This window comes from Microtus pennsylvanicus, chromosome 7, assembly GCF_037038515.1.
Source record: "Microtus pennsylvanicus isolate mMicPen1 chromosome 7, mMicPen1.hap1, whole genome shotgun sequence".
Classification (NCBI taxonomy): domain Eukaryota; kingdom Metazoa; phylum Chordata; class Mammalia; order Rodentia; family Cricetidae; genus Microtus; species Microtus pennsylvanicus.
The window spans coordinates 121928775-122068835 of NC_134585.1; the positions used below are offsets into that span (position 1 = coordinate 121928775).

At 46.2% G+C, this 140061-nt stretch overlaps 7 protein-coding genes across 16 annotated transcripts in view; 1 reads left to right on the plus strand and 6 right to left on the minus strand.

The window, feature by feature from the left end:
- Positions 1-2435: 2435 nt before the first annotated feature.
- Positions 2436-64000, minus strand: Gatad2b (GATA zinc finger domain containing 2B). 4 transcript variants are annotated; one of them, XM_075978300.1, is made up of 11 exons: positions 63752-64000; positions 19199-19534; positions 14287-14416; positions 13464-13595; positions 12079-12210; positions 11242-11412; positions 10229-10544; positions 6881-7083; positions 5087-5197; positions 4841-4958; positions 2436-3227 (listed from the first exon to the last, which is right to left on the minus strand). In XM_075978300.1, exons 2-11 carry the CDS (start codon positions 19531-19533, stop codon positions 3094-3096), a joined length of 1782 nt encoding a protein of 593 aa, XP_075834415.1. In that variant the 5' UTR covers position 19534; positions 63752-64000; the 3' UTR covers positions 2436-3093. The 4 variants fall into 4 exon arrangements, with proteins under 4 accessions (XP_075834415.1, XP_075834417.1, XP_075834416.1 ...); XM_075978302.1 differs by having other exon boundaries at positions 2633-3227; positions 11290-11412; positions 63752-63969; XM_075978301.1 differs by having other exon boundaries at positions 2956-3227; positions 10229-10541; positions 63752-63945.
- A 10509-nt stretch (positions 64001-74509) lies between these two features.
- On the minus strand, positions 74510-90410 carry Dennd4b (DENN domain containing 4B). Of its 3 annotated transcripts, none has more exons than XM_075978306.1 (28): positions 90320-90410; positions 87634-87973; positions 86771-87023; positions 86449-86518; positions 86100-86269; positions 85782-86026; positions 84930-84996; positions 84782-84840; positions 84485-84629; positions 84093-84268; positions 83865-83965; positions 83204-83419; positions 82670-82815; positions 82212-82351; positions 82001-82127; positions 80946-81152; positions 80501-80629; positions 79290-79515; positions 78680-78847; positions 77830-78218; positions 77571-77693; positions 77207-77376; positions 76983-77124; positions 76561-76794; positions 75887-76013; positions 75630-75795; positions 75487-75551; positions 74510-75396 (listed from the first exon to the last, which is right to left on the minus strand). In XM_075978306.1, exons 2-28 carry the CDS (start codon positions 87948-87950, stop codon positions 75251-75253), a joined length of 4524 nt encoding a protein of 1507 aa, XP_075834421.1. In that variant the 5' UTR covers positions 87951-87973; positions 90320-90410; the 3' UTR covers positions 74510-75250. The 3 variants fall into 3 exon arrangements, with proteins under 3 accessions (XP_075834421.1, XP_075834420.1, XP_075834419.1); XM_075978305.1 differs by lacking the exon at positions 90320-90410 and adding an exon at positions 89821-89975; XM_075978304.1 differs by lacking the exon at positions 90320-90410 and adding an exon at positions 88730-88829.
- A 1055-nt stretch (positions 90411-91465) lies between these two features.
- On the minus strand, positions 91466-101247 carry Crtc2 (CREB regulated transcription coactivator 2). The gene is made up of 14 exons (XM_075978307.1): positions 100956-101247; positions 98235-98336; positions 98039-98157; positions 96999-97058; positions 96316-96384; positions 96068-96171; positions 95948-95977; positions 95727-95791; positions 95573-95622; positions 95215-95459; positions 94477-94883; positions 92833-93096; positions 92224-92410; positions 91466-92113 (listed from the first exon to the last, which is right to left on the minus strand). Exons 1-14 carry the CDS (start codon positions 101106-101108, stop codon positions 91893-91895), a joined length of 2076 nt encoding a protein of 691 aa, XP_075834422.1. The 5' UTR covers positions 101109-101247; the 3' UTR covers positions 91466-91892.
- Positions 101248-101695: 448 nt separating this feature from the next.
- Positions 101696-106759, minus strand: Slc39a1 (solute carrier family 39 member 1). Its single transcript, XM_075978309.1, has 4 exons — positions 106701-106759; positions 105786-106001; positions 105517-105647; positions 101696-103529 (listed from the first exon to the last, which is right to left on the minus strand). Exons 2-4 carry the CDS (start codon positions 105970-105972, stop codon positions 102873-102875), a joined length of 975 nt encoding a protein of 324 aa, XP_075834424.1. The 5' UTR covers positions 105973-106001; positions 106701-106759; the 3' UTR covers positions 101696-102872.
- Positions 106760-113235: 6476 nt separating this feature from the next.
- Positions 113236-118990, plus strand: Creb3l4 (cAMP responsive element binding protein 3 like 4). Of its 2 annotated transcripts, none has more exons than XM_075978311.1 (10): positions 113236-113274; positions 113493-113592; positions 113893-114127; positions 114240-114361; positions 117788-117880; positions 118009-118115; positions 118202-118270; positions 118354-118438; positions 118600-118696; positions 118797-118990. In XM_075978311.1, the coding sequence occupies exons 2-10, from the start codon at positions 113497-113499 to the stop codon at positions 118988-118990; spliced, it is 1098 nt and encodes a 365-aa protein (XP_075834426.1). In that variant the 5' UTR covers positions 113236-113274; positions 113493-113496. The 2 variants fall into 2 exon arrangements, with proteins under 2 accessions (XP_075834426.1, XP_075834425.1); XM_075978310.1 differs by having other exon boundaries at positions 113265-113342.
- Positions 118991-121037: 2047 nt separating this feature from the next.
- Positions 121038-124585, minus strand: Jtb (jumping translocation breakpoint). 2 transcript variants are annotated; one of them, XM_075978313.1, is made up of 6 exons: positions 124187-124585; positions 124000-124037; positions 123822-123918; positions 123665-123791; positions 123083-123162; positions 121038-121887 (listed from the first exon to the last, which is right to left on the minus strand). In XM_075978313.1, the coding sequence occupies exons 3-6, from the start codon at positions 123824-123826 to the stop codon at positions 121731-121733; spliced, it is 369 nt and encodes a 122-aa protein (XP_075834428.1). In that variant the 5' UTR covers positions 123827-123918; positions 124000-124037; positions 124187-124585; the 3' UTR covers positions 121038-121730. The 2 variants fall into 2 exon arrangements, with proteins under 2 accessions (XP_075834428.1, XP_075834427.1); XM_075978312.1 differs by lacking the exon at positions 123822-123918 and having other exon boundaries at positions 123665-123747; positions 124187-124583.
- A 5794-nt stretch (positions 124586-130379) lies between these two features.
- Rab13 (RAB13, member RAS oncogene family) overlaps positions 130380-140061 on the minus strand; it is a 16693-nt gene continuing 7011 nt past the window's right edge. For 2 of the 3 annotated variants that reach the window (XM_075978314.1, XM_075978315.1), the window contains exons 3-10: positions 136231-136663; positions 135021-135081; positions 132680-132842; positions 132404-132481; positions 131821-131910; positions 131634-131699; positions 131499-131552; positions 130380-130942 (exon numbers count right to left, since the gene is read on the minus strand). In XM_075978314.1, the coding sequence (XP_075834429.1) occupies positions 130865-130942; positions 131499-131552; positions 131634-131699; positions 131821-131910; positions 132404-132481; positions 132680-132842; positions 135021-135081; positions 136231-136663 (1023 nt within the window). In that variant the 3' untranslated portion in view covers positions 130380-130864. The remainder of the gene's footprint in view (positions 130943-131498; positions 131553-131633; positions 131700-131820; positions 131911-132403; positions 132482-132679; positions 132843-135020; positions 135082-136230; positions 136664-140061) is intronic. The other variant, XM_075978316.1, reaches the window with a different exon arrangement.

A 140061-nucleotide genomic window follows, 5' to 3' on the forward strand; every position in this document is an offset into this window, starting at 1 on the left:
GCAGGAAAAATACTTATTCAGCAATGGAGGGAGTTCAGATGCTACGGTCAGTGACAAAATAAAATGACAAATAAGGACCTCTGTCTCCTAATTTTACCCCAGCCTTGCCACTAATCCACCCTTTCCAGGTTTCTACAGAGTAAGACACCGTGCTGAGCGACTGCTTTTAGTGCCTCAGGGTCTAGAGGAAGCCAGAGTGTACTGGTTGAATCCTCACTCTACTGACACCTGGGAGCCAAAGTCCAATGGTAAAGGACAGCTGAACTCAGGGCCTTTCCTCCTATCCTTTGGGCATGAGGGTTAGTATCTAAAGGCCCGCAGCCTGAGGGTGAGAGTTAAAAAAAAAGGATTGGAAGGACACAAGGCAATCAACGCTGTAAAATGTAGAGGCTTAAGAAAGGGGACAGGGGCAGGATTAAGGGAGGAGATGGGGGCTAACACTTTACCATGATTAAGAAAGATCTCACCCCTCTCACTAGTTCCTGGGAAGGACATGAAGATGGGGAAAAAGAGGAGAAATCAAACCTCAGCAACTGAGCAAAGGGCCGCAGAGCTATACTAGTCAATAAGCAGCTTCTATGTAACTGACCCTGAAGGGATAAAAACAGGGAAGACTCTCCCCTCTCCCCTATGGCCTCAGCACCTAAACAGGCACTGTATTATATGGGCTTTCCTTCCCCACCATTCCCCATTTCTATAATCTTACTTCCAAACCCTACTCAAAGTGGCCTGGCTCCCAGGGAGAGCCTAGCTCGGGCAGGGACGGCCCAGCCGGACAGTATTGCACACTCTCTGTTCCTTTTCATCTCAACTGACAAACTTGGGCACCTTGTACCTATGAGCACCTCTGAGCTGGGGATCAGGGAGACTTAACAGAAATGGCACTTCATCACGGGGTAGGGAGAGGTTAGAATACATGCCACAAGGCAAGATGACTGCTAAGAAAAACATTTAAAAAGTGGAGGAAAAAGAAACTTCCCATTTTGTGGAAGAGAAAAACAAGGTCAATTTATCCAGTGCTTTCAAAGCACAGAGGGCAAAGAAAAGATGTAAGAATATATCTTTATTATATATATATATGTATATAATTTTAAAATAATCCCAGACCCAGCTCCATTAGCCCCCCTCCCTCCCCACCACTTACAGTCAGGGGCACCACATTCCCCAGAAAAATACTTGAAATGACCTGCTCAAACTACTTGTTACTAGCATCTAGCTTCCAGGTCACTTCCCCACTGCGGAGCCCAGACACAGCTGTGTCTCCGCTCCTTTAAGTGCTCAATGAATCTGAAGGAAAGGAAAAGCCAGGAAGGCCCGTAGGGCCAGTATAATCAATCACCCACAGTGGCACTGGAGTATTGTGAAAAGACCAGAGTAGGGGAACTGAGCTTGATTTCAGCTTCCTTTTCCACCCTACCCCCAAATTTTATGGGAAAGGTGTGCAGTTTGTGTGTGAATAACTTTAAAAGTGCCTTCTTACTTTAAAAAAATTATTTAGTTTTTAAAAATAAAAATGAGGGAATTTCCTCAGGTGGCTATCAAGGGCAAAATATCACACAACTCCTCATACACCTGCTCAGAGCGTCCCCAGTACACTCTGGCGGCATCTAGCGCTGTAGAGGCAGGTGCACACACACTCTGAGGAGAACAGAAACCCTTCATTTTCAGGCTTCCCTTACCTCACAACAGCTTGGTCCCCACCTCCTTGCCACAGTGTGGGCAAACAGGATGCTAACCTCCCTAACCCCACAACAGCAACATTGCACAATTCAATTCATTCTCTACATTAGTAGCGCCTAAGAAAAAAATAAAAATAAAAAAAAACAAAAACAGCAAAATTATTAAAATTTTGGGGAAAGGAGCTTGGGGAAGACAATACTTGTATAGCTGAGGTCCAAAGCTGGTTTGACAAAAGTTGCTTGGCTCTGAGGAGTTGGATCTATAGTCAGCATAGCAAAGGCGGAACAGGACACCAACCTGATTAGGGGCTACAGCCATATCTCTCAGCATTCAAGAGGGCAAAGGGATAGAAAAATGCAAGGATCTTGACTGCTGGGAGAAACCTGTCCTTCTGTCACGTGATTCACTTACACCTATTCCAACTTCTAGGACAGCCAGCCACCTGCAGCTGGAAGCAGCCACTCCTCTGGGACTATAGTTAGAAGGAAGATTAACATTTGTTAAGAGGGTAGGAAGATGTGATGGGAGACAATTTTTACAAAGAAAATAACAATCTTGGGATGGTTGGCCTGGAACAGACTTCTGTATCCTCACTGGGGTCAGAAGATCATCTTATTCCCCCAGCAACGAAAGGCCAGGGCCTGGTCGCAGTCCTCTTTGGGACACTATTAATTTATGTCACATCTCTTCCCCCAATCTCCCTACAGGTAGTTTTTGTTTTAAGCTTCTCCCTCCAAGCTCTTTTCCTTATTCTTAAAGAGCCTCTCACACTGTCCAGATCCTGACCACCCACAGCCGGGATGCTAGTCCTACTTGCACGATGACGGTCCCTATTCCACAACTCAGGCTGAGTGTCCCTAACACTCTCAGTTATGTCCCACAGGGCAGCCGAGGATCCATTGCACTCTGCATGTGGTCACTGAACTGTATATCATTTGTATTTTTTTTTTTTAAAGAGGGAGCAATAGCAGAATGGAGATAGGGAAGGAAAGAAAACAGAAGATGGGGGTGTTAACCGTCCACAGAACAAAGGGAAGACACACAATATAATTAAAAATGATAATAATAATTATAGCATAAACAAACTTTAGAAACACACATCAAAGGACTTAGATTCTCCCCAGGACCTCATTCAGACCTCTATCAGAGGCAAAGATCCACCTCACCGGTAAAGGAAATCGAAGAGAGAAGACAGAGCAGCAGGAGGATAGATCGCAGCAGTGTGAAATAAAGGGGAGGTGGCAGGGCGGGACGTGTGTTTTCTTGTTGATGTCTATTTTTGTCTTCTGTTTTTTCGGTTTTGCTTTCCGTGTATGGTAGGCACCAGTACAGGCACTGCATGCGACGGAAGTTGGGGGGCAATAGGAGAAATGGGCAAAGGGTTCAAGGATGGGCAGCATAAGTGGACAGGCGTTATTTCTGTCCACTGATGGACTGAGATATAGACCGGGGAGGGATCATGTCTAAAAGGTATTCACGCTGCCGGTCTGCCAAACTGGGGGCTTTATGTCCTCCGATGCCAGTGTTCAAATATGCAATGTTGACACCTAGATTCGGGAGACAAAAGAAGAGGACAGGTATTAAGAAAAGAAATGGCACTACACAGGAGGAGATTGCGAGGAAACATGCAATTGCCTGCACTTGTCTAGCCTGAGCTAGCTTCGTTTCAGCAGCAGCTACACTCTTACTCCCAAGCTTCAGAGAAAGAGCTCCTTCAGACATGTCAGCCCTAACTGGGCAGTGGTGGCACACACCTTAGTCCCAGCACTTAGGATGAAGACTGGTGGATCTCTGTGAGTTCGAGGTCAGCCTGGGCTACAAAGCGAGTTGCAGGCCAGCCAGAACTGTTATACAGAGAAATCCTGTCTCGAAAAACCAAAAAAGGTCAGCCCTACCAGGAATAATAAACAGTCTTTACAATACAGTATAGAAGAACGAGGTTAAACAGCGGTAAGAGAAAAATGATTGAAAGGAAGAGAAGGGGCTGGAGAGATGGCTCAGTGATTAAGAGCATTGCTTGCTATTTCAAAGGTCCTGAGTTCAATTCCCAGCAACCACATGGTGGCTCACAACCATCTGTAATGGGGTCTGGTGCCCTCTTCTGGCCTGCAGGCATATATTGTATACATAATAAATAAATAAATACTAAAAAAAAAGAAAGGAAGAGGAAAACAAACAAACAAACAATCTGCTCTGATTTGGGAACCACTGAGTGTGAAAAAGAATCCTAGATCATTCATACTAGACAGTAGACCCTGCTGTTTTAGCCAACAGAAATAAAAACTCACATGCCCAACAAAAGCACATCAGAATTCAATTTATAATGGTGGGGACCCTTCTGTTTTCACCAGAGTACTAGTGCACATGTAAGACTTAGTAAAAATTCATGTGCAGAATAATAAGCATAGTTATAATATCCTGAAGAGAAAATAGAAAGCAAAGGAACAATGGGCCTAAAGGGGCTGCTAAAAATTTGTGCATAGGGGCTAGAGAAGGCTCAGCAATTTAAGAGCACTGGTTGCTTTTTCAGAAGACCAATGTTTGACTCCCAGTACCCACATGATGGGTCACAACTGTATGTTAACTATACGTCTGGGTGATCAAGACACCCTACTATGGTCTCTATGGGTACCAGGTATGCAAGTGGTATACAGACATACACGCAGGTAAAACACTCATATACACTAACGAAAGAAAAGAATTGTGCACTAGACAGAAAGGTCAGGCAGCAAAGCGCTTGCCATGCACATATGAGGACCTGAACTTGATTCCCCAGCAGCCACAGAAAAAAGCTGGGTTTTGGTGGTGCATGCTCATAATCCTAGCAATGGGAGCCAGATCTCTGAAGTTTCTGGCTAGCCAACCTACTTCACCAGCTGGAGGCCAGTAAAGGACCATATCTCAAAAAACAAGGAGACAGTGCCTGAGGAATGACACTCAGGACTGACTTCTAACCTCTATACATACACCTATGTACACAGAAAGAACTGTGCACTAAAGCTAGTGGTACACACCTGTATTTCAGCACTTGTGATGGAGGAGTTCACACAAGTAGCAACCTTGGTTACACAGCAAGCTCAGAGTCAACCTGAGCTATACATGACCCTTAAAGCAGAGACTAGTCAACTCTGAGGTAAGTTCTGAAATTAATCCATCTTACCTGGCATACCAAGGAGGCCACCTGGCACAGACAACTGGGGTGCCTGTGCAAAATTTGAAAGCATGGATCGGGCAGATGTGGGAATACCACGCTGGAGGCTGCTCTGGGGCTGTGGAGCCTGCAACAAGGGGACAATTGATGAAACCTTACCATTACAGAAGTTCAAGTAGAAGACAAAAGCACAGGAGTAAAAGAGAACAGAATACAGCCCCCAAGAGAAAGCAGGGTTGGGGAGAAGTTCCTCACCTGCCGAAGTGTATGATGTCTCATGATGGTCTCCTGTTTACTGACACTGGATACAGCTGGAGCTGTAGTAGGGGAGAGTGCTGCCTGCTGCTGTAATCGCTGTTCAATTTCCTGTTGGGAGTTATTAGATGAGATTGAACAAGACAGCACCTAATTTTCTAACTAGAAAACCAAGGGTCTTATTTCTGTAATGACGCCAGTTAGTTACAATAATTCGGAAAAGGCAAAAAGTATGGTGAGACGGTTACACTGAGATCTCCAGGTACAAGCAGCCAACATGTCTTATTGATTAAAAGCATTCCCTTCTCTCCAGAATACTGGCTTTCATGAGGATAACTGGAGGACAATGGATGGTAATGTAATTAAAGCTAATGAATCATTGAGGTCCTATTTATCTCTGTAATTTTTTAAAGAGATTCATTCATACATTCATATCTGCATGTAACTACCATGCAGTGCTAGAGATTGAAACCAGAGCCTTAGATGTGGAAGCAAGTGCTCTTCCATTAAAGTAGAAATCTTAGTTTTGATTCCTATTTTCCACAAGGCTCATGACATTACCTAAGGGACTCTGATGGTTAACAGAGTGGGAAATGGGACAGATACAGGATCTGAGCATAACTCACCCTGCCCTTTGGAGAAACTAATCCTCTAACTGTTATCTATGAATGTTCACACGCTTCTGTCACCACTGGCTGGTCTTCACCGGACCACCTGATCATCTACCTATCCTTTCCTTTGCCATTTAACCACAGATGGCGGACGTGAAAGTATGCAGCAAACTCCATTTCTTTGACAAGAAAATCAAGTGGAGAATAGAGAGCCTGGATGTTGTGATGGGTGCTAGTAATCCCAGCTCTCAAGAGGCAGATGGGAGGAACACAAGTTCTAGGCTATTCAGAGATAACGGTGAGACTTTCTTCAGAACTATGGAAAAGTCAAATTTCAAGCTTTCAGAGTGCTGGGACTAAAGGCATGTGTCACCATACTTGAGAAGAAAAGGTGTTGGTTTTTTTAGTTGTTGTTGTTACTGCTGTTTCTTGAATCCTCCCCCTGACCTCAGACACACACACACATAGGGTTTCTTTGTATAGCTTGGCTGTCCCAGAACTTGCACTATAGATTAGTCTGGCCTTGAACTCACAGAGATCCACTTGTTTCTGCCTCCCGAATGCTGGGATTAAAGACATTTGAGACCACACTTTGCTTTATTTTTTAAATAAACCTAGGTTTCCAGACCCAGAGGTCTATGGCAACTACATGGTTAATCCCCCCAAACTACAAGCAACAACCTCTGGGAAAACCAAACCCGTTGAGATGACTGTGGAGTAGTGTAGTGATATGAGCGGCGGGGCTGCGTCCCCAGCACCCCGGCCGCCTGGCTAACTTATGCCCCGAAATAACAACACACAAACTGTATTCATTTAAACACTGCTTGGCCCATTTCTATCTAGCCTCTTCTAGGCTAATTCTCGCACCTGGACTGGCCCATTTCTTATAATCTATGTAGCCCATGAGGTGGCTTACCAGGGAGATTCTAGCCTACGTCCATCCTGGGTCGGAGCTTCATCGCGTGCATCTGCCCAGGAGAGCGGAGCATGGCGTCTCTGCTCCAGAGAGCAGAGCTATTGAGTCTGAGCTCACTTCCTCTTCCTCCCAGCATTCTGTTCTGTTTACTCCACCCACCTATGTTTTAACCTATGAGGGCCAAGCAGTTTCTTTATTGCTTAACCAATGAAATCAACAGATTGATATATGACACTCCCACATCAGAGTAGGAGCGGGAATTCTCACCTGTTCTTGCTGTAGAGCTTTAACAAAAGCATTTTTCAGCCGGTTGGTGTGTTCAGCTTTTAGAGCCTTTTTCTGGTTTGAAGTCATACACTGCTCACAGAGGATCTTCCCATTCTTTTCTTGCTTCCAGTGAGGGGTGAAATCTGTACGGCACTGGGCACATACAAAGGGTTCGACCCTCAGAAGTGAGGCACAGTTTTTGCCTAGATACCAATAAAAAGAATAATTAATGGAGTCACATCTCCCACTCTTCTGTTTCTCTTCATTTAAGTATCTTCCCTACAAGTCAGTTCTGTTATCTCAGAGACTATACAGCAGGGTCAGTGGGAGGGCTCAGAGCATGAAAGTGTTTCATGGGCAATCCTAAAGGAACTACGTTCCATCTTTGAAACCCATGTAAAGGTGAAAGGAAAGAAACGATCTCGCAAAGCTGTCTGTGGCCTCCCAATGCGTTCGTTGGCACCCGCCACCCTGTTCTCCCACCCTATACCAACACCAACAAAACAACAAGAAACTATACAAAAACAAACCAAACCCATTCAGGGAACTGGAGTTCAACAGTTAAAAGCACTTTGTTGCCCTTGCAGAGGACTGGAGTTCCACTCCCTGCACCCATACAGTGGCTCAAAACCACCTGTAACTCCAGTTCAGAGACTGATGCACTCTTCTGAAGTGAGGACACCAGGCAAACATGTGGTAAACATACATATTTGCAGGAAAAACACTCATCAAAATTAAATAAAGAACCTTAAACTTATTTACTGTCTTGTTTTGAGACAGCAGCTCACTATGTGGGTCAGGCTGTCCTGAAACTCAGAATGTAGACCAGGTTAGCCTCAACTCATAAGACTTGCCTTCCTCTGCCTCCCTGGTGCTGGGATTAAAAGCATGCACTACTACACCAAGCCTTACTTTTTTCTAAATGCTATTTATTTATTTTTTTAAATATTTATTTATTATGTATACCATATTCTGTCTGTGTGTATGCCTGCAGGCCAGAAGAGGGCACCAGATATCATTACAGATGGTTGTGAGCCACCATGTGGTTGCTGGGAATTGAACTCAGGACCTTTGGAAGAGCAGGCAGTGCTCTTAACCTCTGAGCCATTCTCCAGCCCTCTAAATGCTATTTAATAAATATTTTGACTTGGTAATCAGAACAGTTGGGAGGCTAGTGAAGGAGGCTCTTAAGCTTGAGGTAAGGCTGGGCTACAGAATAAGGCTGAACCCTACCTGGCTATATTGTATAATCCTGTTACAAAAACCTCATAATAAATTCAGAATCAAAGGGCTCCACTTAACCAATGCTTTGTTTTTATTTTATTTTTTTTCCCGAGACAGGGTTTGTCTTTGTATTCCTGGCCATTCTAGAATTTACGCTGTAGATGCTAGCTTTGAACTCAAGAGATCTGCCTGCCTCTGCCTCCCATTACAGGTGTGCACCACCACTGCTTGGTTGCTTTCTGTTTTTCTTTTTTCTTTTGCTTTGTTTCTTCACTTTATACTGAACTTTCCCTTTACATATATACATATTTACAACACCCATTTATCAGGGTCTAAATAGTTACTTTGTGCAGACTTTTTGAGACAAACCTTTACATTGTAGCTCAGACTGGCCTAGAACTCATGACAACACTCTTTGCATCAGTATTCCAAATATAATTATAGGCATAAGCCACCTTACCTGGCTGAATTAAAGCACTCTGATCTGTTCACAGCTAATGTTAGTCAGTCCCCTAGGGACTTTCAGAAACTATTTGGAAATTTAAGCTTATTAATGCCTGATAGCATCACACTGCATGGTATCAATGTCTGGTTCAATACCGGGTTGCAATTTTCATGTGATGACGCTTGGTTATTTATTTATATTAGTATATACAGTTTTTCCAGCAGAAGCATTAAAAGGACAGGGACTGAATATAATAATTCAGCACGAGGTCACAAAACATAGAAACTCTATTCATCTAAAGAGCAGGCACAGTGGTATATGCCTCCAGAGGTCAAGGTAGGGTAGATCCCATGTGAGTTCAAAGCCAGTTTGATCTACATATAGTTCCAGACTAACCAGGATTATATATAGTGAGACACTGTTTCAACAAAACAAAACAAAAGGGAACTAAACAAGATGTATTCATCATTCTGTTTCCTGACTGTGGATGTGATGTGACCAATTGCTTCAAGCTCCTGATGCCTTTGATTTACCTACTATGATGGATTGATTATACTCCCAAAATGTGAGCCAGAGCAAACAAACTCTCTTTAAAAAGAAACACTATACTCAAGAAAACAAATAACGAAACATACATTACCCTTCCCCCATTTTGGACGGGGGATAGGATTCTATGTATTACAGGGAGATCTAAAAATTGATTATGTATCTGAGGATGTTCCTGGACTTCTTATCTCTACCTTCCAGGATAAACAAGTATTTTACCAAGTGAATTACATCTCTAGACTCTACTTTGGCTTTTAAGACTTATTTCATGTGTATGGGATTTTGCCTGCATGTATGTCTGTTAACCAAGTGTGCTTGGTGCCATGCCAAAAGATCTGAGTTAGGAATGGTGGTGAGCCACCATATATATGCTGGGAACTGAACCCAGGTCCCCAGAAGGAGCAGCCGGTGCTCTGAGTCACTGAGTCATTTCCTTAGCCTCCTTTTTTAAGATACTGCACCCCAACAGCTCGTGTAAGTGATGGGAGAGACTCTGGCAGTAATAATGGATCAGATTTGATTTACTTAGAGACAAGGTCTCATTATGTAACTCTGTGTGGCATCAAACTTGAACTCCTCCACTCTCCGTCTCCTGAATACTACAGTTATCTATATGCACCTCCAGCGTTCGTTGTTTGCTATGTTGCTCAGGCTAGCCTCAAACTCTCAGTATTCTCCCACTTCAGTCTCACTGTGGGGCTTAAAGCCTGTGCCACTAGACCCAGCTTAGGAATACTAAGTAAACTTAACAACTTCAAGGCAGGGTCTCAGTTTGTAACCCAAACTGGCTGTCACTTTATTGTTTGTGTAGATCAGGTTGGCCTTGGATTTGGACTGATTCTCCTGCCTCTCCCTACAAAGTGGTGGGATTATATCAGGCCAGGATTAAGAGCAGTTTTGTTGTTGTTGTTGTTGTTTTGTGGGACAAGGTGTCTCTGTGTTGCCCTGGCTGTGCTACAACTCACTCTGTAAATCAGGTTAGCCTCTGTCTCTCAATGTTGGAATTAAAGATGTAGGTCCACCACCAGGTTGTAAGGGGAGTTATTATATGATATAGTTACCTATGATACTAAATTCTCTGCCAGAGGCTTAGCAACCCTTTGCTTAGAGACTTAACTAGAAGGAAGTGTTACCTTGGCTGTCAATGACACTCTGGACGACTTCTTCCAAGCCTACCATGTAGATGAACTCGCTATTGGCTGCACTAGGCAGAAAGTGAAGCAAGGGAGCAGGAGGTTTTGGAGGTGGTATCTCCAGCAATGTCTTTTCCAGCTGTTTTCGAAGAGCCAGTTTGGCTGCAGCCTGTGAGTTGGCAGCATCGCTCATGGCACTGGGGCTAGGAAGTGGTGAGGACACTCGGTTCACAGTCCCTGGTTGGATATGGGAGGCGAGGTTCATATAGATGGCAGAAGATGTTGTGCGCTGACAGGGAACAGAAGAACTTGACTGCTGAAACAGAACAGGGGACATGGGGCTGGTAAGTATGAGAAGACTAATTCTCGATTGTCTATATAATCCTGATCTGGACGATTTAGTTTCTTCAAAATAGCAAACACTCAACTCATCACTGAAAGATAACCCTGGCACATAAGAAAACAGAATGATGGCACTTGAAGCTAAAGTTGTTTGAAAAAGAGATCGGGTGTGCTTTCTGTCAGGTACCTATGCTTTTATCACATATATACCTTCATCTCCTTTTTCATGCATATATTTATTTTTGAGCATCTCACACACGAGTACTGTATTATGTCATTTCCATCCCACTCTCACCTCTAGGTTAAGATCTCTTTTTCTTTCTGAGACAGGGTTTCTCTGTAGCTTTGGAGCCTGTCCTGGAACTCACTCTGTAGACCAGGCTGGCCTCGAACTCACAGAGATCTGCCCACCTCTGCTTTCAGAGTGCTGGGGTTAAAGTGTGTGCCAACACTGCCCGGTCTAAGCTCTCTTTTTCTAAAGGCACATTTTAGCTAATTTACCTGTGCTCTACAACATATTACTTTTTCTAACACCATTTCTATATAATCCCTTAAAGTATCCATTTTGGGGAATGCTCTCTATTCAGACAAAACTTAAAACCTGTGGCTCTTTGAATAAGAAAAGCAAATAAAGGATTTTCTTCTATTTCTATACCAGTGCTCGCTCTTACTGGTTGATAACTGATGGCGGGATTCATGTTAGGTGTTGTGGTGCGTACAATGCCAGGCTTCGGTGGCCCCCGTTGACTCTGAAGCTGGGCTGGATTTGGTGCAATAACACGTTGAGACATCAACATGTGTGGAAGGGTAGTGTTGGTTGCTGAACGGATGACACTATGACCCTACAGGGAAGAACAGGAAAAGAACTCACAGATAGCATAATACCCATAAAATGCAAAATGAAAACACTGCTTATAATGAATAGCTAGTAGAATCATGGGAACACACATCTGATAATTTTGTACAGCAAACAATAGGATAAATCTACTATTACTCTAGTTTAATATATATGTGTGTGTATGTATGCATATATGTATATATAAAATTTTACTATTTTCATTTTATGTGGATGAATTTTTTAAAGATTTATTTATTTATAATGTGTACAATATTCTAAGTATTCTGTCTGCATGTACCCCTGCAGGGCAGAAAAGGGCGCCAGATCTCATTACCGATGGTTGTGAGCCACCATGTGGGTGCTGGGAATTGAACTCAGGACCTCTGGAAGACCAATCAGTGCTCTTAACCTCTGAGCCATCTCTCCAGCCCGAAGATTATTTTTTTTAAAGATTTATTTATTTGCCGGGTGGTGGTGACGCACACCTTTAATCCCAGCACTTAAGAGGCAGAGGCAGAGGCCTCTTCTGGCCTGCAGGCACACATGCAGACAGAACACTGTAAACAAAATAAACAAATAAATCTTTTAAAAAAATCTTCAGAAAAGCCCCCAAATAAAGACAGGAGAGACAGACTGGTCCAATAGTAATATCCCACTATGGGTCACATACCTGTAATGTTCTCAAATTCTGAGGTTCAATCCCTTGAGCCCCAGGCCGGGAAGGAAGCTTAGATAAGCCTTGCTGTCCCACATGTGCAGGAGATGGCTGAACAATAGATGCTGCATTCTGTACAACTGGAGTCTGAGAAGGAAAACAGAAAATGAGACCATAAAACAAACAAACAAATAAAACAAACCAACCCAGAAACCAATTTAAAATTCAGTAAAGTTCTAGGCTCTAAAATTTCCTTGTGCGTATAAGGAACTAATGTGAAGAACTTATTGATAAGGAAGAACAATGAGAAAAATGAAGTTAAGGCTTTTTAATTTTTGTTGTTGTTTTGAGATTCAGTCTTGTATATATGCAGCCTAGGTTGACCTAGACCTCAATGTGTATGCCAGGCTAGCCTCAAATTCACAGAGATCTACTCACCACTAGCTCCCAATTGCTAGGATTAAAGGCATGTCACTATGCCAGGTGTTCTCTTTGCCCCTCCCCACCCCCACCTTCAGACAGGGTCTCATATGGCCATCTCAACTACTCTATATAAAAATTTTTTATTTTTTTGTGTATGACTGTTTTGTCTTCATTTATGTCTGTGTACCATGTGTGTACCTGGTGGCACTAGAGGGCCAAAAGGTCAGAGGAGGGCATCAAATTCCTTGAAACTGCAATAACAGCTGGTTCTAAGCTGCCATGTTGGTGCTGGGAACCAGCAGAGTTCAGGTCATATATGTACAGTAAGTACTCTTAATTGCTGAGCCATCTCTCCAGCACCCTCAACCTTTTTTTCCCCTTCTTCTTCTTCTTCTTCTTCTTCTTCTTCTTCTTCAAGACAGTGTTTCTCTGTATAGCTCAGACTTCCTGGGATTCACTCTATAGATTAGACTGGCCTTGAACCCAGAGTTCACCTGCCTCTGCCTCCTGAGTACCCCATCATGCCTAGCATGAATTTAACTTTTGATTTTAACTCTACTTTTCAAGTGCTGGCATAACAGACGTGTACTACCATGCCCACTTAAGGTCTTTCTTGATTAATGTCTAAGGTTAAAACAAAAGCACCAAACAAAAGTACTTGTAGTGACTACAAACCAGAACCCTCCAGAACCATAAAGAATGGCCCACAAAGTTGAATCTACCTCAAATTAGACTTTCACCCCTTTCTAGAAACTCTTCTTTAAAACTTTTTCTTAAAAACATGACTTACTTATTTTTACTGCATGTACATTAGTGTTCTGCCTGCATGCATGTCTATGTGAGGGTGTCAGATCCCCTAGAACTGACTATAGAAAGTTGTGAGCTGCCATGTGGGTGCTGGAAATTGAACCCGAGTACTTTGGAAAAGTAGTCAGTGCTCTTAACCTCTGAGCTATCTCTTTACCCCAAAATACTACCTTTTGGACCACATTCTCTTTCTGTAGCTGACTCTGTCTCAGTTTCTTTAACAGCACCAGACGAGCCTCTTCCAATCGTAGTTCATCCCTCAGCTGCTTGATAAGCTGCTGCCGTTCCTCAATGCCTTTCCCCTAAGGAAACATGGAGACTGTAAGTCAGCAAAAGTACCCAGAAACCCTTTCTGTAAGAAATGATCTAGATCTCTCTTCTGAAACCTTCAACTTCTATAAGAAGCAGAAGTGAAGATATGATTTTATCTTTGTAGCCCTTCAGAATAGCATTCAGGAGTACTCAAAAAGTACTTATAAATAAATTATTGTCAATCAGTGTATTCTTGGCAAAACAGATGACTGACAAAAAAAGGAACAATATTTTCTTTTAAAATGGCCTCTAAATCTTTAAAAATCATATTTGATATAGATGTAATAAACAAATAAGAATTCCTCTATATTTTGAGACTCTGGATAGTATAAAGGATATCATCATACCTAATGGTTTATTTTATAACTTAAACAACGAAGTTCTCTTTCATTTTTTATAGATGAATAATATTGGATATGACATGCTTTAGCAAACTATTTTTTCTGCTTGGTTAATAGCTACCTCTCAAAAGGACACACTGTGGAGAATCAGTATGAAGAACTTATCAAGTAGGTGGTTATTTAGATCCAGAAAGCAAATTAAAATAATAACAATACAAACCAAACCAGGGAATTGAAGAGAATGTAAAGAACATGGAAAAAAAAAGAAAGAAAGAAATTAAAAAAAGAAGAGGAGGAGGAGGAGGAAGAAAAAAAACCCCAACATCCTTTCTTTTTTTACCTTAAACATCTCTAAGTTGGCTGCTTTGAGTCTTTCTTCCATCCGGGAGTTGGACCGGGGACTGGAAGCCTCATTATCAGACAAAACAATTATGTCTGGGGAAGGAGTTAGCCTTCCTCGGTCTGGCTCACTAGATGAGAAAAGGAAAAGATTACAGTATTTCCAACAGCAACAGTTCTTTAAAAAGGTAAAAATATTTCTTTACTACAACAAAGAAATCCAAAGGAACTTAAGTCTTTCCTGATTCAGCAAGAGCAAGACAGACAATTCCTAGAATAAAGACACCAAGATGTAAGAGAGGGCAAAAGCTTAGCAAAGTTCTTTTCTAATCTCAATCTGTCAGTCCTGCAATGCAGGCACACAAATATATGAAGTAATGAGAACTTTAAAAATTAGGGAATGGAAGGGGGAGAGCTGACTAGGAAGTTAGCTCCTCCAGAAGACCCAGGTTCAATTCCCAGCACCCACAAGGTGGCTCACAACTGTCTGTAACTCCAGTCCGAGTGGATCTTCCAGCCACCATGTACTATATACACGTAGTACACAGACATCCATGCAAGCAAAACACCCACACACATAAAAATAATTCAAAAAAAAAAATTGAGATGCTCGGTGTGGTGGCTCACACTTTAATCCCAGCACTTAAGGTCAGTCTAGTATACATAATGAACTCAAGGCCAGTCGGGCTATATAATAAATGTTGTCTTAAAAACAAAACTAAAAATTGAAGTGCTCTAATTCAATATTTTAATTGTAACTGGTTTTCCTATTATCACATCATTGAGCTGTCACTATTATTTTATTAGTTATCTAGAGGACTGGAGAAAGAGCAAAGCCATTAGAATCTAGTCATCTACTGATGAACAAAAAGGAAATAGCTCACTCTAATAACATGGTTCTGATAAGTGATAATGTATCCTGTCAAGAGTTGAGTCATAAAGAAAACACAAAAGAAGGTGTGGATAATGGCTTGAGAAAATGAATAGTATCAACTATAAAGTACACAGTCTCTTGGAAAAGGACTAACCAAAGGCACATTAGCCAGAGTATCTAGCTAGCATCTTCCCTGAAAAAGAAACTATCCAGGAAGTACTTTGACATCTAAAATCCTTCACATAGACTTCTCTTTACTTCCAAATCTATTCATTAGATAACCTTTGTTTTTATATTTCTGCAGCTCAAATATAAAGGATCTTGAACAATCTAATCAACACATGTATCTTCTACCTCCATTAATTTTTATTTTTTTTATTTTTATTTTTTTTTCCATTAATTTTTAAATGTGAGACATCTCACATAACTGACTGGCTTCAAGATCTCCCTGCCTTGACAGGTGGTGGTGGCGCACGCCTTTAATCCTAGCACTAGGTAGGCAGAGGCAGGCAGATCTCTGTAAGTTTGAGGCCAGCCTGGTCTATAGAACGAGTTCCAGAACAGGCTCTAAAGCTTTACGGAGAAACACTGCCTTAAAATAAAACAAACAAAACAAACCAATTCCGGCCTATATTTTCCAAGTGCTATGATCTCAACAATGTACCATCGTGCCTGGCTGAAGTTATTCCCCCCCCTTTTATTTGTGGTTAGATCTGGGGATAGAACTCAATGCCGGACAGACACCTAAACACACCTATCACCGAGAACAGCTATAGCTTTCTGAGACAAAATAGCTGGGAGTATATAGGGCTAGGTTAGGTTGGTGTGGTTATAGGTCTTATTTAATGTGGACCTTAAAACCTAAAAGCTCATATATCATTAGTTTTCAGACCCTAAAGGTTTCTTTGTTGGTTTTTATATCCTTGGGGACATATAAGCATTTGTATGTTACTGGAAATCCAACCTAGGACCGACCATGCGAGTGCTAGAGAAATAGTCTGCCATCAAGTAATACTTCTAGCCCCAAGAAGCCTTTTTTGTTTTTAATTTTAATTAATTTAGTGTCTGTATATGCGTGTATTTATGTGCCAGGGTACTGATGTGGTCAAAGGACAACTTTGTGGAGTCAGTTTTCTCCTTCCATTGTGGGAGTTCTAGAAATCAAATTACAGTCATCAGCCTTGGTTATAGGTGCTTTTACCCAGTGAACCATCTTGCTGGCCTTTATGGCTCAAGCTAACTCTGAACTTACAGTGAGCACCCTATGCTTCTGCTTCCTAAGTTATAGTCCAAGCATAGTGCACCACCATTCCAGACTTCACCTAAAGGAACAAGGTATCCTGATGACTGAGGTAACTCACAGGGTAAATGTGAGTTACTAATAAGTTTGGCCGAAAAAAAGAACAGGAGGAGAGAAGTAAGGAAAATGACAACTTTGTGGACTAGTAAATGTGTATGAGCTGCACTGGAGCACACAGTCAGACAGCAAGCTGAGAATATGGAATTACAGGAAAAAATGCCACTAGAGGGAGAAAGAGCTTTTAGTTCTCTAGACCAAACAGAATTAACTAAACAAAGTGCCTGAATTTAATTTTGTGTTCATGTTTTACTTGTCACTTCTACATTCCTTCACCCTTTCACACTAAAGATTGCCATAAGTGAGCAATGATGAGGTCTGGAAATTCCCTCCTTGATTCAGTAGTATTTAATGTCACCAAGCAGCAGCTTTATGAAATTCCAGTCCTGGGAAGGTAAGTATATTCTCTAAGACTATTTCTAAGGTAAAACATCATTCCTACACAAATGATTGCCATCTATTGCTTAGAGACTGCTTAATACCAAGCTGGGCAGAAATATTCCTAAACGAACATGCTGGAACTGTGTGACATCAGTAACTTACACTAGAAACAATACTTTATGTTTAGATACAATCCAGATACACATTAGACAGATGGCATAGATAAGACAAAGCCTAAGTCAAGTCTTCATTCCAGTTTGTTTGTTTTATTTTTTCCAGAGTCTGTGTCCTGAGTTCAATTCCCAGCAACCACATGGTGGCTCACAACCATCTGTAATGAGATCTGGTGCCCTCTTCTGGCGTGCGGGCATACATGGAGGCAGAATGTTGTATACATAATAAATAAATCTTTTTAAAAAAAAAACAGTTGTTTCTCTACAATTTTAAAACAGTAGTTATACTAGTTTTCACCTTTTTTTTTTTTTTTTTTTTTTGGTTTTTCGAGACAGGGTTTCTCTGTGGTTTTGGAGCCTGTCCTGGAACTAGCTCTTGTAGACCAGGCTGGTCTCGAACTCACAGAGATCCGCCTGCCTGGGCCTCCCAAGTGCTGGGATTAAAGGCGTGCGCCACCACCACCCGGCTAGTTTTCACTTTACACATATTTATTTCACAAATACTAGAATGCACCCCATTAGTGGTATTTAGGTAACAAAGACAAAAGGTATCATGTTATAAATTTCATCTTCCATTTTTTTTTTATTCTTTTGTTCTCTTTTAAAGACTTGTTTAGCCGGGTGGTGGTGGCACACGCCTTTAATCCCAGCACTTGGGAGGCAGAGGCAGGTGGATCTCTGAGTTCGAGTCCAGCCTGGTCTACAAGAGCTAGTTCCAGGACAGGCTCCAAAGCCACAGAGAAACCCTGTCTCGAAAAACCAAAAAAAAAAAAAAAAAAAAAAAACTTGTTTATTTAATGTGTTGCCGATATACATTTATGTTTACCACATGCATGCCTGGAAAGTCAGAAGAGGGAGTTGAATCTATTGGAACTGAAATTTCAGAAGATTGTTACCCAGGTCCTCCGCAAGGGCAATAAGTACTTTTAACCACTGAGTTGCTTTAATTCATATCAAAGAGATCATGTCTCTCCTTAGTTCATTCTTACAGAACAACTTGTGAAGATGTGGAAGCTACAGGTAGATTTGGAGAAATGTTGTGTAAGTAGATAGATCACCCTTATATTCTTCAGGACGGCTAGTGTCATGTAATGGCATTTCAATTGTATTTTAATAAATAAAGACTGCCGGAAGATCTGAGACTAAAACAGTCCCACTGGTCAGCCTTAAACACCAGATTATGGTAACACGCACCTTTACTCCCAGTAGCCACAATGACATGCACCTTTAATCTCACTAGCCATAATGACACACACCTTTAATCCTAGTAGCCACATTAGTTGCCATAGAAACTGGGTGGTGCACGATTTTAATGACGGCGGTGCACGCATTTAATCCCAGCCCTAGAGAGGATTATAAATTGGGAGGAAACAGCTCTCAACACACAGTCTCATTCTGAGACTCTGAGAGGCAGGATCGCCATTTTAGACTGAGGTGGAGATAAGAGCCAGTGGCTGGCTGTTCTGCTTTTCAGAGCTTTAGGTTGAACCCCAATTTCTGTCTCTGAGTTTTTATTAATTGTGTTTCATTTGGCACCCAACATGGGGCTCGAACCCATGACCCCAAGATTAAGAGTCTCATGCTCTACTGACTGAGCTAGAAAAATGCCACCACCACCCAGCGATCTGCATGCCTCTGCCAACTGAGTGTTGGGACTATAGGCATGCACCACCATGTCTGGCGAAAGATTCCCCCCATCCTCCTAAGATTTATGCTCCAGTTCTCATGACTGTGTAGCAAGCATCATTCATTACTTTGTCACATAAATAATCAGTTTATCTTAGGTAAGAACTGTGACTTTCCATGTGAGCTACCTAGCTTCATCTGGAAATGAGAGGAATTCATGGTCAACTTAAGCCAGAGGACACAGATCTTCTTTCAAGAAGACATCATCATGTGGTAGTTCACATAAGTAATCCCAACACTGAGATACTGAGGCAAGAGGACCGCCAAAAGTTCAAGACCAGCATGGCTATAGTGTGAGACCCTGCTGCAAAACAACAAAACAGAAAAAAACAAGAAAGGCAGCTTTAGGATGAAAATCACCTCCCTTTCACTGAATTCATACCATTTTCACAAGATTGTTTAAAAAAGACCCTACTTCTGGAGGCAGCTAACTGCACCATACCTCCGTCTAGCACTCATATCCACAGGCTCATCATTGATATTTTCTTTGCCTGGCCTTCCAGCAGTCCTGTTGTCTCCATGAGGCCTGAGATTCCCATTGAGTTTCTCTTCATAACCCTTGACACCACTGCCATCTTGTTTGGTAGGTAACTCATGTGGCACCTCAAGGTTTGCCAAATCTTTCCTTTTGAGAAGGGCCAACATTTTCAGACGTTCCATGGCCTCATGACCCTCCATTTTGAGGCGTTTTGCCAGGACATCATCTCGCTCATCTGCCGGGTCCAAACTCCTCTTCAAAAGATTCAGGCGAAGAGCATCTTCTGTCATTCTATCCATTCTATGGAAAAAACACAAAGAATGATCAGAATAAAGTTCCTTATGCAAACCAAAAAGCAGGTGTGAAATATTAGTAAGAAAAAAATGTAGTGGCATTTCATTTGTGAAACAGCCCCACTGGTTAGCCTTACAGGCCAGGCAGTGGTAACATACACCTTTAATACTAAAAGCCACACTAGCTGCCGTCGAAACCAGACGCATGCCTTTATTCTCTGTGGTGCACACCTTTAATCCCAGCCCTAGAAAGGATTATAAAATGGAGGAGACAGCTCTCAGTCTCATTCTGAGATTCCTAAAGACCATTTCAGACTAAGGTAGAGGTAAGAGCCAGTGGCTAGCTGCTTTGCTTTTCTAACCTTTAGGTTGAACCCCATTTTTGTCTATTGAGCTTTTGTTAGTCATGCTCCAAAAAAAAATTCATAACATATGTTTAAAGTTACAGATAACAGAGCTAACTTCCAATGCTACTATTGTCCTACAACATCTATATTATTTCTCCAGTAACTTTAGCAATGAAAATAACTTCAAATACACTGCAGTCACCAAGGCCTTTAATTATAAAAGGGACACGAAATCCACACTATACTCATGTAGACCAGGCTGGTCTCAAACTTATGAAGATTCACCTGCCTCTGCCTCCCAAGTGCTGGGATTAAAGACGTGTGCCACCACCACCCGGTGTCAGAGAAATAGTCTTAACCTGAAAAGAGCACACCAACTGATTATCCAATACCAATGGTCAGTCCCAAAAATGTATATTCAAATAACATTATATAGATGAGCCCTTTTATCAACCTTCAATTCTATATAGATTTAGGTAAAAAAAAATCTTTAAACTTTAAAGAAATTATTTAACTATAACTTTTATTTGCATATGTATGAAGATGTCAGATGCCCTGGAACCAGAGTCACAGACAGTTCTGAGATGCCATGTGGGTGCTGAGGATTGAACCTGGGTCCTCTGGGAAGAACAGCCAGTGCCCTTAACCTCTGAACCATCTCTTTTTTTTTTTCCTATATAACCTCACTAGTATCACCAAAATCTCTTCTCCACCTTTCTCCATAGTATATAAGCAGTACAGGCTACAGAGAGCTGATCCAGACCAATCAAACTGCCTGGAAGCAGAGACCAAAAGAACTGCACTGCCTAATGCGGTGACCCCAGTCATAAAACTATTTCACTGCTTCTTCATAACTGTAATTTTGCTACTATTATCATAATGTAAATATCTTGTGTTTTTTGATAGTCTTAAGTGACCCCTGCAAAAGGACTGTTAGCCCCCCCCAAAGGGGTCACATCCCACAGGTTGAGAACCACTGCCCTGGCCTTGGAAAAAACAAAAAAATCAGATGAGCGCCTGGAAGAGGCTCAGACCAATTGAGCCACCAGAAAGGACACTTCCAACCTAACCTGTTGAGCTGCTGCAGGCTGTGCACTGTGCTCCAGGTTTCCAGCTTTGCAAGCCATCACCACTACAACTAACACCTCACCATATTCCTTCCTCTAAGTGACCCCACTAAGGTGAACTTTGGTGTGTCAACAGGCTCCCTATCCAGGATGAGCAGATGTGTGTGTGTGTGTGTGTGTGTTGTATCTCCTCAAGAAAAGGTGTCACATAACACTTTCCAATCCTGCAATAAAAAAATTATACAGGCTAGGCAGTGGTGGTGCATGCCATTAACCCCAGCATTCAGACACGGGAGCAGGCAGCTCTTTATGAGTTCCATGTCAGCCTGGTCTATAGAATGAGATCCAGGACAGGCAAAGATACACAGTGAAACCAAGAGAGAGAGAGAGACGAGAGAGAGAATTATATAGTACATCTTCCCAATAAAATCAAATAGTACATCTCCCTAGTACTATGTATTTTCATATGCTGATATCTCTTGCCCATCTAATCAACCCATAAATGTTAACTATATAACACATCATGTTCAGGGTTTAGGGAGTAGAAAAAAAAAACATTTTTTAGTATATTAGCACACGCCTGTAATCCCAGCACTTGAGAGACCAAGGAATGTAGATTACCATATATTGATGTCATCCTGAGTGTGGTTCAGGCCAGCCTGTGTTACAGAATGACCTCATCTTAAAACAAATCAGAGCGAGTTCTAAGACAGCCAGGGCTACACAGAGAAAGTCTGTTGAAGACTATTAATAAAAACTCAGAGAAATTGGAGTTCAATTGGAGATCTGAAAAGCAAAGCATCCAGCAGCTACCTTACCTTGACCTCAGTGCAAAGGTATCCTCAGTCCTCAAAAGTCCTCAGTTCAAGGGACGATCCTGTCCCTTCAGGAATCTCAGAATGATACTGAGAGCTGTCTCCTCCTAATTTTTTATTTTTATTTTTTTTAGATTTATTTATTTTTTGAGGCCAGCCTGGTCTACAGAAGCTAGTTCCAGGACAGGCTCCAAAGCCACAGAGAAACCCTGTCTCGAAAAAACCAAAAAAAAAAAAAGAAAGATAGATTTATTTATTTATTATGTATTCGGTGGTCTGCCTGCATGTATCCCTGCAGACCAGAAGAGGGCACCAAATCTCGTTAGAAATGGTTGTGAGCCACCATATGGTTGCTGGGAATTGAACTCAGGACCTTTGGAAGAACAGGAAAAGCTCTTAACCTCTGAGCCATCTCTCCAGCACCCTCTTCCCGTTTTATAATCCTCTCTAGGGCTGGGATTAAAGGTGTGCACCACTGGAAATAAAGGCATGCGCTGCCCAGTTTCTATGGCAACTAGTGTTGCTATTAGGATTGAAGGTGTCTGTTATCAATGCCTGGTCTGTAAGGCTGACCAGTGGGGCTGTTTCACTCTCTGATCTTCAGACAAACTTTATTTATTAAAATACAAATTAAATGCCATCTGTTTTGAAAAGCAAACAAACAAGAAAGAATCAACTGGCTGGTTTTTGTTGGTGTTTAATACCAGGGGAGTCAGAAGCAGCGAGTTCGAGCTAGCCTGGTCTACAAAGCAAGTTCCAGAACAATCAGAGCTGTTACAGAGAATTCCTGTCTCGAAAAAAAAAAAAAAAAAAAAAAAAAAAACAAAACAAAAAAAAAACCCCAAAAAACAAACAAACAAAAAAACCAAACAAAAATCAAAATCACAGGGCAGAATTGCATTTAACCTACCTAATGACCTTACTTTATATTGTACTATGTTGCTAACTATCAGCTGTCTTCCCTGATCTTACTGTCTGTCTGGGAGCTGGGGCTTGCTGCCATTCTTCAGTAACTACCAGGATTATCATGTTGCTAGTCATCAATAAAGACCAAAATTCAAAAATTTAAGCTTGATTTTTACTGACCACACATTGTTTTACATAATGTATAAAAACTGTTTTTTAAACCATAAAAAGTTAAGAGACGATGCATCTGTATACCACTTCTTATCCTAACTCAGATTGAGAACTTCAACTATTCAATGGCAAAAACACAAAACTACTTCTTTGACTTCTCTGACTCTTTTTCTTGGGAGGTTTCGAGACAGAGTTTCCCTATGTAACAGCATTGGCTATCCTGGAACTAGCTATTATAGACCAGGCAGGCCTCTGCTGATATCAAAGGCGTGCGACACCACCGCCCCGTCCATCTGTGTTTTGCACTTGCGGTTCTTTCCGTTTCTCCAGCACACGTCCAGTGCTCTCCATTCTCTGTCAGGTGTTGGCTTCAAAGTCAACGAGCATGTCCTCAGTTAGCATTTCTAGCCCCTGGTCACACTGCAGTTGCCTGTCCAGGCCTCCCTGTTTTGTTTTTGTTTGTTTGTTTGTTTTGAGGTAGGGTCCCACGAAGCTGGCCTGAAATTTGCGACAGATCCTCTAACAGAATCTCTAAAAATCAGAGATCCGCCTGCCTCTGCAGGAGTGCGCCACCATCACAGAGCAAAATTCACTTGATTTCTAAAAATGATTTCTTACCAGATGTGGTGGCACACACCTTTAATTCCAGCACTTGAGAGGCAGAGATAGGTCAACCTGTTCTACAAAGTAAGTTCCAGGACAACTAGGGCTACACAGAGAAACACTGTCTCAAAAACAAAAACAAACAAACAAACAAAAAAGATTTATTTTATATATGTGTGTGTGAGTGCCTGTATATATTTACGTGCACGGAGTATGCACCTGGTGCTCATGGAGGCCACTCTGAAACTGGAGGTACAGATGTCATGTGGGTGCTGGCAAATGAACGTAAGTCCTCTGCAAGGTCCCCTTAACAATTTTGATCCAAATGACATAAGCAAACAAAACAAATGTTTATCAATCAAAGCTACATATTGAGACCCTATCTCAATAAAAACATACAGATAGACAGACAATTCTAGACAGGGTTTGGTGGTCCCTGTCTATAATCTCAGTTTCCTAGAGGTAAAGACAAGAGAATAAGGAATTTAATAACAGCTTTGACTACACAGGGAATTCAAAGTCAGCCTGACCTACAGAAACCCATAACTTAAATCAATCAATAAAATAAAACATTGTAACACAAAATAAACTAGTCTGAAGAGGCAGGTGGATCTCAGAGTTTTAGGCCACCCTGGTCTACATACTGAGTTCCAAGACAGCCAGAGCTAAATAGTGAGACCCTGTCTCAAAACAAAACAAAGTAAAGATACACTAGTATGAAGCTTGTTTGTTGAGGAATGATGGTAAGAAAATACTATAAAAGTCTTCGTTTTCAGCTCGGCAATGGTGGCGCACACCTTTAATCCCAGCACTTGGGAGGCAAAGGCAGGGTGGATCTGAGTTAGAGGCCGGCCTGGTCTACACAGTGAGTTCCAGGACAGCCAGGACGGTTTCACACAGAAACCCTTTTTCAAACAACAACAACAAAAACAAAAAACAAGTCTTCGTTTTCTGTAAGAAGAGCAGGAAACTGTATGTGTAGTAAAAACACTGTGTCTTAACACACAACAGTCTCCATTCAGAGCTCGGGTGTTTTGGCCAGTGCTCACTGGTGTTCCTTGGAGTAACAGCAATGGAGTTTCATGTTGCTCAGAACCAAGACTGCAGGGAAGGTGCAGAGTACATCATAGGCAATGCTGCAGAAACACCTAAGCCTATTGTAACTTCTGATGCTCAGACCTTCAGTCCTGCAGTGGAGAGCAGCAAGTGCTCTTAACTGCTGAGGCATTTCTCCAGCCCCCACTTGTTTTTGTTTTTTTGTTGCTGTTTTGTTTTTTTTTGAGAATGGAGTGGAGGTGTGAGGTCCAGCCATGATAATCTAAGTCTTTAGATTTAGAAAGGAAGTTCTTTACTTCCTCCAACCATTATCACCTGGGACTCTGGCCGTGGACAAGGGGAGTCTGGAGTCTCAATAGTTTACCCTGAGACAATGCCTGACAGGCCGAGATTACCCGACCCCCACACCCAAGAGCAGACCATTCAAAAGGAAATTCCTGGCATTCCAAGCACTATAGATAGAAACACCTGCCAGCACTTCACCAGGACACCCCTAGACAAATGTCAGCCAATCAAGGGCCCCGAACCTCAGAGACCCCCTCACCCCCACCTTTACTACTATAAAAACCCAATTCTAATTGAGCTCAGGGCTCTCCGGATATTCCAATATGTTGGACATACAGAGAGACCGAGTTTGCAAACTTGGTTAAAATAAAGGCTCTTTGCTTTTACATATTGTACTCCTTTGTTGGCTTTTGTAGGGACCCACGGATTTGGGCATAACAGAGGTCTTAATCCAAACTAGTTTTGAATTCTCCATTCTTACACTTCAGCCTCTTCTAAGTGCTGGGGTTACAGGGGTACATCACAATGTCCAGCTTCTCCAAATAATTACTAGTTTAATTATTTAACTTTCACAAAAGACACAGAGAAGAAGCTGAACTGTATAAAAGTAAAGTCTTTCTCAGGATGGCCTTGAAATTGTGATTCTGTCTCAGTCTTCTAAGTAATACTATGTCCAGCTAAATATTATTTTAAATAAAAGGAAAACAAGAAATTCTTGATATTTCATACCTCAATAATGAACAATAGGTGAGAAAAAGCATGGAGAATCTTTCAGTCTGCTCCTGGAAATTATTTTCTCCTAAGTACACACAAAAGAAAGACTCCTCCAACAATGTGCATTCCAAGTGACATGTTGCCACAGTCAGATGCAAAAAAGTACACTAAGCAGGAAGAAATATAAAAGAAATATGTGACTAAGGAAATAAGGACAAGAAGATAGAAGGGATCAATATTTGAACACATGCTAGAATGGGCTAAGAAGCACACACAAAAATCATTTCATTCTCACATTCCTATGGAATTCAGGTTATTCTCATTGTGTGAAACTGTGACCAAAAAATCCACAAAAAACAAAAACTTCCTAAGAGCACACAACAGATGAGAGTGACAAGCAGAGTCTACACGTGCTTCTAACAACCACAACACTGTCGTCCTCTCCCGCATCAACAGATGAGAGTGACAAGCAGAGTCTACATGTGCTTCTAACAACCACAGCACTGACCGTCCTCTCCCGCATCAACAGATGAGAGTGACAAGCAGAGTCTACACGTGCTTCTAACAACCACAACACTGTCGTCCTCTCCCGCATCAACAGATGAGAGTGACAAGCAGAGTCTACATGTGCTTCTAACAACCACAGCACTGACCGTCCTCTCCCGCATCAACAGATGAGAGTGACAAGCAGAGTCTACACGTGCTTCTAACAACCACAACACTGTCGTCCTCTCCCGCATCAACAGATGAGAGTGACAAGCAGAGTCTACACGTGCTTCTAACAACCACAACACTGTCGTCCTCTCCCGCATCAACAGATGAGAGTGACAAGCAGAGTCTACACGTGCTTCTAACAACCACAACACTGTCGTCCTCTCCCGCATCAACAGATGAGAGTGACAAGCAGAGTCTACACGTGCTTCTAACAACAACAGCACTGACCGTCCTCTCCCACATCAACTCTCAAGCAATGGGACAATTTGTGCTATAGGGAGTGCGCTTCTCTACATTCTGCTTTGACAGTAAAACTTCAGTCTTATTTGCTATAGATACAATACAAGAAGACAGCAATGTACATTTTAGACCATACATTTCCCAAATTTACTCTCATAATCAGACTAATAATGCCGGGGAGTTGAAAACTGTAATCTTAGGGAAAATATGCTGGTAAGTGGTTGTGACAGAGCAAAAAGTAATCATTTAAACCTTAGAAAAGTCTCATTCATACACATACACACACACCCTCAACCTCAGTGGTTCCCTCATATCCATTCCCTCTCTCTGTCCTCCTCCCACTCCACTACCGGCCGATTTCCCCTTTGCCACTATGTGAAGCCCTTACCTAAATTTCGACCAAGAGGTAACTAAGAAGACAAAAAACAGACTGTCACTAGATAGAGCCTTTAAGTGTATTTTTAAAAATATTTTTTAAGCTTGGGCTGAGCGGTGGCTCAGGCCTTTAATCCCAGAACTTGGGAGTTCAAGGCCAGCCTGGTCTATCTACAAATCCAAGTTCCAGGCCAGCCAGGACTGTAACACAGATAAACCCTGTCTTGAAAAAAACAAAAAAAAAGAAAAAGAAAAGAAAAGAAAGAAAAAGAAAACAAATTAAACTTTATATACGGACATGTATGAAGATTACATCAGATCCTACTATAGATGGTTGTGAGCTGCCATGTGGTTGCTGGGGATTGAACTCGCGACCTCTGAAAGAGAAGCCAGTGCTTCTCTGAAGCAACTGAACTATCTCTCCAGCCCCCAAATCATTAGTCTTGGACTCTGAAAGAGTGAACTCAGAACGGTGGTGGTGACACATGCCTATCATCCCAGCATTTGGGAAGCAGAAGCAGGAGGATTGCTACAAGTTTCAGCTCAGCTAGGCCCACACAGTGAGCCCTTGTCTCTAGAGAATAAATAAAAACAGTAATAATAACAAAAAAGAACCAATCAGGTGGTGGTGCACACCTTTGATTCCAGTACTCAGGGGAAGAGGTGGGCAGATCTCTTGTGAATTCAAAGTCAGCCTGGTCACATTCAAAGAAAGCTACAGAGAAACCCTATATCAAAACAAACAATTCTCAAGTTGTTTTCTGACCTTACCCCAAGCACAAAGGCACATACACAACCTCCTCACAAAATGGAAAAATAAATGTAACTAAATTCTTTACAACAAAACCTAGGGCAGAAAGGAAAAAAGGAAAATGATACAATTTTATTAACATCTCAAAAAATTAAAAAAAAAACAGTTAAAACCAACAATGGCTAGCAAGATGGCTCAGTGAGTAAAGGTACCTAACTGCTGGGAAGTCTGATGACCTGAATTCAATCCTTAGTACCTATGTAGTAGAAGGCGAGAGGCAACTCTCAAAATGATCACCTGATCTCCATATGCTCTGGTAACCACAGATATGTACACACACACATACACACACACACGCTAATAAAAAAAAATTTAAGGGTTGAATAAATGGCTCAGTGGTTAGAGAACCCAAGTTCACTTCCCACATCAGGGAAGGTTGGTGGCTTACAACTGCCTTTAACTCCAGAGGATCCAATACCTTCTTTGGGCCCTCAGACACCTGAACATACACAATGGCATATACTCACTCAAACACACAAACATACAGTGTTTTTTGTTGTTGTTGTTGTTTTGTGACAGGGTTTCTCTGTGTAGGATAGCCAAGGTAGAACAGGCTACCCTTGATCTCCTGTCTCTGCCTCTAGGGTGCTGGGATTAAAGGCTTGTGCCCTCACTGTCCAGTCTCAACTTTAAAAATTTTAAATAATAGGGGCTGGAGAGGAAGACTCAGTGGTTAAGGGCACTGGCTGCTCTTCCAGAGGTCCTGAGTTCAATTCCCAGCAACCACATGGTGGCTCACAACCATCTGTAATGAGATCTGGTGCTCTCTTCTGCACTGCAGGTATACATGCAGACAGAACGCTGTATACATAATAAATAAATAAATCTTTAAAAAATTTAAATAATAACCATGGCTCCAGTAATAGCAGCTTTAGATAGATGTGTACTATACAGAATGGACCTAGCACTTCTCTCTTTTTAATATTTATTTATTAATTATGTATACAGTATTCTATCTGTGTGTCTGCCTGCAGGCCAGAAGAGGGTACCCGACCTCATTACAGACGGTTGCGAGCCACCATGTGGTTGCTGGGAATTTAACTCAGGAACTTTGGAAGAGCAGGCAATGCTCTTAACCACTGAGCCATCTCTCCAGCCCCACTTCTCTTAATTTAGTGACAATTGTCTTAGGGTTTTTATTGCTATGAACAGACACTATGATGACCATTGCAACTCTTATAAAGAAAAAGATTTAGGGGGCTGGAGAGATGGCTCAGTGGTTAAGAGCACTGGCTGCTCTTCCAGAGGTCCTGAGTTCAATTCCCAGCAACCACATGGTGGCTCACAACCATATGTAATGAGATCTGGTGCCCTCTTCTGGCATGTGGGCATACATGAGGCAGAATGTTGTATACATAATAAATAAATAAATCTTTAAAAAAAAAGAAAGAAAAAGATTTAATTGTGGTGTCTTGCTTACAGTTTCAGAGAAACACCAAGTAGGCTAGGCTGGCTGGCCAGCAAGCCCCAGGAATCTGTGTCCTTCTCTCCCAGTACTAGGGTTACTAGTGGGAACTACCATGCCCAGCATTTTTCACAAGTCCTGGAGACTGAAATCAAATCTGAGCTATTACAGACTGAGCTATTATCCAACAACCTGACATGGAACTCACTCTTCTTTTTCTTGAGAGAGGGTATCAGTGTAGCTCTGGCCTGTCTGGAACTCCCTATGTAGACTTGAACTCAAAGATAAACACCTGCCTCAGCCTCACAAATGCTGGGATTAAAGGGGTGAGCCACCATTCTCTGCCAGTATGGAGCTCATTCTGTAGCCCAAATGGTCTACAAACTCTAGAAGCTTCTGCTTCACAAGGGCTAGAATTTGAAGGCTGTATAATTTACACCTGACCAATTCACATATTTTAAAGATATAAATATAATTATTGCACAAATATTATGTCTCAATTGGTCTTTTAGATATTAGTAAATCTGTGACCTCTACTTTCAAACTTCCACATAAAAAACTTGGGTGTGGTTCAGCTGTAGAGCACTTGCTAGTATGTGCAAGACCTATAGTTGATTCTTAGTGTGCACAAGCACAGAGAGAGACAGACAGAGACAGAGTGAGAGAGAGAAAGACAGAGAGAGAGAGAGAGAGAGAGAGAGAGAGAGAGAGAGAGAGAGATCACAAAACAAAACATTTCAATTAAATGAAAGACCATGTTTTCTACCAAAGCAGAAACAATGTATTTTTCATGTCCTGGCAAATACTACAGAACAATGATTCCATCCTGCACCATTTCCCACCTACCCTAATGCAGACCAGATAGCTGAGCTCCTTCCAAATTTAACTAATCCCAGCAATTAACTATGTGCTTCCCAGGAATATAATCTCTCCATTTCATTTCCCTAAAGGAGCTTAAACATACACAAACAAACCTGCAAAACAAATTCCTCAAATGGGACTATAAAAGCCCCTAATAGAAAGCAAACTAGAGAAAGAACAAGTTTCATTTCAGAGTCTATAAGGAATGAAATTATCTCTAAATGTACCGTTTTAATGAGATGACTTTAGAGGTTGCTTCTATACCATCCTAGAAGTAGTGATCTCTGGAACTTAGCAATTGTCAGAGTGAAATATTGACAATTCCCTGAGAAAAGCATGGTACCAAGTGTGCTACTGTGAGTGCTACTGTTTCTCATTAAGAAGAGATTTAGTCAACAAGTTAAGAGAAGAAATTACCCTGGTCTCTGTTCAAGATAGTAATATAAAGGACATAAGCCCAAAGTGCTGCTTATATTATAATTGGCAAGGAGCTGGACATGGTGGCTCACGCCTGTAAACCCAGCACTGGGGCAGGTAAGGCAAGAGGATTGCTGTTAAGTTCTTGACCTGCCTAGATTACTTAAGTGAGTTCCAGAACAAGTCGTATCTCAAAAACACAACACAATACCATTACTTGGCAATGATATTTTGGTGATTTGAATTAAAAATGGCCCCATAGGCTCACAGATTTGAATACTTGGTCACAAAGAAATGAGACTATTTGAAAGGATTAGGAGGTGTGTCCTTGTTGGAAGAAGAGTGTCAATGGGGTTGGCATTGAGATTTCAGAAAACCAAGCTAAGCCCAGTGGACCTCTCTTCCTGCTGCTTGCAGATCTGGATGTAGAAATGTCCAGCTACTTCTCCAGCACCATGTCTGCCTACATGCTCCCATGCTCCCTGCCCTTTTGACAATGGACTCACTCTCTGAACTGTAAGTCTGCACAAATTAAATGCTTTCCTTTATAAGCTGCTGTGGTCATGGTGTCTCTTCACAGCAATAGAACAGTGACTAAGACAGATAATAACCAAGGTAAAAATAAACTTGGTAGGCGGAGACTGTAGTTCAGTGATGTTGTACATATACATCTGGTACCTTGGTTTTGATCCTTGGCACAATAGAAGGGAGAAAAGGAAGGAAAAAGAGATTTGGCAAATCTAAAAAAACAAAAAGAAATAATAATAATAATCTGGCACAAGTATGGAAGATAGGGGCTAGAGAGATGGCTCACTGATTACTCTTCCAGAGGGCCCTGGCTCAACTCCTAGCACCCACATGGCAGCTCACAACTGTCTGCAATTCCAGTTTTGAGGACCCAACCTCCTCACACAAACATACACACCAATGCACATAAAATAAAAATACATTATTAAAAAGAAAGTATGGAAGATATTGGCAGACTGCTACAAATATCACCAGAGCTATAAGGTATCAACCCTAAGTGCTAATTCTAAAGAGAAGTACAATTTAATTAACTCTCTTCTGAGACAAACAGTACTTCTCCAAAATTAAGTAGACATATAAGAAGCTGTTTTAGAATCAATCTGTCTTGGGTTCTTACACAGACTAGTTATCAATGGTCCTATTTAAACTGAAGCACACAGAAAATAATGGTTCCTTTTTCATAAACACCCTACTCTCCACCCCAACCCCTCTTTTTTCCCCCTACTAAATGTATTTGATTGAACTGAGTTTGGATCAAACACTCATATTTGGGGCAACTAAGACCAAGGTATTAAGAGCCCACAGACGGTTTTTATTTTTAATTACATGCACATATATGCCTGTGTCTATGTGGGGGTATGTGTACATGAATGCAGGTGCCCATGGAAGCCACAAGAGGACGTCAGATACCCTTAAGCTGGAGCTACAGGAGGCTGTTAAGACACTTGTGTGGGTGCTACGAAGCGAACTCAAGCCCTCTGAAAGGGCAGTACATGCTCTTAACCGCTGAGCGGTCTCTCCAGACTCCTAAATGGCTTTTGTGACTATGACTTAAGGGAGAAAATAATTATGCAGAGTACTACCAGAAAGAACCTCAAGACCACAAGGACAGAATAGATTCTCAGTGACTTTCCTTGCTGTTTCAATTTAATAAAACTAAGACTTCTCTTGAGATATTTTTGTTTAAATTTTTTTTTCTCCTGCCCCGCTCTAGGCCCTCTTTCAAAGTTTTTAATAGTTTCATTATAACTTATTGCCTAGGCTCCATTTTACTCTGCTAATCAAACTTGTCTATCTTAATCTTCTGTAGGCAGCGTCACTCCTACAGGGTGGCATATACTACCACCCTTGGCCCCTACCATCCCTTAGTGTGCTTCCACATAAACACCACTTGATAAAACGTAATCCTAATAAAATGTTTATTCTAGCCAGGCAGTGGTGGCACATGCCTTTAATCCTAGCACTCAGGAGGCATAAACAGGTGGATCTCTGTGAGTTCAAGGCCAGCCTGGTCTAAAGAGCAAATTCCAGAACAGGCTCAAAAGCTACAGAGAAACCCTGTCTTGAAAAAAAAAAAATCAAAAAATAAAATAAAAATAAATAACAATAAAAATGTGTATTCTCCCAATTTTTTAATAATACTGTTGCTCACTGCCAATATTATAATTAACTTCCTGAGCCAACAAGATGGTTCAGTGGGTAAAAGGTTCTTGGGACTGGCTTGGTGCTTCCCAGAGCTCACATGGTAGGAAAAAATTCAGAATGCTGTCCGATGACCTCCACATGTATACCACTCCTCTACTTCAATACTAAACAACAACAAAATAAAAGAAAAAAAACGAAAACTCCCCACTAAAACTCAATAAAATCTAAGGGAAAAAACATGGTTCCTATGTGAATATACCTTTGGAAAAATTCTCCCAGTTCTACAATTCCACTTACCTCAAGTGCCTGTTCTGCAGAACAACTTCTGCGCTCTCTCTCTCTCGTTCTCTCTCACACACACCCACACAAACACATACGCACAGACTAACAAGCCCTGGAACGTGAACTCCTACTACTGGTAGTGGGGGAATCTGTGCCACCCCACCCTTTCCACCACCTTCCCAAACTTTTGGGGTATACAAATTCTTAAGCTCCATTCCAGACACAGAGATACACAAGCCTGATGACCTGTATTCAATCCTCAGAATCCATCCAAAAAAAGAAAAAAGAAAGAAAAAGAGAAAAAGGAAAGAAGTCAGTCTACAAAGTTGTCCTCTGACCTCCACACCAGTGCCATGATTCATACACATAAACAAACCATACACAAACACACAAAAGCAATAATAAAGGGGGCTGGAGAGATGGTTCAGTGGTTAAGAGCACTTGCTGCTCTTGAAGAGGACCCAGGTTTGGTTCCCATCTACATGGTGGTTTCCATCTATCTGTCTTAATTCTAGTTCCATGAAATCTGGCATCCTCTTCTGATCTCCACAGGCATCAGGCACAAATGTGGTGCAAATACAAACATGGAGGCAAAACACTCATATACATAAAAATAAATCAAAAATAGCAATCATTTAAAAAATTACAACAGGCATACACACATATATTTTTTGTCTAAACATCTTGGAGGTATAAGCAGGATTATCAGGAGTTAAAGACCACATGAGATCACACTTAAAGGTGTGTGTAGAAGCAGTGACAGTTGGAGAGATGGATCATCAGTTAAGAGCAGTGGCTGCTCTTGCAGAGGATCCCAATTCAATTCTCAGCATCCACATGGTGGTTTACAACCATCCCTTAAGCCCAGTTCCAAGGGATCCTGGTACATATACATGCATGCAGGCAAAACATTCATACACATATAGTAAAATAAATCTAAAAAAAAGGGTAAACATCAAGGAACACCTCCACACTCCAGGCTAGAGACATGACTCTGTACTTGTGTACCTGGTATACAAAGGACCCTAGAATCAATTCCCAGCACCAGGAGGCCCACAAATAGATTCAGTTTGTAGGCTATAGCTAAAATAATATAGCAAGTCAGAAAAAGAATCAAACAGAAATTTTGTTTGGCTTAGTTTTTCAAGACAGGGTTTCTCTGTGTAGCCCTGGCTGGCCTGGAACTTACTTTGTAGACCAGGCTCACCTCAAAGTCAGAGATTCTGCCTGCCTCTGCCTTCTGAACGCTGGGATTAAAGATTTGCCACCAGGCTGGGCATCTACTAGACCTGTAAAGAAGAGTCAACACTAGTAATTCTCAAATTGTTCCATCAAATAGAAAAGAAGCCATTCTTTGAAGCCAGTATTAGCCTGATACCAAACCGAGAAGCTTAATCAAAAAAGAAGAGAGGAAGAGAAAAAAAAAAAAGTGGCTATCTACAAGCCAAAGAGACGGCTCAGTGGATAAACATGCTTGCTGTCCTGACTAAAGACCTGAGTTTGGTCCCCAGGGACCCAAAGAGAGAACTAAGTCCTCTGAGTTGTCTTCTGACCTCCATACACATGCGACGATGAAACTTGAAAGACTGAGCTCTAGCAAATTAGGGTGCAAGTAAAACTAACTGGACAGCTTAGGGAATGAGCAGGCAGCCCTTCTAGTCAGTCCTGTGCTAAAATCCTAAAAGTTTAACCTCAGACTAGGCATGTAACTCAGTGGTAGAGTTCTTACCTACCATGCACAAAGCCCTGTTTGATCTCCAATACTAACAGAAAACAAAATGTGGTACAGGAGAATTGTCTGTAATCTGTCAATCATGTTATAAATAAAGGCAGGAGCCGGGCGATGGTGGCGCACGCCTTTAATCCCAGCACTCGGGAGGCAGAGGCAGGCAGATCTCTGTGAGTTCGAGACCAGCCTGGTCTACAAGAGCTAGTTCCAGGACAGGCTCCAAAACCACAGAGAAACCCTGTCTTGAAAAACAAAACAAACAAACAAATAAATAAAGGCAGGAAATATAGGTGGGAAAACCAGACAGGAAGTAGAAATGATGTAATGAGAGCAGGAGAATTCTGGGAAGGAGGAAGTTGATTCCCCCACTCCTGCCTAGACCACTGAAGCAGCAGGATGTGACCTGCTCCACTGAAAAAGGTACTGAGCCACATGGCTAACATAGATCAGAAAAATGGGTTAATCAAGATATGAGAGTTAGCCAATGAGAGGCTAGAGCTAATGGGCCAATCATCTTTATAACTTATAGAAATCTATGTGCGATTTTCTTTGGGGCTAAACAGCTGGGTGACCTGGTGGGAGGACAGAAAACACAAAACAAGCAGGCCCTTCATGTTACAAAAATGGGTTAGGTGCTAAAAAGCACAACTTCACATTACCTGCAACTTCATATTACTAACAAAAGAAGTCTATGTCAAAACCTAAGACACCAAAGACAGACATTTAAATCTGTGCAAGAACAGAGATTTGTAAAACCAGACCCAGTAGTACGTACCTGTAATCCCAATACTTGAAAGACAGAAGCAAAAGGATCACAAGTTCAAGTCCAGTGTGGGAAACATAGTGATTTTGAGGTTAGCCTAGGCTATAGAGTGATGAGACCTTGACTCAAAGGGGGAAAAAAGTGCATTTTTTTAACAAAAAGATACAAGAGTGCTCACTCAATTAAGGCACTCCACAGAAATCTAATAAACCCTTATTATATGATACATCAGTTTAAATTTTTTCCCACTCTAAAAGGTCTCTCAATCCTTGTACATCAGTGCCATTATTCTGAAAAATCAGATAGGAACAATCATAAACTCACAGAAAAACCAGCTGTAATAGTGTAACCTTTTGGCTAACATACTTTCTCATTTCCAAAACAAAGCTACTTCATACATACCACATCTAGGAAGCATATACACAGAATGTAAACAAAAGAACAGTGAATTAAATGACAGAACTATTTTTAAATGAATGTAGATCTTATAGTCAGTGAAAGATACAATCACTCCAAATGAATTTCAAAGTTGGAACACTTAAGTGTTTAGATGCTTAGTACAATTTCAAACTTATCCTTACTTCTACACAGCGTATTTCCTCGTATAGAATCCTACAGCAGATAGCAGAAATACCATATTAAATACAAATTTTTTTTTAAAATTCAAAAGAATACATTAGAGATATTAATGGCTTTATTATCTGGCTTTTTTACTTCTTGGTTATGTGCAATCCCTTTCACCCACTCCTCCAGAAACCTATGGAATTCTTTTAGAAACAGTACCAATTCCTCAAAAGTATCTGAACAAATTATACCTGTTCAATCTCTAATGCTAATTTCTCTTCTAGTTATGCCCTTCTCAAGTAAAAACACCTCTGAATGAAAGCAGAAAAAGATCCAGAACAAACTGCCTCACACTTCTCCCTTTTTCTTTGACTTTTAGTTTAGTTTTTCAAGACAGAGTTTCTCTGTCTAACAGCTCTGGCTGTCCTAGAACGTGCTTTATAGACCAAGCTGGTGGCTTTGAACTCACAGAGATCCTCCTGTCTCTGCCTTCTGAGTGCTGGGATTAAAAGCATGCACCACCACTGCCCAGCCCTGACTCACCTTAAAGTTATTACTGCCCCCATGTATATGGTTGCTACTATCTGTACACAGCAGTGCATTCTCATTTGCTGCAACACAAATACCTGCTGTTTTAAGACAGCAAAGAAAAATATGTGTGCATGTGTGTCAAAAAGATATCCTGCTATGCTCTAAGCCTCCTTCATCTCTTTGCCCACAGCACAAGCAAGCAGAGATGACGTAGACTTCCTTATATAAGAGTCTGTGATTTCCTAGACTGCAGGCCTTCCCTTTGTGTTCTGTATGTGCTTACACACACGAGAGCGCGCACATTCTCATTTCTTCTCACAAGCCCCTGGCATGATGCCAGCACTCAGTCAGCTGGTTGATTCCATTCACAGAGCAGGGTTGGAGTTAACATGTAAGGGGGAGTAGCAGGGTAAGGGGAGCTAGAACCATCCTGCTGCAGACAAAAGACATTTTTTAAAATGAAGGGGGAACGAGGGGGGAGGAGAAGGAAAGAGGTTAAGGAGGGAGGCAGGAGGCTCCAGAGAAAATGAACCTTAACATCATTCTGCTTATGGCATCATCCTCTGTACTGGAGCCAAAACCCTTACCATTACAGCAAACAGATAAGGCAGAAGGGAAGAGGATCCAAACAGAAAAGATATTTGTATGAGAAAAAATTATTCCATAACAGATTTTAAAAAGCAACAGTGTTTTATTACTTCAATTCCACCAGAAACCACACAGTGAGGAAACTGTTGTGAAGAACTCAAAACAACTGAGCTTCTACTTTTAGATAAAGAAAAAGGTGTGGTGGGGGCGGACAGTTAAGGTACTTATATAATCTCTACTCTCTCCCCTAGCTGCCAAGAAAACTGAAGACAAAAAAGGGATATATAAACATAAAAGGAAGAAAAGGAAAGATGGATTTAGACTGCACATTTCCTTCCCCTCCTGGAGTGTGTGGGTTCCGTCATTCTCTTTCCTACAATAAGAGCTCTCAGAGGTGGCCCCATGCAAAGCAGCCCCTACGAGACCTGCACAAACCTGGTCTCCAATCCGGTACAATGCTCTGCCAATCATAAGGCGTACTGTTATATTAAACAAAAGAAACGGAGGGATGCTTACTTTTACCCATGATGCCTAGCGGGGGGAGCCAGTTGTAGCCGGTTTATAACCTCAGGACATGGGATTTTCTCTTAATTTTAAGAAGTCGTTTGTGGTAGAAAAGTCAGTTATTTTTCCCACCCTAACTACCCCCTCCCCATTATTCTGGCCTACTGCCAAAGTTTGCCTTCATTCATGAGAGCTAGTTTCCTCTGAAATCATGATGCTTTAACTGTTTAGTTTCCAGAGTCAATATCCAAGGCTACAAAAAACAAAACCAAAAACCAAACAAAAAACCCCACAAAATCAATACCAAAGTATGACCCCCCAAATACCACAAAACAAAGACACACTATTAACCTCCTTATTTAAGCCCCCCTTACCACCACCACCCCACTACAAACCCTCAAACTCAATCTTTGTAAATACTGAATTACAGAAGTGTGCCTTCAAATCAGACTCAAGCTAATTTTCTCCATCCTTACTCAAAGTGCCACGTGTAGGACAGGTACTGATAAAGCAGCAGACATGGTCAAACTTTGTTTGAGATAGGGTTTCACTATGTAGCTCTGGATATCCTGGAACTCACTATGTAAACCAGGATGGTCTCAAACGCCAAGATTAGCCAGTCTCTGCTTCACAGTGCTAGGATTAAACACACATGCCACCCCATCCAGCTCAAACATTTAAAAAAAGAAAAAGAAAAGACATCACAATGGAGCCCAAACTGGCCTTGAACTGTCATCTTTAGCATCATCCTGAATGCTAGAACTACAGGTGTTTAGCCACCACACCCAGTTTCATCAAAATTTTTTTCTCTAAAGCTGTCCTACAGGTAACTGCTGACATAGCCCTATCAATTCACACCATTTGTGACAACTGAAGGCCGATCTAACACTACCACGGCAAAGTTTTACAGCACTATGTGTAATAGTATATGCACAACTACACTGAGTTTGGAGTTTTACATTTAGCAGACTGATGTGACATAAATGTCCTAAGTGCTAGACAAGTACCCTGCCAATGAGCTATACCCTCATCCCTCATTTTGTTTGTGCGTGCATGCGTGCGTGCGTGCGTGCGTGCGTGCGTGCGTGTGTGTGTGTGTGTGTGTGTGTTGGGGAGGGGTGCTGCTGCTGCTGCGGATTGAAAACCCAAAGTCTTTTACATGTTAAATGTACCTTCAGTTCTGTGAACACTTTTTGGAAGGTATGGATTACCCTGGAGATGCAGTTACAGGTCACTTTGAGCTGCCTAATGTGGGTGCTGGGAACCAAAACAGGGCCTTCTGTAGAATAGTAAGAGCACGTAACCACCGAACCATCTCTCCAGTACCCCAGACACATGCTTTGAAAATGGTTTATGATGAGGCTGAAGAGATGGCTCAGCAATTAAGAGCACTGGCTGTTCTTGCAGAGGACCCAGGTTCAATTCCCAGCACCCACAAAGGCAGTTCACAGTTGTCTGTAACTCCAGTTCCAGGGTACCTGACACCCTCGTGCAGGCTAAACACCAATGCACAAGAAAAAAAAAAAGTTGGCCGGGCGGTGGTGGCGCACGCTTTTAATCCCAGCACTTGGGAGGCAGAGGTAGGTGGATCTCTGTGAGTTGGAGGCCAGCCTGGTCTACAAGAGCTAGTTTCAGGACAGGCTCCAAAGCCACAGAGAAACCCTGCTTCGAAAAACCAAAAAAAAAAAAAAAACTAAAAAAAAAAAAGGAAAAAGAAAAAGAAGTTTACCAATGGCTCAACAGTAAGAGTACTCACTGCTCTTGCAGTGGACCCAGGTTTGGTTCCTAGCACCCACATGGTGGTTCTCAACCATTTGTAATTCTAGTTCCAGAGGATCCTCTGAGGGCTACTGTATGCATATACATGGCGCAGACATACACTCAGACGCCACACACACGTTAAAAAAAAATAAAAATGGTTTATGCAGAAAAGGGGTGTAGTTCTGTAACAGCTACTTTTAAAAACCTAAATGTGATTTAAGTACACATGTGAAAAGCTTAAAAAAAAGAAAATCAAGGCCCCTATATAGCGAGTTAGAGGTTAGTCTTATCTACAAGAAACCCTGTCTCCCCCTAACCAAGACAGCAGGGATTAAAGGCCACCACACTGATCTCTTAACTAAGGGTGTTTGTTTTAAGATCTCTGTCTACCCAGGAACTAAAACTTTTATAAACAACTACAAGAGGTGTGAGTGCTCTTCAGTTGATAACATACCATCAATATTCTAATATGAAGAGTCTGCTTCATTTGATTATGTGAAAATCAAAATACAATTACAAGGCCTGTCGGTGGTGGTGCACGCCTTTAATGCCAGCACTTAGGAGGCAGAGGCAGGTGGATCTCAGTGAGTTTGAGGCCAGCCTAGTTTACAAATTGAGTTCTAGGACAGTCAGGACTGTTACACAGAGAAACCCTGTCTCGAAAAACAAACAAAATGCAAATCAAGGCCTATATGAGAATGTCTCACAAAACTCTTTATTCCTCTCCAATAGTAAGGTTCCTAAAAAGTGGGTAAACAGAAAATTATACTCAGGAGATATTTTCTATATTAATAGTTTCCAAAACAATACATTGAACTTAAAATTTCAGAAAAACTGGGAAACAACATATAGCTCATTAATACTGTTTTACCTAGCACATATAAGGAAACCCAGGACTTGTCTCAGGAGGGTTGAGAGGTAGAAGACCAAGAAGAGAGACACACTGGGGGGAGGGGGGGGAGGATACAAGGTCCGACTATGGAACGCTGGTTAGGCACAAACCAGTATGTATACTCAGATCTGCCTGCCTCTGCCTCTTGAGTGCTGGGATTTAAAAACAAGCACTGCTGGGGATTATTATTTTAACATTCTTTTTGTTTATGCTGCCATTTGTTTAACTCTGTGAAGCTCTGATTCTTTGCCCTGTCTAGGCGGGGCTGGCAGGCAGAGTGTACAATTAGAGAAATGAGGAAGATGGGGAGCAAGGAGAAAACAAGGTGAGGAGAATGTCAGGGGCCAGCCACCCAGCCAGGCAAGGAATAAGAGTGAAAGTAAAATATACAGAAGAAAAGGAAAAAACCCAGGGGCAAAAGGTAGTCTACTGTATAATTTAAGTAAAGCTTGCAAGAAACAAGCCAAACTAAGGCCAGCTTGAATAAGATTAAGCCTCTGTGTGTGAGTTGGGTGATGGGCCCATCAAAAAGCCAAAGAGTAAAACATTGCACACAAAAAAAGCACCACCACTCCAGTCTTTCTTTTAGTTATGTGTATGTGTACATCTGCATGTAGGTTTATGGACATTTACAGTACCCTGGAGGCCACACTGAGAGTGTCAGATCCTGGAGCCTGGAGTTACAGGCCATTATGAACCACCCAATGTGGATGTTAGGCAGGCCCAAAACTATAGTCCTCTGCAAAAGTGGTATAGCATGCTTAACTACAGAGCTATCTTTTCTGTCCCTCAGCAATTAAAACGAACAAAATCCTGCATCTACATCAAGTGACAGCCACCTGCTAGCCACCAAGTGATTGATGTAAATCTCATTCATGACAGGTCTCCAGTCCCAGGTACTGCTCTCATTTAAAAAGACGAGAGAGTGCACACATTTAATCCCAGAATTCAGGAGACACAGGCAAGCAGATCTCTGTGGGTCAGAGGCCAGCCTGTCTATATAGCAAGTTCCAAGCTAGTCAGGGCTCCAGGAGACCTTGCATCAAAGGGGACTTTCATATGGATTAAAAAAAAAAAAAAAGGAAATCGATGAAGGACTGAGAGATAAGGCTTACTGACAGAGTCACTTAGCCAGACCCTGGTTCTAACTCCAGCATTCTGAGTACTTAAGTAAACAAACAGTAGCATTTTCTTAAAAGGAGTCTCCCTTAAGGGAGCCTTAAACATGCAGCTGAGGCTAGAGTTCAGTAGGCAGGGTATCTACCTGGTCCTGGTTCAGTCCCTAGCACCACGTAAAACTGGACACACGTGTAATTTCAGGACCTAGGCTAAGTGGGGGGGTCATCCTTCTACACAGTTAGCTCGAGGACAGACTGAATTCAAAGGAACCCTGACTGGAAACAACAACAAAAGGATTTACAGGGCTAACAAGATGGCTCAGAAGTTTAAGAGCATTGGTTGCTCTTCTAGGGGACCCAAGTTCAGTTCCAAGCACCCACATGGTGACTCACAGCCATCTGTAAGTCTAGTTCCAGGGAATCCAATGCCCTTTTCTGGCCTCTGAGGACACCAAGCATGAAAGTGGTACACAGACATAATGAAGGTAAAACACCCATATACATAAAATAACTTTTTAGAAATAGTTGGCCATATTCTACTCAATGAATTCATTACTATATAGGAATAAAGAGATTATGCCAGGTATACTTCATCTTTCATTTAATAGACATTTCTGTGAGGGTGTTTTCTTTCCCAAAAGAACTGAGGAATTCACTGTATACCCCTAGAAAACAGAAACATAATGATCACCTACAGCATTAACATCTATAAAACTGTAATTAATCTTATCAGTTCAGAGTCCACAAGATGGGGTAGTACTAAATTTCTGATCTAGCCGGGTGATGGTGGCGCACGCCTTTAATCCCAGCACTCGGGAGGCAGAGGCAGGCGGATCTCTGTGAGTTCGAGACCAGCCTGGTCTACAGAGCTAGTTCCAAAAAAAAAAAATAATTCTGATTTAGTTTTATCCTTGGATTCACAGCATACTATTGGTTCTGGGTGACCAGGAGTATGAACGAACACCTAATTTCTTTTTTTCTTTTTTTTGGATTTTCGAGACAGGGTTTCTCCATAGCTTTGGAGCCTGTCCTGGCACTAGCTCTTGTAGACCAGGCTGGCCTCGAACTCACAGAGATCCACCTGCCTCTACCTCCCAAGTGCTGGGATTAAAGGCGTGCGCCACCACTGCCCGGCCGCACACCTAATTTCTTAATCTTGACTAATGACTTGGTTTCATTCTCTATTTCCCATCCTCTATCTTTGTAAAGGCATCGAGTTCTATTTTAGGCAAGCCACAAATGCTTGCATTTATCTAACAACACAATTTAACCCTTGGCTGGATAGGATGATGAATATCCATAATCCTAGCAACTGACAGAGATAAGGATTACTATGCGGTCCAATCCAATTGATCTACAAAGCACATTCCAGACCAATCAGACCTTCACAGCAAGACTTATCTCCAATGAGATGGCTCAGTGAGTAAAGGTTCTTGCCACCAAACCTGATAACCTGAGTTTTATCATTCAAACCCATATGCTAAAAGGAGAGCACAGACTCCTGCAAGTTGTCGTCAGATGTCCATGCAGTGTTGTACCAGGTCGTCAGTGTTGTAGCAGGTGTGCGCGCACAAACACTCACACATTCTCTCTCTCCTCCTCCCTCTCCCTTAAGGACCAGAGAGATGGCTCGGCAGTTAAGATACTTGCTGCTCTTACAAGAAGACCTAAGTCTAGTTCCCAGCCAGCTCCATAGGGATCCAACACCTCTAGCGTCCATGGGCACCAGCACTCATGTGCACATTCAGACACAGACATACACACAATTAAAAATAAATCCAAACACGCCCAACTCAGCCCAAACATCTGTGTTCATGCTCTTCACCACTGAGGCATCACTCTAGTCCCTGGAAGAAGACATTTAAATTAAATTTTTAAAATTTAAAATTTATTTTCAGGGCTGGAAATGGTTTGGAGTACTGCCTGTTCTTCTAGAGGACTGGGGTTCATCATCCACATAGCAGCTCACAATAGTCTGTTACTCCAAGATCTGACAACCTCACACAGCCATACATGCAGGCAAAACACCAATGCACAGAAAATAAATTAGTTAAAATAAAATGTGTTTATTTTTGGTTGGGTGTGGGGTTGCAGCATGCCTTTAATCCCATCACATAAGAGAAAGAGGATCTCTGAGTTTGAAGCCAACCTGGTCTATATACTTAGTTCCAGAACAGTCAGAACTACATAATGAGACTCTGTCTCAAAACACCAAAATAATAATTAAATAATAATAGTGATATAAATAAAATATTTTTATTTTAGGTAAATGGGTGTTTTCTTATATGTATGTCTGTGTGCCACTTGCATTTAGTGCCCACAAAAGCCAGAAGAGGGTGTCTGATATCCTGTAGACCAGACTGGCCTTGAAATCACAGGTACACCTGCCTCTGGCTCCCAAGTGCTGGGATTAATGGTATGGGGCACCTCCACCCGGCTAAAGATGGCTTAGCTGTCATATAGGTGCTGGGTCTTCTGGAAAAGCAGACAGTGCTCATAATCACTGAGCCATTTCTTCGGCCCCTTAATATTTAAAATTAAAAAATTTAATTAAAATTTTAAAAAGGTTGTTAGGTTTATTTTTTTCTTTTTGGACAGGTGTAGTAGTATATACCTTTAATATCAATACTTACGAGGTAAAGACAGGCAGATCCCTGTGAGTTCAAGGCCAGCCTGAACTACAGAGCAAGTACCAAGTTAGCTGAGGTGTCACACTAAGATTCTGTCTTAAAAACTGCCGGGTGGTGGTGGTGGTGGTGCACACCTTTAATCCTAGCACTCAGAGGAGGCAGAGACAGGCGATCTTTGTGAGTTCGAGGCTAGCCTGGTCTACAAGAGACAGTTCCAGGAGAGGCTCCAAAGCTACAGAGAAATCCTGTCTTGAAAATCCGAAAAACCAAAAAATAAACAACAACAAAAACGAATAATTTAAATTTTTTAATTTAAATATAGGGAGGGTCTAAGGAAATAGCTCAGTGATTTAAAAAAAAATACTTGCTGTTCTTGCACTGCCTGGTTGGAACTTTCTTTATTATAATGAAGGAAAAAAATATAATCATGGCTAGGCATGGCACGATGACTCAAAACACTTACTATTCCAGCACTAGAGACTGAAGCAGAGGGCTTGCTACAAGTTTAAGGCCATCCTGGGCTACAATGAATTCCAGACCAGCCTGAGCTGCAGAGTGAAATTGTCTCAAAACAAAACAAATAAACAAACAAGGAGTTTTACTGGGGCTGGAGAGATGGCTCAGAAGGCTGCTCTTCCAGAGGTCCTGAGTTCAATTCCCAGCAACCACATGGTGACTCACAACCATCTATGAGATCTGGTGCTCTCTTTGGGGGTACAGGCATACATGCAGGCAGAGTATTATATAGATAATAAATACATTTTTTTTTAAAGCGTTTACTGGTAAGAGCTGCTCAAACACAGATTTTGTTTCTTTCGAAGAGTTGCTTTGTTTTGCTGAGCAGGCTTCCATTTTGTGTCCCAAATTTGGCCTGAAATTCTCAATCCTTTTGTCTCAGCCTCCTAACTGGGATCATACAAACAGAGTTTTTGGTGAAGAGTTCCCACAAAAAATTCCAAAAGACTGGGTTTTCAATAATTTAATGTACCAATTATTGCTATAATACAATGTGTTCTAGCCAATCAAAAGAGGTTTTAAACCTCAGTCCTAGTAACTTTGGAAAGCAGAGTTCTTTGTTGTAGAAGAATGTCCTAGGTACTCTGTTAAGCAGCACCTCTGGCCTCTAGACACCAGATGACAACAGCACCAACAATTCTAGCACGAAGAACAAAAAGGTCCCCTTCTCCCATACAATACCAAATACCTACTGAAAGAGAAACTCCTCCCAGATGAGAATCACTCTATTAAACAACACTAATATCATTCTGCTCTCAAGAAATTTGATTTTGTCCAACCATCTCAACCTTGCAAATGAACATGCATACTACCCAGAGGAGGCACTCTACAATGGTTACCATGTGGTATTTACACAACACACCAAACTAAAGCAGTAGTTCCCTTCTGGAGATAGATGACAAGAAAGGGGACATACAAAGATTTCTGGGTTGAGTTGAGTGAGACAGCTCAGCTGATCAATGCACTTGCTGCCAAGCATGATGACCCAAGTTCAATTCCAGAGAAGAGAATTCATTCCCACAAGTTGTCTTCTAACCTCCACAAGCATAGCATGGCACATGCATGTTATGCACAAAATAAACGAATAAATATAATTTTAAAAAAGATTTCTGGGTAGAGGTAATATTCTGTATCTCTAGCTAAGTAATTTTTTCCTGTATATACATTGTATTTTGGGGACTGTTTTAACAAAATTTAAGTTAGGCACGGTAGTGCACACCTTCAATCTGGGAGGATGCAAGAGGATCTCTGTGAATAATACAAAGCCAGCCTGGTCCACATAGTGAGTTCCAGGACAATCAGAACTATAAGAGACTCCAGTCTCCCAAAAAGAAATTAATTTTTGATAAGCAGGGACCGACAGCAATGAGGTATAGAACTGAGGAATCTAAATAACAGGGCTATATGTCACTAACCATTTCTTAATGTTTTACCCTTGGAATTCAGACAGGGGCGGTATTCTGATCCTCCCTTTCTTTATCCATACAGTTCCAGTTACCTACTCTTTTTTATGCAAAACCTTTTTAAGCTTGATCTCAGTCAGTACCAAGTATCCTGCTCATCTGTAAAAAGAAAAGAAGGGAAGGAGGGAATTCTAACTGGCCAAGATAATTTGGGGGAAAAATTTAAAAATCTAAAAACTAAACCTAAAAAAGCACCTCTCAAAAGAAGTAGATTCTACATTCTAACAGGGAAGTAAAATAAAGGGGACAATATAAAGCAGTGGTTCGAAACCTTCCTAGTACTGTGACCCTTTAATATAGTTCATGACCTCCCCAACTATAAAATGATTCCATTGCTATTTCGTAACTGCAATTTTGCTACTGTTATGAATCCTAATGTAAATATATGATATGCAGAATATCTGATATTAGACAATCAAAGGGGTCAAAATCCACAGGTTGAGAACCACTGATCTCAAGCAAATTAAAACTAAAAAGGACAACAAAGAGAATAACTCAAAGGCTTAAGAAATGAAGTATACATAGAGAAACCCTGTCTCGAAAAACCAAAAAAAAAAAAAAAAAGAAATAGAAGTATTTTTTTGGGCTGGAGAGATGGCTCAGAGGTTAAGAGCACTGACTGCTCTACCAGAGGTGATGAGTTCAATTCCCAGCAACCACGTGGTGGCTCACAATCATCTGTAATGCATTCTGGTGCCCTCTTTCAGCCCGCATTGCAGACATACATTCAGGCAGAACACTGTATACATAATAAAATAAACCTTAAAAAAAAAAAAAGAAGTATTTTCATAGGCAAATTCCAAACAGCAACTGAAATACTAACTTTTGAGGAATCCAAAAGAATCATGTTGTTCCATTTATACATTCATATATTTCATGCCAGGCATAGTGAAACACACGCCTTTAATCCCAGCACTGAGGAGACAGAGGCAGGTGGATCTCTATGAATTCTAAACCAGCCAAAGATATACAGTCAGACTCTCCTTAAAACAAAACAACAACAACAACAAAAAAAAAAAAAAACCCTGCAAAACACCCATAGTTTCTTAAGCAAAAAACCCCAAAGCACCACCACTGCCTGTCTGCTATTAATTGTTTTTAAATATTTATTTATTTACTTATTATGTATACAACAGTCTGTTTGTATGTATGCCTGCAGGCCAGAAGAGGGCACCAGACCTCATTACAGATGGTTGCGAGCCACCATGTGGTTGCTGGGAATTGAACTCAGGACCTTTGGAAGAGCAGGCAATGCTCTTAACCTCTGAGCCATCTCTCCAGCCCCCTGCTATTAATTATTTTAAAAAACAAAATCTCTCTTTGGCATGGCTGCCTACCCCTTTAACTGCAGCAGAGACAGGGAGCTCTCTGTGAGGTCATCCTGATCTCCATAGTGAATCAGATACCAGGCAGAGCCACATAATGGGACTGTGTCTCATGAAAACAAACCATAAAGTTAAACTGTCAGTTTCCAAAGGCTTCCTTACATGGCAGATCGTGATTATACAAGCCTGGAGACCTGAGTTTGACTCCTGGAATCCATGAGGAAAGAATTAACAACCTCCCCTGCCAACAACACAATGGCACTCATGCACCTGAACTCATATACATAATTCATACACACACACAGTAAAAAAAAAATTACAAAATCTTAGTTCCCTCTTTTTCATGTCTCCAACTTAACTAAATCTAGAACAAAAAGCAAAGCCAGAATGGTGACAAAGCTGTGATCCCTGCATTTGAGAGGTGGAGACAGATTAGTTCAAGGGAAACCTTAGGTACACAGTAAAGTTCAATTCCAGCCTGGGCTACAACCCAGTCTCAAAGCAAACTAAAAATTAAAAAACTAAAAGCAAAAAGCAAAACAAAACAACTAAGAATGGAGACATGGTTCGAGCACACACTCACTAACTGCACTTGCAGAGGTTTGAGTTTAATTCCCAGCATCCATATAGGATGACTCACTACACCCATAACTCCAGTTCCAAAGGAATCAAGTATCTCTGGCCTTTGTTGGCACCTACACTCACGTGCACACAACTCACACAAAAACATAAGAGATAACACATAATTTAAAAATATATACTTTTTAAAAACAATTAGTCTGGCAGTGGTGGCTCATGTCTTTAATCCCCAGCACTCGGGAGGCAGAGATAGGCAGATCTCTATGAGTTCAAGGCCAGCCTGGTCCACAAATTGGATTTCAGGACAGCCAGAGCTACACTAACCCTCTTGAAAAACTATAATAATAATAATAATTACAGACATTTGAATTTGGTTGTTGTTTGTTCTATTTTTTTTTTCTGAGAAAAGCCTCAACTCATTATGCATACCAAGCTAATCTCAAGTGTATGCCTCAGTTTTTCATTTTTTTTAAGATTTTGCCAGGGGGCTGGAAAGATGGTTCAGTGGTTAAGAGCACTGACTGCTCTTCCAGAGGTCCTGAGTTCAATTCCCAGCAAACACATGGTGACTCACAACCATCTGTAATGAGATCTGGTGCCCTCTTCTGACATGTGGGCATACATGGAGGCAGAATTTTGTATGCACAATAAAAATAAGCAAATCTTTTTAAAAAAGATTTTGCCAGGTGGTAGTAGTGCATGCTTTTAATCCAAGCACTTGGGAGACAGAGGCAGATGGATCTCTGAGTCCAATCAAGGCCAGCCTGGTCTGAGTTCAGGAGAACCAGGGCTACACAGAGAAACCTGTCTCAAAAAAAAAAATCAAAAAGAAAAAGATTTATTAGCTGGGAGATGGTGGCACATGCCTTTAATCCCAGCACTCGGGAGGCAGAGGCAGGCGGATCTCTGTGAGTTCGAGACCAGCCTGGTCTACAAGAGCTAGTTCCAGGACAGGCTCCAAAACCACAGAGAAACCCTATCTCGAAAAACCAGAAAAAAAAGTAAAAAAATAAAGTTCTATTTAATACATATGGTATATATGTAAAACACCTCATTAGATCTGATCTCAAATAAATCACCACTGTTTAGTATTCCTTAGAACCCATAAGGTTCTTCAAGACACCGCTCTTTTCTATATTCCTGCCAACTGCAAAATACAACTGTAAAAGGTCATTTTCTAATTATCCATATTCATTTAAAGCTTTCAGTATTAATACATTATACAAAGCCAAGTGGGAATAGCCACCAAAGCAGAAGATGCAGAGTTAAGTATCACTTTAAAACATTCTAGAAAGAAATGAGGTAAGCCAGCCATAATGGATGACACTGATGACCCTGGCACTCAGGAGGCCCACGAGTTCAAAAACAATCTAGGTGGGACCAGCAAGATAGCTGCTGGTGAGCCTGATGCCCTGAGTTCAATCCCTAAAACTCTGGAAGAAGAGAATTAACTCCTATAAGTTGTCCTATGCCCCCATACAAGCACACACCCTGCCCTGACTTCCCAACTAAATAAATTTAATAAGAAAGGAAAAAAGGGGCTGGAGAGATGGCTCAGTGGGTAAGAGTATTGCCTGCTATTCCAAAGGTCCTGAGTTCAATTCCCAGCAACCACATGGTGGCTCATCTGTAATAAGGTCTGGTGCCTTCTTCTGGCCTTCGGCATACACACAGATAGACTATTGTATACATAATAAATAATAAAATAAATATTTTTTAAAAAAAAAGAAAGGAAAAAAGAATCTCTTTTTTTTGTGTATACACACACTAAAACCATGAATCAAACATACAAGTCAGGCATAGTGGTGCATTTATTTAGTCCCAGCACTGGTAGACAGAAGCAGGCAGGTCTCTTTGAGTTTAAAGCTAGCCTAAAACTACATAGAGAATTCCAGGCTAGCAAGGGTTACATCCAAAACATGCTGATATCCTAGCTCAAAGGCGGGGGGGGGGGGGGGGGGGGTGTTTCTGTGGGACGGGGAGCTGAAGAGGTAGCTCAGCAGTTATACACACTTGCTGTTATTGCCAGAGGGCCTGAGTTCAGTCCCAGCACCCACTTTAAGTACCTCACAACTGCTTGTAATTTCACTTCTAATGTATCCAATGCTCTCCCCTAATCACTGCAGGTCTGCTGACTCCAGTTCCAGGGGACTTACTGTCCTGTTCTAGACACTGGGAGCACTTGCACACATGTGGCATATATACACATACATATACACACACAAAATCTTTAGAAACAAAACAAGATATAAGAAATCCTTGAGAAGGCCAATAGTCTAAAATGTGGCAACTTTTTCTGCATGTGCAGGTACATGCACTTGTGCATGCAAGTGTGGAGGCCGGAGGTTGACATCAGGTGTCTTCCCCTAACACTTTGTCATATTTGTTGAGACCATGTCTCTCTTTATAACCTGGGCTCACTGTTTCAATTGGACTGGCTAATAGTTCCAGGAATCCTCTTTCTTTGCTCCCTCAGGTCTGGGGTTAGAAAAATAAGTTGCCATTCTTAAATTTTTCACTTGGGTGTATTAGGAATCAGAACTCAGGTACTTCGTGTTTGTACTACAAACCCCTTTACCCACTAACCCATCTCCTTAGTTCCTGCCAACAGTTTTGATTTGTTTTGTGTTTTATGACAGGGTTTCTCAGGCCTGGTGGTGGACAGGCACCAAAACTACAGAGAAACCTTGTTTCGAAAAACTGAAAAAGACAGGGTTTCTCTTTTTTTTTTTTGGTTTTTCGAGACAGGGTTTCTCTGTGGTTTTGGAGCCTGTCCTGGAACTAGCTCTTGTAGACCAGGCTGGTCTCGAACTCACAGAGATCCGCCTGCCTCTGCCTCCCGAGTGCTGGGATTAAAGACGTGCGCCACCACTGCCCGGCTAAGACAGGATTTCTCTGTGTAGCCCTGGCTGTCCTGGAACTCGTTCTGCAGACCAGGCTGACCTCAGACTCACAGAGATCCACCTGTTTCTGCATCCCTAGTGCTGTGATTAAAGGCTTGTGCCACCATGCCCAGCTCTGTAACAGTTTTTAATCTATTGGAATATGGAAAGCCTTTATTTACATTTTCCATGATTAGTATGATTCAAGAGTATATTACATTAGTAAAAAAGGTTCTGAACTGCCGGGCGGTGGTGGCGCACGCCTTTAATCCCAGCACTTGGGAGGCAGAGGCAGGCGGATCTCTGTGAGTTCGAGGCCAGCCTGGTCTAGAAGAGCTCGTTCCAGGACAGGAACCAAAAGCTACAGCGAAACCCTGTCTAGAAAATCAAAAAAAAAAAAAAAAAGGTTCTGAACTAAATACATTTTAGAAAAGGCTGGAGACATGACTCTTCAGTTAAAAGCACTTCCTATTCATGCAGAGAACCCAGGTTTGGTTCCTTGTACTGAAATGGCAGCTCACAACCATCTATAATTCCAATCCCAGAGGACCCAATGCCCTCTTCTGGCTTCTTAAGGCACTGCACGCACATGGTACATAGATATACAAGCAGATAAAACATACACATACAAAGATTTTGTATATAAAAGATAAAAGTTACAGAAAAATATTTATAGTTTCAATAGCCATAACAGGAACCTATTTTCCCTTTATTGTTCACATAGGGTCTCAAAGCCCCAGATGGCCTTTAAACTCTGATGACCTTGAACAATTACAGACCTGTACAAACAAGCACATTTTTATGCAGTATAGGGGATTGAACTCAGAGATTCCTGCATGCTAGATGCCCCATTAGGGTTCCTATTGCTGTGATAAAAACACCACAGCCAAAAGCAAGTTTAAGAGGAAAGGGTTTATTTCACTTACACTTCCATATCACTGTTCATCAGTGAAGAAAGTCAGGGTAGGAACTCAAACAGGGCAGAAACCTGGAGGCAGGTGCTGATGAAGAGGCCTTGTAGAAGTGGTGCTGCTTACTGTAAGGCTTGCTCAACCTGCTTTCTTAGAGAACTCAGGACCACTAGGCAAGGATAGCACTACCAACAATGGGCTGGGCCCTCCTCCATCAAACACTAAGAAAATGGCCTACAGCCCAATCAATCCTGTGGAGTTGTTTTCTCAATGGAGGCTCCCCTCCTTTCTGGTGACTTTAGCTTGTGTCAAGTTGACATAAAACTAGGCAGCACAATCGACCCCATATCAACTTGACACACAAACACAACACTGTTAAGCCACAATCTTTCTTTTCTTCTTCATACCCCCAATTCAAAAATTAATAAGCTTTAAAAAGTCCCACAACCCTACAAACTCAAACACTTAAAATTGTCTCTTTAGCACATGCTTTTAATCCCAGCACTTGGGAGACAGAGGCAGGCAGATCTCAGTGAGTTGGAGGTCAGCCTGGTCTACAAACAAACAAACAAAGCAAATCCAAACAAACTCAATGTCCAGCATCTGGGCTTCTCCTTCAAGGGGCTTGGGTCACTTGTCTGGCTCTGCCCTCTGGAGACACACAGCTTGTCTTCAAAATTTGGGCAGGCTCCACGTAACCATTAACACAGCTCTTAGTGGTCATCCCATAATACTGCCATCTCCAAAATGCTGAGGGTTTTCTACTGTAAATAGGCTACGCTTTTCACCAATAGCCTCTCCTGGGTTTCTTCATGGTGCTAAATCTCAATCAATTTCTCTGCATGACTCCTTTAACACTGGTAGTCTTTGCTTCCCTCTAAAACCTCATAATCCAAGCCTTCATCCTCTACATTTCTCTCAACATTCAGATCTTCCAAGCTCCCACAGAACTCACTAAGCTTTGAACACTCAATGGTTTTTTTTAGGCTAAAGTTCCAAAGTCCTTCCACAATCCTCCCAAAAAGGCATGGCCAGGTCTGCCACAGTCCTATCTCCACTACCCTAGTACCAGTATCCGTCCTAGTTAGGGTTACTACTGCTGTAAACACCATGACCAAAAGTAAGTTGAAGAAGGCCGGGCGGTGGTGGCACACGCCTTTAATCCCAGCACTCGGGAGGCAGAGGCAGGTGGATCTCTGTGAGTTCGAGACCAGCCTGGTCTACAAGAGCTAGTTCCAGGACAGGAACCAAAAGCTACGGAGAAACCCTGTCTCGGAAAAAAAAAAAAAAAAAAAAGCTACAGAGAAACCCTGTCTCGAAAAATCAAAAAAAAAAAAAAAAGTAAGTTGAAGAGAAAAAGGTTTATTTGGCTTACATTTACATACCACTGTTCATCACTTGAAGGAAGAAAGGGCAGAAATTCAAACAGCATGAACCTGGAGACCAGAGGCCATGGAGGAGTACTGCTTAGTGGCTTGCTAAGACTGCTTTCTTATAGAACCAGGGGTGGCATTACCCACAATGGGCTGGGCCCTCCACAACCAATTAAAAACGTTCTACAGGCTTGTAAGCAGTCCAATCTTATGATTTCCTCAAATGAGGTTCCCTCCGCTCTCAAGATGGCATAAAACTAGCCAGCATGACCAGCCTGGTCTACAGAGCTAGTTCCAGGACAGGCTCCAAAGCCACAGAGAAACCCTGTCTCGAAAAACCAAAAAAAACAAAACAAAAAAAAAAAAACTAGCCAGCATACTAGACAAGTGGGCTTTCCATCTTTATATCATTCATTCTATCAACTGAGCTACATCCCCACAGAAAAAAAGGGATTTTTCTTTGGGGTTGGGGGGGAGGGGAGACAGACTATAAAGTGTCTGCTAAGCAAAACATGAAGACCAGTGTTCAGATCCAATGTAAAAGCTGGGACAGAACTTGCAGTATAAATATGTACTCTAGCTCTGGTGGTGGTGGTGGAAGGCTGGGAAAGACATGGGGACACAGGACATGGGATAGACAGAAAGAGAATCCCTGAAGATCACTGGCCAGGCAAATTCAATGAGAGACCCTATCTCAAAAACATGAAGAGCAATAGAGAAAAAAAAAAAAACGTTCAATGTAGACCTCTGGGGCTATACACACCCCACATCATACACATGTGTACACCAACACATACACTATGTATGCACACACAAAGGTACCTTTAATATGTACAAGAAAAATTATGCCGGGCGGTGGTGGCGCACGCCTTCAATCCCAGCACTTGGGAGGCAGAGGCAGGCGGATCTCTGTGAGTTCGAGACCAGCCTGGTCTACAAGAGCTAGTTCCAAGACAGGCTCCAAAACCACAGAGAAACCCTGTCTCGAAAAAAAAAAAAAAGAAAAAAGAAAAAAAGAAAAATTATGACTCAAAAGTTCTACATTGGGCTGGAGAGATGGCTCAGTGGTTAAGAGCATTGCCTGCTCTTCCAGAAGTCCTGAGTTCAATTCCCAGCAACCACATGGTGGCTCACAACCATCTGTAATGGGGTCTGGTGCCCTCTTCTGGCCTGTAGGCATACACACAGACAGAATATTGTATACATAATAAATAAATAAATTTAAAAAAAAAAAAAGTTCTACATTATGCCAGGCATGTTGCTGTATGCCTTTGATCCCAGAACCCAGGAGGCAGAGGCAGGTGGATCTGTGTTGAGTTTGGGGCCAGTCTGGTCTACAGAAAGAGTTTCAGGACAATCATGACTGTTACATAGACAAACTCTGTCTTGAAAAACCAAAAAGAAAGAAAAAGAGAGAAGTTCTAAGTAAGGCTGGAGAGGGCTCAGCAGTTAAGAGCGCATACTGGTCTTAAGTTGGTTCCCCATACATCCACTGGGCAGTTTACAACTGCCTTTAACTCCAGCTCCAGAAGGATTCGACACCTCTAGCCTCCACAGGCACCTGTATCCATGCAGACAGGCAAAGACACAGACACACAAAATTTTTTTAAAAAAAAGATTTTTTTTATCTGTCTGTGTGTGCCACATGTGTGCAGAGATCAGAAGGTGTCAGATCTCCTGGTGTTGAATTACAGGTGCTGAGAACCAAACACAGGCCCTCTGGAAAAGCACCAAATGCTCTTAACTGCTAAGCCATTTCTCTAGCACCATATGCAGATAACTAAAAATAAAAATCTTCAGGTGCCTTGTAGTTTTCAAAACAACTCTACATGCATAATCCTTTTTTTAACACAGAAACTTAAGTAAAGGGGGCTGGAGAGATGGCTCAGAGGTTAAGAGCATTGCCTGCTCTTCCAAAGGTCCTGAGTTCAATTCCCAGCAACCACATGTGGCTCACAACCATCTGTAATGGCCTGGCCAGAAGGCATACACAGACAGAATATTGTATACACAATAAATAAATAAATATTAAAAAAAAAAAAGAAAGAAACTTAAGTAAAACAAAGTAGCCATCAGTTCTATGTTTAGGAAATTAAGGCTTAAAGATATCAAGTGACTCCAGTAGGCCAACACCAACTGGAGATGAACTAGCATTGCATCTTCAGAAGGGTATCTTCTAAATTATGTAGCATTTTCTAACCTACATAACCTGTAGAGATGCTACTGAGTATCTTTTAGAAAACAGCATTTTAGGCACTGCAAATACATTGTTTTTTAAATTTTATATTTTATTATTTTAGGTGTGTGGGTGTTTTGCTGGCATTAATGGCTGTGCAGTATTGCATACAATGCCCAAGGAAACCAAGAGGGCATCAGATCCCCTGGGAATGGAGTTAAAGACAGTTGTGAGCCACCTTGTGGGTTCTGGCAATTAAACTAGAGTCCTCTGGAAGTGCAGCTAATGTTTTAATCACTGAGCTACTCCAGCCACTGTATTTTGCTTTGAGGATACTAATAGACCACTGAGAGATTATAAAGTATAGTGAGATCAAATAAAATGTATTTAAATCTTTATGGGCAAGTAAGAAGGCTTTCCAGAGGAAGCAGCATTTGAGATGAGATTTGGAGACTGATTTGGGAACTAAAAACTGTATTTGTTCACATATTAATTGTGAAAATGAGAAGAAATATTGAATAATTAAGATCATAAATGGCCTTGAATGCTAAGCAAGTTTAAATTTTATTATTTAATGACTGGAAACTGATTTTTAACAAAAGTAGAATGTTCAGGTATTTAGAACATTTTGAAGGCAATATGATTAGAGTTTTAAAAGATAACAAGAGGGCTGGAGAGATGGCTCAGCAGTCAAGAGCACTGGCTACTATTCCAGAGGTCCTGAGTTCAATTCCCAGCACCCACACAGTGGCTCACAACCATCTGTAATGAGATATGGCACCCTCTTCTGACCTGCAGGAACACATGAAGACAAAACATTGTATACATAATAAATAAATAAATAAATCTTAAAAAAAAATGTCTTTAATCCCAGCACTCTGGAGTTAGAGGACAGGCTCCAAAGACACAGTGAGTTTGAGGCCAGCCTGGTCTACAGAGCTATTTCCAGGACAGTTAGTGCTATTCCATAGAAAAACACTGTCTCGAAAAACAAAAGAAAAAAAAAAAGAATTAGGAAAACTTGATGTGGTGGTGCATGGCCATTCCACAGTAAATTTAAGGGCAGCCTAGGAAAGCCAAGACCCTGTCAAAAATTAAATGAATGAATGAATGGGCCAGTGAGATGACTCAGTAAATAAAGGCGCCTGAGAGACACACAGAGAGAACTCAACACTTGTTCTTTCGGGAGATGTGCATTCAGTTCCTATCACCTACATGGTGGCTCCTGTCTCTAACTCTAGTTTCAGGGAACACAATGACTTCTCTTGGCCTCCACAGACACCAGGTACACATAGTCCACATAAATACAGAGACAAAACACTTATATGCACAAAATAAAAAGTAAAAATAAATGACAAGGGCTGGAGAGATGGCTCAGTGGTTAAGAGCATTGCCTGCTCTTCCAAAGGTCCTGAGTTCAATTCCCAGCAACCACATGGTGGCTCACAACCATCTGGAATGAGGTCTGGTGCCCTCTTCTGGCCTGCAGACACACAGACAGAATAATGTATACATAATAAATAAATATTTTTTTTTTTTAAAATGACAAGAAGTAAGGCTTCGTTGAAAAGATGACATTTAGTCAGTGGCTCAAGTCTGCAATCCCAGTACTTCAGAGGCTGAAGCAGTAAGGTAAGTTCCAGGCTACCTCAGGCAAAATAGTGGATTTGGCCTACAGAGTGAACTCTTGCTTCAAAAATAAATACATACTCGAAAAACCAAATAAATAAATAAATACGTACATACACAGATAAATAAGTTCATACATACATAAAGCAAGGGACTGGAGAGGTGGCTCAGTTGTTGCAAACACTGGCTGCTTATTGCATGGGGCCCAGATTCAATTCTCAGCACTCACAAGACAGCTGGGGGAAGGGGGATCCTGACTCCCTCTTCTGGCCTTCAAGGGCATCAGGGATATAAGTAGTACACAGACATTTATGCTGGCAAGATACCCACACACATAAAGTAAAAAGAAAATATGGCACTGAAGCAATTATTTGAAAGAAATGTGGCAATTAGCTGTATCTCAAAGTAGAAAACTAGCTATTTTCTGACAGGCACTCATCTCAGCATTTGGGAGACTGAGGCAGGAAGCTGAGGAATTCCCAGCCAGCGTGAACTCTGTGTTGAGTCACAAACAAACCACAGTTTACGCAAAAGAGGATTAACAGTAGGAGAGGCTAGAGATTTAGCTCAATTGTAGGGCACTAACCTAGTATAGGACAGGCATGGGTTCCGCCCCAAACACATTCAAAAAAGAGGGAAAAAAAAGGAAGCACGGTGGGAGTTCAAGGCCAGCCTGGTCCACACCCAGAAACCCAGTCTGGAAAAACCAAAAAACCAACAACAAAAAAAAAAAAAACTTTGTTGAGTCTGTTTTATTTGGGATGTGTGGGGGAGAGTAATAATCCCAGAGTTTATAATCTCAGAATTTGGGAGGCTGAGACAGACACAGGTGCATCTCTGTGAAACCTTGTCTCAAAAAAAAAAAAAAGAAAAAGAAAAAATTCTCTATGTTTAGTGTTCACTTTGTTCCTTTGTTTATTCTCTTCTTCCAGAATTTTACATCTATATACTCTCAAAAACTCACTACAAATAAGCCCTCCAGCTAACATTGCAATCCCTCACAATTATACTAAAAATTTATTATTCTTGACACCTAAATTCTCCTCTCATCCCAGTATGTATTTTAGAAGATTATAAATTTTACTCTCCCCTATACAGCACAAATAAGACAGACTCAACAAAGTTTTTTTGGTTTTTCCAGACATGGTTTCTCTGTGTAGCCCAGGGTGTCCTGGAACTCAATCTGTAGACCAGGCTGGCCTTGAACTCCCAGAGATAAACCTAAATCTGCTGGGATTAAAGGCCTATGCCGCCACCACCACCACCACCACTGGCTGATCAGGCATCTTAAAGTAGTAAGTAGTAAGTCTGTCAGGTTCAGGTAACAATTAATATGAGTTATCTAAAAAATGTATATCAGTCAGGTATAATATACAATAAGAGACGATTTCAACAACTAACATTTTGCTTAATTTCTTTAGCAATCTACAGAAAAATATTTTTAAAAATTGCCAGTTATTGTTTCAGACACCTTTAGTCCCAGCACTAAGAAGGCAAAGTTGAACACGCCTCTATGACTTTGAGGACAGCCTGGTCTACACAATGAGTTCTAGGCATAATGAGACCTTGTCTCAAATTCTAATACTACTACTAATAAATTAAAATTGAAGGTGAGTGTAGGCACATTCACCTGTAATCCCAGAATTTGGGAGGCTGTATCCGGAGAAGCAGGAGTCTCAGGCCAGCCTGGAGTGTGCAGCAAAATCCTAACTCAAAACCTAAATAAGTAAGTAAATAAAAAAATAAGCAAACACACTGGGCTGGAGAGATGGCTCAGAGGTTAAGAGCATTGACTGTTCTTCCAGAGGTCCTGAGTTCAATTCCCAGCAACCACATGGTGACTCCCAACCATCTATAATGAGATATGGTTCCCTCTTCTACCCTACAGGAAATACATGTAAGCAGAACACTATATACATAATAAATGAATCTTTTTTTTTTTTTTTTTGGTTTTTCGAGACAGGATTTCTCTATAGCTTTGGTGCCTGTCCCGGAACTAGCTCTTGTAGACCAGACTGGCCTCGAACTCCCAGAGATCCACCTGCCTCTGCCTCCTGAGTGCTCCGATTAAAGGCGTGCGCCACCACCGCCCGGCAATAAATAAATCTTAAAAAAAAAAATACGCAAACACTCCAGGCAGTGGTGGTGCACTCTAATCCCAGTACTCAGGAAGTAGATGTAGGTAAATCTCAGTGAGTTCAAAGTCAGCTTGGTCTATAAAGCAAGTTCCAGGACAGACAGAGTTGTTACACAGAGAAACCCTGTCTTGAAACTCCCCCTCTTAAAACAAAAAAAGACAAACATACCAGGTGGGATGGCACACACCTTTAATCTTAACACTGGGAAGAAAACTAAAGCAGAAAGATCACATTGGGATTGAAGACCAGCATGGGCTACAGTAAGAAACTGTCCCAAAAAGTTCACATAGCAAAGATGTACAATTTTATCTTTCATATCTGGGATTTGAACATTTCATACCTCAAAAAAAAAAAAAAACTGCCAGGCATGGTGGCATAGGCTTTTAACCCCAGTACTCAGAAGGCATATGCAAGTCAATCTCTGAGAATTCCAGGCCAGATTCTGTCTCAAAAAAAGAAAGAAGGAAAGAAAAAGAGAGAGAGAGAGAGAGAGAGAGAGAGAAAGCAAGCATACAAGATTGTAGTAGATTGCTACTACAATCCCAAACTCTTGATAGTTTCTGGCCAGTTGCAAGCAATCCAAAGCAGTGGCAAATTAAGGGATTCTGAGGAAAACACTGCACACGACAGAGCCAACCTGTTAAGCCTTAATGACCATGTGTCATTGCTCTCCTATTTGATGAACTCAGGTTGCACTGACGCATTGCATTAATCCACCAGAGAAGGGGGTCTACTTCAAATCCAGACCTATTCACAGGGATTTTTGTCATTACAGAAGGATCCCTGCTTCATCAATTGAAGTCACCAAAAGTTCCCAAATAGCATATAGAAAACACTTCAGACTACTGAATATAAACAAGAACAGACACTTTCTTCCCCCAAACCAGACATTTTCTCAAAAAACAATTTCCTTTCCATGCTTAATAAAAAGCAAGTGAATTGTAACTGTGTGGTATCATCTTGGTAGGATTTTTCCTAAGCAACACAATAGGTGGACAGTTTTATGCCAGAACTAGATTTGGAATCTGGGGTATATCTTTTTTTTTCTCCTTTCCTTTCAATATGCCTCAGAAAGTGCTTGGTATTGTATGTTGACATCTAAGGACACTGGGTTGTAAGTCCTGCAAAGGTCTGAAAAACAAAGCCATTTACGGCTCAAGCAGCTGTTTTCATCAACCAAACCTATTTGGTTTTTCTCAGTAAGTCAAGCAGCATGAGACTCCTGAGCTAGTGCAGAAGGGCTGCTTGTTAGCAAGTCTCCTAATAGGGTGGCTGTAACACAGAATGTGCTCCAGAGTCTAAAGACTAGTACAGCAAAGCTGTTTCCCTACACAGCTCAGAGAGCAAGAAAGAAAACAATCAGTTAAACTGAGGTAAGAGGTCTGTTTGGCAAACCGCATGTATAGTTCACTGCTTAAAACAAGGAGAGCAAGCAGTGGTGGCTCACCAGGCCAGGCTGATCTACAGAGAGTTCTAGGACAGTCAGGAATACACAGGAGAAACCATGGCGGGGGGGGGGGGGGGGGGGGATGGATCCTGAGACACCACCATAGATTAAAATTTTACAGGCATCAACGACACCTTTTCAACCCTGCTGCTGTGCTCTTTCTAGATAGGACTGACTAGTGGAACCAAGAGAGGTGATAAGAGACTCCATTGCCCACAACAAAGAGAGGTAAACACACAGACTTTATGCCTCAAAGTCTCTAATTTGATATAAAACAGAGGATGATAACCTTGAACTCCTGATCCCTTGCTCAGGATAAAAGGCCTGAACCAGTTTTTTTGTTTTGTTTGGATTTTTTAGTTGGGTTTTGTTTTTTGTTTGTTTGGTTGGTTTTTTGAGACAGGGTTTCTTTGTGTAGCTTTTGAACCTATCCTACACTCGCTCCGTAGCCCAGGCTGGCCTTGAACTCAGAGATCGTGTCTGCCTCTGCCTGCCTCTGCCTCCCAAGTGCTGGGATTAAATGTGTGTACCACCATTGCCCGGCTCACTGGTTGTTGTTTTAAGAAACGGTTTTAACTTAGTAGCTCTAGTTATCCTGATTTGTTCTAGCTATCCATGCTGCCTCAAACTGTCACAGTCCTCTGTTTCCCGAGTGTTGGGATTACAGTCACGAGCTCAGGGAACAGACTTGTAATTTAGAGCTGTGAGGGTCAGAAAAACTTCCTCATACGTCTGTCTCCCTGTGACCCTATCCTAAACACAGTTTAAGATAGCTCTGCTTCTAAAACAAGTATTTAAAGTAGCGTCTATTCCAACCCTGTTGAGACGGTATCTAAACAGGAAGTTAACAGACATGACACAGTCAGAGGAAGCAAACCACACTGCCATAAAGATGGATGCTGCCGTCAAGCACAAATCACTCTCACCTCATTAAAAATGTTCTGAAGTAAAGAACAGGTAGCATGAAAGTCTAAAAACCTCATCTCTTCTCAAACTAGGTCATTCAACCTACAGGTCCAGCCTTCTGATTCCTATTAATACCTACCTACCTCTTTCCACAATGACTTTCACTGGTACCAGACTGAAAAGTCTATCATCAGTCTTACCGGACCAACAGTCAACATGAACTATTTATATATCTACCTTCTTAAAAAGCCTAAGCAAAGTCTAAGCCTGACCCAGACCAGTATCTGTGGTGGACTAACAGACTGCCAACAGGTAAGTCTTCCCTCAAAATGAGCTTAACCCCACCACTATCTTTGATATCACCCGAAGATGCCTCCTTACCAATCAAAAACATACAAAAACAAATGGTACTACTATTCTAGAACATAATTCTGTGTGTGTGTGAGAGAGAGAGAGACAGACAGACAGAGAGACAGACAGACCGACTGACGCTGGACATGTAGTTATAGACATTCATGTGGGTGCTGGGAATTGAACTTGGGTCCTCTGGGAAGAGCAGCCAGTACTCTTAATCACTGAGCCTTCACCAGTCTCCCTCTAGGACTTTTAATTTAATTTAATTTTTTGTTTTGTTTTTCAAGACAGTGTTTCTCTGTAGCTTTGGAATCTGTCCTTGAACTAGCTTTTGTAGACCAGGTTGGTCTCGAACTCAGAGATCCCCCTGCCTCTGCCTCCCCAGTGCTGAGATTAAAGATGTGTAACACCACCACCCTGATCTAGGACAATTCTTATCAAGACTTCTCCCACACCAAAAATATAAATTAAAGTGGCTATCAGACTTCAAGGAGGGGCGGTCGTGGCAGGTGCCTTTAATCCCAGCACTTGGGAGGCAGAGTCAGGTGGATCTCTGTGAGTTCTAAGCCAGCTTGGTCTACGAGAGCTAGTTCCAGGACAGGCTCCAAAGAAACACAGAAACCCTGTCTCTAAAAAACAAAAATCAAAAATAAAAACAGATTTCAAGGAAGAATTTAAATCCATGTAGTAAAGAAACAGCAATAAAAGAAAACACTCAATTCTCAAACAGGATGATCTCCAACAGCCTACAGACACTCTAGGGATGCCAAGAACATCAGTATCGTGCTGCAGAGGGGGACACTGGATGGCTGAAGGACAGAGGTAGGAGGGGAAGGTTTATTTTCACTTTGTACCACATTCATCCATTGCTACTCAAATTATAAATTTCTAGAAAATAAAATGTCCTAAAACTACAAAAGCACCAGCTCTTCTCCAACCCACATGGTTTGTAAAATCTGCTTTTACTCCAGCATCAAGCTCGAATTCAAATCTTTTGGATACTGGCATGAAAACACTGCCTCCTTGCTAAAACAGGTTTTAATTGATATTATTCCCACCTCTAACACACACACACACACACACACAAAAGTCCTTCAAGTAATCATTTACCAGATGAGAAAACTGGTTCTCAGGAAGCGACCTTACTTTCCAGAAGAGAACAGGGAAACACTGTTAACTTCGGCATCCACATGCTACCCACCAGTAAAGCCTCCATCTCCACCTCAGTGCCAGGCCTTACGAACTAACATCCTAAGTTTGAAGGGAATTCGGTGCTGGGGATGCACTCAGAAGGCACTATACCTTTACAAAGTGGGGAAGCTATCCCGGGACAGCGATGAACACCTAAATCCCCACGTTCACGGGAGTAACTAACTTCTTCAGAAACTGAGCTCAAGGAGGCAAAAAGTACTCTAAGTTCTGGTTTGGTCGGGAAAGGTAAGTTCCAGTTCCATCAACCCGCAGGAACAAGCTGGAAGAAAACCAGTGTGTCCGAGAAGCCCAGCTGAGCAAATGGGTAGTTTAGTTGCTTTACAAGGTAAGTAACCCACACAAGTCAGGACAATTTCCTTTTCCTACGGAGGGCAAGGGAATGGGGGACGACGAAATAAAGGGATAGGTTCTGCACTCCTGATCCTTTCCCCAAATAAAGATAATTATTCTGTGCTCCCTTCACCCTTAAGAATCCCCCTTTCGTCCCATCCGCCGTCAAACACAAGACTCAGTGCAGGGCAGGGAGCGGCCCCCGCACCCTGAGGGCACCATTGGGGGCGGAGAGTTAAAAACACGGAGGGGAAGACGCTCCGGTGGAAAAGAGGGGAGCATGGCGGGCATGAGGTACTGAGTGAAATGGGGGATGGCGAGGGAAACGGGGAGCGAGGGAGGGGAGAAAGAGTAAAAAAGGAGACACGAAGGGACAGCAGCCGGGTCGCGCGAGGCCTAAGTGAAAGACCAGGGCGCGCGCGCGGAGGGGGAGGGGAAGAGGTGAAGGGGAGCGCGAGGCGGGGGCGCGCGGGCCGGGCTGGGGGAGGGGACGCCAGGCGGGGGCGCGCGGGCGGGCGTCGGCTCGCGGGCGCTTCCCCTCCCCCCGCCCTCCACCTTTCCCTTCCCCCACCGCCGCCTCCTCGCAGCCTCGCTCCCTCCGTCGCTCCCCACCGCCCCCGGGCGGGCTGGCGGCCAGGCTGGCCTAGGCCAGAGCTCCTCACCTGGCAGCGGCGGCGGAACTCCCGACTAGGTCGCCTCTACAGGCGGCGGCGAAGGCGTCGAAAAAAGAGGCGGCGACGGCACAGTGGGATCCAGACCCCACTGGCGGGTCCAGGAACGGGGGTGGGGGAGGGGGCGGGCCGGGTCGGGGAGGGCGGGCGGGCGGAGCAGACACTGCGGTACAGACAGGGGCAGCAGCGGCGGCGGCGGCTGCACCGGCGGCGGCGGCACCACACAAACAAGGACGCTGATTGGGCAGCTGCCAAGCGCCTCGACTCCGCCTTAACCACACGCCACGACGCCCATTGGAGGACTCTAGCCGGCTACCCGCCCTCTTCGTCTTGCTCGTACCAATAGAAAGCGGGATACCGAAACTTCACCCCACCCTTGAGGAGTGGGTGGCTGGAGAAGTTGTGATTGGCGTCAAGAAGACCCAATCAGAAAAGAAGAAGGGGGATGGTCTAGCGGGGGCGCGTTAATGGGTACCTCGGCCAGTCCCAGACACATCCGGGTCTTCGACAGCCCATTAAGTGTCGGGGGTCAAAAAATCGCTTCAGGCTGCAACTTTACCTTGGAGACGTTTTGGTCCCCAGGCAGCCGCCGTACCACCTAGTCTCTTAAAAAACCGGGATTCTCCTTTGGCCAGCACTCATTCTTTCACGTCTAAAGATGGAGACTGGGATCGGTGCGGTGCTCTGCGTTTGGGTGGGTGGTGTTTCATCGCGACAGAATCCATGAATTTAAGGACAGAACTTGCTTTCGGGGCTCGGGCCTTGTCTCTCTGGGGTGTGGCCTGCCTTATGCTGCCAAGGCCTTGGGCTCCTGTGTTAATTTACTCCTGGTCGATCCTTAATTGACTGTACCATAACAGCAGGGAAAAAAAAATCAAAACCTAACAATTAGCTAAATGCACTGATAAATTACGGTGTTCATAGCGTGTTCTCTGGGATCTGGTCTTTTTCTGTTCACAGTGAGCAGACAGTTTCCCACCCCACCCGACTGCAGTAGCCAAGTCAGGGCCCAGCTTCTCTTGCTAGCCTGGCGACCTCCTCCTACTTCCTCGAAGCAGTTAGGCCCGCCTACATTCAGCGTTTTTGAGCACTTAACCATAAGTATTCATTCGAGCGCCTTAGAGATGAGAACTAATTATCACAAAAATAAGCATGTTTAAAGAATAATATTTCGGGAAGCCAGAGATTGTGTGCGTGGCACTGTGCTGAGAGCTTCAGATGAATTCTTACTCTGAGAAGTAAGTAGTGGTCATCGTAGTTTACAGATGAGGGAAATGAGGTGTAGATCGAAAGACTTTCCAAAACTACTCACTCATGTGGCAGAGTTGGAATTTAAGCCTACGTGTTTTGAAGTGTAAGAGATTAAGCCATTTGCCAACGGTAGACTGCTAACCACCAAGCACTAGTTAAGAGCCAGAAATAACTAGTTCCAGAGACAGTTGAACCTTTTTGTTGTTTCTTGGTTTTGTGTTTTTTTTTTTTAACAGAGTTTCTCTGTGTACTCCTGGCTGTCCTGAAACTCATTCTGTAGACCAGGCTGACCTCAGACTCAGAGATCTGCCTGCTTCTGCCTCCGGAGTGCTGGGATTAAAGTCGTTCATCTCCCAGCACTCGGGAGGCAGAGGCAGGCGGATCTCTGTGAGTTCGAGACCAGCCTGGTCTACAGAGCTAGTTCCAGGACAGGCTCCAAAGCCACAGAGAAACCCTGTCTCGAAAAACCAAAAAAAATAAAAAAATAAAAAATAAAGTCGTTCATCGCCATCACCACCACTACCACCACCTGGCTAGAACACATTTTTTAAAATCACTATGGAAATGGAATTGTAAGGCTGGCACGGTGGTACACAGGGGCAATCACGGGACTTGGGGCTGAGGCTTCAGGTTAGCCTAGACTAAGTATGAAAACGCTGTTTCAAAACTTTTTTAAATGGGTCCTCAGTGACCTAAACACTTGCTGCTCTTCTAGAGAATCTAAGCTCTGTTCCCAGCACCCGTGTGCTAGTTTACTACCATTTTGTTAACTCCACTTGAGAAGAAGCCCTCCTCTGACTTCTCTGAGCACCAGACACTCACATTATGGTACATATACATATATGCAAGCATAAAATGATTTGTTTGTTTGTTTTGGTTTTTGAAACAGGATTTCTCTATGTCGCTCTGGCTATCCTGGAACTCACTCTGTAGACCAGGCTGACCTCGAACTCAGATTTCCAATCCGCCTGCCTCTGCTTCCTGAGTTGCTGGGATTAAAGGCATGCACCACTACTGCCTGACCTCAAAATAATTTCTTTCTTTCTTTTTTTTAGACCAGACTGGCCTCAAATTCACAAAGATCCGCCTGCCTCTGCCTCCCGAGTGCGGGATTAAAGGCGTGTGCCACCACCGCCCAGCTAATAATTTCTTTTATTTTTTTATTTTTATTTTTTTTTGGTTTTTCGAGACAGGGTTTCTCTGTGGCTTTGGAGCCTGTCCTGGAACTAGCTCTGTAGACCAGGCTGGTCTCGAACTCACAGAGATCCACCTGCCTCTGCCTCCCGAGTGCTGGGATTAAAGGCATGCGCCACCATCGCCCGGCAATAATTTCTTTTAGTACCTAAAATATTTTCCTCATTTTTTTTTAAAAGTTGGACTGGGAAATATAGCTAAGTGGTAGAATACTAGTCAGCATGTTCAAACCTTAGTAATGCAAAATATATAGATAAATAAAAAATTTAATCAAAAATTATGATGGAGAAGGACAGTGGTGGTGCACGCTTTTAATCCCAGCACTTGGGAGGCAGAGGGACGTCTATGAGTTCGAGGCCAACCTGGTCTGATAGGAATAAGAGCACCTCCTCCGGCGCAAGAAATCCAATTAGGCCAAATCAAACCAAATCGAAATGCCCATCGTTTTTGTTTGTTTGTTTGTTGTTTTGGTTTTTCAAGACAGGGTTTCTCTGTAGCTTTGGAGCCTGTCCTGGAACTAGCTCTTGCAGCCCAGGCTGGCCTCAAACTTAGAGATCCACCTGCCTCTGCCTCCCGAGTGCTGAAATTAAAGGCGTGCGCCACCACCGCCTGGCCCCATCGTTTTATTAAGAATGACGGTCTCAGGTAGCCCTACCCCAGCGCTGGCAGGGAGACAGCACAGCAGGGAGCCCTGCGGGCCCAAAAACCACGTGTTCCTCCTCTAGGAGGCCCCTTAAATACCCTGTGGGAGTGGTATGCTGGGATTTGGAGTCCAGAGCAAAGCAACTCCCAGACCAGGGGCTGGGACTATGCTCCCAGCTTAACAAGGTCTACAAAAGCTACAGTGAAAGCCCATCTCAAATATATATATATATATATATATATATATATATATATATATATATATGATGAAGGCCTGGCTGCACGCCTTCAATTCCAACACTTGGGAGGCAGAGGCAGGCAGATCTCTGTGAGTTCATGGCCAGCCTGATCTACATAGCAAGTTCCAGGAGAAATAGTTCTACACAGAGAAACTATGTCTTGAAAAACAAAACAAAGAAAAACATATATAGATCCACCTGAAAATTGGAAACAGACAAGATTGCCTGACAAAATTGGGAACATGGGGGTAATGGGGTAGAAGGAAGGGGAAAGGGGGAAGATGAGGGGATAAGGGAAGGGTTGAGGAGAACTTGAGGGAATAGGATAGTCGAGATGGAGGAAGGACAGATATGAGAGCAAGGAAAGAGATATCTTTTTTCTTTTTTTTTTAATATTTATTTATTATGTATACAGTATTCTGTGTGTATGCCTGCAGGCCAGAAGAGGGCACCAGACCTCATTACAGATGGTTGTGAGCCACCATGTGGTTGCTGGGAATTGAACTTAGGACCTTTGGAAGAGCAGGCAATGCTCTTAACCACTGACCCATCTCTCCAGCCCCGGAAAGAGATATCTTGATTGAGGGAGCCATTATGGGGTTAGCAAGAAACCTGGCTCTAGAAAAATTCCCAGGAATCCACAAGCATGACCCCTAAGCAGTAGAGGAGAGGGTGCCCGAACTGGCCTTGCCCTGTAGTCAGACTGATGATTACCTTAAATATCACCATAGAATCTTCATCCCACCACAGATGGAAACAGAGGCAGAGACCCACATTGGAGCACTGGACTGAGCTCCCAAGGTCCAGTTGAAGAGTGGAAGGAGTGAGAATATGAGCAAAGAGGTCAAGACCATGATGGGTTCACCCACTGAAACAGTTTACCTGAGCTAATAGGAGCTCACCAACTCCAGCTGGACTGGGAAGGAACAAGCATAGGTCCAAACCAGTCCCTCTGAATGTGGTTGACAGTTGCATGGTTGGGGCAGACTGAGGGGTCACTGGCAGTGGCACTGGGATTTATCTCTACGGCACGTACTGGCTTTTTGGGATCCTGTTCTCTTTGGATGTATACCTTGCTCAGCCTAGATGTAGTAGGGAGGACTCTGGACCTTCCACAAAGCAGAGTGCCTTACCCTCTCTCAGGATTAGATGGGCGTGGGGTGGGAGGGTGTGAGGAGGGAATAGGAGGAGGGGAGGAAGTGGGAATTTGGATTGGTATTTTTTTTAATCTAATAAATTAAAAAAAAAAGATATGTAGGAAGAAAATAAAAAAGAACAAACTCGGAAACCATAGATAGAGCCTACAAATATGCAGGTACCAATATGTTTGTGCACCTATGCATCTGCGGACATCAGAGGTCATGGGGACTCTTCCAAAGTTGTTCACCTCATTTTTTGAGTCAGAGTCTCACTGAACCCAAGACTGCAGAGTGAATCTGAGAGAGAACCAAGCCCTAGGGATCCTGCTGTCTCCTGTTTCTCCTCAGCTATAGGATTACAGATGCATACAAGCCCAACTCAGGCGAATGCTGGGGATCGGAATGCAGGCACCATACTCAGCACCGAGTGCTCCAGCTCCGCAGCCCTCCGCTTGTCACGTACTAACTTATGTTTTCCGTGTGAGTGTGTGTGTGTAAGTGAGTGTGTGCGTGAGTGAGTGTGTGTATGAGTGTACGGGCCCATGCTCTGTGTTCCACGTATGAGGTCACGGGACAATTTATAAGACTCAGTCCTCTCTTTTCACCATATGGATTCCAGGAATGGAACTCAGACTCCCAGACTTCATGGCAAGTACCTTGACTTTGTGAGCCATCTTGCTGTACCCTCATTTTTTTTTTTGAAACTGAAACTCACTCTGTAGTCCAACTTGGCCTTGAACTTGTGGCAATCCTCCTGCCTCAGCCTCCCAACTGTTGAGAATACAATACTGAGCTATTACACCTGGACCATACACCTGATTCTTATTTTTAAGTAAAACAAACATACAAATGTTTGCAGTCTAGTATTGAGTCCAAATGAATAAATAACATGACCTGGCCGGGCGGTGGTGGCACACGCCTTTAATCCCAGCACTCGGGAGGCAGAGGCAGGCGGATCTCTGTGAGTTCGAGACCAGCCTGGTCTACAAGAGCTAGTTCCAGGACAGGCTCCAAAGCCACAGAGAAACCCTGTCTCGAAAAAAACCAAAAAAAAAAAAAAAAATGACCTTGAGTTATTAGGTTTAGAATCTTGGGTCTGATCTTGGGTCTGCATCTTATTAGTTCTATGATTGTTGTATGTGTACAAATTACTTTTGGGGGCAGGCGGTGGTGGCACACACCTTTAATTCTAGCACTTGGGAGGCAGAGGCAAGCAGATCTTTGTGAGGTCAAGGCCAGCCTGTTCTACAGAACTACTGCCAAGACAGGCTCCAAAGCTACATAGAGAAACCCTGTATCCAAAAAAAAAAAAAATCCTTTTTTTATTATCAATGCCCTTGTTTGTCCATTTGTACAATGAGAATGCTAAATATAACTCATATGGTATTGTAAAATAACACATCTTAAATATTCAGGGCAGTGCCGAGAACAAGAATGTAATATTTGGGACTGGAGAGGGCTCCACAGTTAAGAACACCATTGTTACAGAAGACCCACTTCCTGGCCCCCACATAGCAGTTCATACCATCTAGAATTCAGGGAGCTGATGCCCTCTTCTGGCCTCGTCAGGGACCAGGCACACATGTGGCACACAGGAACACATGTAGCCAAAACACTCATGCACACAAAATTTTATATAAAAGAATGTGATATTTGATAATATAGTAATTAGGAACTATGAAAATTTTTCTAATGTTCTAGCAATTTCACGATCTCAGCTTCAAAGTCAGCTTGTTTATGTTCTAACTCCATCTTCAGATTTTGCTGACTCTTTTGAGTCACTAAACACGTGATAAAACACCTAGTGTACGTCTTGTGTTTGTGGTTAGCAGAGTTTTACACTAAGCCAGGCACTTGCTCCTGTTATTCCATTTGGTGGGGGTACTGCAGGGAATGACACAAAACCATTGTTCTTACAGAATAAATTCTTTATTAATTTGTAGGTGGTGGGGCGAACATGCCACCATGTGGATGTCAGAGGACTCTGTGGGTGTCAACTCCCTCTTTGCTTCATGTGGATCCTGGCTATCAAACTTGGGCCCTCGGGCTGGTCAGGAACCTCTACCTGCGGGGCCACCTTGAATAAATTCTTTTTTTTAAAGATTTATTTATTTATTATGTATGCAATATTCGGTCTGTGTGTATGACTGCAGGCCAGAAGAGGGCACCAGACCTCATTCCAGACGGTTGTGAGCCACCATGTGGTTGCTGGGAATTGAACTCAGGACCTCCTGAAGATCAGCCAGTGCTCTTAACCTCTGAGCCATCTCTCTAGCCCCCTTGAATAAATTCTTAACTACGAGCTTTATCCATCGTCACTAACTGCTGTCTGAAGGACCAGACCGTCCTCTGGAATCCTTTATCCATCATCACTAACTGCTGTCTGAAGGAGCAGGCCATCCTCTGGAATCCTTTATTCTTCTGTCATACCACAGCCTGCCTTCCCTCTACTCCAGTCCTTCCCCTACCTCTCCCAGGACCACCCCTTCTTTGCCTCCCCACCCAAAAAAGAGCAAGCCTCCCAAAGACTTCAGGCAGGCAAGGGCACAGCAAGGTACAATGAGACTAGGCACAAAATAAACAAAGGAGACAATAACAATACCCCACAGCAGGGCTGAATGAGGCAAACCAGCATAAGAAAATGAATCCCAAGAGCAGGCAAAAGAGTCAGAGACACCCCACCCCTTAAGGTTTATCGTGTTGATCTGAGGACCTTGGAATGCCACAACAGACCTCACACAGTGGGGGGTCATGAAAGGCCTAAGTGGGCATGAGAGAGGGAGAGAGAAGACCAAGATGGCAAGGGTTTGTTTTTGTTTTTGTTTGAATTTTCGAGACAGGGTTTCTCCATAGCTTTTGGTTCCTGTCCTGGAACTAGCTCTTGTAGACCAGGCTGGCCTCGAACTCACAGAGATCCGCCTGCCTCTGCCTCCCAAATGCTGGGATTAAAAGCACGCGCCACCACCGCCCGGCCAGCCCCAGCTCTCTTTTAAGTAGTTTTGTGGATTTTATTTTATTTGAGACAAGAGTGGTACTAAGATGCCCAGATTAGCCTGGCACTTCATATGGAGACTAGGCAGACACCTGAAAACTTGTAATCCTGCTACCCAGCCTCTGGAGTAGCTGAGGTCACAGGTCTGAAGCACCAGGTCCAACTTTCATGCAAATTATATAATTCTTCTTTAAATGACAAAATATCCCCTTCATTATTTTCACACAAGGAAGAGCTGAGACACAGTGGCAATATGTCTGATTAGCAAACAACAATGATTCACCTCAAATCTGTTGTCTTTGGTCTGTATATTCCAAAGTGTGGAGAGAGAAGTTGAGTCCAGTGATTTGAGAATATCCTTGCCCTCAATACAACTTCTAAACCACAGTTATCCCTTTAGTTAAGAACCCCTGTAGTTCCCTCTGGAAGACTTATTAACTCCAGCACTCAGAGGGAGGGAGTCAGGATCTGATGATCATCATCAGGATCAAGGTCATCTTGACCACGGAGCAAGTTCAGGGCCAGCCTAAACTCAGAAGAGTACTCTAGACCAGTCAGACTCTGCAGTCTCTAAGTGATGGTGGCCCATGCCTTTTAACTCCAGTACCCTAAAATTAGAAAAATGATGCCTAGGGAGGCTGATTTGAGTTCAAGGCCACCCTGGTCTACAGAGTGAGTTCCAGGACAGCCAGGGCTACACAGAGAAACCCTGTCTCAAAAAACCAATAAATAAACAAATTAAATAAATAAAATTTAAAAATTATTTTGCTATATCCCAGTGAAGAATGCTTAGCATACTATAATCAGAAACTTATTTTAAGAGGACACATGAAGGCTACGGATATAGTTCAGTGGTGGAGTTTAGCATTCAGAAGGCCCCAAGTTCAATCTCTGCTTTAAAAAACATGGATGGGAGCCGGGCGGTGGTGGCACACGCCTTTAATCCCAGCACCCAGGAGGCAGAGGCAGACGGATCTCTGTGAGTTCGAGGCCAGCCTGGTCTACAAGAGCTAGTTCCAGGATAGGAACCAAAAAAGCTATGGAGAAACCCTGTCTTGAAAAATCAAAAAAAAAAAAAAAAAAAAAAACATGGATGGACAGGGGCTGGAGAGATGGCTCAGAGGTTAAGAGCACTGACTGCTCTTCCAGAGGTCCTGAGTTCAATTCCCAGTAACCACATGGTGGCTCACAACCATCTGTAATGAGATCTGGCGCCCTCCTCTGGCGTGCAGGCTGTAATGAGATCTGGCGCCCTCCTCTGGCGTGCAGGCATACATGGAGGCAGAATGTTGTATACATAATAAATAAATAAATCTTAAAAAATGGATGGACAGGGGCTGGAGAGATGGCTCAGTGGTTAAGAGCATTGCCTGCTCTTCCAAAGGTCCTGAGTTCAATTCCCAGCAACCACTTGGTGGCTCACAACCATCTGTAATGAGGTCTGGTGCCCTCTTCTGGCCTTCAGGCATACAGACAGAATATTGTATACATAATAAATAAATAAATTAAAAAAAAAATGGATGGACACCTGGGATGTAGCATAGGTTCAGAATAGGGTAAAAACGTTTGCCTAGTAGGTATAAGGTCTTAGATTTCATCACCAGTAAAACACACAAACACACACAGCCATGCACACACAATGTGGTTTGATTAGAAATTGGGCACAATAAGAGTAAGACTATTTATTTAAATTTTATTCTTTATTTTTATTATTAGGTTTGGGTTTTTTTTTGTTTGTTTGTTTGTTTTTATTTTTTCGAGACAGGGTTTCTCTGTAGCTTTTGGTTCCTGTCCTGGAACTAGCTCTTGTAGACCAGGCTGGCCTCAAACTCACAGAGATCTGTCTGCCTCTGCCTCCCGAGTGCTGGAATTAAAGGCGTGCGCCACCACCGCCCGGCCCCTTTATTCCTTCTTTAGGCCTTTAGGACACTGGAAAAATATCCTCAGGAAAGAATGGGAAGGATTCTTTGACTACTAAGTCCTAAGAATTAGAAGTAACGCTTAAAAAAAAAAAAGACAGGGTCTCACTAAAGCACCATAGCTAGCCTGGAATTCCTAATATAATATAGACCAGGCTGGCCCAGAGCTCACAGAATGCCTGCCTCTAAGCAGATGGTAGGATTAAAAGGTGTCCTGCCAACCCTAGCTTGAGTTACTTCTTTGGCCACTCACTACTCCTAGGGATTTGCACTGACATTTTATGTAAATCCTGTCCTCCAAGGTTGCCCATGCCCTTCTTCCCCAAGGCATTTGTTTTCTTAGCTCATTCCCTTTGGTAACTGGTTCTGTAGCTTCTAGGAGTTGCTTCCTGTGTTTATTTCATTACACAAGAAAAAGAGAGAAAATTCTAGATGGGCCTGAGATAGAAAAATGATGCCTGAGGAGCTAGATAGACAGCGCAATAGTTAAGGTCCAGCACCCGCATCAGGCAGCTCACAACTGCCTGCTCCAAGGGATCCACAGTGGGTACCTGCATATTTCACACACGCACACATCCACACAAGCACGCACGCACACAATTTTCAAGTTTAAAAGGAGTTGAAGACTGGAGATATATAGCTCAATAGTTAAAAGCACTTGCTTCTCTTGCAGAGGACCTGAGTTCTGTTCCTAGAATCCACATGGTGACTCTAGTTCCAGGATATTCAGCACCCTCTTCTGGCCTCTGTGGGTACTGCATGCATGTGGTATACATATATATTCTACGACATGCACACAACCCACATATACACATAAAATAATCTAAAAAATAAACTAAGGAAAAATGATGCCCATCTCCCTGGCACTCACACACGGAAGACTGTTACTCCTTGCTTCTTTCTTTCCATTGTTGTCTCCAAGGTTAGATCACAGTGAGGAGCACTGTCTGGAGCTAGAGCCACTAAGGAGAGCTGGGAGGACGGCCAGAGCTTCTGATACACAAGAGGGCTGGAAATGGCAACAAGTGAGGAGAGCTATCATCTTTGTGAAGGTACAGAAGAAGCTGGGGTCAGGGAGGGGACAGGAGGAGAGGAAATAAGGCAAAGATGAGCTCAGGGCCCCCAGAGAATGGAGTCTTTGTGTGGGGTACAGATGAGGGACAAGGGGGTGATTGTGTGGGAGGGCCGGAAGTGCCACGCAGGCTGGCACCACCATAGCCAGCACTGGATTCACCCTTCTGCACCAAGAGCTTCCTATAAACCAAGTTGCAAGGATATACTTGATGGTTACAAAGAAAGGAAACACAGCGGAGAGAATGTGCAGCAAGGAAAGATAAGGTACCACCCCAAATCCAGAGAACAGGAGGCAGAGGGAAAAAAGACAGAAGCAGCTTTTACTATATTTACATCCAACAAAACTTTGCAGAGAACAATCCTTATTGCACAGGTCAAGGCCATGGACCGGAGAGGCATTTCCCAAGGTGGAGTGGACAAGAAGGATTGGAACTAGAAGAGGCACCAATTCTTCCCAAGGGAAGCTTGGGACTCCTCTGGGTCCCAGTGCATGGCTCTCAAGGAGTTACAAACTTAATTCCCTTCTCTTTCTTATGCTCCTTGAGAATCTAATAAGTGTAGGAGCTGTGGCTTCAGAATAAATAACTAAATAAAATTAAACGCTAGGATTGCCTTGGGCTCCTTTAGCAATGCCAGAGAAGAGAAGTGGGGATGAGACTCCTCCCATGGGGCAAAGGCTTAGGAGCTCGAAATCTTTCTAGTTGTTTTTTTAAAACAAAAACTTCTAAGTATCCCAGGGCACTACAGATCTGAGGATACCCTGGGAAGGAGGCCCTGGAAGAGGATGGAGAAAGAATGGACTTGTGCCAACTTCCCTAGCTCTCCTCAAAATCAGCATGAACAAATTGGGCAGGCTGGAGATAGGGGAATTGTGACTTTTGGTATCAGTGAGTCCCTCTTCCTGCTATTTCCACTTGGAGCCTATGGCTGAGCAGCCTGATTCAAAATCTTCCATGAAAGGAAGAGGGAGTCAGGCTATGTCTAGAATCCACTCTACCTCTCCTCTCCACCCAAGGCAGAAGAGGGGGGCTTAAGGGTCCCTAGCATTCCAAAGGTGCTCCAAAACATTTTCGACAGTCAATGGCCTTGGGAGTAGGCATCTGTGCCCGCCGCAGCCTCAGCTCCTCCTTGCCCATGCTGCTGGCCAGTTTGTTAAAGGCAGACTTGTACTTCTTGTCGAAGGCCACTAGGGTAGAGGATGGAAATTGATGCATTAGGACCTCCTCTCATGTCTGGTCCCACATCCCTTCTCTTCAGCATCCGATTGCACCTTTACCTATGTCCACGTGGTCTTTGCCCAGAGCAGCCATTGTCAGGAATAAGATCTCACGGTAGATTCCCCTGTAATAAACATAGAAGAGTATCAAAGAAAAGAGGTGCCAAGGCCAGGCCGAAGGCCCCCAGGTGAGCGCATCATACCTCTGCAGGTGCAGGCCAGTGGGAGGGGGCCCTAGGGTTTCCAGCAGGAGCCCAACAGCTTTATGAACCTCGTTAAGTCCAACATGGCGCATCACTGACTCCAGCAATGTCAAGCTAAGACATGAGGGCACTGGGCCTGGCCAGACTACTCGTTGTGGGATCTGGCCTGGATGAAAGGAAGGAAGGGTTACCAGGATCACCAAGCTTTCCAGATGAAGAGCCCGGCCCTTTCACTCCTAGATCAAGTACCAACTCACTGTGGACCCTCCAGAGAACATAGAGAGGTGGGCAGCTGTTGGGATCGGGGGTCAGGACATCCCACAGCAGACGAACATGCACAGAGGCTGGGTCAGGGGTTAGCCTAGGAGATGGTCCCTGGGAGGGCTGAGATAAGAAGAAAAAGTCAGAATGAGGCAGAGGGCAAGAAAAGGACAGACAGACAATGTTCAAAGGAACAGAGAGACATTACAGGACATAATAAAAGAGAAAGGGAAAGAACTTATTTGTGGTGTTATTGGTATTTGAGACAGGGTCTCACTATGCAGAGTAGGCAGGCCTGGAATTCACAGAGATCTACCCCACCGTATCTTGAGGAAAGAAATTCTCATCTACCAGTTCTTACGAATGAGGACTTCGTTTCCTTTATCACATCCCTAGCCCTGGGCCCTAGGATGTATGATGAATACTGGTGGAACAAACAGGAAAACATTAAGCCATTTTTTTTAGGGACGAGTCACTACATCAAGCACGTATTCCATTAGGTTCCTGCTTATGCCATTTGACAGATGACGACATGGAGGGCCAGAGAGGCAAAACTGTGCCTGGTAAAATGGTTTTTCTTCACTGCTACGGACAGAGAGGACTAGAAGACAAAGAGCTGAGAAGGAGGAGGGAAGCTCTCAAGAGACAAGGACTACACAAGGACACTGACCTGGCCGGGTGGGGGCTCATCGCGGGAGGTCAACACCAAGCCTGGTAGAATACTAGGTAGGCGTAGGCGTTGGAAATACCACAGGAGGTTCCAGAAGATGATGGGGTGGGCAGCGGGCAATTCAGGCAATGCCAACACCTCACTGCCTTCATTCTCCACCAAAGACTCCAGTTCCTTCCGCAGCACCAAGGGGCTCAGGTATGCCCATGCCCCTTCAGCTCTCCGGGAAGCACTCTGTGGGCAAGCAGGGAAGTGGTCAGAACATATATACTAATGGCCCTCACCCAGAGGTCATCTCCCAATAACTCAGCAAGTCCAAAAGCCTCTTGCATGTCCCTTGTCCTCTACCTGGCACCCATTTGATCTCCCCTCAACAGACAACACACTCCCACCTCCTCATGTTCCTCTGGCTCAGCCCTTACCCCCACATAGCCATTGCAGAGCTGGGGTTCATCCAGGGCAAGGCAGAGCCTCCGGTCACTGAGCACAGGGCCGGGACCCCCAGGGACAGGGGCATCTTGACTGCCACTGGCACCAGCAAGGGCAGACTGTGGGCTAGGGGCACTGCAGGGAAACAGCGGGAGGTGTCAGCTCTTTGAGCACCATCTGCCTGTCCCTCCCACAGCGCTTTTTCTGCTTTGGGCACCTGGGTCGAGAATCAAGGGTCTGGACACTGAGCAGGGGCACAAAGGAAGAGGCGCAGAAGGGGCAAGTTGTATTGAGGTTAGAGTCATCAGGTGCCCAGCCAGCCATGATTTCTTCATCGTACACCAGGGAGTCACAGGCACGGCACAAGGAGCAGCTGGACAGCAGAATCTGTGGGCAAGGAGACCCCAAGAAATGAGCCTTATTTGATTCCAGGGCCCCAAAGCCCATGCCCTTCCGTGCCCCTTCCATCTCGAAACCTCAGCCAGGCCTCCTTCCACCTCCTCCCCTTCCCCTGCCTTTGGGGGTGGGTGGATATGAGCTGTGTGTGTTCCAGCACAATGGTGTGGATGGGGTATGCTCACTTCCAGGGAAGGAGGCTGGAAAGGTCCAGGGGTGTCACTGAGACGCTCTGAGGAACGGCGAAGGCTCAGGCTGCTAAGAGAAGACTCTGAAAGATCCCACTCACTGCCCAGAGAGGCGGAACTCTGCCATTACAAGAGAAAGCACAGTCAGCTAGTCCTCCGCTCCTCTCCCTTAGGGTGCTGCTTTCAGCCACTCTCAGAGTCACTTTGGGGGCATTCTCCCAGTCAGCAGCCCTCCTCTCCCTTTCTCATTGGCTACCTCAGAAGCGGTGGATCCAGGGCGTTCTCGGGGCCACAGCAGGCTATCCATGGGACTTCGGCGGGCCGCAGGAGGAAGGTCAGTGGGCAACTCAGGTGGGGGGATGCGGGAGACAGAGGAGCGGCGGGAAGGGGTGAGCAGCTGTTGGAGGCGGGCACCCAGCCCTTTTCTGGGGGTACCCACCTCCTCCTGACAGCCACTAGTTTTGGGACCCCGCCCACTTATCCCTTCTAGGGCCTCAGTGGAGCGGGTACTGAGGGCTGAGCCAGAGCCCCCTGGGCTTCCTCCAGGTGCCAGTTCTTCCCCCGTCAGACTTAGGTCTGACAGACTTCCATCCTGCCAAGGCACAGGTGATCCACGGGGTTCGAGGACCCCCAAGGCCTCTATCACTGCAGGTCAAAGAGAATGGAGAGATGGAGTCCTGTGCTCCCCCCACTGCTCTACCACAAGTAAACACAACTCGTGCAGCGGAACTCAGAAGTCAGGAGCACTGGCTGCTTGCCCTGAGGACCCACATGGCAGCTCACAACCATGTGTAACTCCAGTTCCAGGGGCTCGGATACCCTCCCTGGCCTCCATGAGTACCAGGGATACAGGTGACACACTGACATACATGCAGGCAAACACCCATACACATACAATACAATGTCTAGAATGCAAACTGTATAAACCAACAAACCCGAGCATCACAACTCACCATAACACTTAGGCAAGATTGCCTCAAGGGCCTATAGGCCCGCTAAGGTACAGGGAGCTGCCCTAAAGACGGCCCCAGTCTCTCTTTCTCTACTGAAGAGTTGTTAGGAGAGTTCGATGGGAGGATGAAGGAAGGTCAGATAAGGGTACTTACTGTGCGCTACACCAGCCTCCACAGTGGGCTGTGCCCCTCGAGCACTGCCTAGGCTGCCACTCTTGACCAGGCGCCCGGTGGGTGAGGATGGCTCCCGCAGACTTCGCCCTGCCCAAGTCGTCTGGCGCTGAAGAGGACGTGTTGGGGAGGGGCGCTCCAGACAGGGTTCTGTAGAAAGCACAGACTGAAGCGGCCCCTTGGGTAGACCTGGGTTTTGCAGTGTTTCTCCCCCGTAGAACTTTATCCCTCTGCTACCAAACAAATGCAGGTTATCCACACACAGAAAGGCCTGCCAGGCCTAGTTGTCTGGGTCTCTCCTGGAACTCACTCTGTAGACCAGGCTGGTCTTGAATGCACAGAGATCTGTCCCCCTCTGCCTCAGGAGTGCTGGGATCAAAGGATTGTGCCACCACTACCTTCCCCCACTTTTTTTTTCTTTTAATACAAATTCCCACTACGTATTCCAATCTGGCCTGGAAGTCACTATGTAGCACAAGATGGCCTTGAATTTGCAACAGTCAATCATCCTGTCTGAGTTTCCCAAGTGGCAGGACTTCAGGTGTGAACCATCACGTCTGGCACCGTAGCTATCTGGCCAGTCCCTACCCACCTGTCTGAGAGCTGCCCGACTCTTGATGTACAGCCACCTGCTGCTGCTGCTGCTGCTGCTGCTGCTGCTGCTGCTGCTGCTGCTGCTGCTGCTGCTGCTGCTGCTGCCGCCGTCTGTCTTTCAAGGGCTGGCGGAACTGAGCAGCCCCCAAGACAACATTCCGGAGCTTGGCCCAGCGTAGGCGTCCACCTGGTGTACCAGATGGCCATTTGCTTTCCAGCACAGCCTGTCAATCACAATGCCCACTTAGTGATGTCTTAGCTCCCGTCCTGACCCCAGGGACCACCTTTTTCTCTAAACATGCTGGCTAGGACTATCTAGCCAATAGCTCACCCAGAAAGAGAAGCCCCAATTGAGGCATTATCAGTAACAATGGAGTAATGGAGAAAAGTGTATCTAGTCTCTACTATTCATCCATTATCTGTCTGCCTATCTATCTATCTATCTATCTATCTATCTATCATCTATCTATCTATAATCTATCTATCAATCAATCTATCATCTATCTATATCTATCTATCTATCTATCTATCTATCTATCTATCTATCTATCTATCTATCATCTATCGATATAGGGACCCACTATGTAGCCCTGGCTGCACTGGAACTCACTCTGTAGACCAAGGATGGCCTTGAACTCACAGAGATCCTCCTGCCTCTGCCTCCTAAATGCCGGTATTAAAGGTGTGCATCATCATGCCCAGCTAGACTCCATTTGTAAACTGAATGGCTTTGAAGAAATAATCTCAACAGCTTGACTATTCCTTATCTGAAAAACAGGAGGCAGTTTGTATTATGGTTAAGAGGCTGAATTCTGGATGTAATTTTGCTTACATTCTGACTCACTAACTTGCTTACTGTGGGACTTGGGAAAAATTACAAATTCTCTGCAACCTCAATTCCTGTAATAGGGGGGAATGACCATTCTATGCCCTGTGGCACTGTGGGGATAAAATAAATTAAAATATGTATCTGGAACAGTGTCTGGCATGGAGTTTAACGCTGTTGTAAATAAGAATCAAAGTAGCTAAATCTGAAAAACCAAAACCCAAAACTAAACAAAAAGCCTTCTGTCTGTGCAAAGGCAACACGAAAGCACAGATGACAGTGACTACAGGACCAGAGAATGGGGACAGCAGCAGCTGTCAAAGAACAGCATTCTCTCTAAACCAGGTCCCAGCACAGACTGCCATCCTACCCAAATTAAGTACCTTGTTGTAGTAGCCGTAGGTGATGGTGTTGGGCACAATGCCTGCCCGCCGCATGTCTAGCATGACTTTCACAGACAGCACGGGCTGCCCATAGTGTGAGCAGAGCTGCATCAACACCCGGTAACACACCTAGGCCAAGAGAGGCACAGGATGTCAGGATGTAAGGGATTTACTGCGACCCAAGTTGCCGAGTCTCAGCAAGCACCCTCTTCCAGCCTCCTAATTCCTGGAGGACTCACTGGCTCCCGGCAGCTCCTTTCTGTAGCTCTGGATGCCCTGCAGTCTCCACAGCTTAACCCTGCACATGCTCATGCCCTCTGATTGTGGCAGAGCAGCTCCTCAACTCTGGCTGCCCCTCCACTCTACCCGGTCTCCAGCAAGTTTCCCTCTGTCCCTAGAGCTGCACAGCCTTGCTGGGATTAGGGGGGGAGTAGGAAATGCCAACCTCATCAGGGAGCACCACCTTGCGGCTCTCCATCTCACGCAACACGTGGTAGGCTTTGTGCAGGGCTCGCACCCGGGAGGGCGCCGAACGCACATAGGCAGGCAGGCACAGGAACCACAGTCCATAGCAGTGACCTAGTAGGCACCGGGCCCAAAGCTCAGGCACAGTGGCTGACTTCTGGGCCATTCGCTGTGCGACCTTCATCTCCTAGGTGGGGCAAGGGAAGACACACCGAGGTAAAGATCCTTCCCCAAAGGCCAGCACAAATCTTTATTTCTTTATTTCTTTTGGTTTTTTTGAGACGGGGTTTCTCTGTGTAATAGCTCTGGCTGTCCTGGAACTTGCTCTGTAGACCAGGCTGACCTTGAACTCAAAAAAGATCCCCTACCTCTGCCTCCCAAATGCTGGGATTGAAGGTATGTGCCACCACTGCCTGGCACAAATATTTTTTTCTCTTGATATTTTTCTGAAATAGTGTCTTGTCGTGTGGCCTAGACTGGATTCAAACACCAGTTCTTGCCTCAACCTCCTGAGTGCAGGACAATGTGAGAAGCAGCACTCTCCTGAGACACGGTCTGTGTTCTAAGGATGTCCGAGGGCTGAGGCACTGCCTAACTTACAACCTCCTGGGTGCCTCCGTAGGGCAGGGTAGCCTGGCCCTGGATTATGAGTGGGCACCCTGCAAGATGTAGCTGGCTCCTCCTGATGGCAAATGACACTGGTAACAAAGGCTAGTTTTTGTACAGCATTTTGTTGTTTTTTTTCTTTGTTTGTTTTTGGAGACAGGATCTTACTATGTAGCTTTGACTGTCCTGGAACTCACTACGTAGACCAGGCTGGCCTCGAACTCAGAGATCTGCCTTTCTCTGCCTCCTGACTGCTGAAGTCATGCATCACTATGCCCGGCTGTAGAGTGTGGGGTTTGTTTGTTTGTTTATGGACCAAGCTTATGTAAACCTCCCAGCAGTTTTATGGGATAAGCACCATCAGTAACCTCACGAAGCAATAACCACTGTACCGGGTCAGGTTCCCCTATGCGGCCTATTGCTAGTTACCTGTTTGGTTCGGCGAGGCGCAGGACTGCTAGGGGCACTACGGGATGGGCCGGGCACAGGCAGCGCTCCCTGTTGTTCCTGAGGAGACTCAAATAGTTCAGCTCTTAGCTCTGGAAACCCATCATAACTGGAGAGAAGAGGCAACATGAGGGCAGTTAGCACAGGGCCAAGCATGGGCCTTGGGGCAGGCGAGAGGAGGAGACAGTCTTACCAGTACTGGGGAGCAGATTCACTGCCTTCCAGTACTGGGGGATCCTCTGGGGGTGTGATGAAGACAGTGAGCTCACTTCCTGAGAGCTCCTCCAGTTCCACTAAGGGTGTTGGCTCAGGCTTCTCCTGCTCTGGGTGGACCTGGAACAGGATGGGAAAAGGATTAGTGTTAACAGAGCCAGGGACCCCAAAAGATGGTGTCTCCCAGAAAAACCCGTTCATGGGGAAGGAGTCCTGAAGAGCCATCTGGAGGGGAAAAGTCAAGAATGAAAGGACAGTAAAGCAGAAGAAGCTGACCATGTCTGGCTGCACAAGTTGTATTGTCTGTGCTTTGTCTAATTCCAGCTGTCCATCACAGCCACGCTGAGAAACACAGTGAACAGTGGACTGGAGATAACCAAGACAACCAGGAGGAACCCGGTGGCAGTTGGTACATACAGAAGGGACAAGGCTCAATACCTTATCGACACAAGAGTCAAAGAACTCAAGGGCAGCATGGCGGGCAGAGCCGAAAGAGCATTCCTCGATGAACTGTGAGAACATCTGTGTGTGCAGCAGCTGGGAGTACAGCTTGTGGCTCGAGCGTTCCCGGGACTTGAGGAAACCTGGGGGGTCAGGCTGGGTCACAAGGGGGTTGCCACAGTTCTCTATCTGCCACAGCCCTCTCCCCCTTGTACCCAGCTCTTAGCTCTCGTCATTCAGGATCTATGGCTCTCAAAGTCACACTTCTCCCACAGACGAGCTCAGTTCTCCAACACCACAGCTGTCCTTCAACAGACCTGTACCTGACTGCTGCTCCCCACCAAGGGCTCCCAGACAGCAGGACACATTCACCTGCATGCCCTTATCCTCCAAGACCAGAGGAGGGGAGGAACACTCAGTCTCTCCGCTCCCAGGCTCCCAGTCAGTGTCCCTCTCGCTTTCCTCAGGAAGCCCAGCCCCTAACCACGCCCTCCCTCAAATCTCTTTACAAAGACAGGCTGTCTTATTTACCCTGAAGGTAGAAAAGGTTGTCGACGTCACGAGACCCCTCAGAGGGGGCCTCGGTGAGGGGACGCAGGAAGTCCCTGTAGCCTTTGAGCAGACAAGCCATGAAGCGCAGAAAGGCTCCCTGGACTTCCCGCTCCAGGCGTGTCCGGCGGCCACACACTGCCTCGTAGTCTGTCAGCAGGAATTCCAGGGAGGCCTCCTCTTCTGGTCCAGTGTAAGCTGGGAATCAAAACATCTAAGAGTCAGGGTTAGCACCCACAGGGCTGACCCCATCCTGTTTTTCACACAGATGTCTTCATCCCCAAAAACATTTTTCTCTGCTCCCCTCACTGCCTCTCCCCTCCAACCCTCTCCCAAGGTTCTCATGCTCCCAATTTACTCAGGAGATCTTGTCTTTTTCTACTTCCCATGTAGATTAGATCCTTGTACATCTCTCTTAGGGTCCTCATTGTTGTCTAGGTTCTCTGGGATTGTGAATTGCAGGCTCACCTTTCTTGATGGGCTCAAAAATGCTGCTCCCCTGCCCCTCCTCCTTTATTTCACTCCTACCAAACTCAACTCCTGTAATCACTTCAGAGATCTATTGGTCCCTGGACCCTCCCCTCAGTTTGGAGATTGGAGGCCAACAACAGCCTCCAGCCTCTCAAGCCCATAGGCTTCTCACTCTGGTCCAGCTGCTGGTACAGATTCGTCAGTGTGGCCAGCAAAAGCTTGTATGGTCTGCGGGGCAGGGTCCTAGCAGAGAGGGGCTTCTTCTCCTCCGTTCTAAGAGATAACATAAGGAGAAAGGATGATGAAGCTTCTACAAGGTCTTTTTTGAGCCAACATGAACTCACACACCAGCCCTTGCATGCTCTCCTCCCTCGCCCACAAATGATACTTAGCCTCATACTGGAAGAGTGTGTTGGTATCGAGATCAACACAGATGACATCAGGAGGTGGGTCGTGCAGATCGAAATAACTGGAGTGGATACCCACAATGAAGGGCACAGGGGCGCTCAGCACATCCGCCAGCACCAGCGGGCACAGCGGAATGTAGGGGCACTGCCAGTGCAGTGGGAAGATCATCTAAAGCACCAACCAGTGAGAACCAGTGAGCACAGGGCCCTGACCTTGAGGAAGTGGGGCTAAGCCCGAAGAAAACCCCGGCTCTAACAACTACACCCAGACAGAGACCGAGGACCCTCTCCCTATGGCGAGAAAAGGAGAAGAACCAAGGTCTGAATGAAGGGACACCAGAAAAGAGCAACTTTGGAGAAGTAGACTAGATAAGATGGCACTCACTGAGACAAGGGCCTCGCAGACACTGGTGAGCAGATCTGGCCGCAGCGAGTGGACCAGCAGTTTGTGCTCCGTGAGCACAGCCAGCAGCAATGTAATAGCCAATTCTGGGCCCAGGTTCTGCAGCAGCTGCAGAAAGCTAGCACCACTGTGGGACGTGAAGGGAGAGAAGGATCAGCAGGAGACTCGGGAGCTGGACACAGATGCCACTGGGGCCAGTCTGCCACGGTCTCAGCAGCCGTACCCATACCTCTTATTATACCCATGTCGCCAAAGGCCCCCCCCGATTTAGGCACATACCTGAGGGGCAGGGGTGAGGAGACAGGCTGACAGAGGAGCAGGTTGTCATAGGGAGACATCTGGAGAGGAGCCACAGGTCAGGATACTCATGGCCAGCTCCTGCCGACTCCTCTCCTTCCATCAGCCCAGCCCCAGGCTCACCTCTCACCTGCACTAGGATGCGTGGTCTCTGTGGGGAAGGGAACGGGACGTTGTGAATGAAGTGGGAGATGTGCCTAGGGAGAGAGGGAGAAGGTGAGGCTGACTCCTCGGTCTGTCCCTGACCAATCCCGCCACATATTCTCAAGACCTCACTGCTCCCTGAACCCCGCCCCTTGTCCTGGATCAGCTTTATACATAGGTCTTACTTAGATTAGAAGAGCGATCCCCTTGCCTGAAATCCCCTCATCTACACAATGAGTTCCAGGCCAGCCAGGGCTACCATGGGAACATCTTTAAAAAGAATAAAAAAATAAATAAACTGAGGCAGAGGCAGGCGGATCTCTGTGAGTTCGAGACCAGCCTGGTCTACAAGAGCTAGTTCCAGGACAGGCTCCAAAACCACAGAGAAACCCAGTCTCGAAAAACAAAAAAAAAAACAAAACAAAAAAATTTAAATAAATAAATAAACTGGGCGTGGTGGACGCCTTTAATTCCCACGCTCAGGAAGTCACCTCTGTAACTTTGAGGCCAGCCTGGTCTATACGGAGTTCCAGGCCACCTGGGGCTGGAAGTAAATAAACAGCAAGTCCTGTTTCATAAGTAAATAAACAAATAAATAAAAATAAGAACAGATCTGTGCTGAGCATACATAGACCTAGCTAAGCCCCAACTAACAAGTGCAGGCTAGATTCCAGGCTCCACTTACCCATAGCCAGTAGCTTAAATGGACAAACTATATAACAAAACAGAGCAGCCCTGTCTCCTGGGGGCTCAGCGTACCCCCAATTCCATTCTAGTGTCTCCCATTTATCCTCTCTAATGCCTCACAACTCCCCAGTGTCAGGAAAGCCATGCTCACGCTTCCAAGGGCAGACGGTGGGGGCCTGAGACGGAGTAGCGGTAAAGGAAGGTGAGGAAGGCTCTGAAGGCTGGGAAGGCTGGCCAGCGGGACAGCACAGCAATGGCGCGACGGCTGCGCACGGCTCGGCCTCCCAGTGCCCGGCCCCGTTCCACGGCACTCAACAAGCCCAGTGCCCGTGCCTGCCTCTCTGACAGCCTGGCTCTCGGGAACGCTTCATAGAACTGCAAGGCGGCACCATACACCTGGCAGGGGTATAGGGATGATCAGACGGGTTCTTGTATTGTGAGGCCCCCGTACCACACCCCACACACCCACCTTATCACCGGCAGCCCCTGTGAGCACAAAGGTGGAGAAGACGGGCACCGGGTACTTGGTCTGGGCAGGCCAGCACTCAACAGTGGCTCCCATGGGCAGGCAGAAGACTGGCACTGACTCGGGCAGCGGGAATGCCTCATTGTCTTCCTGTGGGTAGCGGCCCAGCAGCTCTGTACCCCAGCAGAAAAGCACACATCAGAGTGAAGCGATCCGTTAGATTCCAAGTAAAGAAACTAGAAGATCCCAGAGAAGGGCTAGATGGCAAAGGGAAGTCAGTTCTGGGGTCACTGAACTTACCAAGAGGCACCATGGAGGGTCAAAGGATAGGAAGGACAAAAGGGCCACTCACCTGCCTCATACACCAGCGTGTTGGCCTTGGCCAGGCCCACCTTGTAGCACAGGTACACTGCTGGGCCCCACTGCCCCAGAAACGACAAGAGATAAGTAGACACATCACTAACAAAGGTTTCTGGGGCCCATCTTCTCTCTCTACCACCCTTTGGGTGTCTTTTGTCTTCCACGCTGCCCCTAATTCCAGTCCTCCCAGCCAAGCCACCTCTCATCTGGCTCTGGTGTCATGGCCTTGGTTCCCAAATACCCTTTGTTCCCCATGTCTACACCCTTACACCAATGGCCCAGGTTTTAGCTATCAATACCACAGTACCACTCACCATGCCAGGGTTGAGGTTGCGTGGCAACCGGCAGTAAGTGTGAGGAGTGCCCTCACCCTTGCTGGGAAGAACCAGGCAAAGGTCAGTGATGCCCAGGGCATGCAATCCTGCCCCCTCTGCTGCCCGCCGGTACAGGAGGTAGGTGCGAGGATGCCCAGGGCCTGGAGGGGCCAAGTTGGCTGAGTGACTATATGGTGTCGTGTCAAGCACTTGGAAGCCAGGTTTAGGACGTTCCTTCCCTTCATATAACACCCTTGGCACAGAGAGCACAGACATCAAGAGGTCAGCACAGAAAGACGGGATCTACCTACCTGCTCTCCTAAACTTGCCATGCTCTCTCACCCTTGTCAAAGGCTAGTAGTACAGCCCACCTTACTCTGTCTTCCAGGATCCTTGCCTTTACCTCTCAATCAATAACCATCCCTGCAAGCCATGCCCTCCCCGGTTCTTTTTTTTTTTTTTTTTTTTTTTGGTTTTTTGAGACAGTGTTTCTCTGTAGCTTTGGAGCCTGTCCTGGAACTAGCTCACAGAGATCCACCTGCCTCTGCCTCCCGAGTGCTGGGATTAAAGGCATGAGCCACCACCACCCGGCTGCCCTTCCCAGTTCTTGAGTAAGCACCAAAACTGTCAGACTCTTGGCAAAGTTCCTCACAAGGTTATCCACTTGATATCCCAAACCAGCCAGTGAGGAGTTGCTAAAGAAGCACTCATTGGCTAGTAAGCAGCAACGCAGGCAGTAAGCCCCTCCTCTCAGACCTCTAGCCCATCCCACGTGCCTCCTCTCAACCCTTATCACCTCTTCTTAGTTCACTCAACAGTCCCTCCCAGCTCCCCCCAGTGCCAGCATGGATAGGGGTACACACCCCAGCTCAACGAGGGGGGGCTTGTCACGCCCCCTGCGGTAGCAGATGACTGGCTGAGTTCCACCCAGGAGCCCAGCACTGAGCTCCAAGGGGTGGCCACCAGCAGATGTCTGGATGCACGTGTAGCCCTGGGGCACCTCCTCGCCCAGTGCTCTAGCAATGACTGCCACATCTGTAATAGGTTCCGCTGGCCTAGGAGGGCGCCGGGGCCCAGTAGGTTCAGGAACCCAGGTCTCCTCAGGCATAGGTGCTCCATCTCCTGCAAGCCCAGCCACCACGAAATAATCCACCAATCGGGGAGGCCGCTCCTCAGCCATGGCCCCCCCTTCACTCACGGCATCTGGAATGGTCAATTGAGAAAAAGATGAAGCAAGAGAGGCTAGTGTTCCCATGGCAACCAGAGGCTAGTGTTCCCATGGTTCCCACGGACCCCTGCCCCTTTCCTCTTCCTAGTTCTTCTAAGGAAAGGTAGATGATCAGCCAATCCTGATCTCTCCCACCTGTGACATCACCAGACTCTCACATCCCACCATGGCTCCTTAGAGACCACTAGGTCCCTCCTTCTTAGTGACATCAGCTCCCTCTTCCCAAAGAACCCAAACTCCACTCTACAACACACAAATGCCACTGCTCACCTAGCCCTTTAAAGGCCTGCCCCTCTTCACCCCTCCAGTTAGACCTCAGAGAACACAGTGTTTTCTGTAAAGGCCTGAAGTCCCATCATTCACTCTGGCCACCCCAACCTTAACTTAGTCTTTTCACAGGTCTCTGGCCTTCCTGCTCTGGTAGCAACTCCACAAGAACCTTCTGACACGGCTAATGCTCTTAAATCACCATCCTCACATTTTTAGAAGACCCCACAGGTTTCTGGGAAGGCTTGTAAAACCCAAGATTTAGATTCTGTTTAGACTTCAAGTATCCTTTTCTTTCCTAGCTTAACTTTACCAAGTTGGCCAAGCTCTCAACTCCAGACCCTTAGGTGTCTGTAAGTTAGGTACAAAGGGACTATGGGAGATAGCTCCAGCCATTCCATGCCAATGCCACCCAGACCCAGACAGAATCAGGCCCACAACAGCCTACTGGTAACTTTTCTCACCTGCCTTCATGGCCTGACCCTGAGGAGTGGGAGCCCCAAGAGTCCTGAGGTGCCCCAGGGTGGGTGCTGAAGGTGGGAAGAAGCCTGGTGGGTGGCTTGCAAGGGGCTAGAGGCTGGGAGAGTGCTTCAGAGGGGAAGGGAGGTTACTTCCTGGAGCGGGTGCGAAGGGGAAGCTGCAGCTCAGCAGAAGTCAGCCTATGGGTGTGTGGTAGCGATGGGAGGGGGAGAGCACCGCGGAAGATGCCCGCAGAGCATCAGACCAAGGCAAACCCCACACTGAGAACCCTGGGCAAGGCAAGGGAAACTCCCAACGTCTCCAGGATGCATAGTCTATTCAACCTCCCTCAGAGAACCGGAGCCAAGTCAGCTCTCTTCTTAACCTGGCCTCTGGACACACATGCCCCAACTCAAGCTAAATTTAGCTTGAGCTTCTCCACATCTGAGGTGAAGCCAGGAGTCAGCGTCAGCCTCCTGATTTAACTCCACGACTCAGCTCCCTCTCTCATCCACTGTAGGCCAAAAGGAGCTCTGTGCCCCCAGTCAGCAGGCAAAAGCCGTTAGATGAGACCCTCTATAGTTAAGTGGGTGGCTCCGGACCAACAGGACTTGTGCATACAAGCCTACCCTCACCTAGCCAGGAGAGAGTCCTATAAAATGCAGCCCCTTCACCCTTGGGGAAAACAACGGCAGTGGAACCACACTAGGTCCCAGCACCCACATGCCGGATGTCGGGAAGTCGGGGCTGGGGCAGAGGGCGCGCAGCGGGGGAGGTGGCTGAGCAAGGGGCCAGAGGGCCGAGAGGAGCGCGCGCAGGCTGCCGAGAACGTGACGGCAGCAGCGCCAGCAGCCGCGTGACCCTAGCGGGAAGGAGGGGTGCTCTGGCTTGAGCGCCCGCGGGAGCTCCAGAGTATAGGGTGCCGGGCACAGCTAGCTAGCTCCGGGTGGCGCCCTCCCCTCCACTTTCACTTCCCTGGGAGGGAGGAAGCGGAACCAGATGCGCAGCGCAGAAGAACAGCTGGGGACAGTCCCTGGCGCCGACCGCCCTCCGCCCGCCCTTCCCCGCCCGCCGCCCCGCCCGGTCCGGCCCCTACCTGCCTGCCCTGGGACTCCCCAGCCGGCCCGCTGGCGGGTGGCTTGGAGGGCGGGCTGGCGGGCCGGCGGGCGGCCGGGCTGCTATCCAGCCCCGGACATTGCGCGCTCGACTTGGGAGCCGCTCGCGCCTGGGCTGAAGGAAGATGAGGCGGGCGAGAGCGCCGGGCACGGTGGAGAGATCTGGGCGGTCCCAGCGTCCCCGCGCGGCGCAACGCGGGGACTGCTGCCGCGCCGCTAGCTCCGGCCGCGCGGTCCTCCGGCTGCCCCGGTGCTGGGGACCCCGCGCTCTTCCGCGCGCCCTGCTTTCTCCACTCACCCCCCCAACCCAAGAGCCGCGAGCACCGCCGCTATTCCACCCCCCCCAACCGGGCCCGCGGCCGTGACCCTGGCTAGCTCCGGCCCAGCACCCTGCCGCCTGCAGCGCGACCCCTGGTGGCTGGGAGGGCCCCCTGCAACCAAGCGGATCCCCACCACCCAGCGGACGAGCAAGACACTGACCCCAGGTGGCCCCCAAGTCAGAGCCGGTGCTCCCGTCCTGCCCTCCGTCCAACAATCAGATGTGGCCACTGTGCCACGGTGAAGGCCCTGAAGACCTAGACCTGGAAAACCCAGGTGACTCCCCACTTCCAGGTTTAGAACCCACTAGCCAGAGCCAGAAGTTCTCAGTTCTCCTTTCGAGAAATGACAAGAGCATTGAAAAAGAGGAAGAGAGGCAAGAAGCCGAATAGAGGAGAAAATAGTGGGGGAAATCAGCACTCCTTTCAACCATGCTGGGTGAAGGCTGACAAACCTACATTAAACGGTTGTCTTCTAATGCCCTGGGAACATGGACCAGGGGAGCCAGCTAGACCTACTTCCTTGGAGTTTACGGTTATACTGGGAATAGCTACCCCCAAGAGAGTTGTGGTTATTATACCAGAAACACACGTGACCGGGGCGACAGCCATCTCCTTACCCCAGGCCTGAGGTTGAGGAAGAGTAACTTGTCTGGGGCCGGCCAGTCAGGGTGCCCCCTCCCCTGGACAAACATGAGGGCACATAAAGGTGACTTCCTGCTGCCATCGGTGAAGTCTGTTTTGGCTCTAGGACGTGTCCAATTTGGGTCACAAATCTAAGGCTGGTGGTCCTCCACAAACCATAACAGCCTTGAAAGGATGAAAGCGTGCCTATAATCCTGAGCACTCAGGAAACCGAGGCAAGAAAATCAGGCAGAACTTCCAGGTAGCCCGGAATATGTAAAAGAAATCTGCCTCAGAAAAAAAAAAAAAAAAAGCTGGGCAGTGGTGCCTTGGTGGATCTCTGAGTCTCTGAGTTCCAGGCCAGCCTGGCCAGAGTTGTTAGAGAAACTGTCTCAAGAAAAGAAAAAAAAAAAAGGAAAAGAAAAAATGGGTTGGAGAGATGGCTCAGTGGTTAAGAGCACTGACTGTTCTTCCAGAGGACCTGGATTCAATTCCCAGCACCTACATGGTGTTCACAACTGTCTGTAATTCCTGTTCCAGGTGACCCAACACCCATAGGAAATTATGAATGCACATAAAATAAAAATAAATTAATTTAAAAAAAGCAACATAAAAGAAGAGTTTATGGCATCAACCCTCCTTAGGGCCCAGTTACCTACCAAACAGCCAAACACACAAAAGGTTTGTTAGGATTTTTTATTAACATATAATATATTTAATAAAAAATAATATCCACTCTGGCTCTCTCCTCCATTGCAAGGGGAAGAGAGATGGGGAAGGGCTGGTAACGCTCACCCTCATCTGGACAAGCCCTACCTCCAAGAGTCCCCTCTACGCCTTGATTTCCAACAGGCTCTGCCCTCCAGACAGACGGTTTTCAAAGTTCCAAGTGCTGCAGCCTCCCTTGAGCCCCAGGCCCACCGATGTACAGAACTCTGTACAGTACAGGAGCCACCTGCTCAGGCCCCTTCCCTTTCCTCATTTTTAGGATCCTTCATTCATATTAGAAAAAGGATCTGGGGGCAGAGAGTAGTCTCTACTGGCCAGGGGGAAGGGATGAAAAGGACAGTGATGGGGACAGGGCCATGAAGAAGGATGGCAGTAAAGTTCCCTCACTGTAGCCGGTCACTACGGAATGAATCTTCCACAGCAGGGTCAGGCAGCAGGGCACAGGGGTCACTCAGCATGGTCAGTCCTTCCAGGCCCAATGGCTCCATGCGCAGCTCATCTTCCAGTCCCAGCCCCAGCTCCAACCCAGATGCTGACACCTCAAAGCCAGGTACTCCAGCCAAGGCTGCTGCGATCTCCTTAGAGAAACCTGGGGAGGAGTCTCCTGTGTGTAGAAGAGGTAGGCAGGCAGGTAAGGATCCCATGCCACACACCTCCAAACCCCTTAGTCTCCTACCACACCGGTGAAGCTGTCAATTCTTCCAATCTCCTCACCTGGGAGTATGATATTGGGTCCTGAGCCATGGCGGGAGCAGTGGGTCAAGTTCTGGTGGTTGAGGACATGAGGATCCTGGGGACCACTCACTGATCCCTCACTCCCTAAATATCCAGGCCCTTCGGGAAAGGCAGGGGGATCCAGCACCAGGCTGGTTGATGGGTTCTCCACGTTGAACTGCTCCAGCTAGGGACACACAGACAGACCTTAAGGAAGTGAGCTTCAGAACAGGGTGTCCTGCCTTACAAGCCCCAACCACCCCAGGAAGAAAAGCAAAGACAGAGGGAGGTGACAGCAAGCAGAGCAACAGAAGCGAGCACGGGGCCCGAATTACGTGTGGGCACCGTACCTGCTGGGCCAGAGCATGTGCATGCCAGGAAGAGAACGGGTCAAGGCAGGAGTCATCAAAGAGCAAGCTGAGCGGAAACAGAGGGGCAGGAGTAGGGGGTCAAACACAGGAAGACAGGAGCCCCAAGCTGGCAGTGCTATGTTACCTGGGGGGAAAAGGAGGTCCCACCCCATCTCCCGATTCAGTGCACCAGAGACCCCTCACGTCCCTGGCCCTCCCTCAGCCCCCCCACTTCAGAGCTATGAGTCTGTGTACTCACACTCCCCAAGCTGAAGTCATTTATTGGCCGGTGGTAAGGCTGTTGCCCATGCCCGCCGGGCCCAGGTGGGTACAGTGCCCCATAATGTGGCGGCCTGCCTGGGGGCTGTCCCCCTGAGGACTGCACCACGCAGGCCTGAGAGGGCAACTGCTGTAGAGATTTTGGGGTGGATGGATGGGTAGGTATAACCAGACTTGGGGGGCTATATGGGTATGGGGGCAATCGCTGATCAGTAGGCAGTTTACTGGTATCCAAGGGGACGCCCTGAAAAGAAAAGAAGGGGGGAATTTATTGTGACCCCTCAAAGACTCTCAGTCAGAGCTCCCCACCTGTCCACAACACAAACATGGCAGTGCTCCGAGCCAGGCGCACTGGGGCAACACCTGGAAAACCAGCACTCAGGAGCTTGAGGAAGGAAGACTGAGCCTGGACCTACCATGCTGAAAGTGGGAGCTGTCTCCCCACTCTCACCCCAAAAACAACAACACCCTATGCTCCCATGGCATTCTGGGAGTTGGTGGAAATGATACAAAATGCATATCAAAACTTAGGTGCTAATGCGGCTAACAATAGACAACTCAAATTCACTCTAAAGTGAGCGTTCATAAACTGGGTACTTGACTATCAGGAGGATGAGCTGCTGTTCTGAAGCCCTGGAGAGGCCAGAGGGAGCCAGAGGAAGGAAGTAAAAGAGATGCGGAGGGCAAACTGCCCTTGTTGGCATGACTAGTCCTCCCTACCAGAGAGTGTAAAGATGGAACACAGAGCATACATCCAGGAAACAGTAATGGAGCAGGACAGAGGAGGGCAGAGAGGAAAGGAATAGGATGAAGGAAAAGTTGGAGAACTATTTTATTTTCTTTAAGATGGAGAGGGAGGGAAGAACTCCCTTAGCATGGAGGCAAGCTTGAAAAGAAAAAAGAAAAGAAAGCTTGGCATGGGAGGTCATGCCTGTAATCCAAGCTCTTAGAAGGCAGAGGCAGGAAGGATCAGATGTTCCAGGCCAGCCTCAACTAATTAGTGAACTCAAGCCCAGATGAGCTACATGAGAGAGAAACTGTCTCAGCCACCTCTTCATCACTTGCTGTGTAAACCTTGGGAAGTGATTGTCACTGCAGGCACCAGGTTTTCATCTACACAATGTGAAAGGACTGAGTTCTGTGGTCGGAGATTCTTGGACTCTGAATTCTAGTAAAGAAGAAGAGGAAATGGTAGCGGGATGGGACAGGACAGAAGTGACTGGGGCTATGGTGAACTAGCAAAGAGGAGGGAGATAAGAACAAAGAAAGGAGAAGGGCAAACGGGGAAGCTACACTGGTGCCTGTGCTATGCATGATGGTAAATACTTTCTTTGTGTATGTTATTGTATCTGGTGCTTACAAAACCACCTTTGTTTTCTAAATGAGACTGCTGAGGCTCAGAGAAGTTCAGTAACTTCTGAATGGAGCAAAGTCAAGAGGCAGAACTAAGATGTGAAATCAAAGGCTTAATGCCAGAGTTAGCACTCTTAGGCAGAGAGGGGACAAGATAGATAAAAGATGGGTTGGGACAGAGCAGAGGAATGGAAGGGGATGGAAGAGACAAGGGGCACAGCACAGGAAGGAGAAGAAGGGAAACAAATGCAGGGGAGGTAGCCACGCATACCTGAGTGATGGAAGACAAGGTGGGTGACATTGTTGGCGAAAACTGTTTGGGCAGCTGCTGTTGGGACCTTCTGGCGTCGGCTGGGCCCGCGGGCAAGCTCAGGGGGCTGAGGGGCACACGGCGGTGGCGGGGAGAGGCCCCAGGAGTAGAAGCTGGGTAAGGGGGGGCGCTCAGGACAGGAGATGAAGTGGACGAAGAGGAAGAGGAGGAGGAAAGGGCTGGGGCACTAAGTGACGGGTGGCCCAGGGAAGTGGTGGGCAGTGCATGGTGGGCCAAGGAGGAGGCAGGCAGTGATGGGTGACTATGGGACCCCTGGAGCTGGGGTTGAGGACTGCTTAGGGAAGCCTGGAGGTTGGGATTACTTAGGGAGGACTGCAGGGATGGGTGGCTAAGAGGTGAGTGAAGTCCTGCAGACACAGACAAAAAACCAGAGATGCCAACATTACTGATGGGAACTGGGTCCCTTTCCACCCAGAATGGGTAGCAGTGACCAGACTATGGCAACACAAGGTCCTCCCTATTCTGTCTCTAACAGTGAGATTGGCACTACCCATTTGGGGGTTATTCTCCATCTTTCTCCTATCCATTCTTGCTGGGTGAAAATTGCAATGAGGGGTTCTGGGGTGTGGGGATTGATGGGCAGTCACAGGATCCCAGATCAAGCAAGCCTCCTTCCCCTTTACCCTCTAGCCAGGCAGCAGCTGATGGTCACACGATCAGAACAAAGTAGCCACTCACCTGGTACATCATAACTGGGGCCCAAGCCCAGACCTCCACTAATGCCCAAATGGGTCATAGTGTGGGTCAAATTGGAGGTACTGTTGCCCCCACTCAGGTTGGGGTAGACTGTCTCCTCAGGGTCCAGGGGAGTGGGCAACGGAGGGGGGAAGTGCAGGTTGGTGAGGTCAGGTAGGGAACCTCCCGTGTTCATGGCAGGTGGGAGGACAGGCACACTGGCAGGCTGATCAGGAGATGGAAAGATGCTAGGGAGGACAGAAGATCAACGTGAAGAGAAAGTGGTCAGAGAAGAGCAGACGTCAGTCTTCCACATCTCCTTCCTCCCTCAATGTCACTCCAGCTGTGTAGTGGTACTTACTTGATTCCAGGGACTTCACAGGATCGAGGTCGAGAGGAGGATGAGGACAGCTGAGGAGAGAAGGAAGAGGATTAGAAATGAGGACAGACCTCAGTGGGAGCCCTGGAAGGCCTGTCCCAAGGACAGTGGAAGACACCCAGTGGCCCTTACCTACCTTCTTAGCATCCCAAGGTTTCAGCAAATGCTTGTCATCTACCAAGTTCTCCTCAATAGCAGGGACTTGAAAAAGAGAGACTGGTGATGGGGAGGTTGGAGGAGGAGCCAGTAAGGCAGGACAAGAAGCAGAGGCAGGCAAGAGGGAATCCTATTCCCTGACCCCATACAAAGTCCCTGATATCTGGCATTCATGACCCATAATTGGTAAAGAGCACATACCTTTAGCATCCATTTCACCATCCAGAAAACCTGCACAGGATGCAATGGGGTTGGTTACAGTGCCTACTTGTTTGCCTGCTTTAGTAAAAAGCTCCACAGCTACTCCCTAGGAACACCTACCTCCTCGGCGGCTGGGCAGGACACTGGGAGGTGTGGGGCCTGGATAAGTGTCTTGGGGGTTGGGGTTCATTACACTTGTGTGAAGAGCAGAGTCAGAGCTTGTCCTGTTGGAGGAGCAGAGATGAGCAGCAGTACCAAACCCTGCCCAGCAGTGGATATTTAAGCTGGGCTACAAAGGGGATGAAGGAGAGTAGGGCCCCAGAAAGTCCAGGAAAGAGATGTGAACTAAAGAAGTCAAGGACCATCACCTGTTAAGTGCAGTCGGCAGTCGGAACAACTGCCCCTTCTCAGCTGGGAGGTTGCCCCAGGGCATCATCCTAGGACAGAAAAGTTATGAGGAGGAAGAAGGTGGCTGAAGATGGGCATGAAAAGCATGGGGTGGGAAAGTGTGCGGCAGCAAGGTGGATGTGAAAAGGCCTTGGTACCCAGTATCATGCCTCTTTCTTTCTGGTTCTTCTAATGCCTCGGGTCCATAAATCCCCACCCCTCCTCAATCTAAGATCTGGAAACAGAAACTCTCCACCAAGGTAAGCTGAGTGGAAATGCTGAAGCCTAGCAAGTTTTCTGAATGCAAGTATTTCAGCTGAGACAGAGAAAGGAGGGGTTCAAAGATCTAACAGTTACTACACCTGGGATCCACCACTGTGAGAAAGGAGCCATCCTCCCCTCCCCCACTTACACACACCCCAGCTTGGCTATAGTTCCATTGGTTCTGCTAGCTGGACTCAGAGGCTTGGCCACTCGTGTCAACATGGCCAAGACTGGACTCTGACCACCTACCCAGCTGCCCCACCCTCCCAGCCTGGCCCTTAGGAAACGAGGTACTGCTGAAACCTCAGCCTAGTAGCTAGCCCTAGCCCACCTCAGCCCCCACACCCCGAAACATGTTAGAGACCAAATGGGTGGGAAATTCCACCTGCACTGAACTCACCTTCGCCAGCCAGACTCTGGGGGAGGAGATAAGTAGGCGGGGCTATAGGGAGAACTGTCAATGTAAATAGCTGTGGTTAAGGAAAAAGCAGAGACAGATGAGAGAATAAGGGAGCCATCAGATAGTCATACAAGTAAGCCAGTGTTGGTGGCTTGGGCCTGTCATCCCAGCAGCTGGAAGGAGGAAGCACAGGGAATTTTCAGCTCTAGGCCAGTCAGAGATACATAGTGAGATGCTGTCTCAAACACACACACACACATACCACACATACCCCTGCGCACACAAGGAAGGGAAGAAGAGAAGTCAGAGGCTGTATCTCAATGAAGAAGGCTACCTAACTTTTTAGGCCCAGCATCACAAAAACAAGCAAACAAACAACAAAATGGAACGAAAATAGGTAAGGATTACAACAACTGTAATCTCAATACTTAAGAGGCAGTGCAAGGAGACCTCCAAAAGTTTGAACCTACCTGATTTACCCATCAAGTTCCAGAAAAGACTAGATTACACAATGAAGCCCCCCCTCAAAAAAAAAAAAAGCAGGACTGGCGCTGGCCTTTAATCTCAGCACTCAGGAAGCAGAGCCAGGCAGATCGCCATCTGGTCTATACACACAGCCAACTCCAGGACAACACCGAGAAACCCACCCCCAGAAAGAAAAAAAAAATCAGACCAAGCATAGTACAAACTGGAACAATCTAAGCCAATGCCTGGCCAGGGTGATGGAGATAAACATGGTGGAGGTCTCTAGGAACGAAGTTCTCGGAAGAATGGGAGAAGAACTAAATCTCCTTCCCAGGTAACAGGGAGCCCTGCTTTACAATTAAGTGAGCGGAAGTAAGGCCAGCACCAAAGAGGGCAGAGCCACAAGAACACCAAATGCCTGTCACAAGAGTGTGCGCTGACACACAGGTTGTGGTCACATTTCAAGAAGACTGGGTAAAAGAAGTGAACAAAGATGAAACAAAGCTCCTTCCCACCATGAGTCTCTTGGGAGCCCCTTCCATCAGTCCTTCGCCCTTAAATCATTTGTGAAGGATATGTGGCGTGGGTATCGGCGAAGAGGGGACACCATCCTACGGGGATCTCGTTGTACCCGTTCCACCAACCCATGGTGCCTAGTGCTCCGAGATGAATCCAAAGGTGAATGGAGGGGACTCTGCCAAAAAGGACAGGTGAATCAGCAGGGGAAGCAGCCTGAGAGCCTACACTCCTCCTTGGCTGGTGTCCACTCACCTGGAACTCAGCCAGGCCACAGCCAATCTGGTTAACATTGGGCAGAGAACCACCATAATGGGAGCTCCTTGTATAAGCCAGTCGCAGTTTCTGGGCCTGTAACTGAGATAAAAGAGACAAACGGGTATGTCAGGGAAGGTCCTGAGCATTTGTCATTCCTGTCACCAGAATATACGACTGCTTTCAAGATATCTGCCAGTACAAAGATGTGGCACAAACAACCCACCTTTGCAGCTTTCTAACCAGTGTGCTCCCACACCTGACAGAACCCTGTGAGGCAGGGCCGACACTGCTCAAGGCCCGTCTGTCTCTGTCTGTTGGTATCCCCACTAAGGCAGGTCACGGGATGATGGACCATCAGGCACTTCTGCCCTCATTTCAAGGCAACGTCACCAAGACTAATTAGAAGATGAGGGAAGACCAGAAGCCAGTGCCAGAGATCCATTATTGCCAGTTTCTTCCCTTCACACTCTGAGGAGCATAAGCTTCGGGATCTGCTGCTGCTCCAGGTTTGGCACAGGTTGCACAGGGTCTGCGCATCCCAAACTATACAACCTGAGAAGTGATGACTCTTCTGCTACAAGAGAGGCGCCCAAACCAAGTATTCTTCTACTGAATGTGAAGATGCCTGAATTGGCACAGGAGCCCAGTCAACTTGGGTAGGGCCATCTCCTGCCAGTTCATGGAGATGATTGCTAAGGAGATAAGACAAACTAACCCTCAGTTTTAGTCTCTACATATCGCATGTCCCTCTGTGTGAGATATAAGCAGCTACTTCCAAGACTCAGACTCTGCCTACAGCCAAATAAATAGAGCTGGGGAGGGATGGGAATGAGGAGAGCTCAGAAAGTCACACTGCAGCACAGCACTAGTCAGAACTGGCTTTCTGTCCAGACCAGCTCCGTGATTCCAGTGGGTGATGCTGACCTCAGCTTAACGGATAGAACCTCCAAGTCCTCTGGTGGTCTATGGCCCATGGGTGTATCTGCCTCCAGCCTGCCCTCCCAGCTACCCAGGTAACAAACTAAACATGCCACTCCAAACTCAAGATCCTTGGATCTCCAGGTCTGGCCACGTAGGCTCATTACAGTTTGCTGTTTATCAGAGAAGTTAATCAGCAAAAGAAAAGGAGGTGGAAAGGCTTTGATAGCCAGTGTGTCACAAAGACAGAAGCCCCAGCTCTGCATTCCTCAGAGCTTTCAGCTTGCGCACAGCTCTGAAAGAAAATAAGTCTCTCTCCCATCTTCTTCTTCTTCTTTTTTTTTTTTTTTGGTTTTTCGAGACAGGGTTTCTCTGTGGTTTTGGAGCCTGTCCTGGAACTAGCTCTTGTAGACCAGGCTGGTCTCAAACTCACAGAGATCCACCTGCCTCTGCCTCCCGAGTGCTGGGATTAAAGGCGTGCGCCACCACCGCCCGGCTCCCATCTTCTTCCTCTGACTCCCATTATGATCAAAAGCTCTTAAAGGGAGCGAGCAGTCAAGGGCTCAGAATCCTCATGGTGGTCAAGAGCAGGTTATACAAGTGTGCGCACACACACCAGATTTGCCTCCCTACTTATCTTTCTTGAACGTGCACAAACTAGAGCATGTGGTCCCTAGAAAAGTAGAGGAAACACAGACAGACACACACACAACAACAACAACAACTCAAAAAGTCAAGGGAGATACACACAAAAGATACAATCGGTCACAGTCATATATAGAACCCAAAGCCTTGTAATGTGGTATTTATGCTCCACCATCTCCCCTTAGAGCTTCCAATTCTTCACCACGAGAGATCACTGTGTCCCTAAATTAGGGCTGTTTACCTGTAAACTCCTGCCAGTCCACCCATCCCTCTCACATGCAGCCCTAGAAAGCAAGAACTAAGGGGTGGAGGGGCTGTTTCCAAAACAACTTGGCATAGGCCCGAACATTCTTTGTGGAACTTCCTAGGAATGAGTATTTCCCACACACAGAGGGCTCTAAAAGCACTACAGAAACTGACTCACGGGTAGCACCATCTCCCTAGAAAGTTCAGCACATCACCGGCGAAAGGTTAGGTGATCCTTTACCCAATTTGGCGATTCAAAGATCTACCTTTCCTCCCAGGCGGCCAGCGCCAAACACCAAGAACCATTCTGTGAGCAATGGTCCTCACCTTGACTCAAGTCAGGAAACCACACGAAATATATGAAAAAGGAAGCAAAGGGACGGGACACAGGAGGGGACTTCCTGTCCCAATATACCCAGCACAGCTAAATCAAACCACTCGAGGGGCCCTTTCCCCTAGGAACCAAGACACCGTGAATGTCCCAACAGAGCAAAGGCACTAGTCTGGCGATCACAAGCTCAGAAAGGGACAAGCAGACTATGCTTCCAAACTATAATCCATAATTAAGGATGCTTCAGTGGAGTCCGTGAAAGGACTCGGCCGGAGATGCACAAGAACCGTTCCACCGGCGCTGGACTTCGGCAGTCCATCTTCCCTCTTCCGCCAGTTCTGCTTCACACATAAATAACTCGAACCCAGTCTTTCCTACTCCCCCAACCTCTCCGGTGTTCCTGTCTTCCCGGCAAAATTCGTTTAGCTGACCCTCGGCCCTCACCCGGAGCCACCCAGACGGCGGCGCCCGCTGCCCTAGCCGCGTTCCGCCTCCTGCCCAGCGGCTCCCGCCCCCGCCCCGCCTATCCGCTTGGCGACCGCTCCTCCGTGCTCGGGCTCCCCGGCACGGTCCCTTACCCGTGTGGAGCCGATGTCCATCATCACCTCCTCGAAGGCCGCCGTCTCCTCGGCCTGACGCTGCTTTTGCAGCGCGATCTTCTCACTAAACTTGCGTGGATTGGACGCTGACGCTGTGGCGGAGCCCGGCCCGTTCGCCCCCGACGTCGCCATCTTACACCCGCGTCGGTCCCCGCCACCTTTCCAGTTCCAGCCACGGCCTCCGCCGCGGGCCCGGCCCGGCTCCTCCAGCCGTAGCAGCCGCCGCCGCCGCCTCCGCGAGCCCGGCGGCCCGGCCCCAGCCTAGTCCTGACCCGCGATGCACTGCCTGCTGGGACTTGTAGTTTGTTTACGGGCCTCCTCCACGCCCGCAGCCACGCAACGAGGGGAGGAAGCGGACTCCACTTCCCAGCAGTCCTTCCGACACCCGGAGGCCAGCAGCGCGCCACCCCTCACCTACTCCCGGCGGCGCCGCAAGCCGGGAAAGGTAGTTCTACCACAGTCCGAGCCTACGAACGGGAAGGGGCAAGGGATTCGCAAAGGAAGACGGAGAAAACCGAGAGGAAGGGAAGGGGTGGAGACAGAAAGGGAAGAAGGAAGAAACAAAAGAAAAAGTTGGACATCCTCAGGAAAAGCAACAAGTGTGGCGAATGAAAACAAGGACCTTAAAGCAAGTGTAAGCATCTGGGATTCAGGTCGCCTCAGATTGGTCACAACACACACACATCACCACACCCCTCCCACCAAATGAATCAGATATCTTACGGGGGTATAGAAACATCTTTTATTTGGGTAACACATCCCAAAACAGGTCAGTTAGTAAAATAGATTCTACAGAGTACGGCCCTATGCACAGCCCTCCCTCCCCCAAAAATAATCCTGGGGGGTTCTGCCCCCCTCAGATATAAAAAGTTTTGGCAGGTCAATGTTTATTATATAGGGCACCATTCCACTTTCTGTAGTGGTTGGTGTCAAAAGTACCTCGTTTCCCTTCACTCCTGACCAGTTCAGCAAACACTTCTGCTCCACCCAAATTGTGGGGCCCAAATTCAGAGAAAGTAGGTCTCTTCCACTGAGATGCCAGGAGTGCCACACCACTGTGCTTTCAGAAAAGGAGCAGGTGAGCCATGCATGGTGGCACACACCTTTAATCCTAGTGCTCAGGAAGCAGAGGCAGGTGGATCTCTGAGTTCACAGCTAGGTCCAGGACAGCCAGGGTTATACAGAGAAACCCTGTTTCGAAGAAACTAAAAAAGAAGGGGGCAGGTGGGTGTTTGGCACTTTAAAAATACAGGCGTGAGCTGGGTGTGGTGGCACACCCCTTTAAACCCAGCACTTGGTAGGCAGAGGCAGGCGGATCTGAGTTAGAGGCCAGTCTGGCCTACAGAATAAGTGCCAGGACAGTCAGGAATAGAGAGAAACCATGTCTCAAAAAAAAAAAAAGTGAGCAGGACACTCACTCAAAGCCAGATAGATTACGAAAACTGGCAGAGACCATTTGGCACTAGTCCCTCAGTAGAAAAGACATACAGAAAAGTAGGAGGAAGAAAGCGGGAGGAAGCACTTCCACTGGCAGAGTGCTGAAATGGGCTAGAACCAACAGGACTTTGACTTATCCCAAAGCCATGGGATGCCTATCTGCAGTTTTGTCAGCTTGTCTCCGGGTGTAGTGTCTGACCTCTGATTGTAGCAGTGTGCTCATTCTTAATGTCACCCGATTGTATCTCTAGTGGCTTGGCTAGTTCTTGTCCTTCGGGCCTGCGGCTAGCCTCTTACCTGCCCTTTTCCTTTTCATTATTCATAATCCAAATGTCCCATCCCTACCTCTCAGAGAACTCTTTGGTCCTCACTACTTCTCTACCTCCCACAAACTGGGAAGGACAGGGAGGACAGGGGCACCTGACAGTCAGCATCCCCTGCCCTTTCTCTCTGAGCACCTTAGATCTGGATGAAGAGCAGGCCAGTGAGCAGGGCAAAGCCTGCTAGGAGCAGAATGACCTTGAGAATCCGCTGCTCAGAAGTGGCCAGCTCTTGGGGTAGAATTTCCAGGAAGGTGATATAGAGAAAGGTGCCAGCTGCCATTCCCTCCAGCACAGATTGGGCCAACTGGTGCAGCGGCCCAGCTGACTCTGACAGAGCTGCCCCGAGCCCGATACCCAGAGGTGTCATACAGGAGAAGAGGATCCCACAGCCAGCCACCACCTGTACCCGAAGGTGGCTCTGGAGCAGCCTCAGGGACAGGCTGACAGCCAAGATCCCCTTGTGGAGCAGCAGAGCTAGGCACAGCTCCATTGCCCGAGCTCTGTCTCGCTGTAAGCCCACAGCCAAGCCCTCAAACACAGAGTGCAAGGCTAGAGAGAAGACCAGTACACAGGCACGCAGGGCTGAGGGCGCTGCTGGAGTTCCGCCGGCCTGGGGGGGCCCTGGTCCATCATGCCAGTGTTGAGGCCCTCCATTCACTGCTCCCAGCAGAGCCCTCGTCTCTTCTGGATGCGGCGGACTGGACTGCTCCTTGTAAGCCAGTGTGATCTGCTCCATCACCAAGACCAGGAAGAAACCCATGGCCAGGATGAACTCTTGCAAGGGGAACTGAAGCTGTGAACAGAGGTGGCGACAGGAGTTCAGGAAACAGGACAAGAATGGGAAGGAGTCAGATTCAAAGCCCGGCAGAGGCCCAGAATACACTTCTGAAGTCCCACACCGACCCAGGGTCCCTGTTGGTCACACAGCGATGAAGTCATTTGGTGACACAGACACAGAACAACACATAAAGGAACAGATGTGGTATCACACATGCCACGTTAAATGCAGACCATTTATGCAAAATGTCTCAACTCTGGCACTAATAACATTTTGGGATAAATAATTCTGTCTTCACTGCCGTACACAGAGTGAGTAGCTCCTCTGACTTCTCCCACCAGATCAATAGCAAGCACGATGTTCCCGCCACCACCACCAAGACTGTCTCCACACATTACCCAGTCAGTGTTTCCTAGGGGGCAAAACTTCCCCTGGCTGACAGTCATGGATGTAGGTGCACACAGTGCTACATGTAAGCATACAAAGGATCACCACAAATCTACATGTCACAGGGACATTCACAGTCATGTGGAGACACAGGTCACTCAGTCACAGGGAAAAAACGGAAGAGCTTGAGATGACTCTGCCGAACCCAGCTGTCTCAGGTTTTCCTACAATGTGGTTTTTTTTTTTTTTTTTTGGAATGTTTTGTCTGGGAGGCAGATGGAGTTGAGACGGGCCTCACTCTGAAACCCAGACTGGCCTCCAAATCCTCACGATCACCCTGCCTCAGCCTTGCACGTGGTAGAAGACACTACTTCCAGCTTCACAGTGAGTTTCTATGCCTTGGACCTAACCACTTCCCTGAGAACACCAGGCCCTTGGAGATTACTTCCTACCCTCCCAGATCTGCAGCGAGCTCTCTCAGCCTCCACGGGAGGATGAACCAGCTATGCTGCTGCACACCCGTATCCATGAAATTACTGCAGGAGAACTCAGAGCCTGAGTAGTCTGGACTAGTTGGACTACACAGCTAGACCCCATCAAAAGAAAGGGCCGCCACTCATGCTCACATAAGGAACCCTAATTAAACTCATGGGGTCAAGGCTAGACTTAGATACACACACTGAGGAAAACAGAAGAGGGCTAGCTGGTAGATGGGGAGGAAGATGATGTGGGCGGGAGACAAGAACGGAAGTGTATATAGCCAAGATGCTTTATATGTATGAAATGTAATAATAAAATTCATTACTATGCATAACATATGCAAATAGACATAAAATATAGCCTGGAGGTGGTGGCGTGCGCAGAGGCAGGTGGATCTCTGAATTCAAGGCCATCCTGGTCTACAGAGTGAGTTCCAGGACAGCCAGGACTACATAATAAAGAGATCATGTCCTGAAAAAAATAAAATAAAAAAGAACAAGAATTCTGGGTGAGGTGGCACAAACCTGTAATTTGGGAGGCAGAGACAGGAAGATCACTACAAATTTGAGGCAAGTAGCAAGTCTTCATAACAAGTACCAGGCCAGCCAGAGCTACACACTGAGAACCTGTCTCAAAAAGACAGAAGAGGCCTGGCGGTAGCGCACGCCTTTAATCCCAGCACTCGGGAGGCAGAGGCAGGCGGATCTCTGTGAGTTCGAGACCAGCCTGGTCTACAGAGCTAGTTCCAGGACAGGCTCCAAAGCCACAGAGAAACCCTGTCTCGAGAAAAAAAAGACAGAAGAGGAGAAAAGGAATAGGGAGGGAGAAAGGGAAGGAAGGAGGGACAAAGGGATAATGGCCGAAACATGATTCTTAGAGCATTGTTAGCTTCCTGGTAACTACAACTGAGAACCCAGAGTAGTTCATACACCTGATAAGGGTCCTCACTGTCCTGAGCACAGTGGGTCACACCGGGTCCAGCATCCAGGAAAAAATGCACAGAAAATTATACCCTGTTCCTGAAATCCTTAACTCACAGGCTCAAGACTAAGGCCGTCCACAGTCACGAGTGAGCCATGAAGATACCTAGATAACCATGTTCTGCTCTGGGTCACATGGTAAGGTCTGTGCTCACCGTCACATGCAGGGCCGCCAAGGCCTCGTCTATGGCAGCTAGGTAGTCGGGCAGCAGGTCCAGAAGACAAGTAGCCAAAAAGACACCTCCTGCGAAGCAGCTCACTAGACTTAGGGCTTTCTGGCCCGAGGCTGAGCAAGAGTAAAATACAAACGGGATTACAACCAAATCAAACTCTGCAAAGTCCCACGCCAACAGAAGCGGTGTCCACTCCCGCCTTCTGCCCCTCCTTAGTCACCTCCCCCAGCTCCAGAGCCGCAGAGACTCACGCGAGGATTCATGGCTAGCGCCTGGCCTTCTAAGCACGCAGACAGGCACCAGGCTACAGAGGAGGGTCAGCAGCAGCAGCAGTACCAGGGCCCCCAGCTTCACCTCCAGACCCACCGGCACTGAGGGCTCTGAAGCTATTGCTTCTGGGCGCCACACCAGGAGCTCTGGCTCCCCCCAGGGCCCCATGGTGCTTGTGGTATCAGTGACTGTCAGACCTAGGAAGAAAAAACTAGCATGGGTGAGAACGGTCACACAGGAAAGAAGGGGTCAAGGGAAAGGGAAGGCTGGTCAGCAAAACGTACTTCCCTCGGCCCAGCCACTTTCTGGCCTTTCCCGGCTGGAGTGACTCATCTACTCCAACACCAGGACATTGCATTTCCTCCTTCAAATTTATCTCTCCCAGTTCAGCGAGCCATCAAGGAGGAAACTGAGGCCCGAGAAGGCCAACACAGATATGTCATTACCCTTTTCACCTGGAGCCCGCAGAAAACTAGGGGCAAACTCCAAGTTAGACCTGGAGCTGTGGTCCCCTAAGAAAGGTAGAGACCACTCGCTCACACACAGTCCACTAAGAGCACGGAGCGGAGAGGTTGGAGCTGTGGGAAGAAGTCCGGGGTGGCTTCACGGACGATCTGAAACCGGGCGAACTTGGGTGCTGGATGCCTCTCTCGCTGCCCACTCCCCAGAGCCATCTCCCGGAAATAACAGGTAGTCAAGGCAGACAGCCAGAGGAGAGGGGCTTGGGACAGGCTAAGACGGCACTGAGGACAGTGTCTGGAAGTCTCGAAAGTGAGGTCAGAGGTCGCCTGCGTCACAGGACGCGGATGAAGAATGTTAAAACAGAGACCCCAGCTCCTACCCTGGGAGGCCTTGGAAGCTGCCTTAGAACCAGAGCCCGGAGAGGCCGCACTCACCTCCCGAGGGTCTTACTCCATGGCAGACGCTCGGTTCCGGCCTGGCGTCGGGAATTCCCGCCCCCTCCCCACCCCTCTCCCCCCCCCCCCCCCCGCCTCCGCGCACCCGCACCAGACTGCCAATGACCGCACTGGGTGGGCGGAGCTTAGCCTGGAGTGACGTGAGTTAAGAGCAATTAGAACCTGGGGATAGGAGAGGGCTGGGCAGGCGAAAATCTGAGCCGGTGCCAAAGCCAGGAGGGGACTAGCGGGAAGACCCAAGGGCGGTGGGTCTGGCGCGCGTCTACGGAGGAGCTGGCCGCAGGAGTCGGCCAGTCACAAAGACTTTGATAAAAGCGGGAGCTTGAAAGTCTGCAGGCCCGTTCCCTATCCATACTCTCAAGTATTTCTCCCCACATCTCTTAGTATATCTGCCTGGCCTTGGCCCCGGAGTTTTCTATCTCAGGCTGCATCAGTGCGCAACTGGGCCAGAGGGGAATCATTACCTTTTTGGGACAAATTTCTTTGCCTGGCTTGCCTAGCCAGTCCACACAAAAAAAGATGAGGCAGGACTGGAAAAGAATGAAGGCATGATTTAAAAGCGATCCTTTAAAAAAAACTAATTAAAATAAAACGATCCTTTCTAGACTGCCTGTGGTCCATTTGACTTCTAAGCAGCCTCCTTGCTTCTCAGAGTAGGTGCAGAAATGATGGGACACAGGTTAGGAGTTGCTGAAACCCCACGAAGAAGCATACGTCAATTTCCTATTGATCGTGCCTTTGGATTTTCTCCTTGTCTTCCAGCTCACCCACCCCCAAGTCTTATTCTGTTCCTTGCATGCACTGCCGTTTTTTCCTTTTCTTTCTTCTACTTATTTATTTATTGTCTTAGATCTCGTTCACACTTGCAAATCATTATGTAGCCAAACTGTTCTCAAAGTTAGGACAGTCAAGCCTCAGCCTCTCAAGTGTCACCGCCATGCCTGTTCACCAATGCCCTTTTCTCTCCATACCTTCACTGTTTGCTCAACCTGGATTCTCCTGACCCCACAACCTAGTGTTCTATGAATCCCTTTCTGGGCCGCTGAGGAGATGCCTCAAGCCTGTGTTTTTTAATTGAATTCTCCCCGCCCCCAACCAAGATGGTGGAAGGAGAGGTCCAAGTGCCACAAGTTGTCTTCTGACTTCCACATATGTGCCCAGTGGTACCACACAGACAAACAGCCAGACAATAAAAATAAGTGAAAATTTGCTGGGTGATCTTTGAATTTGTTATGCCCGACTCACGGAATCCCCCAAAACCAACTAGGAGACCGAGTCCTGTATGTAAAAGCAAAGAGCCTTTATTCTTACACAAGTTTGGAAACTTGGTTTCTCTTTGTCCAACGTATTGGAGTGATCAGAGAGCCCCGAGCTCAGTTAGAGTTGAGTTTTTATAGTAGTAAAGGTGGGGGTGAGAGATCTCTAAGGTTCAGGACTCCTGTCTAGGGGTGTCCTGGTGAATGTGTGCTGGCAGGTGATCCTATCTACAATGGTTGGAATGTTAAGAATTTCCTTCCGATGGTCTGTTCTTGGGTGGTGCCTGGGAAATCTCAGTTTATGGTCTTTCTTGGAACCAGGTATTGCCTTGAGGTAAATTACTGAGAGTCTGGCCTCAGTTGACCTAGTCCAGGCTGGGTCCTACAGAGTTCAAGGCCAGCTTGGGCTCAGCAGTTGCTAGTGTGTTGCAGCCAGCACCAGCACGCGCATCACTGTTGTGCAATTCACAACAGCTTGTAACTATGGTTCCCCGGGGACCAAAGGAATCTGGCCTCCTCCTGACTATGTACATACCCACATATGTGTGTACACATTTAAAATAAAATAAATTTTTAAAAAGTTGAATAGGAAACTAAAGAGATAGCAGTTCAATGTTTAAGAGCATCTGCTGTTCTTCCAGAGGACCCAAATTCGATTTTCAGTGACCAAATCAGTCTCTAAGTTATGCTCCAGGGCATGCAACACCTCTGACCTTTGTAGCCACTTGCACTCATGTGTGCATACCGACATGCAGACAGACATACCTACACTTAACTAAAAACAATACAATCTGTAGTTATGTATTTATATGTCTAAGTTTTGTCTGTGTGGATGTAGATCTAGGCAGCATGTAAAGCAACGCCTGCAGATGCAGAGGACGGTATCAGATGCTCTGGAACTGGAGTTACAGACAGTTGTGAGCTGCCATGTGGGTGTTGGGAATGAAACCAGGGTCCTCTTGAAGAGCAAACAGTGCTCTTAACCACTGACCCATTTCTCCAGCCCCGGATTTTAGGTTAGACGTTCAATGTGACAGGCAATGGTGGCACAGGCAGCTAGATCTCTGTAAGTTAGATGTCACCCTGATCAACAGAGTGAGTTCCAGAACAGCCAGGGCTACACACAGAAACCCTGTCTCAAACCGCCCCTCCAGCCAAAAAATGTAACTTGTATTTATGGTATATAAGATGATTCTTTGAAATATATGGTGTTTGTATATCTACACACTGCAAAATGGCTAGGTCAAGCTAATCAACTTATCTATTACCTTACATATTAATTTATAATGAGAACTCTTAAAGTGCACTCTGAGAAATTGATTTCCAGTAGATCAAACATAGACTGATTAAGGAAAAGTTGGGCAGGATTCGTGAGAGTGGGAGGCGCTCCCAGTGACTTTGAGCTGTAAGAACATTCATCATTACTGACTCTAGTCACCATGGTATAACACAGATCTGTTGACTTTACTTTCATCTGACTAGGACTAGGGAAGTTATTTTTTCCTTTGCAAAATTTGATTAAACAGGGTAAAGAGGGAAGCTAAGGGAGATGAAGCAGAACTTCCTTCCAGGCCTAGCACAGACAGCAGATGACTATTGCCCACTCCACCATCTCTGCCTGCAGCAGCCAGCTGGAAAGTCCCTGCAAACCCATTTAACCACCTTTCTTGGTCTCCAAAGATGTCAATAAAAACAATTCTGCTTTCTTCCGAGCCCTGCATTAACCTAGGCAATCTGCTTTCACCAAGCTATAGCCTGAACAGGAGAAATGGCCTTGGGAAGTTCAAGAAAACCCAGCCAGGGTGTTTGGTTTATATCTGGGGCTGGAGAGGATAGGAGGGCTTTCCGCTCTTAGAGAGGACCTGAGTTCAGGTCTCGGGTCCAACATGGGGAAGGGGAGGTTCACAACCACCTGTAACTCCAAGTGGACATCTACATACACACACAATTAAGAAAAAATACATCTTGAGTGACTAGAGACATGGCTCAGAGGTTAAGAGCACTGGCTGCAGCCAGGCAGCAGTGGCTGCAAGCCTTTAAATTCTGAGCATTAGGGAGGCAGAGGCAGGCAGATCTCTGTGAGTTCAAGACCAGCCTGGTCTACAAGAGCTAGTTCCAGGACAGGCTCCAAAGCTACAGAGAAACCCTGTCTCCAAACAAACAAACAAAAGACCAGCCTGGCCTACAATTGAATTCCAAGACAGCCAAAGCTATTACACAGAGAAACTCTGTCTCAAAAAACAAACAAACAAAAAAAGGCCAATGTTTGGTTCATATATCAATATCTTCCCTTCCTTCCTTCCTTCCTTCCTTCCTTCCTTCCTTCCTTCCTCTCTTTTTAAAAACTATTTATTTATTTATTTATTTTTATGTGTACTGGTATCTTATCTGTGAGATGGTGTTGGGTCCCTGGAACTGGAGTTACACGCAGTTGTGAGCTGCTATGTGGGTGCTGAGAATTGAACCAGGGTCCTCTGGAAGAGAATCAGTGCTCTTAACCACTGAGCCATCTGTCCAGCACCTCTTCTTTCTTTCATTTGCTTGAGACAAGGTCTCACTATATAGTCCTTGCTGTCCTAGAACTCTGTAAGTAGACCAGGCTATCCTGGAACTCAGAGATGCCCCTGCCTCTGCTTCCAGAGTGCTGGGACTAAAGGTGTGGCCACCGGGTTAGAGTACAGAGTAATCTGAGAGAAGTTAACTTGCCCACTCTGGGTTGCCAAGAGCCAATATGAGAGATGTGAAAATATGTGTGTATATATATATGTACCCACACACACATACACACACACAATAGCTGCTCTAGTTGTTAGTACGTACTAGCATCTTCCCAGTTCATACCAATGTCTTAGTCAAATATTCATAAGCAAAACTAGCACACATCTGAATTCTGAATCACCTCCCAATGTGTCCTGAAAGGAAGGCACACAGGGCTCATACCTGTGTTAGCACAGTTTCACTGTCTACTTGAAGTACACTCCTGGACCATCAGACACTAGACCAAGGCAAAACAATCTTTGAAATTTTGAAATTACTATTTTTTAGCCAAGAGCATCTGACTCCTTTTTGTTTGTTTGAGTTTTTGTTTGTTTGTTTTTTCCAAGACAGGGTTTCTCTGTGTAACAGCTCTGGCTGTCCTAGAACTCTCTTTGTAGACCAGGCTGGCCTCAGACTCACTGAGATCCACCTGCCTCTGCCTCCCAAGAGCAGGAATCAAAGGTGTGTGCCACCATGGCCCAGCGAGCATCTGACTCCTTATCAGTAAAACTGGCAAAATATTATCTGCTCTGTGAGCCTGAGAGCTGACACACAGCACATCATGTGATAGAAGAAACCTTTCAGACAGGTGTGGTGCTCACTCCTTGGGAGGCTGAAGCCAGAGAAATTCCAACATGAAGCCGCCTTTAGTAACAGAGTAAGACCTTGTCTCAAAAGAACCAAATAAGCAAGTAGAAAAGATAGATAGATGGCAGGGAAGTTCAGTGGGTAAAGCCACTAAATTGACCAGTCCCAGGACGTATGGGAGCAGAAGGGAGAGCTGACTTCCGGGTGTTGTCCTCTCGTGTCCACAGCTGGGCAGTGACATGTGAGCCATCGTCCTTCTAGCCCTGTGACTGCCTGTCTGCTCTCACAGGAAGAGAAAGAAAGGAAAAGAGAATTATAGATATTTTTAATCCCAGCACTCGGGCAGAGACGGAAGGACCTCTGTGAGTTCGAGGTCAACCTTATCTACAAAGTGAACTCCAGAACAGGTTCCAAAGCTACTGAGAAACCCTGTCTTGAACAAAAAAGAAAGAAAAGAAAAGAAAGGAAAAACCAAAATTATAAATATTTCACAAGTTCGGTAATACCCTGTCTCAACAAACAAGACCAGAAGACACAGTGAGACCCTTTTTCAAATAAACAAACAAGATCTCACAACTTGACCTGAGATAAACCAGGTGTATCAAATTTGAATCAACACCTCATACCTACCTCAAGGCAGTAGGCAGGGACACATCCAAACCACTTTCTGTAGCAAACTGTGTGTACTGTGAACACGCTGGTGGCTCTGCTAACTAGATTAAAAGTTAAAAGACGAATCCTCACATCTTCAACTTTCTTACAGTGTTCCACCATCTCATAGTTCCTGCTCCTCAGAAGACAGCTTTAAGTGAAACGTGAAGACAGGTAGAATTTATTGGACATATCACTAGATACACTGTTCTTGCGTTTTGTCAGTTTTTGTTTTTGAGACAGGATCTTCTGTAGCCCAGGCTCACAGCAACCTCAGGGACACTCCTGCGATGAGATTACAGGCGTGAACTCCTACACCAGGACAGCTTTCGAGCAACACTGATATACTCACTATCAGGAGGCCGCCCTGGGCAATATGACTTCCTCACTCCAATTTCAAAACGCAAAACAAAACATATAACCAGTAATTATAGGAAAATAATAAGACCCCAAACAAAAAACAAACGTTTGGATAATGCGTGGCAGTTTTCCTGCCCTGCGTCCCTGCGTGGGTTAACAGGGTCCCCAGAGTGCTGCAGTGTGTGGCGTGGTTCGCAGATTCACATGGCCGCGATTGCGCAACTAGCTGCCAGGAGGTGGAGGTCTGGTCCACGGGGTACAGGTACTGTCTGCGTAAGAAATAACTTGGGACCTCGAAATCGGAAGATAAACAAACCCAAATCCAGAGACTTTTACCCTCAGCCCGTAAGTTTCCACTCAACTTTCCTACAATGGTTTCTTGCTGGAACCGGGAGCCTCTGCCAAACTTCTGCGACCCCTCTGTTGGTCTTTTGTCGCCAATCACGAGGGCGTGGGCCTCGAAGTAGTCCGCTATTGGCTGGAAGCCCTGCCGTAAATCGTCAATGTCCAATTAGGATTCACGGGTAGAAGAGTGCCACGCGGCTATGGGGTGGACGGGGCGGGGGCGCCTCCAAATCTTGGCTTGGTTCTCTACCCTAAAATGGTTTGTTTCCCTCTTATAAAGACTGTGCCTTCGAAATAGAAAGCTCAGGTATCCCGTGTGCTTGTCACTCCCATCGCAGCTCTTTGCTGAGAGACATCAAGCCCTCAGCAAGATCTGTTAGCACTGGGGGACTCTGACAAAAGGGGCGTGGGTGCCTATAATCTTATTTCAGTTTGCATTTGGGCAGCGCCTTAATGCTACTCTCAGATCCAGGTCGCGACAATGGTTCCTGGACAGGTGCAACCCAGCCCCCCTCCCCTCCCCCAAACTCCATGGACGGAGTAGGCGGGGCTTGACTGGGCAGGACCAGGATACAAGATCCTGGAGGAAAGAAAAGGTGTAGTGTTTTGGACTTCAGCGGGCTAGGTTGGTTTGGCAGGGCAAAGCTCTCCGAACAAAACCCAGGTAATACCTAGAGGGTTGTTTGCATGAGCCCGAACTGAACTTTTGCGAGGGGCTCTGCATGTAAGCGGAGAATGCACGGGAGCCAGAAGCTTGGGACAGCCGCCTCCTACTTTCTATAACCATCCCACTACCCCCACTACCTTCCTACAGAAGCATGGAGTCCGGGTGCCCTGAGTTGCTGGAGCCCCCAGAAGATATCTTCTCAACAGGATCCTTCCTGGAGCTGGGGCTCGACTGTCCTCCGTCAAAGGTTCTGATGGCTTAGGCTTCAAGATCAGGGCCCGCGAGACTGGGAGATGAGGAGGGGCGAGGGGCTGGGGCCGAGTGAGTTTGTTGAATCCAAGTGGGAATGAGATTAAGCCTTAAGTGGCTTCAGTTCTCACAAGGAAAGAGGTCTGCTAAGAGCCCACAAAATAGATATGAACTTTAACTATGTTCATACATACGTCTAAGAAGGAAAAACACCAAAATTGAAGCATAAAGGATGCAAGACTAATGTCAAGTAGGACTTTCAAAAATTTTCTCGGACACTCACACTCTCCTTCTATAGGGCCTTCAGAAGAACGAACCTGACGATCTCCTGAACCTCTTCATTGATCCCAATATGGTGTACTGCTCAGAAACAGCTCCTGGTAGTGACAGTGGTGTCTCGGAGGACCCTAGCTCCCCCGCCCCACAGGCGCCCGACTCCCCCGCCCTCTATGAGGTTGTCTATGAGGCAGGGGCCGTGCAGAGCACTCAGCAGGAAGCGGGGCCAGCCTTCGGACTCATCTCCATCCAGATAGGTCAGTGTCCCTTTTGGGCCCAGCCCTGGCCGTGAGATTTAGGGGAGAAGGTCCCCAAACTGTGCACTGCCCAGTCACTGCTGATTCCTCCCTGTCTCTCTATCCGCCTTAGAGCAATGGAGCTCTGAATTCATGGCGCCTGAGACCTGCACGGTCAGTGGGCTACCCTCTGAGGCTCATAGACACATCCTGCCTCGAGCCAGCACTGGAGCCCCAGCAGCTCCTGACGCCCTGGTAAGTCGTGAGACCCGCTAGAACTGGCGCTCCTCGGAACACGTGTCCTTACATAAATGGGGGCACAGGGGAAAAGGGAGGGGAAGCTAATGAGGAACAGGTTTGTCCCACTTTTGGTGCTGGTGGGTTTGAAGGCCAAGGAGAAACAAGCAATTCTAAGAACAAGGAAGCGTGGGGAGGAGAGCTATGGGGGCGGGGGTCAGAGTGATAAGGACTCACTTAAGTGTGATGAGGGAAGCTGCAGTCAGAGCTCTAGAGACACCTAGACATAGAGTGCCCTTATACGCACCAGAGCTGCTCTCAGCCTTGGGTCAGGAAAGGGAATTGGGACAGGACACCTGGGAATCCACTAATGAGGACAGGGTGATAGAGAAACAGTAGCAAGTGTTCGCACTGGAACAGTTGCCCGTGGCCAATGCTGCAGTGATGTGCAGAGCACCCTATCTTCTCAAGATGGGTTAACGCTCACACCTGCTGGGCAGACCAATAGAGGCCAAACTCAGGCCAAGCTCCTCTCTGTGCCTGAAGCTGGGACCAGAAGCCTTGCTAGGGGTTTGTAGATCAGCACAAGATTTGTGCTTGTTTTATTTTTAGACAAAGCCCTCTGCGCTCCATCCTCAGAGATTTTGGTTAGAGAGATTGGAAGAAACATTCCATGAAAACATTTGGAGGAAAAAGGGGAGGATCAGGAAAGGAAATAGGAAATGGTTTAGCCAACAGCCAAAGGCCATCCAAAAGCAAAAGCCAGAGGCTGAGATGGGTCTGTGAGAAAAAGCAATCACTATGTGGGCATGAGGGGCTGAAGCAGGGGGCTCACGGGGCTTGCTGAGCGCCAGCCTAGCTCCAGGTCTGGTGAGAAACTCAGTCTCAGAGGAAAGGTGGAGGGTGCTAGAACAGGACACCTGTATTGCCACTATGGCCTCTAGTCACGTGTGCCACACCCGCACATACATGTGCAACTACATCTCTCTGACTCTTACACACACACCACACAAAGTAAAAAACCAAATTATCCTTGTAAAAGTTTTTTTTAATTCACAGCCAGAACATTCTTTTTTTTTTTAAGATTTATTTATTTATTATGTGTACAGCATTCCTTCCATGTGTGCCCTCATGCCAGAAGGGGGCACCAGGTCTCATTATAGATGGCTGTGAGCCACCATGTGGTTGCTGGGAATTGAACTCAGGACCTCTGGAAGAGTAGTCAGTGCTCTTAACCACTGAGCCATCTCTCCAGCCCCCCTTGTAAAAGTTTTTTATTATTGTGTATACAAGTGAGGGAGAAGGAAGGTGCACTGTGTCATGGCTTATGTGGAGGTCAGAGGACAACTTTGTAGCACTGGTTCTCTCTTTCCTCCTCTACGTGGGTTCCAAAGATTAAACTCAGACTTTGAGTCTTGTGTGGCAAGTGCTTTATCTGCTGAGCCATCTTACCAGCTACAGACTAAGATAGTCTTAAGTGAAACATAAGCTGGGTGTGGTGGCACACCAGAAATCTCTGCGCTCCGGAGGCAGGGCAGGAAGAGGACCACAGACTCAAGGCCAGCCTAGTCTACTAGTAACATCCTGTTCCCCCCAAAAAAAAAAAAAAATCCAGGGACCAGAGTGTTGGCTCAGTAGTTAAGAGCACTAGCTGCTTTGCCAGGGGACCCAAGTTCAAGTCCTAGCTCACAATTGTCTATAACTCCAGTTCCAAGGGATCCAACATCCTCTTCCAGCTTCTGTGAGCACCAGGCATGCAAGCAAACACCCACACACATAATTAAAAATAATGATAAAACACAAAAACATAAAAAAAAAAACAAAAACGGGCTGGAGAGATGGCTGAGCAGTTAAGAGCACTGGCTGCTCTTCCAGAGGACTCAGGTTCAATTCCCAGCACACACATGGCAGCTCACAACTGTCTGTAACCCTGTTCCAGGGGATCTGACACCTTCAAATCAATGAATATAAAATAAAATTAAACATTATTAAAAAAAAAACAAACAATACTCGGGAAGCAAAGGCAGGCAGATCTCTTGAGTTCCAGGTCATCCTGGTCTACAGAGCAAGTTCCATGACAGTCAAGACTATACAGAAAGACCCTATCTCCAAAAACCAACCACCTCCAAAAAAATAAAAAAAAATTCCAAAGTGTAAATCTTTTAAAAAGAAATACTAGGATCAGCAAGATGGCTTATTGGACAAAGGCATTAGCCATTAGCTGCCAAACCTGCCAACTTCAGTTTGATCCCAAACTGAAGCAATAAAGCTACTCCTGGGAGTTATCTTTTGACCTTCACACATGCACTGGACACAAGCTCTTCCACACAGATCAACACACACACACACACACACCTCCACACCTGCACTGGGGCACAAGCTTGTCCACACAGATCAACACACAAACACACACCTCCACACGTGCACTGGGGCACAAGCTCATCCACACAGATCAACACACAACACACACCTCCACGCGTGCACAAGCTTGTCCACAGAGATCGACACAAACACACACACACCTCCACACGTGCACTGGGGCACAAGCTCATCCACACAGATCAACACACAACACACACCTCCACGCGTGCACAAGCTCGTCCACACAGATCGACACAAACACACACACACACCTCCACACGTGCACTGGACACAACTCACCCACACAGAACGACACAAACACACACACATACCATAAATAAATGGATGCCAGTGAGAAGGCAGGGTCCTCAGCTGACGGGCTAAGCTTAACCAGACACCATCTACCCTTCCCACACACTTCGCTTGAGAGGTCAGCCTAACTGTCCTTACAAACTCCGTGTCTGAGCCGGGCAGTGGTGGCGCACGCCTTTAATCCCAGCACTCGGGAGGCAGATCTCTGTGAGTTCGAGACCAGCCTGGTCTACACAGCTAGTTCCAGGACAGGTTCCAAAGCCACAGAGAAACCCTGTCTCGAAAAACAAAACAAAACAAAACAAAAAAAAAAACAAACTCCATGTCTGGGAGTCACAGCTTGAACTGACAGTTGGAGCTTAGAACCTGATGATTCACACGTCCCTGTGGCTGACAGGCAACCAAATATTTCACCAAATGTAAGGTAATAGCCAAATGATTTACCTGACAAGGAAATTCAACAAAGCCCATCATAGTGCCTTCTGAGTGCCCCAAGGTCTGGGGACACAGAGCAGAGCAGGCCCTCTCTGACTTGTTCAATAATGTCAAGTTTCTCTATGTGGATAGAAAACTTCACTCTGCCTCCTCAGCTTCAGGTAGGCCCTTTGGCTTGCCACAGAGCCGTCTGAATGAGCTTTCCGCCCCTGAACTCACTCGCCACTCAGCACAGATGGGAGCCCCTCTCCTGAAAGAGTTCTGGGGGTGGAGAGGCAGCCTGGGTGCTGGAAGCAGGCAACCTTGACCCTGCTCATCTTCTGCCTCTCTTCCCAGCTGTCCTGCCAACGTCTGTTCCTGACAGATGAAGAGAAGCATCTGCTGGGGCAAGAAGGGGTTTCTCTGCCCTCTCACCTGCCCCTCACTAAGGTAAGAACTGTCCCCAAAGGGTGTTCCATCCCAGGAACTCCATTCAACCTCCAAAGAGCCTGGTTTGCAGGGGCAGTGGGGAGTTAAGGGAGGCTAAGGGCCCAGCTCTGCACGCCCTGGGCATCTAGGCAGAGGAACGAGTACTCAAGAAGGTCAGGAGGAAAATCCGCAACAAGCAGTCAGCGCAGGACAGCCGACGGCGGAAGAAAGAATACATAGGCGGGCTGGAGAGCAGGTGTGTCTGGGCACCGCCCCCTTCCTCACCTAGGCAAGCATTTTAGGGGACCAGCTGTCAAGCATGGTCTCCTCTATACTCCCTAGAGTGGCAGCCTGTTCTGCACAGAATCAGGAACTACAGAGAAAAGTCCAGGAGCTGGAGAGGCAGAACACGTAAGTAGAAGCAGTGTCCGGAGGGAGGATGCAGCTCCAGGCAAGCTGTAAGAACTTGGGCTAACTCTCCATTCTTCTCCTAGCTCCTTGGTGGCACAGGTCCATCAGTTACAGATGCTCACTGCTCAGACCTCCAGCAGAGCTGCCCAGACCAGTACCTGTGTTCTGGTACTTCTCTCCCCCCTTCTCCCCCGCCATCTTCCACACTTTCACCTAATACCCCCACTACCTAGCCCTGTTTCCCAAACCCTGATAACTGTACTGACACTGTTGATGCTGTCTCCTCCTCTGCTGTCCCCAACGCCCCTATGCCCCCTTGCTCCTTTCAGATTCTCCTCTTTTCACTGGCTCTCATCATCCTGCCCAGCTTCAGCCCCTTCCAGGGTCAACCAGAAGGCAGACCTAAGGCTTACCAGCCTCATGGAGGTAAGAAGCCAGAAAAGGATTCTCTAAAACAATCCAACAGTGGGAATACTCTTGGTGAGTCTCCCACATGCACAAATGATGTACCATGTTTTCTCCTCAGTGATTTCCAGAAATATCTTGACTCATAAGGACATGACAGAAAGCCCAGAGATTCCAGCGGTGAAGTCCCAACTGGAGGGGGGACTGCCTGAAGTCCCAGCTGCAAATGGTTCTACGAAGACACAGTTAAAGCTGGGGACGAGGAACAGACCGACTGGGCAGATCAGAGGGATGCTGCATGCAGATGAGATGTAAGCCTTTCCAATCACACAAGAACCCAGAGGCTTCCCTGACTATTCCATCTGGAATTCCCGTTTAGGCGTCCATACCCTGGAGTTCTAACTCACTCAAGATTCCACAGATCCACAGAGGCCAGGCTGCTTACATGGCAGGGCTTCTCATACACTTCTCTCCTATATTTGTGATTTCTTCTTTGAGGAGGGGACTAACGGGAAGCAAGTTTTGACTCAAATAAACTTTCTAGCTAAAATTCAATCCCAGAAAATTTTACTGCTTCAGACAAGTTCCTACTCTAGAGCCTAAACTGGTCTCAAACTCTGGTTCCCTCCCAAGTGCTAGTACTACAAGTATGAAGGACCACATTCAGCTTAGCTTTTTATTACTGTATATAAGTATGATATATAAGTATTATTTTATGTCTAATACTCGTGTGAAGGTCAGGGGCAACTTTTTTGATTATTCGAGACAGGGTTGCTCACTAGAACTCACTCTAACAGAGATCCGCCTGCCTCTGCCTCCCGGTGCTGGGATTAAAGCTGTGCACCAGCATCTCCTGGCTCATGGCAACTTTTTAGCTTTCTTTCCTCTCACTATGCAGTCTAGGGACTTCAAACTCATGTCTTAGGCCTATGAAGCAAACACTTCTTGAATTGTTGTTTGGAGACAGGTTTCTCTGTGTAGCCTGGCTGTCTCAAAACTTGCTCTGTAGACCAGGCTGGCCTTGAACTCAAGAGATCTGCCTGCCTCTGTCTCACAAGTGCCAGGACTAAAGAAGTGTGCCACCACTGTCAAAATGTTTATGTATGTATCTATGTGCGTACGTGTGGGTGTCCATAGAGGGCAATGGATCCCTGGAGCTGGCAGTTGTGAGCTCTGCCAGACACAAGTACTGGAACTAAACAAAATCCTCTGGAAAAGCAGCAAGTTCTCATAATTGCGGAGCCATCTTTCCAGCCGCAGCACCAAGCACTCTAACACCTAAGCCACTTTACCAGCCCAGAAATTTTTTTTTTTTTTTTTTTTGGTTTTTCGAGACAGGGTTTCTCTGTGGCTTTGGAGCCTGTCCTGGAACTAGCTCTTGTAGACCAGGCTGGTCTCGATCTCACAGAGATCCGCCTGCCTCTGCCTCCCGAGTGCTGGGATTAAAGGCGTGCGCCACCACCGCCCGGCAGCCCAGAAATTTTAAATAAGAGTAAATGATTGAGCCTGGGAAGATGAATCAGTGGTTAAGAACATTTGTTGTTCATGCAGAGGACCTGAGTTCCACTCCTAGTACTTACATGGCAACTCAAAGCCATCTACAATTCCAGTTTAGGGGACCCGACATCCTCTTCTGACCTGAGGATACCAGGCAGACACATGGTGCATGCGCACGCAGGTAAACCAATTACACAAATAAAATACAAGATAAATAAATCTAAAAAAAAATTTAAGAGTAAAAGAAGGAAGAGAATTGTTATCTGATAAATCACCATTCCCTACCACCACCCGGCTCAGATTATTTTTTTAAAAAGACGTATTTCACTTTGGGGCTGAAGTGGTTCAGTGGTTCAGAGCACTTGTTGGACCAGTGTTCGATGCCCTGTGCCGTGCGGCAGCACAGGACCTGGCATCCTCTCCTGCCCTCCAAGGGCACTGACAGGCAGAGTGCACAAACATACATGCAGTCTCTTATACACATGGGGAAAATTTTTAAAAAGGATTGGCCGGGCGGTGGTGGCGCACGCCTTTAATCCCAGCACTTGGGAGGCAGAGTCAGGTGGATCTCTGTGAGTTTGAGGCCAGCCTGGTCTACAAGAGCTAGTTCCAGGACAGGCTCCAAAACCACAGAGAAACCCTGTCTCGAAAAACCAAAAATAAGCCGGGCGATGGTGGCGCACGCCTTTAATCCCAGCACTCGGGAGGCAGAGGCAGGCGGATCTCTGTGAGTTCGAGACCAGCCTGGTCTACAGAGCTAGTTCCAGGACAGGCTCCAAAGCCACAGAGAAACCCTGTCTCGAAAAACCAAAAAAAAAAAAAAAAAAAAAAACAAAAATAAATAAATAAATAAAACAAACTAAAAAAAATTTAAAAAAAAGGATTTATTCGTTTTCCTGTGAATATCTGTCTATTTCTGTATGAGTTTGCGCACTGCTTACCTGCAGGTACCCAGAGACTGCAGTGCATCAGATCTCCTGATGTTAGAATTACAAGTGGATGTAAATCACCTGATTGGGATGCTAGCAACGGAATCCAGATCCTACGAGCAGCAAGTACTCTTAATCACTAAGCAAACTCACCTACCTCTTAATTTAATTTTTTTGAGATGTAGTCTCACTACATATCCTTGGCTGGCTGGGAGCTCCTTGTGTAGAAAAGCTGGCCTTGAACTCAGAGATTTGCCTGTCACCCAAGTTTGGGATTCAAGGGATGTGCCACCACACCCAGTCCCCCCACACCAAACTATCATAGGGAAGGAAATTGTGTTACTCTTTTATTATTTTTTTTTGCTTTTTAGAGACAGTCTTGTTATGTAGCTCAGGCTAGCCTACCTATAAATTTACCCAGGATCCTCCTGCCTCACTCTCTCAAGGGCTGCGGTTACAAGTGTGTGCCACTATGCCCGGCTCTACTTTACTTTTTATTGTGCTCATTAATGGTCTGGAAGTCAGGGAAAGGTGCTACTACCATAGGCATATGAGTGCAAATTAGCCCACTGGCCCTTCTCCATCTGAGATACAGTCCATAATACCCGGCATAATACAGTGGAATTCGGCTATATGGATTCAATTTGCTTCCGGACTTTCTCAAGAGCCTTTCTGTCCAGCTGTCGCTGACGAAGGATGACAAGGCACGCGAAGACTAAAGCCACACCCACCATGGTGCCTTCAAACTTCCAGAACAGGCGCTGTTCCATCAGAGCTGACCGGCAGCTGAGGGCAGAAGAAGGACAGTCATTCACAGAAGCAGCCAGTCTCTCTTAACTACTGTCCACTACTTCAGCCTACCCAAGACGCTATCCAAACAGAAGGGAAACTGGAGTCAGTCACGCTTTAAAGTGGTATTAACCAATTTGATTACTAAAATAAAACAAATAAAGTCAGGTGTGGTGGTGCACCTTTAGTCCCAGCACAGCACTCCAGAGGCAGAGGCAGGGGAACCTCTGTGAGTTCAAGGTCAGCCTGGTCAACTGAGTAAGTTGAGTTCCAGGACAGCCAAGACTGTTTACATAGAGCAACCCTGTCTTGACCCCCCCCCCATACCTCAAAAAGCCTACTTTTTTGTTAGGCTGTGTGTGCACACTCATAAAAGAAGAGGTTGCCATCTTCTCCCCATCCCATAGGGCAGACAGTGAGAAGACACCTTGCTGGAGTGAGTTCTGTACATCTACCATCTGGGTTCTGAGTATCAAACTCAAGTTGTTGTTTTTTAAAGATTTATTTATTTTATATCTGACTGCTTTCTTGTATGTATGTATATGTACCATATGTGTACCTGGTGCCCAACAAGGCCAGAAGAGGGTGCTAGATACCCTGGAACAGGAGTTACAGACTATGTGGGTGTTGGGAACTGAGTCAGGTCCTCTGCAAGAGTAGTAAGTGCTTTTAACCTCTGCGTCACCGCTCCAGTCCCTCAGGTTCTCAGGTTTGGCAGGAAATTCCTCTACCTACCATGACATCTAATTTCTCTCTTAGAAAGACGTGCGTCATTCCATCTGGCTCAGCTATTTATTTAACAATCACTCCGCAGTCTTGGCTGACCTGAGCTCCCTATCGAGACCAAGCTGTCTTGAACTCAGAGAGCTAAGCCTATCTCCTGAGTGCTGGGATTCAAGGCACGATATGCCCCCATCTCCTGAACCTTTATTTTCCTTTTAAGCAACGCTGCAGATTAGACTCGGCCTCATACATACTAGGCAAGTAGTCTACCAATGAGCTATATTCTTCACCTGGCCAAACTATTTGATCAGAAAACATGGCTAATGACATAGAGCTGAAGACTAGGAGTTAGGAGTAATTTGGCTCAAATCCCCTCCTCTTTCCTGTGTGTCAAACTGCACCGCAGCCAGGAGAGGGCTACCTATGGTAAGGGGATCAGGTCACCTCAAAGCAGAGAAGCGGTCCTTACCTTTTGAATTCGTTCCTTTTAGAGGAGCGGCATGTGATTTTCTCCACATAGCCCGTAGAACCACACTCAGGCGTAGTTTTCTGCCAAAGGAAAGGTCCAAAACCACACGTTAGGGAGGAGGAGTAGAAGAAACAGAAGACCTGATGATATTCAAAAAGGGCCTGCGGCAGTGGGCAGCAACCAGCTGGTGGAGAGCCCTGATGTGGACGGTGGTGACATAATTAGGAAGGCCACAATCTAGAAGGTAAGGAAAACTCCTGTCTACTGTATCACACACACCTTTAGTCCTAGAAGGCAGAGACAGGTGGATCTCTGTGAGTTCGAGGCCAGCCTGCTCTACAGAGTTCCAGGACATCTAAGGCTACACAGTGAAACCCTGTTTGAAAAACAAAAACAAATACTTGGGGACTGGAGAGATGGCCCAGTGTCTAAAAGCACTGGCTGCTCTTCCAGAGGACGAGGGTTCAATTCCCAGCATCCACATGGCAGCTCACAACTGTCTGTAACTTCGGTACCAGGGGACCCGACACCCTCACACAGACGTACATGCGGGCAGAACACCAAAATAAGCAAAAAACTCACAATCTGGAAGTTAGAACACGGAGTACACTCTTCAGTCACCACAAACTCTTCCACCAGCCAACATGGCGAAGTTGAGGTGCTCACTAAAAGGAGAGAGAGAAAAATGGCCAGCCGAAGACTATTCAAAAACATTTCTCAAAAAAAAAAAAAAGAAAGTAACATTTCTCTCTAAGGGTCTACCCATCCAGCTTCCCAGCACAGCGCTTGCCCTCATTCAATGTGGCGCTTCCTTTTCTATCTGTGCTCTTGCTACACTAAAAAAAAAAAAAAAAAAAAAAAGACATTCAAAATCAAAACAAACTAGAGAGGTACGGGGTTCCCGGGCAATCACACACCTGACAGCTTCTCCTCGCGCAAGGGAGCCTCTGCTTCACTGCAGACAGGAAAAGGGGGTGAGAACATCGGTGAGAACGCAGAACACGGGGCACACCCACTTCAGTGGCTGAGCAGTCCGGGTTCATAGGGGCGAGGACCATTGGGTCCGCCTGCGCGCCCCCTTTTCCTCCCTCGGTACCCACTTACCAGAGCTTCAAGGTGAAAGCACACAGCAACCAGCAGAGGTAGCGGCCCCGGGGGAGGCCTCGCCTCCCCGCACCCACAAGCATGGAGCAGTCAGTGTCGCACCTGTTGCTGCTCCCTGAGGTTCCAGCTCAGAGCAGCGCTGTGCCAGAGTTCTCTCCCTGGGCCAACTAAGGCTCTATTGGAACGGCCTCGCGACCACAGCGAGAATAATCCATGGGGATTTGATGGCGAGAAGCGCGAGGTCTTTGTGGGGGCGCAAGGCTGGAGGAAGGGCGCGCGGGTCCGGACTCAGTGCCGGCGCCCCTCGACCTGGGTCTCGGGAGCGGCCATCTTGCTCGCGGAGGCTCTTGGTCCCGCACTAGCGTCGCCGACTCGTCCGTGTGTGCTGTCGTCTCCTGCTGGGGCTTGTAGTCGTTCCGGACTCGAGCCGCTGGATCTCACTGCGTTTGCGCAGCAACACGCGACTGATTAGCTGGCGCCGCGCGGCATTGTGGTCCTTGTAGTATTTGCACAGCCAACTGGAAAGGCGGTTAAGGAGATTGTTTGTTCTCGCTTCCCTTCTCGCTGGTATCGCCTGTTTGTCCATTTAAAACTAGGTGAGCAGGGAGACATAAAAAAAGGGACTTAAATACGCTGCTCTGTCTGGATTTAGGGTATTCATTAAAATTGTGGATTCAGCATTAGGCTATTTTATTTTTTATTTATTTATTTATTTATTTTGGTTTTTCGAGACAGGGTTTCTCTGTGGTTTTGGAGCCTGTCCTGGAACTAGCACTTGTAGACCAGGCACAGAGATCCGCCTGCTTCTGCCTCCCGAGTGCTGGGATTAAAGGCGTGCACCACCACCGCCCGCCTAGCATTAGGCTCTTTGACACCACCTCCCCTCTCTGCGCACCTATCCCTTGCTCACCACCCTGGACAGCCTTGAGGAGTTGTGTCCGGGGAACCTACTGATGGACGCGGGACTGGATCAGAGTTGAAAATTGCTCTTGTCCCTACTCTACACAGATGAACCGTGTCCGTGGGAGATTTTTATTTATTTGTTTGTTTGTTTGTTTGAGACAGGGTTTCTCTGTGTCCCCCTGGCTGTGCTGGAACTCATTCTGTAGAAGAGTTCTCAAACTCAGAGTTCTGCTTGCCTCTGCTTCCCAAGAATGGGGATTCAATGGCTTGTGACACCACAAATGTCTAGAGCATGGAGATTTTAAATTGAAAGCAGTGTTGGAGCTAGATTTATGTACTTTTCAGCTACACGACTTCAGAACAACATCTGGCCTGGCCTTTAGTCCCAGCAGAGGCAGGTGGGTCTCTGTGAGGTTTTTTTTTTTTTGGTTGCTTATTTATTTATTTATTAAAGATTTCTATCTCTTCCCGGCCACCGCCTCCCATTTCCCTCCCCCTCTCCCAATCAAGTCCCCCTCCCTCGTCAGCCCAAAGAGCGATCAGGGTTCCCTGCCCTGTGGGAAGCCCAAGGACCACCCACCTCCATCCAGGTCTAGTAAGGTGAGCATCCAAACTGCCTAGGCTCCCACAAAGCCAGTGCGTGCAGTAGGATCAGAAACCCATTGCCATTGTTCTTGAGTTCTCAGTAGTCCTCATTGTCCGCTATGTTCAGCGAGTCCGGTTTTATCCCAGGCTTTTTCAGACCCAGGCCAGCTGGCCTTGGTGAGTTCCCGATAGAACATCCCCATTGTCTCAGTGTGTGGGTGCACCCCTCGGGGTCCTGAGTTCCTTGCTCGTGCTCTCTCTCCTTCTGCTCCTGATTTGGACCTTGAGATCTCTGTGAGTTTTTGAGACAAACCTCTACAAAGCGAGTTCAGGACCAACCAGAATAACACGATGAGAGACTCTGTATGAGAGAGAGAGAGAGAGACAGAGAGATCTGCCCTGCTGGAGAGATGGCACTGACTGACACTGGCTGCTCTTCCAGAGATACAGCTGATTGCCAGCACCCACAAGGAACTCACTACTTGTGAGTCCAGTTGCAGAAGCTTGATCTTACACTCTCTTTTGGCCATCACAGGCTCTGGGCATGCAAAAGATGCACAGCAACACACACACACAATAATTTTTTAAAATAAAAATTCTTCCTTGGGATGTGATTAAAACGTTAGTCTTCTTGGGAAGTCACGGGGTCCTGATATGTATCCCTGACTGCACTCCCTCTTCTGCATCCTGAGTGTCATTTCCAAGGTACATGAGAATCCATCTCAAAAACTAATAAATAAATAAATATAATTCCAGATTTAGTGTAGACCAAAATGTTTCATTAAAAAAAGTATTTAGCCTTTAATCCCAGCACTCAGGAGGCAGAGGGAGACAGATCTCTGTGAGTTCGTGAGTTCTATAGTGTGTCTATAGAGTGAGTTCTAGGACAGCCAGAGATACACAGAGAAACCCTGTCTCAGAGAAAATAAAGGAACCTCATCCAGGCAGTAGCTCACAGGCACAGCGACGTTGCTTTGGAATTCATCCTGATTTTCTGTATTACCAGGAAAGAGTAACTATGCCTCTTCTACCTCTGTTCCAAGCAGGAGTTCCCTAACAGTGGGGCTTCTCTCTCTTCCTGAACCTCCTGTCCTCACCATGTGGCCACTTGTCTTTTCAGGCTTAAACTGAGTGGCTTCTTTTTTTCTTTCTCCTCCTCCCGGAAGCTGCTGAGACAACTCTGCCCCAGGAAGTGATTTTCTTCTTTAACTCTAGTAGAATTGCCCATGACACTTAGGAAGGCTGGCAAGCTAAATGTGTGTTGTCATTTTCGTCCCCCACCCTGCAAAACACTGTAAAGCATTTGGCTATCATATTACAACACACTATTGTTGATCTCCGGCCCCAAGGGGAAGGAGATTTGCAAGTTTTTGAGACGGGTTTTTGATTTTTTTTTATAAAGAATTTGAATAATTTTAAATGTATTTTTAGAGCTGGTCATGGTGGCGCCCCAGCACTCAAGAGGCAGAGGCAGGCAGATATGCTTAGTGAGATCATTGTCTCCAAAATATATATACATATTTTTTTTTTTTTTTTTGGTTTTTCGAGACAGGGTTTCTCTGTGGCTTTGGAGCCTGTCCTGGAACTAGCTCTGTAGACCAGGCTGGTCTCGAACTCACAGAGATCCGCCTGCCTCTGCCTCCCGAGTGCTGGGATTAAAGGCGTGCGCCACCACCGCCCGGCCTACATATATTTTTATATTGTGTATGTTCATATAAGTCTGTAAGTGAGTGCTTTTGTGCCATGCTGTGCTTGTGGAGGTCCAAAGACAATTTTCTAGAAGTTTTTTTTTCACTTTTTTTTTTTTTTTTGCTTTGTTTTTGAGACAAGTGTAGCCCTGGCTGACCTGGAACTCCCTCTGTAAACCAGGCTGGCCTCAAATTCAGACACCCATCTGCCTCTGTCTCCCAAGTGCTGCGATTTAAAGACTTACGCCAGCACTGTCCAGCTTCTTTTCACTTATTTATTTATTTATTTATTATTTTTTGGATTTATTATGTATACAGTGTTCTACCTGCATGTATGCCTACAGTCCAGAAGAAGGCGCCAGATCTCATTATAGATGGTTTAGAGCCATCATGTGGTTGCTGGGAATTGAACTAAGGACTCCTGGAAGAGCAGCCAGTGCTCTTAACCTCTGAGCCATCTCCCTAAGGCAGGATCTTTTGTTGCTGCTGCGCTTTCTGCCCCAGGTTAACTGGCCTGTGGGCTTCCTGGCGATTCTCCTGTCTCCAGCTCTCATGTCATTTCGGAGTGCTGTTTATAGATGTGACACCACATCAGGCATTTACAGAGGTCCTGTCAGGCTTCATAGCTAATAACCTGTCTCGGAGAAAAAATAAAATAAAAAGATTGCATTTCACTGTGTAGTCCAGGCTAAGATACATAGCTGAGGTAGGATATCCCATGAATATGAGGCAGACTAGCCTATGGAGGGAAACCTTGCCTCAAGGGAAGGGAGGTATGTGGGAAAGAGGGTAAAATATAGATAAGGGACAGTACATCTAACCTGAATATTCTGGTTGTACTTTTTTTATTCCCCCTGAGACAGGGTTTCTCTGTAGCTTTGGAGCCTTTCCTGGAACTCACTCTGTAGACCAGGCTGGCCTCACACTCAAATCTGCTTGTCTCTGCATTCCAAGTGCAGGGATTTAAGGCAAAGGCATGCACACCACTGCCTGGCTGGTTGTACTTCTGTGTGTCAGTAGTTGTATCTCCTTTATTTTTCAGGAGTTAATTGTTGTTTATGTCACAAGGACCACTGCAAGCTCAGGGCTAGTCTGCCTGGTCTACAGGTGAGACCCAGTGGGATGCTCTGAGAATGTTTGAGAAGGATTCAGAGGTGTGGCCTTGTTGAAGGACGTGTGTCACTGAGGTTGGCTTTAAGGTTTCAAATGCCAGCACCATTTCCAGTTAACTGTCTCTGTCCTGCTGCTTCCATGTTCCCACCATAATGACCATGGACTCTAACCCTTTGGGGTGATGAGCAAGCCCCCTATAAACTCCTCTTTGATGCCTTGGTCATGCTGCCCCTTTACTGCAATGGAAAAGTAGCGAAGACACAAAATTGCACGAAATCTAAAAGATGGCAGATGAGACTGCTCCTCAGGTAAGTGTTGGCCATGCAGGCCTGATGACCCGAGTCCCGTTCCCGGGACCCCGTGGGAGGAGCATATTGCCCCCAAGAGCTGTTCTCCACATTACACAAACAGTCACACATGTAATACAATAATAAAAATAAAACTTCATTTATTAAAAAAACTCTTTTACTTATTTTTAGACAGGTCTCACTATTGTGGTCCTGGCTGGCATAGAACTCACAGAGATTCACCTGCCTACTGAGCGCCAAGATTAAAGACATGAACCACCATGCCTGGCAAAAACCAAAACTTTTTTTTTTTTTTTTTTTTTGGTTTTTCGAGACAGGGTTTCTCTGTGGTTTTGGAGCCTGTCCTGGAACTAGCTCTTGTAGACCAGGCTGGTCTCGAACTCAGAGATCCGCCTGCCTCTGCCTCCCGAGTGCTGGGATTAAAGGCATGCGCCACCACCGCCCGGCCAAAAACCAAAACTTAAAAACAAAACCTAATAAGAGTGTTTTTCTTTTAAGATTTTGTCTATTCCTGGCCGGGCGGTGGTGGCACATGCCTTTAATCCCAGCACTCAGGAGGCAGAGGCAGGCGAATCTCTGTGAGTTCGAGACCAGCCTGGTCTACAGAGCTAGTTCCAGGACAGGCTCCAAAGCTACAGAGAAACCCTGTCTCAAAAAACCAAGATTTTGTCTATTCCTCTGCTTACATGTGCCACCAAAAAGCTATTAGCAATCACTTATTGTCTGTCATAGAGCAGATGCTCAGAAAATACTGATAAATATGTGAATCTCTCCCATATCTCCTCCTCCCTTCAAACTGTGAGAAAAGTTGGTTTTCATCTTTATATCAAAAGATGGCCAGCCCATGAATGGCCAATATTTCACAAATCTCTCCCACCTCATAAAACTAATAAGGAATCCGCCCGGCCAGGAATCCAAATCAATTTACTCACCTGGTAAAACTTTGTTTACAAAAAGCCTTGCTGGCTTCCCTCTTTCTCTCATTTCCTTTTTGAGGAATCTGTTTGTTTTGTTTTTGAAGACAGGGTTTCTCTGTAGTTTTAGAGCCCATCCTGGAACTAGCTCTTGTTGACCAGGCTGACTTAGAACTCACAGAGACCCGCCTGCCTCAGCCTCCTGAGTGCTGGGATTAAAGGCATGCGCCACCAACTGCCCAGCTTGAGGAATCTTTTGAAGAGTGTGAAGCTGAGCTATCACGGGTGGGCTGAGGCAGAGTAGGTCACCCCTTGCATTAGAACAAAAACTAAGTGACTGTCCAGTCTGGCTGTAGCACACCGTTTTTGTTAAAAGAAATTGGTTTGCCAGGTTACTTTTTTTGTTTTGTTTTCAAGACAGGGTTCTCTGTGTAACCTTGGCTGTCCTGGAAATCACCCTATAGACCAGACTGGCCTTGAACCGCCTACCTCTGCCTCCCTAGTGCTGGGATTGAAGCTGAGCCACCACTGCCAGGCTTCTCCTTGCAGTTAAGGGGGCAGGGGCAAGGAAGGGGAACCCAGGCAGATGCAGGTAAAGCAGCATCTTCAAGTGACAAGAACGGGATCTGAGTGGAGAGCAGTCTGACAGAATACAAGTCATGTGATGTAAAACAGCGGAACATCCGTGTGAAACAGTGGCCTTTAATACCAACAAAGACCATGCATGAGCGAGTGACCTCCAGAGCAGTGCTGAGCCGGCCTCTCTGGGCCCTAAACCTGAACCAGTAATGGAGAAATCAACATATTTACATTAATGTTTGACTTTGAACCCAAGGACAGTCCAGGACCTGAGACCATTATTCTTCCTTTCCTCTTCTCAAACCCTTTTCACCTTTCCCATCCTTGATTCCTTTCCCCTCCTCTCCCCTGCCCCTTTCTTCCTTTTCTTCATCCTCATTCTTCTGATCACCAGTTCATCTGCCCCTCTAGGTCTCACAGGTTTCTCCCCTGTGCAGCCAACCCCACAGCCCACCTCTCTCAGGTCTAGCCTCCAGGTTCAGTGCAAGGAGGCAAGGACTGTCCTTCAGCCCAGGGAGCACTGTGGGGAGGAGGCAAGGACTGTCCCTCAGCCAGGGAGCACTGTGGGGAGGAGGCAAGGATTCTCCTTCAGCCCAGGGAGCACTTGTTGGTGTTTTTCTTGTCAGATGGTTTCAGGTCAGCGCTGGAGGGCTTGCCGTTGTTTCCCTAGAGCCAGGAAGGTAGAAGAAGGGTCACTGTGTGAAGGGGTGCCTGGAGTAGGAGCCTACAAACTCAAGGCAATCTGGCCTTTATGAGAAACCCTGGCATTGTTCCTCCTCCTCTTCAACTGGCCTGCTTATTTACTTCTTTCTTCCTTCCTTCCTTCCTTCCTTCCTTCCTTCCTTCCTTCCTTCCTTTCTTTCTTTCTTTCTTTCTTTCTTTCGACAGGGTTTCTCTCTGTAGACCTGGCTGTCCTGGAACTCACTCTGTAGACCAGGCTGGCCTCGAACTCACAGAGATCCGCCTGCCACCGTGTTGCCTCAAACTCAGAGATCCAACTGCTTTTGCTTCCTGAGTGATGGGATAAAAGGCGTCCTATAGTCCAGTCCCGTGCTGCCCCCCCCACCCCAGTGGGTTTTTGTTTAGATAGAGTAGCTGAGGATGGCCTTGACCTCCTGATCTTCCTGCTCCCGCCCCTCAGTGCTGGGTCTGGGTTCTGCATCTCTGTACTGCAGTTCTTGCAGACACACACAGTGGTACCCAGCAAGTAGAACCAACTCACCGATCTCCGGCCTCCCGACTTGAGCAAGATGTCACGCGCCAGGGAATTGAAAGCCTAAAGGGGAAACTGGTTAGGACAGGTTGGAGGAGAGTGTAAAACTATTAGGACTTTTATGTCTTGGAAGGTGAATCTCACCTCATCCACATTCATACTGGATTTGGCACTTGTCTCAAAAAATCGAATTCCATGCTCTCGAGCCAACTGTAGGGGGTGAGGAGGGAAGGAGAGAGCTGGATGACGGGCAGAAGCAAAGCATTCAGCAATCCCTGCTCACGCTGGTTCTCCTGGTCTGAGGCAAACAGCCGGGTCCTCTGCCCCTCACCTTGTCTGCCTGCTCTTTCTGCACCTTCCTCTTGGCCTCCATGTCACACTTGTTCCCCAGCAGAAGACGCTCCACGCCAGCAGAAGCATTCTGAAGACCAGAGCAGAACAAGAAAAAGCTGACTCTCTCACGTGACTCACACCTATAACTTCTGCACTTGAAAAGCTGAGGCAGAAGGACGGCTGTGAGTTCAAGACCACAGGGAGTTTGGGATACACAGTGAGTTTCACAACAGCTGGGGCTACAGAGTGAGACTTTGTCTCGAGAAGAAAGAACAAAAACGGCGCAGTTGGGACTGGAGAGAAGGCTTTAGCAGTTAAGAACACAGACTGTTCTCCCAGAGGACCTGAGTTCAATTCCCAGCATCCACTTGGTGGCTCACAAACATGTATCATTAAAGTCCCAGGGGTCCACCACTCCCTTCTGACCTCTGAGGGCACCTGGTTCGCAGATGTACATATGTAGACAAAACACCCACACACACAAATTTAAATAAATTAATTAAAGTTGAATCCTGCCCATTCTCACATCCACCACCCTCCAGGAGCACCTTGTTCCCCCATCTCTTTTGGAGGTGTCTCACCTCTTTGATGCTTTTCATCCAGTTCTGAATATTCTCGAAGGATTTTTCATCTGTGATGTCATATACTAGGATAATACCCTAAGGGATGACAGATTTCACCTGGGACCATATTCCCGTTAGCTTTCTACCGTCCTCTAAGTGACCCTTCCCAGTCCCACCCATGGGTCTAAACACAGGCCCTATGGGGCTCACTACAACACACCTTCCCCTGCTTCATCCCCTACCCCGTGCTCACAAAACCATGACTTTAGCCCATGTCCATACCCACACTCATACCATGGCCCCTCGGTAATAGGCTGTAGTTATTGTCTTGAATCGTTCTTGGCCGGCCGTGTCCCTGAAGCAGAAGTTTTCACAGGGTGAAATGGGAGCAAGAAGCTCCAAGAGGGAGGGAAAGTCTTTTCCTAAGAGCTTAGCTTTTGCAGCACTGGGGGTGGGGCTGAAAGGAAAAGAGTCAGGAAACAGTAAAGGAGAAACGGACCAAGGGCAGTCGGGCTGCTACTCAGAGCTGCAGGGCTGGGAAACAGGATGTCTCTTGTTTACTCATAGATGCCAAGCACTGTCCTGAGTATCACTTTGTGTGTGTGTGAGAGATCCTATCTAACCCTCACTGTATCATTATGAAGCATGTCTCATTGTCCCCATTTTATAAATGAAACAAACGTGGGGAGGCTGGGTAACTGATGAAGGTCAAGCCGAACAGGGTTTAGATCCCATCTGCTGCTGTTTATCTGTCACACCACAATGCTTCAGCGAAAGCCTCAGCGCCTCCATACCTACAGCGCCTCCACACCTGCGGCGCCTCCACATCTGCAGCGACGCCACCCTTACAGTGCCTCCACACCTGCAGACACATGCAGTGCCTCCAAACCTGCAGCATCTATACACCTGCAGTGTCTCCACACCTGTAGCGTCTCCACCCTTGCAGTGCCACCAAACCTGCAGCATCTATACACCTGCAGCATCTAGACGCCTGCAGCGCCTCCACATCTGCAGCGTCTACACCTGCAGCATCTATACACCTGCAGCATCTATACACCTGCAGCATCTAGACGCCTGCAGCATCTCCACACCTACAGCGTCTCTACACCTGCAGCGCCACCAAACCTGCAGACACATGCAGTGTCTCCACACCTGCAGCGCTTCCGCACCTGCAGCATCTTCACACCGGCAGCATCTCCACACCTGCAATGCCTCCACACCTGCAGCATCTATACACCTGCAGCATCTATACACCTGCAATGCCTCCACAATTGCAGTGCCTCCACACCTGCAGCGTCTATACACCTGCAGTGCCTCCACTCCTGCAGTGTCTATACACCTGTATCGTCTCCACACCTGCAGCGTCCATACACCTACAGCGTCTCCACACCTGCAGCATCTCTACACCTGCAGAGTCTCCATATCAGTAGTGTCTCCACCTCCTTACAACAGTCAAGCCACACTTCTTTTTTTTTTTTTGTTTTTTTGTTTTTTTGTTTTTTGAGACAGGGTTTCTCTGTAGCTTTGGTGCCTGTCCTGGAACTCGCTCTTGTAGACCAGGCTGGCCTCGAACTCACAGAGATCCGCCTGCCTCTGCCTCCCAAGTGCTGGGATTAAAGGCGTGCGCCACCATCGCCCGGCCCAAGCCACACTTCTGAATGTGACCTCCTGTGCTCTCAAAATGTTTTAAGTTTTATTATTATTATTATATTATATTATATTATTTATTTATTTATTTAGGTTTTTCGAGACAGGGTTTCTCTGTGGTTTTGGAGCCTGTCCTGGAACTAGCTCTTGTAGACCAGGCTGGTCTCGAACTCACAGAGATTCGCCTGCCTCTGCCTCCTGAGTGCTGGGATTAAAGGCGTGTGCCACCACCGCCCGGCTATTATTATTATTATTATTATTGACAGGGTTTCTCTACACAACCCTGACTTTTCTGAAATTCACCATGTAGCCCAGGCTGGCCTCAAACTCTCAGAGATCCACCTGCCTTTGCATCCTAAATGCTGAAATAAAGTTGCTCTCTAAAACTTAGAGAAAGCAATTGACTGCAAGTCAAATTTATAATTCTGTAACTTGTCTTTTTTTTAAGCACTTAGAACCTGTTTCTACATCATAGCTCAAAAGATGTTTGTTTTGAAGTCCAAAGAATGCCCGGGTGAGGAAAAAACACAAACAAACTAAAAGTGGGACACCAGGGACAGAAATGGAAGGACAGCTGAGTAAGCAAGATAGATAAATTAGGAGGCGTACTGGACAAAATAAAAAGGGAAAGAAATAATGCAAAACAGAAAGACCGACATGGTACCACATGCCGGTAATCCCAGGACATGGGAGATAGAAGCAGCAGGATCAGGAGCTGAAGGTCATTCTCAGCTACGTGGTGAGTCCCAGGCCAGCCTGGGCTACAGAGTGAGTTCCAGGACAGCTAGGGCTGTTATACAGAGAAACCCTGTCTCGAAAAACCAAAAGAAGGAGGAGAAGGAGGAGGAGGAGGAGAATTAGAAGGAGAAGGAGAACTGGAAGGAGAAAAAGTTAGGAAGAAGAAATGAGGGATGAAGGGGCAGGGCGTGGGTGTAGGCCCACATGGCAGCCTGATCTAGGGAGCTGGGGAGCTGAGGAGCTGACTTACCAGACTTGCAGTTTGATCCTCTTCCCCTCAATTTCCACAGTTCGGATCTTGAAATCAATTCCTGGAGCGAAAGCCGTGAGCCCAGGTGACTAAGTGTATATATGTGAAAAGTGTGGGAGGGGGCGGGGGCTGCACCGGGAACTCTGCCGGGCAGACTCTTGGGGTGACCTTGTTGGATGTGTAAACAGGGAGGACTTTCCCAAAGCTTTATTCCTATAGTAAGCACACTGTTTGTCCTTAGAATTGATGACGTTTCGGAGAAGTGATGAACCGCTCTTGAGGGGCTTAAAAGCGTTGTCCCCGACAGCTTTCACTTCCAACCGATCTCACTCCCCCAGTCTTCTTTCCCCCTCCCCAACACACTCAGACTATTGGTCCTCCAACCAGCCAGCTCGCCCTCCAGGGTAAAGAGGAACGGAAAAGGCAGCTGATTCACGACTCTGTGACTTAACTAGTGGGCCAGGCTTGGAACGGACGGACTGGGGCTCCATAAGATTCCTCTGGGGAATCAGTTCATTGGGAGAAGCGGTTTCTTTCTTTCCCTTTATCACCAGACTTGAGAGTCTCCATCAAGAGGAGATAAAGATGAAGAGGGAGGAAAAAGAAAGGCCACTCTTTTTACTGGAAATCTGGGCAGATCTCCCGGGGCTCTTAGGGGCCCCAGAGAGAAGGATGAGTCAGGAAGCTTACTCAGAGACCCCAAGGGCCCTCCCTTCCACCCTCCTCACCCCGGGCACTCGGCCACTCTCTGCAGTGCCCTGTTAAGGGAGGGGGACTGGGAAGAGGATTAGAAAGGGAGGAGGGTGCAGGGGAAGTCTGAAGCCCTGTGGATCAGAAAGGAGAACAACAGAACTGGGAAGCAGGGGGAAAGCGAAATTGTGAAGAATTGGGAATGAATCTAGAGTTTAGATGGATGCGGTGAAGGATGCGGGGGGAGGGGGGAGGTGACAAGAGCCTATGTGAATCTGGGGAGACCAGGGGGCTATTACCAAGAACGGGACGGGTGGCAGCAACTGGAGTTACCTGGAGGCCTCAGAAAGGTTAGAAGTTTTGAGAGTTAGTCAGTTATGGGGGGGATGGGTCTGGGACAGTGGTCGAGAGACAGGAAGCTAATGCTTTACTCCAAGAGGACCAAAAAGTAGGGTCCCTATTCATTCAGGAGGGTGGGCGGGGGCAGGGGGTGGGTCTGGGCTATAGTCAGGGGGCTCACCGATGGTGGAGATGTAAGTGCTGTTGAAGTTGTCCTCTGCAAAGCGAATAATCAGACAGGTCTTGCCCACCCCCGAGTCCCCGATCAGCAGTAACTTGAAGAGGTGGTCGTAGGCTTTGGCCATGGCGGACTCTGGGGGCGCCGGGGGAGGGGTCGGGAAGAGCCAATACTGGTAGGCGGGATCGGAGGGCTGGCAGGCAAAAACCGCCAGAGTCCCAGCCAGGAAGTTTTCCTCCCTCTCCGCCCAGGCCCCGGGAAAGAAGAGAGGCGGCCCTGCTCGGGGCTCCACCCCTCTTCGCCAGTGGAGAGGCCTGTCCAGTTCCCGTGGTCCGGGCGCTGCTTCTCCAGCCTCGGCGAGACCGTCTCCATAGACCTTCCCGGTGTCTTTGGCTAGCTGTCTTTCCTCTCTTTCGACCGAAGTGGAAAGAGGAATCTTAAAGAGATTAGAGGAAGCGGAAAAGAATTTGCCAATAAGGGTGGAGATGGGGGTGCCACTGGAAATAGATTAAAAAAAAAAAAAAGCTGAGGCGCTATTCAAAGGCTTTTTGAGTTTGAGATAAAGGTTCTTAGGACCTTAGTGTCAGCGTTGAGCGCCCTAAGTATCCAAATCCCTTTGAAAAGAAGCGCGTTGGGAGATTGATATACTTGGTCGACCTGCCCCCTGGTGGAGCACGATGAAAAATTGAAATGATAAAAATACGTCCCAACAACAACACTCAAAACACACACAACCTGGTCTCTCATTCTGGAGATCAGCCTGGAACTCAGTAGCACACCGGGCCTCCAATTCGTGGTAACCCTCCTGTTTCAGTCTCTCAGGTATGAAGACTACAGGTGTGAGCTACCATGCCCAGCTTTCTGTCTGCTTTCTTTTATTGTTTTTTCGAGACAGGGTTTCTCTGTGTAGCCCTGGGTGTCCTGGAACTCGCTATGTAGACCAGGCTGGCCTCAAACTCACAGAGATCCGCCTGCCCCTGCCTCCCGAGTGCTGGGGTTAAGGGAGTAAGCCACCTCTGCTCAGCTACTTGTTCTTTTACCTTTTTCTTTGCTGAAACAAACAAACAAACAAACAAACTTACAGAAACATTTTTTGTTTGTTCGTTTTTGGTTTTTTGAGACAAGATTTCTCTGTAGCTTGAGTGCCTGTGTTGACACTAGTGTCTTCTCGTGGACCAACCAGGCTGGCCTCAAACTCACAGAGATCCGCCTGCCTCTGCCTCTCGAGTGCTGGGGTTAAAGGCGTGCGTCACCACTGCCCAGCTGAGAAACAATTTATTAGGAAAGATGGGGCTTTTTGTGGTTCTGAGAAGGTGCAGTCCGTGCGGCAGCAGGAGCCTGGAGTAGCTGGTCACTTTTAGTTCACACTCAGGAGGTAGAGAGGGATGCATGCTGGGGCTTAGCTCACTTTCGCCATTTTATCCAGGAGACTGAGTGGTGTGGCTCACTGGTAACCCAATCTAGAAACTTCAGTCCAGACAAGCCCAGAGATTGGACTCCTAGCTGATTCTAGATCCTGCCAAATTGACAACCCATATTGACCATCACACACAACTAACTATTCCGGTTATTTTATTGACTAATTTATTCATTTATTACATTCATATTAGTGTAGGTACATGCCATAGTAAAACTTTGGAGGTCAGAGGACAAGCTGTAGGTTGTCCCACCAAACTACCCAGGCCAGCTCACCAGCCTAAATTATTTATTTGAGGCAAGGTCTCTACGTATTGCCCAGGCCAGTCTCAAATTTGTATGATCATGTGATCATCTGGACTCAGCCTCCTCAATAGCTAGAACTACAATCATGTACAAACACCACTAGCTCACTATTTTTTTGTAATTTATTTATTTTTTATTTTCTATGCATTGGTGTGTTTGCCTGCATGTATGTTCGTGTAAGACTGTAAAATCTTGGAGTCACAGATAGTTGCTAGCTATAATGTGGAATTGAACCTGGGTCCTCTGGAACAGCAATCAGTACTCTTCTTTATTTATTTATTTATACCAGAAAATGTATAAACTTTATTTCATTTAAAATCATTCTTTAGAATTAAATTTTAAATATTGGAGAAAAATCCAATTTCATTCTTTGTACAAGAGTTGATAACAAGACGAAAAGCACACAAGCTTTGTTGTGTAGGAGTTCCTTTGTTGTGTAGGAGTTCCTTCTGTTTGGGTGTTGTTTTGGTTTTTTTTTTGAGACAGGGTTTCTCTGTAGCTTTGGAGCTTGTCCTAGAACTCACTTGGTAGACCAGGCTGGCCTCGAACTCACAGAGATCTGCCTGTGTCTGCCTCCCAAGTGCTGGGATTAAAGGGCTGCGCCCAGCTGCAACCAGGGCTCTTAACCACGTTAACCATGAAGCCATCTCTCCACTCCCCTCCCCTTGTTCTTAATGATCCTGGGGACTGGTCAAACCCAGAGCCTGTGCATGCTAAGCAAAGCATTTCACTACTTTCTGGGCCTCAGTTTCCCTTCTAACTCTTCTCTCGCAGCTCATACATTTTAGGCTGTAGCACAGACCTTGAGTCTTTTCTGGTTTTCCTCACTGGCCAGTCCTGCCCTTGAATCTCCTCTAAAGTCCAGGTATGGTGGCACAGACTTGCAATCCCAGCACACAGGAGACAGAAGCAAGATGATCATCTCAAGTCTGAAGTCAACCTACTTTGGTGGAGAGTTCCAGGCCATCCAGGGCTACATGAGATCTTATAATGGCTAATCTTTTGTTTGTTTGTTTTTTCAAGACAAGGTTTCTCTGTAACATTGGAACCTGTCCTGGAACTCTGTAGACCAGGCTGGCCTCAAACTCACAGAGATTCACCTGCCTCTGATTCCTGAGTGCAGGGATTAAAGGCATGTACCACCACCCCCAGCATGATGGTCAATCTTAGTTGCCCACTTGACTTAACTGAGGAATTGCTTCCATCAGATTGGACTGTGGGCATATCTGGAGGGGGGCATTTGCTTTCTTTTTTTATTTTTTAGATAGGGTCTCCCTATCTCTACATAGATTTATTTATGAATATCTTTACGTGTGTGGATATTCTGCCCTTGCATGCTTGTAGGCTTGGGAGTATACTATATGCATACCAGGTGCCCTTGGGACCAAAAGGTTGGTGTTGGATCTTCTGGAACTGGAGTTACAGACAGTTGTGAGCCTCTGTGGTTGTTAGCCATGTAACTGGTGGGAATCAAACCCCTGGTTCTCTGAAAGAGCAGCCAGTGCTCTCAACTAGAGGCAGCTCTCTTTAGCCTTAGGCATTTTCCTAGTTGCTAATTGAAGTCAGAGGGCAGAGCTTTGTGTGGGAGGTATCATCCCTGGGAGGTAGGGCTGTTGTATGAGAAAGGGAGCTGAGCTAGGGGGTGGTGGCACAAGTCTTTAATCCCAGCACTTGAGAGGCAGAGGCAGGCGGATCTCTGTGAGTTTGAGGTCAACCTGGTCTACAGAGGGAGTTCCAGGACAGCCAGAGCTACACAGAGAAACCCTGTCCTGAAAAAAAACAAAAGGAAAAAAAGGAAGGGGAGCTGAATGTGAGCCCCCTGGGAATAAGGCAATGGTCTTCCTTGGTTTTTGCTTTCGACTTCTGCCTTGAGCTCCCTCAATAATGAACTGTAACCTATAAGCCAAATAAACCCATTTTCTCACCAGGTTGCTTTTGGTCAGAAGGTTTATCACAGCATCAGGAAGCAAACCAGCACACATGGAAGGGTGGAGAAAGTGGTAGTGAAGACCTTGAAGCCCCGAATGTAAACTGAGCAATCCACAGGATAGTGAAGGGGAAAGGCTTTTTTTAAAAAATCTTTATTTATTTATTTATTATGTATACAGTGTT

Bases quoted from the DNA above. Each gene is read 5' to 3' on its own strand.
- Creb3l4 (XM_075978311.1), top strand. From the start codon at position 113,497: ATGGAGTCCGGGTGCCCTGAGTTGCTGGAGCCCCCAGAAGATATCTTC. The intron at 117,881-118,008 runs GTAAGAACTGTC...CTGGGCATCTAG, and splicing joins CTCACCTGCCCCTCACTAAG to GCAGAGGAACGAGTACTCAA. The intron at 118,439-118,599 runs GTACTTCTCTCC...TGCTCCTTTCAG, and splicing joins AGACCAGTACCTGTGTTCTG to ATTCTCCTCTTTTCACTGGC.
- Jtb (XM_075978312.1), bottom strand. From the start codon at position 124,269: ATGCTTGTGGGTGCGGGGAGGCGAGGCCTCCCCCGGGGCCGCTACCTC. The intron at 124,038-124,186 runs GTAAGTGGGTAC...TCCTGTCTGCAG, and splicing joins GCTTTCACCTTGAAGCTCTG to TGAAGCAGAGGCTCCCTTGC. The intron at 121,888-123,082 runs GTAAGGACCGCT...TTCTGCCCTCAG, and splicing joins AAAAGGAACGAATTCAAAAG to CTGCCGGTCAGCTCTGATGG.
- Dennd4b (XM_075978304.1), bottom strand. The intron at 80,630-80,945 runs GTTGGCATTTCC...CTCTTGGCCTAG, and splicing joins AGGTGGTGCTCCCTGATGAG to GTGTGTTACCGGGTGTTGAT. The intron at 75,796-75,886 runs GTGAGTTGGTAC...CCTTTCATCCAG, and splicing joins TGTTCTCTGGAGGGTCCACA to GCCAGATCCCACAACGAGTA.
- Crtc2 (XM_075978307.1), bottom strand. From the start codon at position 101,108: ATGGCGACGTCGGGGGCGAACGGGCCGGGCTCCGCCACAGCGTCAGCG. The intron at 97,059-98,038 runs ATCCTTCACAAA...AGCTATTTACAT, and splicing joins CGCCGATACCCACGCCACAT to TGACAGTTCTCCCTATAGCC. The intron at 96,172-96,315 runs GTGATGGTCCTT...CTCCTCCAACAG, and splicing joins CTGCCGACTGCACTTAACAG to GACAAGCTCTGACTCTGCTC.
- Gatad2b (XM_075978300.1), bottom strand. From the start codon at position 19,533: ATGGATAGAATGACAGAAGATGCTCTTCGCCTGAATCTTTTGAAGAGG. The intron at 13,596-14,286 runs GTAAAAAAAGAA...ATGTTTCCTTAG, and splicing joins CCAACTTAGAGATGTTTAAG to GGGAAAGGCATTGAGGAACG. The intron at 10,545-11,241 runs GTAAGAGCGAGC...GTTCTGTTTCAG, and splicing joins CCGCCATCAGTTATCAACCA to CAGTCAAGTTCTTCTGTTCC.
- Slc39a1 (XM_075978309.1), bottom strand. From the start codon at position 105,972: ATGGGGCCCTGGGGGGAGCCAGAGCTCCTGGTGTGGCGCCCAGAAGCA. The intron at 105,648-105,785 runs GTGAGTCTCTGC...ACTCTTGCTCAG, and splicing joins CGCTAGCCATGAATCCTCGC to CCTCGGGCCAGAAAGCCCTA. The intron at 103,530-105,516 runs GTGAGCACAGAC...CTCTGTTCACAG, and splicing joins TGGCGGCCCTGCATGTGACG to CTTCAGTTCCCCTTGCAAGA.